The sequence below is a fragment of the Dermacentor silvarum genome, chromosome 2, assembly GCF_013339745.2.
Source record: "Dermacentor silvarum isolate Dsil-2018 chromosome 2, BIME_Dsil_1.4, whole genome shotgun sequence".
NCBI lineage: Eukaryota > Metazoa > Arthropoda > Arachnida > Ixodida > Ixodidae > Dermacentor > Dermacentor silvarum.
In genome coordinates, this window is record NC_051155.1 from 95,953,055 (window position 1) to 96,069,741 (window position 116,687).

Here is a 116,687-nt window from a genome sequence, read left to right on the forward strand (position 1 = left end):
ATTATTATTCAATAGCAAGACACGCTTCGTGTTCGGACATTAACACTTGTGCATGGTGATGGAAGAGGAGGAAATACTTTCCGCTGTCTTCTCGAATAAGACTGACTGGATGCCTCAAATGGCTTCTCATCGAGGACGTGACACCAGTCGCGCTGCTTGTCGCGGTCAACCTGGACCCATTTTGAACGCCGGGGCGGAAGGTCACCCTGGGCCAATGTTCAACGGCGCAAGGCGCTTGTTCAGGGGCAGCGGCAGTGTTGACCCTGCTGTTGTCCTTTCATGTGGTGCCGCGCGATACGCCCCGGCGTTCGCAATGGCTCAGTGCTCTGCCGATGATAAAACGGCATCAGCCAGAGAAACCGATGGTGTGCTCTCTGCATTTCTCGCCCTCGGATTAGAAATATAAACCTGCCATCGGAAATTATATTGGCGTCCCCAGAGGCCAGTCCTTTCTCGAGCAGCTGTTCCTCAAGGCGTTCTTTCACCAAATCCCCTAACGGTGCCCCTGCAGCAGCAAACTGGCGGCTCAGTGAGTGCTGAATATCAATAATTAAGCCATGAAAAAACCATATCGAATACGAGCGCAACTTTCTACGCTTGTTCTCTCGGTAAGATCGTCGCCTGGCAGACCGGACGCCTCGCCTCGCCTTCCGTAGACGAAAACGAGGCTCTGCTTTCAGCCGGCACGGCCGGCGGCTCACCGCCATCGCACGCGGGAACACCTACCGCTCGAGCACGGATGATCATTTCGCGCTCCGTTCCACTGAATATCGCTGAAATGCAGTCCTGGGCCGCGATTTTGTAGCGATGCCTTATGACTGATGGCATCTTGGCTGGCTGTTCCGGAGCACTCTATAGACCGCTCTCGCGAGCGGCGTTGTCTTCGGCTGGTTGAAAGAGGGTGCGCGCCTTGCGTATGGCTGGTTTTTTCGATCGCTCTCCTCCATCTTCGAGCGCTCTGAGGCGCTCCGCGCCCTGTCGTCGGAGCAGTCATTGAGATTAAAGTCCCTATAAGAAAAGTACCGCCAGTCCTTTGATAAACGCCGCTTCTCTCTCTCTCTCTCCGGTATCTCCGATTCGATGATGATAGCGCGCGCTTTTCACTTTATATTTTCTTTTTTTCCGCCTCAGAGCTATGTTGAAAGTCCTCTGCGCAGCCGCAGTCGCTGGCGGCGGCGGCGGCGCGCGCCCGGCCTGAAAGCTTCAACGTGGACTTTCTAGGTGCGCCACCGTCGACTTGGCTTTCGCAGGCAAAAAGTAAAGAAACACAAGCGCTTTAGGAGAGGAGGCGGCGGAGGAAAGAGTAGATGGCGGTACTTTTCTTATATAGGGACTTTAGTCGAGATGAGAGCGTTTCCAGCAACGTGATCACAGTACAGCGTAGCCATTCTTGGCAACGGTCCACCGTAGCATAGGCAAACTAGGCCACAGCATGCTAGCGGCTCAGCGAACGGTCGTCCCACCGGCGCGGCTGCCGGTTTAGCTTTGGATAGGCGAAACATCGGACGTTATCAGTAGTCACGTGGTTTCGCAATTGCCATTTCCTCCTCCGAGAACGAGTCGCACGTTCGGCTTGCGCGCGTGTTCCCTACCTCTGAGTTCGAGGAAGCCGGATTCACGACTCTGCGTCGGGGGATAGATGCGACCAGTCGAAGATACCATTAGTCTTATCATCCACCGCTCATGGCCGGCTGATCCCATTGATAACGCGAGCAGGACCGTCGCTCCGACCACTGACAAAGCGCGATAAGCGCGAAAAGACAGTATTACTGGAAAGGCATCGCTACAAAATACCGGCCGTGCTTCGGTGGCGAGCTCTTCGTTGCACGGTTCCGCGGCAGCAACAGTATCCATCGCGGCGAACGCAAACGCAGCGGGCCATGCAGCCTAGATGCAACTAGTGCCTCGGCCGTTTACGCAAGCGGTGACGTATCATGGCGCCCTCTGATTCGCTGAGAGCAATGAAATCTGCGACGACACTGCTTCAGCGCCAAATCTGGGTGAGATAAATTGAGGAAGAGATATTTGGTCTTGTTTACGAATTTCTCCGCTAATAACTCATATTTTTGCATCCAACAAAAACTGCATGCTTTCCTGAAGGTCCCTCTTTTATTCCAGCTGAACTTCCTGTTTCTCTTAGTGTCCCTTCAACTCTCGCCGCCATTTCTCCAGAGCCCAGCTGCTCTCAACAAACGTCGTCAGCCCCACCTTTGAAGGTGCGTGGCAAAGTGGGTGGATATTGCTGGGTTACTTCTCACTCATGCCGCAGACTCCTCCTGGGAGCGGAAGCACCAGCCCTGTGTTAGTCGATACTCCCGTCCATCGGACTAGCCGCAGGATCCGGAGACTGCCTCCTGAGGACACCGCAGCGCTTCAAACTACCCCAACCGGTATGGAACTTGCAATGACCAACCGGTACACACCGCAGAATCCACTGGGGACGAAGTCGTTCCATGGCGACGTTTTCGAAGACGTCGAAGACTGGATGACCGACTTCGAGCGCGTGGCCGAATAAAACGAATGGGACTGTAAGAACCGAGGGGTCCGCCGCGGAGCGCACGACCAAGAGGACCAGCTCAGCAGACTTTTAGAACGGACTAGCGCGTGCCGTGCTGGCGCCTCTAGCACGCGATGCCCAACTTTATTCTCCTCGCCATCCGCGGCCGGCCCCAAAGCGCCGGCCGAGAACGCCGACCTTAGCGTCCCCGCATAGCAGCGTCGGTGGGCGCTACAGGGCCCCCCGCCCAGACGGAACGGCGAAATGTGTGCGATTCACTGGGGTGGTCTGGCCGCGAGTGCAGCAGCGGACGAGGATTTGGTGGCGGCAGCTTGAGGAACGTGGTCCCGATGATCCCTGCATCTAGGAGGGCGCAGGGGCGACGCCATTGGCGCTCTAAGCTGCAGATGCAGATGTTGTATGGTCGGTGAGCATGGACGGTCGATCGCAGAACGGTGCGGGGAACGCGCAGCCACGATGACATAGTCCAAGTTTGGGCTGTCAAGCGGTGAAGACGGTGGTGGGGTGCGTCGGCGCCGACAGCAACATCGAATCCGGCCCCCGCTGATGCTGCGACCGTGGTGACAAACCCGCAACGACGGGACCCGGTTCGCTCTATCGAAGTTAGCGTGGTGCCAACGTGTGAATGTCAGTCGGACCCGTGAACATAGGTTCGGTGTTGAGGGCGGGCGCTTTCGAAGTGCGCGGTAGCAGCGTCCGGCCTGGCACCTGTGTAAAATCGGGTGGACGCAGCGACGAAAACCAGCGAAGCAGAGGGGCTGCCGGCCGCGCTGGGCACGAGTTTTCCGACGCCGAGCACCGCAAGCCGGGGAGGCGTCCTTGTGGCCTAACGTCAAAGCGGTGTCGTTCGGGCGTTGAAGCCGAGATACTGAACGTGTGCTGCGAGAGGGGGCAGGCGACAAGGGCTCCAGGGGAAAGACGCTGGCGTAGCTGGGAAGTGCAGTGCACGTGATAACTGGCGGACCAGTCTCACCGCAGTGTTGCCGCAGGATTTCACTCGTAACAGGTGGACTGATATGCGTCTCGACAACCGTCAAGGCATGGCTCGCTGCTGAGTCATCTCCACGGCTTGGACTGGGGACGTCATGTAACTCGGGTGGGGGTGGAGTGCATGCCGATTCTTTAGTATGCTCGGGCGTGGATGCAAGGTGGTCGTTGCTGAGGACTAGCAGGCTCACCAGTTGTGTAGTTGATGGTTCGGGCAGTGTGGTGGGAGGTTGTTCGTCGTCGGGGAACGAACGAGACGCGGGAGGCGCAGTTGTCTTGTTGTCTCCGCACAGTAGCTCCTGTGGTGTAGGTGCGGCGCAAGATTCGCGAGCAGTGGCGTAGCGTTCACCCGGCGCCGATGGTGAAGAGGACGACGTAGTTTGAGCCATTCCTTCAGAAGCGTCAGCCGTTGAAGGAAACTGTGTCGTGCTGCGTAAGTGATCGGGAACTGGTACGCCAAAGTGTTGAAAGAAGGCGGTCTTGAGGCCCTCGTACATGTTCTGGTCTGATGACAGAAGGTCAAGACGAGAAAAGACGTCGGTGGGAATTTCTCGCTTGAGGGGTAGGTACCGCCAGAGCTGTGACGACACGCCATTTACGTATAGCTGTGCGTCTACCTGCGCGAACCACACGATAGGGCTGTGCGGACGGTAGGGCCACAGTTGCAAACGCCAAGGGTCGTCGAGCGTTGGTGGGCGCCACTCTTCTTCCAGCTGGTCCATGGCCGCGGGCAGGGCTCGGTAGCAGGCGATGCTGAATCGGTCCTTGTTGATACTCTGAGGATCACGTCCGAAGTCACCAATGTAAAAAACCGAGGGGTCGCCGCGGAGCGCATGACCAAGAGGACCAGCTCAGCAGACTTTTAGAACGGACTAGCGCGTGCCGTGCTGGCGCCTCTAGCACGCGCTGCCCAACTTTATTCTCCTCGCCATCCGCGGCCGGCCCCAAAGCGCCGGCCGAGAACGCCGACCTTAGCGTCCCCGCATAGCAGCGTCGGTGGGCGCTACAGGACGATGCGACTAAACGTAGGAATTGCTACTTTTGCCTGGAGGACGGCGCGCGTACATGGTTTCAAAACCGTGAGGGGCAACTGACGTCGTGGTGCGAGTTCCATCGTCAGCTACTAGACACCTACGCCAGTCCTGATAGCCACGAACGATCCGAACGAGCAATTCAGGCCCGAGTCCACCTTCCCAACGAAAACGTTAATGCGTTCGTCGAAGATATGGCGCGCCTCTTCAGACCAGCAAACCCTGGAATGACCGAGGACAAGTTGCGTCACCTGATGCGAGGCGTGAAGGAGCAGCTCTTCGCTGGTCTGGTGCGCAATCATCCGAAGACTGTCGCTGAATCTTAAGTAGAGGCTGTAAGTATGGAAAATATACTTCAGCATCGCTAGACAGCCTGCTTCGTCCCCGCCGCTGTTTGTTCAGGCCGCTCATCCGGTTGCACTTCCACTAGCCCAACCGGTGCCGTACATCGAGGAACGACGCACGCTTCCACCATTTACCCATGCCGCTCCTCCGGTTGTGCTTCCGCAGGAGTAACCGGTACATTAATCAGACGATCGACGCACGTCCCCTCGGAAGTCAGACGTTTGGCGCACTCCAGATCGCCGTCCTCTCTGCTTCCACTGTGGTCAGGCAGATCATTTGTACCGCCAGTGCCCATACCGACGCCTCGGGTTGCGGGGATTTTCCGTCTACTCGCCGCGACCCGGACTAGGCCAACGACCTCGGGACATTAAAGATTATCTGACTCAGCAACGCATGTCACCGCCTACCGGGCGGCAGTCGCGCTCGCCGTCGCCAAGGCGATTTTCACCGCCGCTCCAGCGGTATTCGAGCAGACGGTTGCTAAGTCCCCGCCGGGAAAAGTAACTACAGCGACCTTTGGGGGCGAGACCGCTGGATGTCGGCGCGCTGAAGACCTCCGATCAACGCGAGTAATGAAGAGTACCGGTCCCACATCAACTTCAGCTGAACGGAATGACCGGCTTTCGCTCGACATACCGGTGGTGATCGACGGTTACGCGGTTAGCGCTTTAGTGGATACTGGAGCGGACTATTTTATATCAAGCGGGAAGATGGCGACGTTTCCGAAGAAAGTAATTACCCCTTGGCATGGCTCGCATATTCGTACTGTTGGCGGTCACGTCGTTACTCCGCTGGGAACCTGCACGAGAAGAGTTCGGATTTGAGGATCGACATTCGTGGCGAGTTGCCTTGTCCTGCGCGAATGCTCCCGCGACGTCATTCTCGGAGTTTACTTCCCGCAGGAATACGGCGCTGTTACTGACTTACGGAGAGGTGTAGCCACCTTCTCAGCCGACCAGGCAATCGACACAAACGACGACAAACGACGCGCTTCGTGTTTCCGCCGAAAGTGTTACGCTTCCTCCACGAGCCAGTGTTCTATAGTCAAAGTGATGTGCTATGGAATGCGCGAAGATGGAGTGATCGCAGAAAGTAACTTAGCGCATCTACTGACTCGAGGTGTTTGTGCGGCTAGGAGTGGGCTACAGCATCGTGATGGCCGATTTAAGTTGCTAGTGACCAACTTTAGTAACGAGCATCGACACCTCTTCCGCGGTAGTTCGATAGCGTTTGCCGAAAAAGTAAAACACATTGCTGAATGTTTCGCCCCTGAACAAGTGCGGATGGCTGACAAGTCACTGGGCAACGTCGACATTATTTCAGAGTTATTTAGAGACAAACAGGCAGCACTGCACGAGCTCTTGCTTGAATTCAGGGCATGCTTCGCAAGCTCGTCTAAGATACGCCAGACTTCATTTACAAGGCACAGGATCATGCGACAACGCACGCCCTATATCCCAGCAGCCCCACCGCGTGTCGGCAATAGAACGCGAAGCGATTCGTACGCATGTACAAGAGATGCTTGAAGACGGCGTAATTGAACCTTCGAACAGCTCATGGTCATCTCCGGTCGTTCTTCTCAAAAAGAAAGACGGAACGCTACACTTTTGCGTCGACTACCGGAAGCTCAACAACGTAACTAAAAAGGACGTGTACTCACTGCCACGTATCGGCGACTCGTTAGATAGTCTGCAGCGTGCCAAGTATTTTTCGTCACTCGATTTGTAAAGTGGATACTGGCAGATCGAGGTAGACGAACGAGACAACGAGAAAACTGCCTTTGTGACTCCTGACCGGCCTTTACGAATTTTGAGTTCTCCCTTTCGGTTTGTGTTCAGCCCAGCAACGTTCCAGCAAATGATGGATACCGTCTTTGCTGGATTGAAGTGGTACACTTGCCGTGTGTATCTCGACGACGTAGTTGTATTTTCTGAAACACTTGAGCAACATCTTCATCGCCTGCGGCATGTGCTAGAAGCGCTACGATCGGCTGATCTCATACTTAAACCAGAAAAGTGCCACTTCGGTTATGAAGAGCTCAAGTTTCTCAGACACGTCATAACCGCCAAAGGAGTTCGACCCGATCCCGACAAGCTTACCGCTGTAGCAGCTTTTCCTCCTCCTGCCGACAAGAAGTCCGTCCGACGCTTCCTGGGGTGTGTGCGTATTATCGCCGCTTCATCGACAACTTCTCGAAGATTGCGGAACCCGTGACCCACCTTACCAGGGATGAGACGTCATTTGCCTGGACGAATGAGCAACAGGCGGCCTTTGCTGAACTACGCCAACGCATCATAGAGAAAGAAATTCAAGAAGAGGGGACACTCGGCAAAAACTGGCAACAGGAAACACGTCACCATACGTCACGCTATACTTTTGACACCGAACGTTAGCTGCCGCGAGCATCGAAAGAAAAGAAAGTGAACTTAAGTTAACAGGCATTGATTTATTTTTTTTAATTCTTTGCCGCGATACTAAAACGCTTTTCGTATAAATGAACTTAAGCTTTGCGACTTATTTTCCTTGCCTTACCTAGCCGCAGGTCAATGACGCGCCAGATACATGCGTCATCCGCCAGACACTCCCCCGAAGCCAGCCAGGATGGCTGCGCGCGCGTTTGAGCGCTCGCGCGCGGCGACCCGTCTGTCTCCTTTTTATTGCGATAGCAATTATATGGACACTTCAACCGGATTTCTGCCGTCGGCGTCGCCGTCACCGTCGTCGTCGCCGTGAGGTTCCGTATAGATTCCAAGGGCGATAAAATCGTCGCCGCGGCGCGAGCGAAAGCGCGCGGAGGACGCACGCTATCACGGAGAGCGAACGCACGGTGGAAAGCAAACGCGATCGTCGCGCGAACAGCCGAGGGGTATGGCAGGGAGGGAGGCGGGGCAGCGCTGTGCTCCGGCACCAAAGGCGTATCTTGCCACTCAATCTCCCACGCGTAAGCAAGAAACGGGAAGAGGGGGGAGGGGGGGGGCGCAGCTTCTCCTCCGCCAAGAACTTCTCTGCCCTTTGCCTGGCGGTGCCGGTCGCCCGCACTGTCTCTTATCTCCACACGGCTCTGAACTTTCTATGCGGTGTGCATTCGCCGCTCAATTTCCGTTGAAGCGATAGACCGCACGATTCTTCGCCCGCTGCAGCGGCTGGCTGCGCTTGCTGCCAGCGTTTTGACAGTCGTTGTCTGCGGTCATTCAGTGTGATCTATTCATGTTTTCTTGTGCGCGCTGACATCACGATTGTTATTTCAGTTAGTAAGCCAATGTGTCGAAGTTTATGCACCCCATAAAACTACTATCCCTACTCCGAATAGCTCTCTACTAATTTGCTATCGCAATCGATGCTTTGCCTTTCGGGCGAAACTGCGACATTTTTTTCTTTTTTAAATGTAACCTGGTTTATTGGGCTCTCGGCGTATTCTTGCGTTCCTTCTCCACTGGGACAAGACACCACTGCACTATTGGACTACGGCAAGGTGAGAAATCTTGTTTCACAGTCTACGACGCAATTAGGCTTACGGCACGGGACCGAGACTTAAGACGCAGTTAGCGAAAAACAGCTCGGCCATCCTGGCGCAGTTAATTTGAGTTATTGAATCGTGCTGAGACATGTTTCCGACGCTTCCTATGGGACTATTGTAACTTATTTCGGTTTTTGAGCCACACTGGCCGCACAGGGCGCCGTGCCGCAGTTAGCGAGAACTCAGCCGTGGTGTTTAGTTTAGTGCATCTTGCTAGGAGACGTTTGTGCCGCTTTCTCTGACGTCAGACATTACTGAAAAGTAATTTCGCTACTTTCTGAGGTACTTTTGAGGCACGCTGGCCGCACAGCGCGCTGTGACGCTGTTAGCGATAAGCAAGTCGGCCGCGGTGATAAAGTTAGTTTGGCGTAATGAATCTTAGAGGGACAACTCTGTGACGTTTTTTTGTGGCTCCGCAACAACATATACCTTATTTCGGTACTCACGCCTGTTGAAAACGCGATGGGCGATTGCCAAGAGTGATAACATTGGGTGTGCTGCTGGCGCCGGCAGAACGAGCGAACGACGAACATATCAGAAACTTGTAATTCGAAAATTACGTCCTCTAAAGGACTGAAAAAAGGCATTGCACCCACGCATTTGTCTTGAGTGCCTGTTGCGTCCGTCTCTATGTATGTAGCGTATCGTCGCGTCGCCCGAGGCCAAGTTTTGGAAACGCGAAGTCGCTCGTGTATTTGTGCTGCCAAAGTGCAGGAAATAATGCCCGGAAATGGGGGAACGCTTGGAAATCAGAAGTTTTCATATATGTTTGGGATGAGTCGGGGTTTTTTTTTTGCGCCATGTATGTAAAAGCGAATTGCTTTTGTTTGTAATGCCACCCATTCACCGCTTTCGCACGTTTCGCCTGTACACGCAGCATTCCTATGTCTAAATACCAAAATGACTCATGCTTGTAACATGCTGTTACGTGCTTGCAAATGTAACATGCTTGTAATTCACTTTTTTTTTCAGCTGGTGCCGTCCGGTGGGGCTTCATACAGGAACTATTGCCTTACCTGCTGGTGTCACAACATTGGATGAACGCACGAAAAGCGCGGAACGAGCTTTTATATAGAGCAAAATAAATATTTCCTCATTGCACAAAAGGTCTTGCGTCTACTTTGTGAAATTGCACGTGGCACAGATTCGATGGGACTTTACGAGATCGTTCGCAATCATTTTTACTAAATAATAAACCGATTCTACACGACGAGCAAAAAAAAGAAAAAGGAGAGGGGGGGGGGGGCGCAGCCGGCGTGCTAGCTTGCGTTCAAAATACGCGCGCCCAAAACCGAAACCGGAAGTGATGTAAGTGATTGACACCACCCGCTTGGCACGCTGCAGTCAATTCGGCCGCTGGACCTTAAGGGCGTGTCCCCTCTTGTTGAATTCCTTTCTCTATGAACGCCTGCTGTCAGCACCCGTCCTGGCACATTCCGACGAAGAGGCTGACACCGAGGTGCATACTGGTGCCAGTAAAATCGGCCTTGGCGCTGTACTCGTCCAACGTCAAGACGGCATTGAAAGAGTAATAGCTTATGCTAGCCACTCGCTGTCCCGTGCCGAGGCGAACTACTCTACTACAGGAAAGAAGTGTCTGGCGGTCGTGTGGCCGACCACGAAGTTTCGCCCTTATCTCTACGGTCGTCCCTTCAAAGTGGTGACAGACCACCATGCTCAATGTTGGTTGGCGAACATACGCAATCCTTCAGGACGACTGGCGCGGTGGAGTTTGTGGCTACAGGAATTTGGCGTCACTATAGTTATTAAGTCTGGCCGCAAGCACGAAGACGCCGACACGTTGTTTTGTGCTCCCGCCGAATCTGTCAGTCGACAGTCAGAGGACGACGACGGTTTCCAGGGCGCCCTTACTACGTCGGACTTGGTCAGATAGCAGCGTGACGACGCTGAAATTTGACCTCTCGTCGACCACTTAGAATGCCGTCAAACAACCATACCACGTCATCTATGTCGCGTCTTGACGTCCTTCTGTCTACGAGACAATCTGCTGTACAAGAAGAACAGCCGCCTGAATGACCGAGCCTACCTCCTAGTAGTTCCCAAAGACTTGCGGGACGATATTCGTTGCGCTTGCCATGACGAGCCCACATCTGGCCACCTCGGCTCCTCACGAACGCTTGCTAGAGTACGCGAGATGTATTACTGGCCCGGGCTTTTGGCAAGCGTCAAACAGTATCTTAAAGGCTGCCGTGAATGTCAGCGATGAAAGTCACCAACCCTGAAGCCCGCCGGGTAATTGCAACCCATCGAACCTCCCCATACTAAGTCGACTAAGTCGGCTTGCACATTCTTGGGCCTTTTCCTCTGTCAACTGACGGCAACAAGGTGGGTGATTGTTGCCACTGACTATTTAACCCGCTATGCCGAGCCAGAGGCGCTCCCAGGAGTCGCGGCTTCTGAGGTAGCGCAGTTGTTCATGTGTCACATTGTCTTGCGTCATGGTGCCCCATACACTGTAATCACAGACAGAGGAACGGTGTTCACGACACAGCTCACGGACGAAAATTTTCAACTAGCAACTCAAGGCATCGAAAGACGACTGCTTACCATCCGCAGTCCAACGGCCTTAAGGAGCGAATAAACAAGACCGTAACAGGCATGATCTCTATTTCCATCGACGTCCAGCACAAAACATGGGATAGTATGCTGCCTTATGTGACCTTCGCGTATAATACCGCCCTACAAAAAATAATGCGCTTCACACCATTTCGCCTCGTCTACGGCCGCGAAGTACAGACGATGCTGGACACTATGCTTCCGTGCCACGACGCCGAGCCTCTAACTACTGACGCCGAAGAACTTGCTCAGCGTGCTGAGGAGACTCGCCCGCTTCCGCGGCTGCACATCGGTGAGCAGCAACACGCAGATGCACGGCGCTATAACATCCGTCACCGGCAAGTGCGCTACAGTCCCGGAGACCAAGTGTTAGTGTGGACCCCTGTTCGCCGCCGTGGCCTTTGTGAAAAGTTGCTCAGCCGGCATTTTGGCCCATGCAAACTGCTCCACCGCATTGGTGACATTAACTATGAAGTCGTTCCAAACAGTGCGGCGCAAACACGGCGTAGACAACCAACTAACCCTGACGTAGTTCACGTCGTACGCATGAAGCCCTACGTGGCGCGTTCGTGATTTTTACGCTCCCATTTGCACCTAATGCGCTTACCTCTCTATTTTAGAAGGGTAGAGAATTGTATCTAGCTACGCCGCTGTAGCTCTCACTCTGTTCTGTGTGCGAGCATCTTCATTAAGCGTGTTTTCCGTTTTGTTTTTTTGATGTTTTTTTGTTGTTGTTTTCTTTCCCACGCCACTTCTTCAGCATCGAGCCGATGCTCTTTCCGAGGAAGGGGGAAAATGTCACCTGTAGTAGCGGGAAGAGGGCAAGCGCAAGGGCAAAGGAAGAAAGGAGTGCGCCTGCTAACCGCGCCGCTCGATAGTTCGCGTGTTGCGCAGTATTTAATTTTTTAACTGAAACAAAACGATTACCCTGGTAATTATTGTATTTGTATTCTACACATCAGATACATTCATATCACCTAAATTGATTTCTACAAATTGTTTTGTTAATATTATCTCCCCCTGCTTGTAACAGCTTTTCACTTTCACCTTTTCAGTTAGTCGGACTGCTCGCTCGCATGGTAATCTAGTTATTGCGACATCTGCCTTCTTTTTTTTTGTCTTTTAGTTGGCGTTTCATGTTTTGTTGTTTTCAAATATTAATTTTCTTTAGCATTACCACTGCCGCCCTATTCTTGGCCTATCCCGCTTAGTGGGTGCGAGCCATGACAGAGGTACATCATCATTATCATCATCATCATCATCTTGCCGCCGTTTTCTCCAGAGCCCAGCTGCTCATAATAAACGTCGTCAGCCCCCTTTTTGAAGGTGCGTGGCAATATATGTACATACGATGTATATTAAAGGAACCAGCATGTGCAGCCAACAGCACTTGTACGCGAAGGAACCTCCTTTTAACGCGATAGCGTTAAGGGCTCCGCGCAGAAAATCCGACGTCGGTGTCGGCGTTGGCGCCGGTGTTCGCGGCCGAGAATATCATCCCCAACAACGCAGGGCCTCCGAATATATTTAGGTATATGCATAGCGCACGCCTTCTAATATGAAGTGGCCCTTCTGCGGGTTATAATGCCACATCATTCTATCATTAATGTTGTTCACGCCTTGTCTCACATTCTTTACAAAGCTATTCCTTGAAATTTTGATTATGATGATCCACAAACAAATGTCATTAAACAAAACACCCACAGCGCATGCTTTTTATGTTAAATCTTCTCAGACTGAAATATTAAAAGTGCGAAACAAACACGCAAACTTGACAATGATGTAAATTCTTTGGCGTGGTTGTGCACCATCTCCGGGATCGGCCCACGCAAGAGGCCGTGTTTCTACCAGAATGCTCGCCTACGTGCATAGCGTTTGCCGCCAGTGTTTGCAAGTAACCATTACGGTTGCATAAGCTGCAGTCGTGAGGAATCGTGATAAGCAGTCAGGGATCTTTGAATGCTATCGTGTTCCACTCTTCGAGGCGAAGCTTAAGCGTCGTCCAATTTTTTATTGCGATTAATATTCAGTGGGAGATTCACCCAGGTTGCTGTATGTCTGTCGGTACTGTCATCGACAGAACCGCAAGGCAAGCTATAACGTTGTGGCCGATGCACTCTCTCGACTACCATTACAGGAAGCACCAACGATGCTTTTGTTCAAGGCGAGATCGTTTGCGTTCTCTCTCCTATGGTAACGATGCAAGATCTTCAAGCAGCTAGTGCCAATGACACTATTATTGAACAGGTCGCCCACACGTTTACATCGTAATCTTGGCCTGAAAAGCAATCTCTACAAGCAGAGTCTAAGGCGTATTTTCATTTGCGCACCGGACTCTCTGTTGTACACGACTTGCTCTATCGGGGTGACAGAATAGTGGTTCAACGTACCCTTACCCGTCGTTTGATGGACGTCACTCACGAATCCCATCCGGGAATCAGTCGAACGAAAAGGCAACTGCGATAGTTGTACTGGTGGCCACGGATGGACGAACAAGTTGAACTTGTGAGAACCTGTATTGGTTGTCAGTCCTGTGAAAATTCTGCGCGGCTAACTGTGGCACCACTGCAGCCGGTAGCCATTCCTGATACAAATGGTGTGAAGATTGCTGTCGATATCATTGGACTGTTCGAGCAAGCTGCCGTTCACTATCGTCATGCGGTGGAGCTTATTGATTATCACAGCAAGTGGCCAAAGTAAATTTTCAAGACAAGTTTCTGCTGCAATAATCAAGAACTTTCGGATACAAGTGTTTTCTCGTGAGGGCTATCCAGTGAGATAGTTCCTGACCACAGCCCACAGTTTGCCTCGGCGGAATTCGAAGTATGCCTTGAGGAGCGTTAGATACCGCTGTTCAAGGGAGTCCTTAAATCTTAAGTGCAGATGGCAGTACATGATCGGCATGACATCCGTACCGCCGTCACAGTTCACTTGGGGGTCTAACGCTGCGCTCCTCACACAATGACGGGAGTTGCGCCCGCAGTCTTGCTACACGGACGACTACCACGCACGCGACTAAACATCGTCGGCCTATCAGATCAACCTTTTTTTCGAAAACCCTGCACAAGCGATGAAACTGCTGCGCCATCATGTCAAGCAGAAACAAGCTTTTTCGAAGCGGTACACAGACCGACGTCGTGGAGCACGAACCAGGCACCATCACATCCTAATAGTCTTAATTGGAAATATATAATTTCCACCATAGTACAGCTTCGCTGATCTTCCATCTCCCCCCCCCCCCCCCCCCCCGTGGAAGAGCTGACAGTTGTTTTTAAGAACTCGGCTGCGCGATCGAATTCTTTTTAAATCGAGAGCTGTTTAAGGGATGGTTAACCTGCCTAAGTTTATTTTGCCTGTGGTGCCCCAGTTCACTAAGCAGTAAAGTAGGTGAAAATGGATGAGTGAATAATATATCTGACGTTTTAATAAAGTCGGAACCAGATGCCGGATTTGAGAAAACATGTGGTTAGAATGTAAAGCTAGAATGTAATAAATTTTTTATTATATGATATTTAGGAGATGTTGACGCCTTTAATTGGCGCCGGCTACTCCTTTTCACATAGAGGTATGAAAAAGGAAAAAGAAATAACCTACACGCATTAAAATTAAATGTCAACTCCAAGTCACAATAACACGAAGTCCAGTCACATAAGTACACTAATACTGAAAGTCAACTCAGAAACACAGTAACACAAAGTTCAGTCACAAAGGCGCAATAAGTTAAACACAAAATCCAGTCACAGAAGTACACTAATGCCACACTAAAACAAAGTCCACTCTGAAAAACGGCACACAAAGTTCAGTCACATAGGTGCACTAAAGTAAACACAAAGTCCGGTCACGTAACTATACTAAAATCACGGCACATAAGATAGCATGAATTCGATTCAAATGAAAGTACATGAACCCAGGTGTCGAATTGACCATAGAGTGAGTTTATCACAGATAAACACTCTTTTCAATAGTTTCCGAGAATATTGCTCGCTTCTAGAAATCTTTTGAGGGCCATTAGCGCTCGTCTTTGCAACGAATATGTTGGCCAAGGACCTAATATCTTCCTGAGGCTGAAGGGCCTGCTGTCTAATGTGTCTAAATCACGTGCGAAACGCTGTCTGTGTGTGTCGTGTCGCGGACATTCTAACAGAAGACGCTGCACATCCTCATCCGCGTGGCCACAAGTACATTCCGGACTATCAGCTCGTGAAATTTTTTGTAGAAAATGTTTTGTGTACGCGGTACCGAGCCGCAGACGGTAAATGAGTGTTTCAAAGGCTCTGGTTGTATTCAATGTGGACGGGATTTTGAAGTGAAGCGCAGGGTCAATGTAAAATAAATATAAAGATTTCGAGTCCTGATCAAGCCATGTCGCTTTGCAACCACGGACTGAGATCTGTCTTAGTATGTGCCGCAATTCTCCTTGCGTTAGAGGGAGACCGTATGTGACGGTATTATTTTGCGCTTGCCTAGCAGCCATGTCTGCTGCAACATTCCCAGGGATATTGCAGTGGCCAGGTATCCATTGGAACATTATTGTGCGAATTTTTTCACTTGCCTTTGTGAGCTCCTTTAGTGTCTCATAAACTAACGCCATGTTTTGGGAATTGCTGATGCCACCACGAAGTGACGACAAAGCTGCTTGTGAGTCACAAAGGATGACCCATTGGTTCCCTTTTTGCGTTGAGTTTATGTATAGTAACAAATACAATATAGCAAAAAGCTGTGCTGTAGTTGATGTCGTGTGAGACAGTTTAAACGTCTTTATTCGGTTCCATTTCGGAATGACAAAGGCAGCTGTAGAAGAATTTGTTTGACAAGAACTATCTGTATACGCTTGAATATATCCAGGGTACCGAAAGTATATCTGCTACAGCGCTTGTTTGGCTGCTAGCATAAACATGTCTCGTTTGCGAATAATTCCTTCAAACAAAAGTTCAATTTTTGGGGCGACAAGTCGCCATGGAGGGTAGGAAATGTGTGAGATCCAAAATTGGTTGTGTGGTAGCAAGTTTGTTTCCACCTGAATCACAGTATTGATGTTCGCCCTGTCTCTCTCAATATGTGTAATGGCTATTGGGTGCCTTTTCTGCTGCAATGAAACGCGAAAGTAGTGTCGACAGGTTTCAGCCGTCCTCATAATAGGGAATGGAGGATTACGATTTATTTATGTGAGGATTGCAATGGAAATTTTCTTCGAGAAGCACTCCTAGATATTGTTACGCGTCAGGAAAACGAAGACCGGTGAACGTGCTTGCGGTGCCGAGTGGGAAAAGAGGAAGAGGACGGCGCTGAGTTCATCAACGAGCTGGCCGCTCTTGCGCTCACCTTCGCGACCTAAAATAAACGGCCCCCTTTATCCGTAAGGTTGATAAACCCTCTCCTGTGCGCGTAACAATATTTAAATACAGGTACCCGTTAAATCGCGCAGGTATAAAAGAAAGAGTAACATCAGTGATATCAGGTTTGTTCGTGGGCTTAAAACAATAAAGTTGGATTTAGAAACATTTAACTCAAGTTGATTGAAAGACAGCCATATTAGCAACTCATGTAACAAATTTTTTGCCACTGTTTCTAATTGAGCTAAATTATGACCAAAAAAAGAGTATACTGGTATCTTCGGCATAAAGGACCATTTTGTGTGTAAGTGGTATATTTAAAATATCATTTATATAAATTTTAAAAAATATGGGACCCAGAATGGACCCCTGTGGTACACCGCACTTTATTTCCTTCAACTCTGAACACTGTTATAGCTTACAAACTGTAGTCTATCTAAAAATAATTATGAATAAGATTTAAAGTGACCACTCTAATTCCATATAAAGGAAGCTTTTGAAACAGAATGTGGTGCTGAATAGAATCCAAAGCTTTTCTGAAGTCAAGAAACACTCCGACACTATATAACTTATTTTCTTAATTATTAAGTAGTACTTCTTTATTGTTCAGTAGTGCCTCTTCCGTTGATTTACTCTTGCGAAAACCGTACTGATGTTCGACAAGTGACTACCTTTCATTCAGAAATTTCGTTATCCTGATCTTTAGAATTAGTTATAAAACTTTTGAAAATGGGTAACACAGATATGGGCCTGTAATTATTTAGATAGTTTAATGTAATTACTTAGATCGTTTAACGATCCACCTTTACGTATAACTACCACTACGGCTATTTTCATACTACCAGGGAAAATTCTGGTAACCAGCGCGTTGTTTGATATATGACATAGCGGGGCACACTAAATATCAGCAGCGCAAATGATTGGTTCCGCTTCGATTTCGTTATATCCGGCTGCCCATTATCTCTCATCAACGACCTAATTAAATTAAAGATTTCAACTTCATTGCATGGGGAAAGAAACAGAGTTGGTACTGTCTAATGAACCATAACCATTTAGATATATTGTGGAATTATACGGGGGAAGGTATTTGTGACCGGAGCTTGCAAAGAGTGATCATTAAACTTGTGTGCTAGCGAAGTGTCAGTATGTCCTTGTACATTGTCGAAAATAATTGTGCTAGGAATCAAACAGTTTGGGTTACCTTTGAGTCTCCGCATTGCTCCCCATATGTTTATTGGCTCGTTTGATATAGACACAAACATATATCTTTGTAGTATTCAGCGCGAGCTTTCGGAAGATCGGAGTTAACTTATTCCTCGGTTTCATTTTATTTCCGATGTGTCGTTTCGTCCTTGAAACGAATAAATGTATCAAATAAACTGTCCCTCATTTGAATTCTCTTGTATAAACCACAAGTAACCTATGGGTTTCTAGATTTATTCGGCCCGTTCACGTGGTGTAGTGAAAGGGTAATGCCATAAGAACATTTAACTTAGTGCAAAAATATATTGTAGGCTAAATTTGGATAACTTGCATTTCATACATCCGCCCAATCTATACTCTCGACCATTGGCAGAACAACATCTAATGTCTCACAATTAAAATTCCTGCGCAACAAAGAGACATGCTGTGTACGACATTTTTTTTTCTTTTGGGGCGTGCTATGCAAACAAAGATTGGCGGATGATCACTGATGTCTAAACTAAGGATTCCTGAGAACATATCTGTGACATCGTGATTTCTAATACACAAGTCAAAAAAACTTTCGGTGTTGGTCGTTATTCTAGCAGGTGATTTAATAGTGTTAAATGTGTTTAATGATTATATGACATCCACAACACAGAGTTTTAGTATTGACTAATGAAATGCAAATAAATATTAATGTCACCAATCGGAACAATCGACAGACCTAGCGTGGTCGTGTATTGAAGCACCTTGCTAAGAAACTAAATTGATGAAAATCACCAGAAGTAGGACGATAATCGGTTGCGATTCCAGTGCCACATTTCACAGCAATCGACTCATAACGATCATTACCGGCCGATCATCCAGAAAAAAAGTGTAGTTTAGCTTATTTTTAATATAAGGTTTAAAGTGAACAACCACCACCTCAACGATTTTTTCTGTAGACACTTTCGCATATGTAACGATCAACAATATTGACGTCGGAAACCGACAAAACGCCCGTCTCTGTAAATGCAAGGATGTTAAATGTATTTATTATACAATGCATCCATAGCTGTTTCAAATTCAACGCGCTTACCGCTCAAGCTCCTGCTATGCACATGAAAATAGACAACCAATCATTCGTCAAAAAAAAAAAAAGACGGGAGTACGAAACAGAGTTGAAAGCCAAGCTCTTATGATAAATTATGTGAGATGATTCCGTCATCAGTGGAAAAAAAAGAATGTTTAATTAGATAGAAGACACCTTGGAAATGAGCACGAGCTCACTGCACCTCATCTAAATCGGCTTCTCGAGAATTCAATCTGGATAGCTCGCACGCCATTTGCATTGCGCACAAGCAACTTTACTTTTTTGAGGGAGCAAACTGATAGAGTTTTTTTTTTACGTTCTAGCCCTCATCATCCATAACAGTTCTTATTTTCTGCTGTCAGATTGTCTAGGAGGTAGAGATAAGATTCGTCCCGTGTGACACGTGACACAAAGTGAGCGAACACCGCTGCTTCTTTGTCTGGCTTAGCCGGAAGCCTTTGCAAGTCGTCAATTTCTGCTCGTGTGAGCTCAGTAAGGTAATCGAACGACTTGGTTATTTAGTTTATCAAGCAGGTGTCCGTTTTGACTTTGCGGAAGACCCTAAATTTCTAAATTTGGACGCGGCTATATTGCTCAAAGTATACAACGTGTTGTCGCCGTTTCTAATTTCCCTAATGTCATTGGCTATACTTCAGCTTTTTCCATTCCTGTCTTTAGAATAGCTATTTGAGATGACTCCTTCATTTCACCGAGTACGTCGTCCTACTGCACCGACAAATGTTGGACTGATTGTTCCATGTTTTGGGAGTGTTTCCTTTAGCTGCATTAGTTGATCACTTTGCATTTTATCGCGGGTATTTATGGCAACTTGCCATTAATTTCTGCCAGTATTTTCCCAATGTTTCATGTGTGCTATGGCCAGTTTTTTTTTTTTTTGATGCCAATTATACTAAATGCTAAAATTATACACGCTTCACATTTTCATGTTTTTTGTCGCCTCGTCACTTGATCTAAATGCTGTTTTGGTGACCCCTGAGCAACTGCCATAGTGGTAACCGTAGCTTGATTCTGATTATGTTGGGAATACCCAAATTCCGCAAACGGCTCTTTGCACACTAAATACAAGTTACATGCAGCCATTCTCAATTTGCACGTCTAAGATACAGCACTTTTGAACACGTGACACTACTAAGGTAAATTACAAATGCCGTGGCAGTGGGCAGAACAGAGAAAAAAAATATATGGAAGCTTAGTTACCAACCTGTAAGATTTGAAGTAGTCATTTGCCAGATTGAAGGAGTAGACCGCCCGCGCCACCGTCGCTGAACAAATGCAACGGTATCCGATCAGCCCGTTTCTTTTACACAGCTCGATGACGTGAAGATGTGCGCGAGGCCCACGTAGCGTCAGTTGTTTGCGGCGTTGTAGAAATTGACGCGTGAATTCAATCACTGGTGTTGCCTCCGATCGCTGATGAAAATGCGACAGTTCCAGCAGAGCCTGTTCTTTGGGGACAGCTCGGCGTCAGTACAAGGTGCCGTGTACGGCGTGAATAGCTTTAAATGCTGCTTCTTCCGTGGCGGCAGCACAGTCATAAATGCTGACTTCCATTTTTTACGGTGTAGAAAAGCACTTAGCGTTGCGCGGGCGTCGTTGCGCTGTAGTAAGATCAGTGAATACTCGTGTCGAGCGCACGATACGTGACTGTCGCACCCTCCCCTCGCCACAATCATATCAATTTTATTATCGCTTCGTGTTTCGGGAACATCACAAAAAAGCACTTCACCTTGTGTTACTTAAATGAAGTGGTAGCAGCGAGAAGTGAATACCGCGCTTTAGTGACTCGTCATGGTTTGTTGATCACTCCGAAAACTCTGTGACGCCACGAAACATGAATGGGGATGGTGCGAACATCGCTCAGCAATAGTAAAAAAAAAGAGTCGTAAGCGTGCATTCATGTCATATCGCGTCATGCACAAAATATTACGATAACTGCATTATGTTAACTGCGATAATCGCATGACTCTCGCTTAGTGCTTACGCGACCAGAGACGTTCTTGTAATATGTGGTGGTTCTGATGCCCTTACGGCGAACTAATTCTGTCTCACAATTAAGTCGTGCGCTTTTGTACTTTCATCCCTGCTGCAATAGGAAAGCTATAGTATGGCATTATGCGTACGAAGATCATGTGCGACGCGGCAGTCTCTAGACGGAGGGCGTAATAACACTGAGTTGAAAGGCGGCTATTATAATGTCATTTCGCTCTTCATTGTGGTGATGTTAACTAGATGCAAGATAGTGGCCTCTTTTACCTGAAAGGGGCCCTGAACTACTTTTTATTGAATTGGAGAAAGACATTTGAGGTGAATATAGACTATTTCAGAAATACTTTGCCGCAAAGTGTGCTTCAATGCGTTCAGCAGAAGCGGAGTTATTGGCAACCAAACACTGCCTTCGCTGTGCTCCCCTTTCCTTCTGCAATGCCTTGCACTGCGAAGGCTACGGCGGAGTGGGGCGGGGCCACAACACTCCGCCTTTCGCAACGTCACCCTGGCGCGCAGTTCAAGTTTCATTTTGCATGTTAACGTATCTTCTTTCTAGGGTTTTACGAGCCAAAACTAGTTCTGATTATGAGGCACGGAAGGATGTTAACGTAGACGCCACGACTTCCGATTTTGGTGCCTTCGACGCGCTAAACGTAAGCCAAACGCGGTTGTCCTCAGCGACCCGCAGTGCGCTTAGCCAGTGAACACGTGGCGGCACCCCGCGGCGACCGCGGTGTAACAGAACGTAGTGACCAATAGTAGTCGCTTATTTGAATGTGCTTTATTACGTAATAAAGTACACAGAAGAGAGTGCGGATCATGGCCTCTGTGGAAATGAGAGCGTTTGAGCGAAAGGTGACTTCGCGCTCCGCTTAGGAGCTGCACAAACTGCGTACGACAGGAAAATTTGACTGAAATGTTCACAGCAGCGTATGCTACCCGCAGACTCCGTTAGTTTGCTTACATGTTTGAAGACGAAGACGAAGTTTCTGCGAGCCAGAACACCACCTCTCTAGCTCTGCTGTTTTCGCCTGATTTCTCTGTAACTCTCCGGGTAGCCACCATGGATTGTTGCACGGATGCAAGTTGACGTCCCCGCACCTCTGCTGGGGATGGCGACTTCAGCGGCGGCTGCGTCTAGGAAGCGGACCGGCCTCCAGAGCGACACCGACAACGACTATACCAGTGTCTACTCGCTCAGCAGTGAGGACTTCTCCGATGACGACTTTCAGCTTGTTAGGAGCCGCAAGGCGAAACGAAGAAACACCAGGGCTTACCTGTCATCAAACACGTCGACTGCAGGGCCAACTCGGAATATCAGTACAATTCTATTTATACCAGAACTCGCTACCGACAACCTGAGGCGACTTAACAGACAGTCTGTCTCGGTGTTTCTCGAATCGGTGGCGCCAAGTCAAGTCACGGATGTCATAGTCAATACACGAAAAAATGTCTTGGCTACTGACGTCGTGCATGAGACGGCACGGATCTCTTTGAGCAAACTTACGGAACTTGGCGGCATGAAGGTCCGCTCGTACGTTCCTATGGACAGTGATACCACTACTGGTGTCATCAACGATGTGGACATCTCCATCTCCAGTGCCGACTTGCCGATTTTAATTAGGCCAGCCGTTGATGGCTGCGCCATCACTCATGTGACTCGACTCAGCACATCCAGTTGTGTGAAGGTGGTTTTCAAGGGCGAATCTCTTCCCTCACACGTCAAGGTGGGCCACTTTAGACACCCCGTGCGTCCATTTATCCAAAGACTACTCCAATGCCGCGAATGCCTGAGGCTGGTACACGTGAGCGCTGTGTGCGAGAGCACGTGAGTTCGCTCGCGCTGCGCACAGCCCCACACTGCAGACTCCTGCGTAGCCAAGGTTCTAAAATGCCACAATTGCATTGGGTCCCATGATGCTACCTCAAAGGACTGCCCTAAAATGAGGAAAGAAAGGGCGGTCTTGAAGCAGATGGCAAGAGACCGTTCGTCTCGTCGGGAAGCTGTTGCGGCCATTAGAAAGCGACGCTCCCGACGCCGTCGGACTTCAAAGAACGAAGATTCCTCTATGAAGAGCGCGGCACCTGCGACAACTCCTCCTCCTCTGCCCCCTAGGCCTTGCGGAGTCGAGTCTAACTCTGACAAGGTCGTACCGGAGAACAGCAATACTGGAACAGCCTGGCCCGCGCTACCAAAGCTACAGCCGCCGCCACAGCCGAAGCCACAACCGAAGCCACAGCCAATACCCCAGCTGAAGCTGAAGCCACAGCCGAAGCCACAGCCATGGCCACAGCCGATGCCACAGCCGATGCCACAGTTGAAGCCACAGCCGAGGCCACAGCTGGAGCCACAACCAATGCCACAGCTGGCACCACAGTCACATCAAAAGATACAGTGCACCGCGGTATAGTCCACAATGCCGACTCCCGATAAATTGCCCGAAGAAGACTGGCAAGTGGTTGTGATGCTGCGGGCCCTCATAAATACCCTTCGTATACTCTTAATCAAGCTGCATACTCCGTCAGCGCGAAGTGCAGTTCAAGTACTGGATGCTCCTGATCCAGTGCTTGCAAGTGTCGAGTAAACCCCATGGCTCACCCGCAGTCTCCCATTCACATAACGACCACTGGCCCTTGGTTCATGTGAGATGTCTTCAACGCATGTCACCAGCTAGGGACTTGACTTTGGTGTCATGGTGCTTCACTGCACACACAATGCTCACCCTCTTCCTCTTTTTATTCCCCCTTTCTCTTACCCCTAGTGTAGGGTAGCAAATCAGACGTTCATCTGGTTGACCTCCCTGCCTTTCCTCTCTTCGCTTTATCTCTCTCTCTGTTAGTTCACCATGCCCGAGGGGTCCCTGCAGGGCCCCTCGGGCATGGTGAAATAAAACTACTACCCCTTGAAATAAAACTACCAGCGATTTTAGCTCCTCAAATTGTCAATTGTCACAAAGCTGTAGTGCGCGTGCGTAACCATGCAAGTGCGATAAACAATAATACTGTTACGGAGAGATGCGTTTATTAATGAAAATGATGAGCGGGATAGACCTAGAGACCGCGGAGATCACAGTCCGAACACACGTCGGCTTCCTGCACTTGGAAGCGTCCCCCGCATCGTAGCAATTCTGCCTTTTCAGACCATGCCCACCGGGCGATTCAGTTGGAGTTCCGGTGGTGAAAACCTATAAGTGGGGCGACATGGCCGGATGGGTTGCGTAGTCCCGTGAGCCAACATAACGAATGATGGTCGGTGACAATTGAGAATCGGAGTCCGTAGACACAAGGGGGAAACTTGTTAACGAAGATGACCGCGAGGCATTCATGCTCCGTCACCGTGTAGTTGCGCTCAGGTTTACTTAAGCAACGACTGGCATAGGCAACCACACTTTCTATGGTGTCATGCCGTTCAACATATACGCGTACCACTGGTGTCGGTGGCAGCAGCTGGGTCATAGTGGCGAAGTACGGGCCCTGAAGTTAGTACAAACTTGAGCTGCTTAAATGATGACTCGCATTCTGCTCACCATTGAAAAGGCACGTCCTTGTTGAGTAGATATGTCAGGGGGTGAGCCAGGTCGGCAAATTTAGGCACGAAGCGACGGAAGTATGAGCAGAAGCCCTAGAAACTTCGCAACTCTCGTAGTGACTGCGGTTGTTTGAAGCTGCTAACTGCAGCGACCTTTCGAGGGCCAGGCCGAACGCCGTGCTAGTCCACAAGATGACCAAGAAGCAGAGTATCACGGTTGCCGAAGTGACGCTTCTTAAAATTCAAGGTGAGCGAAGCTCTCTCAAGAGATGTAAGAACGATGGCAAGACGGCGATTGTGCTCGTCAAATGCACGGCCAAAAATTGCAATGTCATGAAGATAACATAGACAAATTTACCACTTCAATCCATGCAGAATAGTATCCGCGAAACGCTCCAACGTGGCTGGGGCGTTACACAAGCCAAACTGCAATACATTGAATTCAAACAGACAGCCCGGGGTTATAAAGGCCATTTTATCCTTGTCATCCGAATGCATAAGAATCTGGCAATAACCAGACCTTAGATCCACGGAGGAGAAATACGCGGAAGAATGCAAGCAGTAAATTACGTCATCGATCCTGGGTAGCGAGTATACATCGTTTTTGATGATAGAATTGAGACGTCGGTAATCCACACAGAATCTCCATGAACCGTTTTACTTCCTTACAAGAATCACAGGTGCAGCCAAACGGCTGCATGACTCCTGAATGACATTCTTCTATAGCATTTCTTCCACCCGTTGAGCAATGATTTTGCGCTCTTCAGGTGAGACACGGTACGGTTTCTGCCGGATCGGAAGAGCGAATCCCGTGTCAATCACGTGACGAGTACGTGACTCTGGTACATTAAATTGTTCCCCACTCTGCGCAAAATCAAAGACTGCGGCATGCTTGGCCAGAATATAGACCAACGCTTGGCGCTTTTCTGACGGCAATGAATTGTTGACCACACTCAGAAACTTGGACTCTGTAGAGTGAGTTACAGCAACGTGGTCTACTGTCTTATCGCTTAAGGCTGCAATACAACAACTGCTCGAAAGTTGTTCGAAGAGGGCGAGCCGCAGTCAACTGGGTGGCACTACAGGCTCACTAGAACAATTGAGCACCCACAATGAGGATCACTCATCGCTAATAGAAAGGACGCAACGCGGTACGAGCATATTTTTCTTGGCGCAGCTGAAGGGGACCGGCTCCACAAGGACATCAAACGTTCCAGCACCTACAGCTGAGGTATCAACGGGCCCTGTCTTCATTGACTGGGGCGGCAAGAAAATATCGACAGTGACGGCGAGGCTTCTTTGACAGCGCGGAGACCCCTCAGTAAAAGAAGATAACAGATTTTCACCAGCGCCGTAATCGACAGTGGCGCCGCACTCTCGTAAAAAATCGATCCCCAAGATTACGTCGTGTGTGGAGCTAGTCAGAACAGCAAATTACACCTTGAACACACTGTGACCCAAAGCTACACTCACAACACACACCCCGACAGTGTACAGTGACTCCCCACTCTCTGCACCTAATGTGGCAGAGTTGTCCCAGAAAAACATCACTTTGTGTCCTAGCTGTGATTTCAAATGTAAACTAATAACCGAAACAGCTGCTCCTGTGTCTATCAAAGCAATCGTAGGAAGTCAGTCTACGAGGACGTGAACCTTGTTCTGCATCACAGAAACTCCTCCATCGGCCGCACCACCTAGTTTCCCGGTGGTGGGGAAGTGACACGGCGACCAGGAGATGGAGAATGGTGCGGGCCTGCAGTTGGGGGCATCAAGCTTCATACGGAGGCGGTCGAGTCGCTGCGGGAGTTCTGTCAGAAGTTGTTGCCAACGAACGTGTCACCACGGGAGTTCTGCTGGAAGCTGTTTCCGAAGTACGTGCCCCGTGTCCAGCGAGCACTACCGTGCCGACTGTTCCGTCGAGGAGAAGCCGGCTTGTTCTCGTAAAACCGTGGTTGTACGCGACGATGCTCAGTGCAGAATCGAGCCATGTGTAAACGGTCACCCCACTAGAAGCAAATAGGTGCCCCATGCACGTCACAAAACCTTCCACTAAGCTCTGTGTATTCGTGATGATCGTCCCACGATGACGCCATGGTATGTGGTTGATTAAAGGCGTTCTGCAGGCCATCGCGACGATGCAAGTCGTTGGTTGGTCGTTCCGGTGCCCTTGATCGGGACACGTCATCATATCCCGTGGCATGAACGGACGCACACGTTGCGTCGTAAGGCAAATAGGCATCGCTGACACGTGCCCTTGTTGCAGCGGCAGCTTTACGTCGATCAATGTCTTCGCGAACTATTTGTCTTATTTTTGACCCGTGATCGCAGGATCATATAGAACCGAGGTCAACCAACACCACCTAGAATGCACAAGGCCTGTTCACTCCGATCCATGGCATAACGCTACCTGGCCCGACTGCCATAGAATCTAATGGGGATACTGCCAAGTAAGCAGCAGTGATTTTAACGTCATCGCTTTCGTCACGCCAGCCTTGGCAATGGAAAATTCGGGCCAGGTAGCGTGACGTCATGAATCAGAGTGAACAGGCCTTGTGCTATCTAGGTGGTGTTGGGTCAACACTCAGAACGGTGGTGACGTTGGCGAGTCTACCAAACTTAGGTGCAATGCGCCTAGTATTCAGAGTCTCAAACGTCCGACAATGTTTGATCACGTCAGCTACAGACTCCATGATGTCCTTTCCTATGATGAAGTTGTAGACGTCCTCGGCAATCCCTTTCAGAACATGTCACGCCTTGTCTTCTTCTTTCATGTTACAAACTAGCACAGTTTCATGATTTCCTCTATGTAAATTGGGCAAGTCTCGCCTGGCACTTGAGCATGCAGCATCAAAGACTGCTCAGCGCGCTTCTTCTTCCAAGACGGGTCCCCAAAGCAGCTCTTTATTTCATCCACGAAGTCTTCCTATGTGGCTAATGTTTTTTCGTGGTTTGCAAACCACCCGCGTGGCGTGCCTTCTAGAAACAATGGCACGTTGGTCAGCCGGGTGTCCGAATCATAACGGTTGTATCGACACACCCGACTGTAGTGGTACAGGCACTCTTCGACGTCTTCTCCGACCTTTCCGGCGAAGGTCCGTGGCACCATGTGATTTTACCACGTAGCTCCAGAAGACTGCGTGTCGTCGCCGTCAGGAATCGCCTCCATTGAAAGCGATGGTAGTCCGGTCAGGCGGCGGCTTCGGCGTAGTTGCAGAGGTTGCGCTTCCGTGATCGTTCGTCCTGAGTTCTTCTTCGTTACCCGGCGCCTCCACCAATACTGTCACAGTGAGATGCGTTTCTTAAAGAAAATGATGAATGCGAGAGGCCTAGGGACCGAGGCGATCACAGTCCGAAACGACGTCTTCCTTCACTTCAAAGCGTCCCCCGTGTCGTACCAATATCGCAAGAAGAAACCTGATGAAACTACTAAAGTACTATTTGCATTTCACAGCGATTAAGAAAAAGAAAAGAAGCTGTAGAGTGCACATTAACTTGCTACTTTACCTTCGTTGTAGAGGAACCCAGACTTTTTAAAACCAGCGCAAGATTCGCAGAGAATGAGGTATTAATAATTGACGCAAGAGTATGAACAGAGTAGGCGGAACGCAAGCGAAAAATCCAAAAAAAAATCACAGGCCTGCGTGGCACACGCAGCACAGTCACAGCGTAAGCTGGTGGAGCGGTTCAATAGCAGCTCAAATTTGGGCACCACACACAACAGGGTCTTCGCGGCAGTCTGTTCGCCTCGTTTTGACGAGAACGATTTGAACTGTCCGCCCGGCGTCGACGGCGAGCTGCGGCTTGTAATGCTCTCTACACAGCAGTCTGCTGAGCCCAATCAAGCCTTACAACTACAACTTACATGTCAGGCGCGCCGCGTTTGCAGGCACCTTAACTAGATGGCGCCACCATACTGGCGGAGGCTCGGCAGCTCGGGAGCGCGTTGATTGCGTGCCTCGTCTGAATCGCATATCGTCGTATGCGCCTGCGGACGCTGCGTTTGCAGGCATCTTACCTAGATGGCGCCACCACACTGGCGGAGGCTCGAGTCGTCTCCCCTTGCGTTTGCCTGAAGGTATTTTTGCGCGGTCCGATAACAAGCGCTTGCGTGGCTCAGTGTTAGAGTATCTGGCTGCCACGCAGCGGGCGCGGGTTCGATCCCGGCGGGAATCGAGTACTTTTTTCGCGTTTCCTGCGACAGCGGTTACGCGGCGGACGCCGGCGGCGGCATCATCGCGACCCGAAACGGCTATTCTAATGAGCCCATAACAGCTTACGCTGTAAAAGCCCCAAAAAAGTGCCGAAACGACTGTTTTGGGTGAGTGCCAGTCCACCTTCGAATGACAGGTTGCGCATCTTTCAAGTAAATGGAAAATTTTGTGCGCATTTCCTGCGAAAATGTGGCATTGGAGTGCAATATAAGATCATCTCACTGCAGTCAGCGCGCTTCGTTACCGGAAAATTGGGCCAAATTGGTAACAGCGGAATGCCGACGCGTACGTGTCGGGTCGATCGATTCCCTGCAAGCCATGAAAATCCGCGGTGCTTAGTTGGCTTGTGGTAAAGCGTTTTCCCGCATGAAATCTGTTCTGTGTCGCCTGTGTGACTCATTCTGCACTTTTGCTTATCTGTGTTCTGCTACGGTTATTTATAACTTCCGAATCACATTTTTACGTGTGTAACAACTAGTTTTGCTGTTTTTTTTATGCAGCTCGGCTCACGACCTTCAATCCTTCAGTCTTGATGAAACTGAGAGCAATGGCGAGCGCATCAATCTGTGGTGCCAGACCAGTCAAAAAAAGAAATTCAGAAGTCAAGTGTGTCCTGTGTAACGTCGTGATTTTATGCGTACAACATGGGACATCTGCTGTCAGGAGACACTCATGTTCAAAAATGCACCTGAAAGCTGTAGAGCAGCACCGTGGCTCTGGTGGCAAGTTGGTGAGGCCGAAAACAGTCCAAGCATCAATGAACTTGAAAGACACTCTGCCTGCAAAGCACAGCGAAACGTTTTGTCGGATTCCAGGCAATTTTCCAGAGGCAAGAGCCACTGATTCATATTCTATATTCGGGGTCTGTGAGCTGGGCGAAAAAGCTGCTGAGCCGCTTCATGGGGCATGAGGTTTACACTTCTTTGACTGGTGCACTATTAAGCAACTTTGTGTTCCTCGATGCCATGGACCACGAGGAAATGCTTATACACTTCGTTTAACTGAGCATCACTTGGCGTTACTTCGTATAACTTAACATCACTTCGTATAGCCGTAACCAGCTAGGAACCGATCAGCTTCGCTGTGTCTTTAGCCTTGCGCCACTAGCGCAAGCTACCCTGATTTTTTCGTGAGTTCCCCGTTATATTTTTATGACTATATGCTTCAAGATTGTCACGTGTTAGTATGTCGGACACCTACATCCAGATGCAACTCTTGCTGAGTTCAAACAAGGGACTTTACTAAGTGGTGAATATGTATTCTGAACAATTTTTTTTTCAATTATACTATAACATTGAATCAGCATGCGTTAAACGCTGTGGGAACGCCGACATGATTAGTGCCATCAGAGTCAACTATGGACGAAGAAGAGGGCGGACGCGCGAGCAGTGGCGCGAGGAACGCGCGATATGCCGCTGAGCGCCCTTGGGCGTGGCGGGCGGAGACTAGAGTCTGCTGGCGTGGACTGTGGGACCGAGCCTTTTTCCACATTGGCGCCTATAACGCGGGGCCCCGGCTGCGTTCCGGGACGGACCATGGCCGTGGAGAAGGCTGACGGCGCCCGTTCCAAGGCGAGTAGCGACTCCTACCCCGGCCTGGTGCGTGACCATATCCGCGGTGCGAGCTGCACCTCTGGTGTTCGATGACGAGCGCTGCCGCCGTTTCCTCCTTCGTCGCCGTTACCGAGCCTGGCGTGGGACTTGGTGGCGGCGTGGTCTCCTAGTTCCCGGCGCCACCGTTCGAGAATGGCACCGCCGGGGCAGGGGATGTCATGAGCGCGATGACGCCGACACCACCTCAAGAGCGGCTCCGTCCCTCGGCGCTGCAGTGCGTGGTTCAACACAGACGGCTCGAGAGGCCGTGGTGAGCGGTGTCCAGTGTTCCAGTGAGATTTCGGGAGGTCGAGACCAGTTGCCAACGGTAGCGGCGACGGTACTGTTAGAGCGATCGGGATCATCTGCGATCTTCACCTCTTGTCACCTGCGTGCTGCGGTGCGGTGTGGTCTCTTTGGAGGCAAAGCATCGAGCGGGCGGCAGCACCTTCCGGAGACCTGCTGCGTGCGCTCGTCAGAACGAGCTCGGAGAGGAAAACCAGACCAGGTGTGCGTCAAGGGACCGTTTAGGGCCTTTAGGTTCCTGCAAGACCTCAACTCCGAGGCTGCCCCACCTGGTCTGCCCAATCTTCGCGAGGAGTCCGTCCTGGAAGCCAGCCAGCTTTAGGGCCTGCGGGTTCCTGAAAGACCTTGGTGACGCGGACGTTGCCGGTTCCACCGATCCTCGTTCAGAGCATTAGCAGACTGTAAGGTTCGCCCGCCGGTTGGGGTGTCATACCGTTGCTGCCAGCCACGGTGGGCCATTGCCGTCAACGCCTTCGCAGAGGGAGGGGCAGTGTGGGAACGCCGACATGATTAGCGCCATCAGAGTCAACTGTGGACGAAGAAGAGGAGGGACGCGCGAGCAGTGGCACGAGAAACCCCAGATATGCGGCTGGGCGCCCTTGGGCGTGGCCGGCGGAGACTGGAGCCTGCTGGCGTGGACTGCGGGACCGAGCCGTTTCCCACAACGCGTATGTATTGTTCTTTTCGATGCGGTTACTTCTGCAAGGAATTTAATTATATTGGTGCATGTGAGTAACTTTCTATTTGCGCATCTGAAGCGCAGACTGCGCATTTGAAGACTGAAGTTGAATGTGTTGCACTTGTATAATAAAATTAAGTTATGGGGTTTTACGTGCCAAAACCACGATCTGATTATGAGGCACGCCGTATTGGGGGACTCCGGAAATTTGGACCACCTAGGGTTCTTTAACGTCCACCTAAATCTAAGTACACGGGTGTTTCCACATTTCACCCCCATCGAAATGCAGCCGCCGTGCTCGGGATTCGATCCCGCGACCTCGTGCTCAGCAGCCCAAAACCATAGCCACTGAGCAACGACGGCGGGTCACTTGTGTAATAGACGAGCACCAAAGTTACAGTTAGACATGTCTGGAGTATGTCCGCTGCTGCCTCGAAAAATTCGTCAGGGAATGTTTCTTAGGATTCTTTTTACCTTGAGATAATCTGCTGACGGCGATCTTCAAATTCGTATAATATGTGTAGTTCGATGTGAGTTTTAAACTGCTCCCTTTATTTCGCCTCAGGATTATCCGATACTATATTATAATTTAAAAAATAAATGTAACGTCAATGCAACGACACGTTACAATGCTCGAAGTGCAACTGGAACGCGTTCGATTCGCATTAAAGGAACATGTAACAGGAACTCGTTGCAATACTGGGAAGGAACGAGGAACGAGCTTTCGTTCCTGCTTTAGAGGAACGTGTACATCACTGCTTGTTTGTTTGTTGTGGCGCACTTTCTTCTCCTCGCGCGACTCTGGCCAACCACGTAAGCTGGTACGAAGAAAAGCTAGAAAAAGGAAGATGAATGCACGGTGGGTGGATCCGTAGTTGGGTCTCTTGCAATCGCTGAAATAAAGTCGCTAAGTGTTTAACTGTGCGTGGTATCCCACAGATCATTTTCGTCATTGTAGAGCGGCACAAACCAACTGGCACTTACCCAGTGACCCAAGATGGCTTCAAAGAGGTTCATGAAGACCATCACAGACTGACTGGCGCATAACCAGTGCTCGAAGTCAGCGTCAAAGAGTTTTTGTTTTTTTCGAACAGCGGTACCTACCCAATCCCGTATCTACAGTGGCCCATGTCGGTCTGAAAGAGGTTCGTTGAAAGGCCAAACCTACGCACACATTGCCACATACTTTGTGACCCAAGTTGGTCACCGAACTATGTTTCCTCAGCACAGCCGCCCGATGCACTATCCATTAGACCATGGACTACTCAGGTAGGCCGGATGCCGGTTAAATACGGACATACTTAGACACAAACATACGAGGTCGAATCGGAAAGTCTTTGCAAGTCTTTGCCCGTTTTTTATTAACCAAAATAAGGCACATACAGGTAATTACAGATATATGTACTATTCTACGTACATTACACTATTTTACCAAATAGCCCCTACACCGGTTCAGACATTTGTCCCATAGGAGCACTAAACTTGAGATGCGCCTGTGGTATAATTCGTCCGGCTGACTGTGGAGCAACCGTCGGACTGCTGTCTTGCCTTCATCGTTGCACGTGAATCGCTGTCCTGTCAGGAACTTCTTCAGCGGTCCGAAAACGTTTAAATTACTAGGGGCGCGGTCCGCACTGTAAGGTGGGTGTTGCAGACTCTCCCAGTGAAATAACCGGACCTTGTCGGCGGTTCTGACTACCACATGTGGCCTCGCATTGTCGTGGAGGATAACCGCATTGTCCACATCGAGAATCCCTTGGCGTTTTCGCCTGATGGCAGCCAGTATACGTGACATTGTGAACAGTAACTGTGGGGCATTGATGGTTGCACCTTGTGGCATGAAATTCGGCAGGAGCGATCCACGGCAATCAAGAAGACCGTTAACAGCACTTTCCCAACAGCACTGAAATAATTTTTTTTTTGTCAGAGGCGAACCCGGATGTTTCCACACCATGCTCTGGTGCTTCGATTTCGGCGTGATGTGCAGTACCCACGTTTCTTCGCCAGTGACAATGTGGTCCAGGAAACTTTAGCCTTCTTCGGCATACCGCTGCGGATGATTCAGTGAAGCAATCATTCGCTTGCCTTTCATCATGTCATCCAACTGCTTAGGCACTCACCGACATGAAACCTTCCGGTACTCAAAGGACTCGTGAACGATGTCGTAAACACTCTCATACGAAATGCCAAGCTCCCGGGAAATGTATTTGAGGTGCACACGCCGATCCGCTTTCACCATAGCATCCAAGTGGGAAATGTCGTCAGTCAGCGACGCACGTGGCCTCCCTGAACGCTCGTTGTCATGCAAGTCATCACGGCCTTTAGCGAACTCACAACACTACCACCACCTCACACTTCTCAAAGTGAGACACGTTTTCCCACACGTGGGGTGTATTTCCCTGTGGATTTCGATGGGCGTTCGTCCCTTACTTCATAGAAAACAAATCACACTTTGTTGCTCACACGCCGTGGAAGTGTTAAGCACAACTGCCATCTACAAAAACTAACAGCAGCGCCTTACCGAGGAGCTACCGCAGATAATGCCGGGCCAGTTCAAGAAAGGTCCACCGCTGGGAATGGATATGTTGACTTCGCATTTACAGCCGTAATTTGGCCAAAAATAAATAAGGGCAAGGGCTTTCTGATTATCCCTCGTATATAGTTGGTCCATCCAAAGTGCGTGAAGAACGTTAAGATTGCTAACGCGTCAAAACGGCTGTGTAAGCTGCATTGGATGCGCGTTAAAGAACTCCAGGTGGTCAAAATTAAGCTTGAGGCTCCCACTACGGCATGCCTCATAATCAGATCGGGGTGTTGGCACCCAAAGCCTCAGCATATGTTTCCACACGAACCCATACCGAGCAGACACACAGACATAGTCTTGCACCACAGACTGTGGAGAAAACTTTATACCCCGTCATAACCGACGCTACCTAAAGAGGAGGTGACAATTTTCAGACAACTATATACAAACGCTTTCCCACACCGCAAGAAATACCATCTCATTTACGCCAAACTTTACGAATACGACTGCAAATTCTGCCATACACCATACACCCTGTCACACACGGTATGGTAATGCGACCGAAACACCAAAATCCCGTCTACCCCCCACCCCACATCGGGGCAGTGGGACACTCAGCTCACCAGCCTCAACTCTTATAGCCAGCTTCAGCTGGTAAACAGGGCAAGGCAGGCGGCCAGGTCACATGACTTCCTGGACTGAGGAGGCCACCCACAAAAAAAGTCGACCGAATAACTTCTGTCTGCTCTCAACAAAGTTGAATCTTCATCATCATATTCCATGCTTCAGATGGCACAAAGCTATCGCGAGCCAGTAAGTGCGTATGAAAGAGCTAGTTGGCGCTCTGTGGTGGACGCTCCTCGTAAGTCGCTTGCACGAGAACGCGTGCCTTTGCATCAGCACTGAAAGTGCCGCCGCCGAAGATCAACCACGAAAACAGAGAACGAGAAAAAGAAATGTATTGCTTTAAAACGAGCAGCACCTATAGTGCTCATTGGCGAAAATGTCATTGCAGCCGCGTTGGTGCGGCGATAGGGCCCTCGTATGGTTGCAGTATGACAACATCGTTGGAGCGTCTGCAGACTGTTTGACATGGGCGAAGTGTAAAGGCTGATTCACACTGGGCCGACACAACACAGATTTCGGTCCGCCGGCTGTTGGCGACAGCAGTTTACCGGACGGAAAACGCTGAGGCCAACGGTTTAAAGGAAGGAAAATACGGTCGCCAACAGTGCACAAACAAAAATCGGTGTCGTGTCGGCCTAGTGAGAATCAGCTGTAACAGGTTCGCCGGCATTAGGAACATCGCTGACGCGGGAACTCGGCACATAAAAATCGGAGGCATTGGTGGGGCTGTCCTCCTAGTGCGACCGGTCGTTTAGCAGATGCAAATGCTTCGGAGCAATGCCACTTAAATTTATTTGTGAAATAGGTGTGGGTAAGAGAGGAAAGCGGATGCGTGATGGCGCGCGAGGATGCGAAAAACATGTGGGAAAGGTGTGGGGGAGGCTCGAGTGGCCAAGGCGGCATAACAGGGATGCTCCTCGTTTTTCTGCACAAGGCCGCTTGGTGGAAAGGTGTTATGCTTATAAAACTGAGCGCGGTAAGAGGGAGGGTCGTGACAGGGAAGGGTCCAAGATGCATCGTAATAGAGCAGGAAAAGCACTTCATAAAAACGGCGCGCGGAGCAAGAACGACTTCGATATGCCGGAAAGTACTCCGTGAAGCATGTGCATGCGGGAAGCAAGACGCTAAACCACATGTATGTAAGTATGTCGGCGATGGACCAGGAGTAGCGGCAATCGATGCTTGAAGCTTATCGCGAAGGTTACTACACACCACCGTATAGACCTCACACAGTTCCCCCCCCCCCTCCTCGGGATTTAGTGTTCACATTGCCGCCAAAACCATTGTAGAGTGTCACAACTGTTTGTGCATGTGGTAAATATTCGTGTGCAACTTTGAGAGAATGTTTACGGAGACAACTTCAAAGCCTCTGATCGACGATGTCGGGCATGTATCGCACCGTTCAGGAACCGTATTTGACTATTTCAAGTCCTTTGGCTTCATTTAGAAAGGTAATGCTTAGCCACGTGCAGCCGCTAGACTTGCATTGGGTCTTCTGGTTGTACAGTGGGTGTAACCTTGAAAGTAATATTGCATTGGCGTTGAGAAAAAATCAACGCAGTGCACTAATTTTAAAACAAATATTTCAAACCGCACCACACCTTTGCGTCAATTAGATATAAGCTACTGATTTGGATAAGCGTATTTCTTTGTGATGAAATGTGCAACCATTACCACCATGAAGACCACTTATATTTGAAAACAGCAGGAGCCACTTTACCGACCAATTTTGTGAGTTTAGCCTCTGGCTTTCCTGCTGATCGCCATGTTTCGTTCTGCTCGCCTGTGGCTTACTTGTCAACACCCAAGGCGACGGGCGTTGGTTTGATTATATTTATTCTGCTCTGGAATTGTCTGAACTATGACTACGTATCAGTTAACAGCGGAAGTTTTTATCAGGTCCACGTTTCCACTTCCATCTACGCGTAATTTCACTTAATCCATTGATTATCTATTTCCCTCGTTTCGAATTTGCCATATATCGAGCTGATCCGACTTGTCTATGCTAATGACATTGCGTGTTCCTGGTACACAGTAACTTTTCTGGCAATTTTATCCCTCCCTGGTTCGTATTTCTTAAACAATCACAAACAAACAGCAGCATTCGTTACACAATTCCACATCCGAATATAGCGATTCTCAGTATTCGAATTGTGGCGTAACTCAAAACACCGCATTTCTAATAACCGGGTATGCTAATTCGTCCTAAAGTGGGGGTACCAAAGCGAGCTGGCCGGAATGCGTGCGAGCTGGACGCGCGGAATATGAGTAACGTGTCACTGGAGTGACAATTCGAAACGGAAGGGTGAAGCTAACAAAGGTCGAAACGTTGTATCGGCCCCTAAACTCTCAAGAGTGTGCACACTATCTGTGGTGACATCGCAACAGCAAGAGGGGGACGGGCAACTTCGCTATCGACGCCAGCGGTAGCGCCAATGATGTGTCCTAGAGATTCTCGATAAATGTTTCTAATCGATTAAAGGTTAATCATTCAACATTTAGCCTTTAATCGATTAATCACTTTCGATGCAGGCTTTTTCATTGAATAATTAATTGTTCGAAAATTTTGCCGGGCAGTTTTAAAAAGGTTGATACACAGTTATTTACTTTTGTAGTACCCTCTTTTAATGTTTTGGAGGTGGAACCAAGTATGAAACACAAGTGTATATGTTTGATAAAGGATAATCTTTACCTTTTAAAGACTAAATGTGGTCGCACTAGTTTCTTTTGAAAAAATAAGCAATGTGTGTTAAAAAATCACACTTAGTACAAAATTAAATACGATACATGGTACTAGTAAATCCCTGTAGAGTACAGTTAAACAAGAAATAAGAACAATGGCTATTATCAAACGTTAAGCCCCACTGAAATACGCATTACAGAAGAAAAGAAAATTATTGGTTTAGGATATCGAAACACGTGCTCTTTTATACAGAGCGAAGAAATGTCAATCGGCTGGGATGTAGCGGTGAAGTCGACCGCTTCTTTGGATGGCCACACAACCAGCACGCGAGAATAGATGCTCAGACGCTATACACTTGCTGGAATCGACATGAACTCCATCACTATGTCAAATATACGCGCTGCAAATGGGCGCGCATGTTCTGCCACGTCTTCAGTGGACTGGGAGTGGCACGACGATCAACGACTGGGTTGCTGTAGTATGCATTGAAGGGCATTTCAAGGATCCTGGTTCGGGCGGCGTGCTCGCGTGTGCATTGTGCGAAGCGCTCGGCTCGGCATCACTCGGGATTCGGGAAAAACAGTCCACAGGTCGCTCCAGCACAGCCGCACAGTCACTGCTCCTGCGGCGCTATTCGAATACGATTTCAAAATTTTCACGCTACTCCTATCAAAATATCAAAACTCTCGAAAACGATCAATCGAACAGGACTAATCGATTACATGAAAGTGGGCTTCGATCAAGATTAATGGTCTTGCCGGATACACCTAATCGATGAATCATTCGGCGATATTAGCAGCCGAATACCTCCCGCAAGCGAGCAAGGGCTCAGCGTACGCACCACCGGTGAGATTTGAAATAGCTCGAAGGCACCGACAGCCGCCGATCGCGAACGAGGAGGAAGGGACGGAGGCAGCGAGCGTGCTGTTGTCAAATGCAGTCTCGATAGCGAAGTTGCGGCGCGGGAAACGGCACCACTCGAATTGCGGTGCCGAAGAGAGCGTTTCGTTGAGGACCGCGCTCTTGCGCGCGCCGCCGCCGTTTCCGAAGGGCAAGAGCGCTCATATCGGTGGCACGTTGCCAGGGCTCGACTGTGGCAGCGGAGGCCACGGTGGCAGCCGGGACTTCGTTTCGAACGGGTCTGGTGAAAGTGAGCTGCTGTGTTGCCGCCTGGCGACCTGTTGGGACACGTCATTTCTGCGCTCGAGGCGGGCTTTCCAAGTTTCTGCGCCCGACACTTGTGGACTGATCGCGCAGTCGCACCGCCCCATCAAAACCATGGACGCACTTCGCAGCTAGGTGAGTCCTTTGTTTCAAGCCGCCGCGCAAAGTGCCGCTCAGGGCTCCTCAGTTCTGATGCACTCACGTCCGGTCAAATTGAACTCGTTACCAGTGATGGTGATCTTACAAAAAAACAGAGTTCTTAGGGTCCTTTAGGGTTCCGAATGTGATGCTGCAGTGCCAAATTTGGTCTGCAGTGAAAGCTGCGAGGCATGTGTGAAACTGTGCCCGTCGATGGACGGTGCGCTAAAACAATTTTCTTTATCTCTGAGGGCATGGATATCAATTATAGTGACACTACTCCATGCGTGATAGATACAAAAAAAAATCTTCGCATGTGCAAATTATGCATGCACCGAGAAATTGCCGACAAATGCAGGTTACTAGCGCGCTAACACGTGGCTGTGACGATTCATTTTGCGTTCCCGCTGGTGCGCACACTGGCAACGGAAATGTACAGGTGCTATGAATTCGGCTCACCGCGCCTCCGTAGACACGTGCGACATATTTTGAGGCCGCTTCGTGTACACAAGGGAAAATAACATTTGAGAACTGTGTTAAAGCGCCGACTTCACAGCGCCTACACGGGCGGCCTCATTTCGTATGCTGTCTGCATAGGTTTGTAGAATATGTAAGCTTACGTGCGGACTGAAAGAAGCCGTTTTTTCTTTCAAGTTCAATAACCGTGGCAATACGTTGTCCGCGGCATTTTCTTTTTGATCGTATCTTAGTGGGTTGAATTCGCTATCATGCTTATTAGGTGTTAGGAACGGCTCACGCGCGGACACTGCTGTACTGAGCGGAACATCGAAAGACAGTACATTATCTTAACAGTCATGGCAAGCATTTTACTTATGCCGTAAGATACCTAATTAGAGTGAGTGACATAGATAAAAGTTTTGAAATACTGAATGCAGTAGTTTGCAGCTCAAAGGAAGAACAAAAAGAATGGAGCTCTGAAACCGCATCGTGGAGCGGTAAAGAAAGACAAATATAGAGATGTTATATACAGAGAGGCAGGGAGGTTATCCCGACGTAGTTTCGGTTCGCTACCCTGCACGAGGGTAAGGGGTGCAGGGATAGAAAAAGTGCGGGAGGGCAGAGAGAAAGAAAGACGACGAACACAGAGTAACCGCGTAAACTATACAGCGGTACCCGGCGCTGCTCTTTAAGTCTACGAAGCGTGAAAATGAACAAAGTAGCACATTAGGTTACAGTTAAGCGAGATTTGTAACCGTGCCCCGTCAGCTTTTTCTAAGAGAGAGAGAGAGAGAATAAACTTTAATCAAAAGAGCACGCGAGCGTAGTTAGCTCATCGGCTCTGCAGTGGGTGGTCCCCTCAAGTCCAGGAGTCCAGCGGCCTTAGCTGCCCTTCTCGCTCTGTTGAACAGGTTGAGCTGGTCCGTCGAGTCGCGGAGCTGGACAGCACTGCTTCCCATAGCCGTGTGGTGGGGTGTGTTATGGGTGTGAGCTGTGGTGTGTTTGCGCAAGCCCATACCATGTGGTAAAGCGTTGCACATTGATCGCAGTGGGGACATTTATAGGAATACAGCGCAGGGTGTATGGCGTGGCAAAGACTCAAATGCGGATATGTATTTGTTTGGAGTTTTCGCCATATTACGGCTTCCTCTCGCTTCAGAGCATTATGCGGTGCTAATCATGGACGGAGAAAGCACTAAATGAAATATTACCGAGCTTGTTCCCTATGGACAATGTAATGGTGTTCCCTACAAAATCCTGATAAAGTTTGATGGTTCGTAGGCGCTTGGTCATTTGACACTTTGTGACATTCGCTAATTTCGATAAATAGCCATAGGTAAAATTGATACCGTAACCGCTATGCATAAAACGAGGATGTTTTCAAATATATGTAGAAAATGTAAATTTTCATTCGTACAGCGCTGCCCGACCACATTATTCCTGCGTTTTAAATGCAGTTGAACGGGGAAGTTGGAATGGCGCCGTAATTAAAGCTTTTTTTTATTGCACTATCAACTAGACACGCAAGTGTTAGAAAAATGAAAGATAATCTAAGGAAAAGCTTCTTATTACATATATTCATTTTTGTATACAGTCGAACCAGCACATGTCAAACCCACATATAATGAATTATTGCGTATAACGAACAGTAGTAGTCCCCTCGAACATTTTTGTATAAGATTTTATTTACGTTTATCGAGTTGCCTATATATGGAACTTCTTTGGGATACCCTTCAGATTCAGTATATCCAGGTTAGACCGCATATTGAGAAGCAACGCTTGCACCGACGCCTTTATCCCAAAAGCACGAGCTAGCGCGCCGAAGGTGAAGACGCGAAGCGATGGTGATGCTTATGTACAGATGAGGAAGATGACGTACCTGACATAAATGCTCAGACTAATTTCCCTGGTCGACGGAAGCGACCAGCCTGGCCGAAGATTAAGCTAGCGTGGAGCGCCGATGGAAGAGCCTGAGGCGGTAAACAGTGCACTCAGTGCTCACAATATGTGTACTTTTGCTTGGCCATAAGGGTAAAGGTTGCCCCTCAAAGAAGCGCAATCAGTGAAATAATCTGATACTAGCAGTGATGTGGCTTTGTGAGCATAGCCAATTAGCCGACACATGGATCGGTGATGAACGAGTCCGCGTCATATTTTCCACGTCAGATGGCGAGCAGCAGATTTTTCGGAGCAGAAGTTCGTTGTTCTGCGTAGCAAGCTCAACATGCTCCTTTGTTGGTGGGTGCAAGGATCACAAGTTTTATTCGTGAAAAAACACCCGGCGCTGTTTGTAATGGAGTTGGGACTTACTGACAGTACCAAAAGTTGACATGAAATTCCGATTCACTCAGGCGCCTCAATTGTCTTGTCTCTGCGCGGTCTTTATCGGCCGGGAGAACGGACACCTTGCTTTCAAGGAGTATAAATTGTCATTTGGTTTGGCGGTGGTAATGCGGATCCAATTTCAATGAAAAATTGGCTCGGGCTGGCTGTCGATCCGGAGCCGACGTTGAATGTTGGCATACTTTGCGGCGACAGCCGACAAAAGTTGCTTTTTTATGCTGAGGGGGTTTTTTACTCCGAAAAATTAGCTCTGTTGTGTTTAACAGGCACGATCCTGCGACGTTGGTATTGCAGTATTGCGGAGTGGTGCTGCGATTATGCGCATAGCCGCCCGATAATGTGTATCTGACTGTGTGGCGTGAATGCAAATATGTTAGGTGCGATAATACTGTCTCGCATTCTTCTTTATCTTTCTTCGGTAACCGCTTTTCACCGGCGAACAAGTGCTAACCGTTATCGCCCGGCGCAGGAAGCGCCTGCATGTGACAGAAGTTTGTCGCATGTTATCGATAGTTCTATCTGGCGGCTGTTGTCACCAAAGCTTTTGTAATCTCGTTGTTTGCGCAACGCGAATTGTGTAGTACATTTAGCGACTACACTAGGACCTTCGACGAGTCATGTACAAAACCCGACGCCCTTGACCCGCCAATCAGATTTTTGATGATTTGCCGACTGCTCACCTCTATCGTTGTTCTTGAATGTTACTAGTTTTGTAGGGCACAAGTTCGTCCAATAAAGAGTTAAACTTGTCACTTGCTGTTATGACACTGTGTCGCTCTTCACCGTCACTATATACCGTGACAATATCACGCTTCGGCCTTTCTGTGTGAGGCGGGTGCCGACGCTCGTGTTGTGGCGTGATTGCGAATTCGCCAAACGTATTTGCGCGAAACAGACTGGACATCTGCGAGGCGATAAATGCACCAATAATTGTGTGTATCGCCTCGATGTCTTTTTGCGGTTTGTCAGCGGATTCTCTCAGGGAAATTGTCACGTTTAACCTTGCGAATACTACATTATATTTTACCAACGAGCTTTTTCTTCAAAGGAGGGGTATCTTCATCCCGTCTGGTATTCGCACTTTCCAGCACCTATGGGTGACGCAGCGGTAGCTCGACATAGCTGGTATACAGATCATGGACGGGTCAAGGAAACGCGACCGTCTCGTGAAGCAGGTGGCTAATAATGAGTTATTAGTCTCACTCAGCCCACTTTTTCGCCTTTCTAAAGAAGCATAAAGGTATCTCGTTGAACATGAGGCTGCATTAACACCTGGCCGCGTTAACAATCGTGGACAAGGGGACCACAAACAATGGTAGTCTTTGTTCACTCTCTACGTTTACAAATTATGATGGCTCTAAATAGCTTGCCACTATGATCAAGTTTGGCATTCGCGGGCAAACCGGAGCTGAAAACTGCATTACATTTTGTAGTGTTTTTTTTTTAATGTCTACGTGTGGTTAGGCAGTAGGCATCCAGCAGTCAGTCAAACGCTGAGCATGGTAGCGTTCAGGTGTGAACGAAGCTTGCGCTGGCAGCCACGCCGCTAAATAAAATAAGGGATCCATTCATTCACGATGGGAGACATGTCTCACTGCATCAATTTAGCTGTGCAATGCCTTTTAAGAATCCGGAAATTTCACGGAAACGGGCCTGAATTCACCGAGCTTTTTGTTCATAAGTAGATGCTGGTTACCACTGGGTGGCGCAGCCTTTGCTAAAAATTAGAGGTGGGCGAATTTTGGAATACGAATGTAATGGTTAACTCTATCTATTTGTATTCGTATTCGAAAATTAAGTATTACGAATTTTCGAATAGAGATACGGAAAGTAAGCGAACATTTTGGAACAGCGGACTGTTGAGCTTGGGTTACTGTGCTCCGTCTGTTAAGCAAAGTATCGTACGTTATCAAAATTGAAACAACGATTGAAGTTTTCGATGCACTGCAGAAACAAAGTTGGTAATGCAAGCTTTGTGTTTCGTTTCGCGAAGCAAGTGCACTTAAAATTTGTGAGTTTTGCTTGCATCTCTAATTTAGTGTTTCTTGTGGTCCAGTCATGTAGTAGGTTTACCTTTTATGCTACAACCAGCGATCGTTTCCTTGAAACGAGCCAGTTTACATGTACTTACATACAGTACAAAATTCTTTAAGCAGTGTTTTTCGCATTCAAGTGTGGAAACCCAGTTCGATAAAATCGCGGCCATGCGCCGTATGCTGTGGTGCGAGGGAAAGCATGCGAGGGTGATCCGAGAAAGGTGGTGTCTTGGTAAGGTGGAGTATTTTGCGCCCCTAAGGGGGTCAGCTGGGAGCTGTGCGCGTGTTAGAAGAGGGGAGGGGGGGGTGATGGGTAGCGGGCGTCTCCGCGCTTCTACTGCGGCCGCTGCTGCCGCTCCATCACGTCAGCGTTCTGACAGCGAATGTCTGCGGTCATCTGGTGTGATCTGTTTGTGGTTGCTTGTGCGGGCGTACACTGTGCTTGTAATTTAGTTAGTCAGCGAATGTTTACAAGTTAATACGGCCCATAAAACTAATATCCTTGATTCGTATAGCTGTCTACTAGCTTGCTATCGCACTCAATTCCTTTCAGGCGAAGCAGGGGCTTTGTTTTTTTTTTATTACCGGTCCAATGAGCAGTGCCAAGCAAAAATATGCGCACCAGACGATTAGCTGCGCCAGCAGGTGCTCCATAGACCATTAATGTGTGCAGTCAGTGGTTTCGCATGTTGAAAGGCTATCTTGCGAAAGAGCTGCACTGTAGAATCACTTTCTTTTATGAAAGTTATAGCGGTTACATTGTGTATTTTTGAAGGAATAGCGTTCCCATTCAGTTGCATTCACCAGAATTTCGACTTATCGTCAACAGTGCATCACAATTAACTCGCAAATAAAAGTGAAGTAGGAACACGGAATGTAGCGCGAAAGCAGTTTTAACACTCTACGTGGCTGCACAAGAAATCTTCTTGAAGTGCTCCGTGCACACGATCGTTTTATCGCTCACATTCCACCCAGACCGCAGCTTTATCGCGCCCAAGTTTCTTTGTTCTGGCAGCGTGAGAATGTGTGGCAGTGTGAGAAATAGTGGAGTGTAGAGAATGTGCGGTACTTCACCGCAATGCATCAGATTTTCTACCGCAATGCACCAGACAGTCAAAGCTCAAAACAAAAAAAAAGGTGCTTCGGCAGAGGGCGTCTGGCAGAATGTAGAGGGCATCTGGTTGAAGGAAACAGCGCACAACGGCCGGCGGGGGATGACTGCGGGTCCGGTGACGGCAGTTGGCGGAGAGACGCTTTCGACTTCGGATCGGGTGGCCGCTACAGCGAAGCCTGCCCGCGAAACATCCCGAGGCCAGACGCCGTCATTGCCACCTCCGCCGGTCGCTGCCGCGTACGCCGAGACTTCAAAACAACCAAGTCTCTACATACACAGCAACTACAGCAAACCAACATCGCCGGACCACGTCGGATGATGTACGTCCGAACTGTGACCCGTCTGCGAAATTCTCGCGCTGTTTCTTAATGCCCTCTGTCCTGTTGTTATCTGACATTAGATGTATTGTATTATGCCAACTTTATTTTTTGGTATGAATTTCTTGCCTGCATTTTGATTCTTGATTCGCAATATATGTTTTGGTTGTCTATTTGCATGTGGCATCTCGTGTCCGTTCTCTTCGCATGGCACACATACAAGCGCAACTCTAAACCACCTACATGCAGGCTTAATTTTCTTCACTTTCGATTACTTTTGCACTGTGGCAAAATGGGCATGCAGTTATTGTTCGCTCATCGATCGTTTCTAGCCATTTCTAAAAGCGCTGAAACGCCGCGTGAACCGCATAATCCGCGAACACATCACCGCTATATGGCTTTGGAGAAAATCCGCGCGGTGGCGCCAACGTAACTGGAAAGCGCGAATTGTTCCGGTGTTGTGCCACAGTTTTTAATCCAAGTTTAACTGCAGTGTACTTGATAGGCTGAAGGATAACAGCATTGCACTTGTTTTTAGATTTGCAGATGGCTTCAGATATGCAGATGTATGTATGAAGGATGTATATATGAAGCTTTAACTTGTTTTAAACCTTCTTCCTGGTTAACTTAGGTACACGTATGAGCTTTGCAAAGATAAGTTTATCAAATTTCTTGCTGTGTTTTTATCCTTTCAAGATTATGGGCATGCATGCTGGTGTTACTGCCCAAGAATCAAAAACGCGCTACTTCCCTACGAATGCTCCCATTCGAAGCTCGTGATACCAAGCACTCATTGTTTTTGCTTAACGAATTCTTTAACTAAATAAGTGCTGCGTCCACTGCTTCCAGGGCAAATAATGCTGCTCAATTGGGTTAGTTAACTTCTGCAGGGTACATGCCCTCACTGTTGACGGCTCGTGACGAAGCTTTGCTCTAAAAAATGAGTATTAATAAACCTGGGAATGAAGCGGGATGCACCGAGAGCTCAAAACCAAAGAAGGTTGAGGTGAAGCCATGTTTGCATGGCCTGTCTCATCACCTGAAGAGTCTGACAACAAGAAATGGCATAAAACTGGCGCTCTCTTTCCCGTGCAGGTTCACCAGGTTATGAAAACGCCTTTCACAGTAAAAGAAAGAAGCGAATAACCGCTGTGTCATTGAACGGCTGCGTGGACACGACAATTGTCTTCTCACGGGTATACAGGAGCAAATCTGCGCCTGCATTGCCAGAGGTGTGGCTGCAGCCCACACATTTCGCACATGTCGATAGTAAGTAGCGAGCGAAATGCCATGCTGAGCAAGTGGGTATAACCGCTAATTTCTTAATCCTTTTTCTTGATTGTCTTTTTTTCGAAAATGTGCGGCAGCGATCGGTGGAATTGTTTTTCAAATTAGGAACTTTGTTATAACTCCAGCGTTTCATGCTTTGTGCTCCTCTTGCTTGTGCTCGCGCCTTATCACTTTGTTGGAACCACCATAATTTCACCACACCAACTCTTCCACCAAACGCCCTATTTATGGTGACCTCTGACGCAACTTCATTCTCAAATGATCAGAAATCTATCTATCTATCTATCTATCTATCTATCTATCTATCTATCTATCTACGTGGTGTGAAGAAATGCAATAAAATCATTGCCGCGGGCAATAAAGTAATTCAGCTTTTCTTATTTCAGTACATAAGAATCTTTGGTGGAATGAAAATAAATTATTCTTATGCAATGTAAATGCTTTGAGGTAAATAGAGAAACGTCGCTTCACACGTATTTCGGTCTGCATTCTTGGGCAGTATTCTGGAACGATCAGTTTCGAGGATATGCGATCATTTTCGCATATCGAAAGAAGACCTTTTGCGAGATTTCGCGTGACATTGAAACGAACGACTCGTCGTCTGTTGCGAACAGCATTTCTCGCACAAAGTTAAGCGCACTGTCCTGGCACAATGGTAGGAACGTCGGCTAGCCCTTAAACATAGACGTTTGTGATACAGTCACGTGAAGACCCCTATTGTTCTTTCTGGGGTTTTACGCGTCAAAACCAGTTCTGATTATGAGGCACGCCGTAGTGGAGGGCTCCGGATTAATTTCGACCACCTGGGGTTATTTACCGGGCACTACAACGCAAGCACACGGGCGTTCTTGCATTTCGCCTCCACCGAAATGCGGCCGCTGCGGCCGGGATTCGATCGCGCGATCTCGTGCTCAGCAGCGAGCCACCGCGGCGGGTGATCCTATTTCCGAAAAAGTGGTCGTTGCACAATGCCACCCCTGAACCTCGAGGGCTACAACTAGACAACCAGGCCCTGCTATCGCAACGACGTAAAAAGTGGCATGAATTTATTCTCATAAGAATGGAGGAAGGTCCGAACAAAAAGTGGAAATTGATTAGCGTTCGAGCCTTTGTCACAGCCAACGCAGATGGCTGGTTACGGTGGACTTAAGCGCTCATTGTAGGCTTGTAGACAACGTGTTGCATCCCCACGACAGCAATTTGGTTGCGCCCTCTTGCAGCACGGCTTTACTGCTCGGTGCCGCTGTGCCGGACGCATTCGACCGAGTCCGGTGTGTTTTCACGCGTGCCCCAAAACAAAGTGCAGCAAAATGCTTAGCAGATAAAGCCTCTTATAACAAAATAATATGCTCTCCCACTGCCAAACACGAGTTACTGTCGGTATTGAGGTAAAGCTGCCCTCAAGAGCAGTTTTTAGTATTTATTTTCTTATATATTTTTTTCCAATTCTCACTAGAAACGAATCAAGTAATACATTTTCAGAATGACAATGGCATACAAAAAACGATGGCTACATAAAAATGGGTGAATATAGTACGTTTTTCCATAAATAATTTGGGGGGTTAAGGAGTTTTATTTAGGCTTTAATAATTTCATCCGAAGTCTTCTTATTAGACTTTTTATTAAGCTTAATCGCTCTTTATACTGCTTCAATACTAAATATATATAGTCATATTCATAAATCTCAGAAGATATGTATGTATTCATATTATGTTCATAAAGCATACTCACATACGCTCCCATAGGACCGCATGCATACCTAAGGACTGCATCGTGTCACGCATTAGAGTCACGCTTTTATGAAAGTTTTTGCGAACTAAAAAGTCAGTATGAAAGCATGAGGTAGCTTGCTCGCTAAAGACGTTGCTTTGCTATACACCAGACTGGGAGTTACGCGCGCTGGGTCGTTTCGCCGCCAAGACGCCACACATACAACGCTTAAACCATGCAAACAAACACTCGGAATTGGCCTTCGCTGAACCGCTGGAGATGCCGAACACTTCGCAGTCGCTATCACGCGATGTCACCTTCTACATCACGGAGAGATTCCAGCAGAAAGCGCGCGGTATGTCCTCGTGGCGAATACTATAGCATCTCAGGATACTGAAACAAGTTCAGTTTCGAAAACATTGTTTTTGTACTGTTTGTTTTGTATGTGTCTGTCTTTTTCATCGCGTGTTTCTACTGTTTTCTCTCTGTCTTCTTTTTAGTTTTGAAGTTTACAAAGCCTACGTACAACACAGGTGGTTGGCACTGCTTTCACTTGGCTCTTTCAACCAATTCTACTCCTTCGTGCTTGCACTCCCTATCATTCGGCGAAGGCCAACACGCAAACAAACCACTCACAATCCTCACGGATTCCCAGCAGGCCGGCGGCACAAGTCCTAGCCCAAATACCTAAGGAGGACACTGACGACATCACCACCCGAACCATGATCTGGATACCGGGCCACGCTGGCGTCACGGGTAACCTGTATGCCGAAAGAGCAGCTCGAGAATTTGTACATAACCGAGCACTCACCACGCCGACTACAGATGACCGTGACCCAGTTGACCCCGAGTATTCAGCCATCCACAGAGGGAGTCGCTTGCGATATCCCCCACCCCATCGAAAGCTAAAGACGGAGGATTCCACTGCCTAGCGTAGGCTGCAGACAGTCACTTACACGAACCTACACACATTACATCGCATACACCCCCCCAGCCTACAGGGACGAATGCCCGTGGTGCGGGGCCACATCAACCCTATACCGCATTACGTGGGAGTGCAGCGCAACACAGAACACCACGACACGAACCCCACGAGGGAACAATGGGAGGCACTGCTGTCCAGCTCGACCCTCGACGACCAGCTCAAGCTTATCCAGAGAGCAGAGAAGATGGCAAGAGCCAGGGGAGCCCTGGACTAAGGGCCCCGACCATGCGTGGGGCCCTAACCATTCGTGGGGCCCTACCCCATATTGGCCGCCATCCGACAATAGAGCGCTTGGAGCGTACCCATTGGCTGAACATGACGCCACTTGCACGGGCCCTACGATTGGATGAAAATGACGTGAACCCGACAGACAGAAGGGGTAATAAGCGAGAGACAGATCGAGAAGAGAAACGTTCTTCTTGCCACAGGCCGCAGCGTCCGATATGCTGCCGTCCGTAATGAATGCGATTTTACTGTTATTTTGTTTATTTTATTCCTGTACATAATGTAAATAAGCCTTCAATTTCTCTAAGTCCTCCTCAGCGTCGCCCAACTCCCGCACTCAACGGCAAGATCTAATAGCGCGAGCGAAGCAACTGACGATAGTGTCGCCTATGGCTGGAAGGACCACATCCTGTAACCTCTGTGTTCTCACTTGCACTAACTGCGTTCACTCTCCTATACGAAAAACACAAATGCGATGTTCGCTCAGGTCGCGCAGATTTGCTCTCTTCAGAAGCATGCATGTAACATGTGTAGAATCATCACGATGCGTGAGCCGCCGTGGTAGTTCAGTGCCTATCACATTGTGGTACTGGGCAGTGGGTCGTAAGTTTGAACTCCTGGCCGCGGCCACATACCGGTGTTTGTGCAATGCAAGAACGCGCATGTGCACAACTTTGGGTGCGTAGTAAAGATAGATAGGTGCTGCATAGTATTGCGGGGCCCCGCCGTCTGGCATCTCTGATCTGCAGTACGGCATATCGTGCGTTCTCTTGAGACGCCAAACCTACCGACAAAATGCGCCTGACCACCGAAACCCTCATCCCTCAGCAACCATAGCGCTACTAATCACCATAGTTTAGGGGGTGTAACGTGGTTGCCGACAACGTTTATCTCGCATGTGCCCCCACTGCTGCTCGTTGTCGTTTCTTTATTGCGCGGGAGGTCGTTCACTTCTGAGGGAGTGCAGTTTTATGCTACCATAAACTCATTTCACTGCTACGTTTTGTCACCTAGAAACAACCTCTTGAGATAAGGAGATTACACCATTTCACTGCGCGATATCATTGGCCGTCGTACTGGATAATCCCCCGAGATTCCAGTGAAGACAAGGTATAGCGGAGTGCCACACATTTAGCATTTAGATTACGCGGATTCTGAATTTGCTTTGATCAGATTCGTAGTGAATTGTATGCTGTAAACCTCAATATCCGACGATGGATAGATAGCCTCTTTATAACCTAGTGGGTTTTACTTTTCTTCGTGATGCGCCTTTCTCCTAACCGTAGCTAGCCCCTTGCAGTGCAGTAGCATCGCGCGGTACCCGAGCGGCGCGCTTGCGTGTATGGGACGCCGCCCCAAACGTGCATTCCAGCTAACGTAAACAGCCAGGCTCGCTCGGGTAAGAGACCTTGAACAAGATATGCGCGAACGTGGGAAAGTTTTGAACAGGCGTGTAGGGTAGGACGGCGGGACGCACAGGTTGACGTCGCAACGTTTCCTACTACCACTGCTGGGGGAAATTTGGCGCTACAGTCGTACAATCAACGGCAAAGTGATAAGCGGTGTGTAGTTTGTTAGATTTCTGGTTTTTCTCAGATTTGTCACTGCTGATTTAAGCCCTTTTCGGCCCCATTGCAGCCACATCTTCCAACCCGTTGGGACCAGACCAAACATTTTTTAGCACTTTATTTTCTTGCACCCGCCATACAACCACGGCTATGTCAGCTTTTATACCCCCCCCTCCCCCCCCCCCCCCCTATGGTAAACGAGAATTGGGTTGCGAGCGCCAGTTTCTCCCCTGGTGCTTGGTAGGCCGTGCTTTCGAGAATAAAAAAGAAATAATAAATTAAGCCTGCTCTTAGGCTAACGGTTTTGTAGATGCGCGAGGGGCAGATGGTCATTCCGCTTGTCGCCTGGAATGCGCTCGACGAGTCCGTGATTTTCACGGCAGACGCAAGAGGAAACTAGCACGACTTGCGTTTGCTGCTACCGTCTGCTTTGTTATAACACCTGTTATTTTCAGCCTGTTTCTTTTTGTAATGGTAATTTATTTTTGCGTGTGTGGTGGTTCGTGTATTTAACAAATGCCAGCAGCGCCATATGTGTTTCCTAAAATTTTATTCTATTCCGTTATGATACGTGAGCCAGCATGCCATAGCGCGTGGCTATTTCATTTCTTCAGGACAATAACAGGCAGTGAGATGTCCTTTATTTCATACTTTTATTGGCAACTTTTGTACAGCAAGAGATACAAAACACAAAAGAATATTACAGACCTTAATATTTCGTATCTACAGTACAGAGTGCACGTTCTGTAGGCGCATATACGTAACAATGCTTCTTGCAGTTTCTGAATAGCGAAAGTCATGATTTTTTTTTCGCATGTGGCAATCCTACCAGCGCAAATCGTTTGTCGCAGCCGTCATCTGCGATTACTGATAGAAAGAAATTATCATTAAGCAAGAGCGGTTCAAAGACGCAGACGAGTGTGGGCAACTGTGTGGGCGCAGGTCAGCCAGACGCACAAGAAGTCACCCAGAGACACAAAGAGTCATCTTTATAACACTAAACGGCACATGGGACGAATACGGGAACACATAAACTACACAAATAAACTTGGGTGACTGTCCCGCTCGAGCACTCACAATTCCAATTTGGAGTTCAGGCCTCGTGGCGATGGCTCGGCGGACTTGGCTCTGACGGCGGTGAGGACGGGCGGTGGTTGAAGTTCAGGGTGGCTCCAGGACGTAGCCCAGTTCCGGAGCGTTGGCTCTGGGTCGTAGCCCGAGCTCGGCAGCACAGCGCTGGGTTGAGAGCCAGGGCGAAGCCCAGCGCAACAGTGGGGTGAAAACCAGGACGATGCCCGGTTTGAAGAACAGGACCAGGGCTATGGGACGTAGCCCGAGCCCGGCAGCCCGGCAGCGGTCGTGCGAGCCGAGACGTGGCTCAGCTCAGCAGGACCCGCGACGATGGTAGAAGCCGGGGCGGCGCCCGGTTTGCAGTACAGGACCGGGATGCCGGGACGTCTCGCTGCACTCGCTCCATCTCGCTGCACTGCCCGTTCTGTCAGCTTGTCTGCCCCGTCGTTCCAGGTCGTCTCTCACGGCACGCGCACCAGCCACGCGCACTCCCGCGCTTTTCAGCCCCGCACACCGAACACAAGCATGGAAAAGCTCGTGCATTTCATCTCTCGGCCCCACATACCGAGCACAAACATTAAACTGGCTTCCTCCTACCACACTTTCCCCTGTTCAAGAATGACGCGGCGGTGAGGTACGACCCGTCGACTAAATATGCGTAACACACCACAGAGAGTGCGGAGTTCGTCCGTTCCTCAGTGAGTTCTTTCTTGTGGTCCGGTAATTTCACTTTATACCACATAATGCACTGCACTCCATTGTTCGCAATGTTGACTAACTCAATGTTCCAAACACTTTACATGAATAAGCTTGTTCTCTGCACACATTTGTGAAAACTAACAACTCAACTGTCCGAGGTCATTCCTAAATGATACTCCTTATTTATCATACCAGTTACACCTGTTCACTTTTTCCCACCTTTTCCTAAACTCCCATGCTTGTCTACTTTTTTTCTGCTTCCTTCTCGCTCCTACGTCCGCGGATTTCCTGTACCACTCTGAATGGCCCTGGTTAAACACCGACTTCATTTTCTGCCTCATCGAACAGCACGTCTTATTCAGCACCACGCGTTTTCTTACGCCGTCTTCCTTTCAACCTCCTGTACAAGTTCTTCCTACCCTTACATTTTGCCTTACGTCTGGGGCGATTCGGGCATCTACCGGCTTTCTTGTTGCTCTGTTTCTCGGAATCTAAATGCCTCATTATGTCTGGTGCCTGGGGATCCCTGGTATAATTTTCGATGACTGACTCACTGTCGTTCTGAGGTGAAGCTACCTCTTTCTCTGCTGTGCTCTGCTCCTTGTTTACGCAAACCTCGATCGGGAGCTGGACCATCCTCTTATCCTGGTCACCCTGCATCAAGGGCTCCTCAGTGGTGCGCTTCTCCATTACGATGTCACGGCCGCTATCTAATATGCTACCTTCTTGTAGCATCTTTCTCATGTCATGTAGTTCTTCTCGCAGCATCTTGAGTTCTTTCTCTTGGAGCTGCTTCCTCTCTTCGTAAGCTTGCTTAGCTGCAGCAAGTTCTGCTAATCGAACAGCCTCGACGCGTTGCCTTTCTTCCTCAATTAGTTTGAGGCCGTTCACCGGTAGTCCACTATCTCGCACGTTCAATCTGGTTGTCTGTTCTTGAAGCTTGAGCTTCAGCTGTAAAACGCGTTCTTGGACTTGCAACCGTCTTTCCTCGAGCTCCATGATCACGCGCTGATCGTCACGAGCTTGCGTACGAAGTTCCCTTTCTGTGACGCGTTCCGCGGCAATCCACTCGCGGAAAGCGGCACCAGATAGGCCCATTTCCTTGCCGATCGCGTACAGTCTCTCAATATCCATGGTTTCCTCCCGTGCGTCTAGCTGTCGGCAAGATGTTAAAGCCGAACCTGGCAGGCTCGCCAAAATTGTGGGCAACTGTTAGGGTGCAGGTCAGCCAGACGCACAAGAAGGCACCCAGAGACACAAAGAGACATCTTTACAACACTAAACGGCACATGGGACGAATACGGGAACACACAAACTATACAAATAAACTTGGGTGACTGTCCCGCTCGAGCACTCACAATTACAATTTGGAGTTCAGGCCTCGTGGCGATGGCTCCGCGGACTTGGCTCTGACAGCGGTGAGTACGGGCGGTGGTTGAAGTTCAGGGTGACTCCAGAACGTATAGCCCCGTTCCGGAGCGGTAGCTCTGGGTCGTAGCCCGAGCTCGGCAGCACAGCGCTGGGTTGAGAGCCAGGGCGAAGCCCAGCACAGCAGTGGGGTGAAAACCAGGACGACGCCCGGTTTGCAGAACAAGACCAGGGCTCTGGGACGTAGCCTGAGCCCGGCAGCACGGCAGCGGTCGTGCGAGCCGAGACGTGGCTCAACTCAGCAGGACCCGCGACGATTGTAGAAGCCGTGGAGGCACCCGGTTTGCGGTACAGGACCGGAATGCCGGGACGAGGGCCGGCATTCGGTCCGCTCCATTTCGCTGCACTGCCCGTTCTTTCAGCTTGGCTGCCCCGTCGATCCAGATCGTCTCTCACGGCACGCGCACCAGCCACGCGCATTCCCGCGCTTTTCAGCCCCGCACGCTGAACACAAGCATGAAAAAGCCCGCGCATTTCTTCTCTCGGCCCCGCACACCGAGCACGAACATTAAACTGGCTTCCTCCTACCACACGAGACATAGATTAGGGGGAGGCAGAGTTGTCCGTGCCGGGGCTGTGGCCTGTAAAAAATGGGGGTAATCAGTTCTATGCTTACGCACAACGCAATTGCTGCAACAAATTTTAGCACTGTTTCCGCGAAACAGTGCTCTCAATTCATGTACGTCAACTCTTATCGTATTTTGCTGTGGGACTTATGTTTAAAGTATGGCACAAACATTTTACAACCCAAGTTCCTATTTTACCTGCTACTATATTGAAGAAGCAGATTTGGTAATACTGCTTTCTCAACAGCTGTCTGAAAATTATCCTCGTGCAAGAATTTCTTATTCACTTGTCAATCAGGCACTGACGGATTAGCTTGTTAACCTTTTTGATTACTCCCCGTCTTCCTCGTTCTTCAGAATGCCTATTGCAGGAAGAATAGCTTCGAAAAGTCGTAAGCCACTGGCCAACGGTCGATGAGCATTTCCTACTCTAGAATAAATTCTGTTGCACAGGGGTAATAAAATATTGCGGATACACCGGAGCACGTGGCGCGCTCAGCGCCGACGTAAGCACGTTCGTGCGCATTGCGCGGGAATGCCAGCAGCGAGACTTGACTCGAAGGTAAATTGGCTCGTTCTCAGCAAAATCTCCTCGTCTGCTTAGTTCTCAGTTAACAACCGCAAACATTGCACATCGCATATGAATATCGATAAAGAAGAACAGACAGACAGTCGTTTTTTTTTAATATTATAGTGTTTCGGCGACACACAACAGTTTGATACGTAACGTAAAATGCGCCCGGTGGCGCCATAGCGGACAACGCGGTAAAAACAGCGCCTGCTGTGGTTTTTGCGCCAACGCGGCGCTCCTTCAATTGGTTTCCGCGCCTTGTGAAGCTCTAAGTGACTTGCAATGTCTAACCAAGAACAGGCAAGCAAAATGTTCTCTAGCCTAACCTGCTCGTCTGTGCAGCAAGCATTCAAACCTCTTCAGCAAAGTTATCAGTATTTTGTTCTTCCATAAAGCGAACAGCAGTCGCCGAGATATAACGAAACACAATTTCCGTCAGCGGGTTAGCTAGCATTCACTCGACTTGGCGCTGCTTTCGATAGGTAGCTTCAATATATTTGCACACCACAGAGAAATGTACCGCGTACGGAATACCCTTCTTTTCGTCTCATAGCCGTTTCAATAAACTTAGCGGCTATTCGCTGCGTGGCGACAGCATAAAAAGCGTAAAACATTGCCTTTGCTGTCCTTCTCTGTGTTGGCCCAGCATAGAGCCACGTTGATCGCCTTGTGGCTTTCTGTTTTATTTTATTTGCTGGAATCGCTGGCCCATACAGAAACAAATTTGGAGGACGCTTAAGCTTCGCATTTAAGAGTGGAACGGGATAGCATTCTAAGATCCCTGAATACGTGTCAGGTTTCCCGGCGACTGCCGCTTTCCTTTAAAGCGAATATTTATATGTCTCACTGATTCGTCCGTGAGGGCCGAAAACGCACTGCAGGAAAGCGAACTTACACAATGGAACTATCTGCGCATCTGCGCACCCAATAGAACAACAGCGCACGACATAGGTATCATATAACACTACAGTTTACATTCGAAGTTGTACCGATAAGAACAATGAGAAACTGCAACACCACGCTACCCAGACGAACTGTATATACCTGCATTGCATTACGTGAGTCACTGAATGCATTCCCGGTAGTCACCAAGGGTAGCCCACGGGTGCAGCGCACGGCAGAAGAGGCTGCCGTACGCGAAGGTAAGCGCGAGCGCGATTGTGCCCGTAAGGCCGATCCCGTGTATCGGCAACGGCAGAGCGTCTGACCGTCTCACAGCGATCACAGGGCAATGCTGTGCAAGTGTAGAGTCGTCTGTGAAAGTGTGAGTGTGTGCGTCTAATGAACGGCTACATGGTCTAAAATAAAGGCTATGCAGCTTAACGAAATGTGTCTTCATTCAACTTCAACGTTCAAAAAATACAATCCTAAACAAGAAATCAAATCACATATCCCACACTGCCGAGTAGCCAACTTGGGTCATTATTGGCTGTGTGCCCGTATTGACGAGCGGAACGAGAGGCGAGAAGTTAAGAAGTGGGCTACGAGAAACGAAGGAGTCTGCCGCAGAAGAACCCGGGTGTGGAGAAAAATTCTGAGCCCTTCTCCTGTCGAGAAAATGGTTGTCAGCGAAGCTTCTGGCAAGACGACGCTGTCGCAGGCATACGCTTCGTTTGCCCTAAACTCAGGGTCGGCGGCTCTTCGCTGACGTTTGGCCTGGGGTTCGGAAGCCCTCCCGCTAGAATCGGCACGCTACAATCGGACGACAAGCTTCGCTTACCCCCATTTTCTCGGCAGGGGAAGGGCGTGTTAAAGATCCTCGAGCCCACAGGGGTATGCGCCATTGAGCTTGGACCCTTTCTGCACAATCTCCCCATCTTTCATTCCCCCTCATTCCGCTCCCATGTGTAGGGTAGCAAACTGGTTGTGCTGAACTGGTTAACCTCCTTGCCTTTCCTTCTCCACTCTTTCATTCCTTCCTTCCAATTTGGGCCCACTTTTTAGCGTGACACCACCACCACACCCACCACCACCACCGCGACACTTGTGAAACAATACAAGCTTCGCTTGAAAAAAAAATCAAAAGAACAACTTCGTTCTTGAGCGTGCACTGAGCGAGGACGTTGAGGTATGATACAGAAAAGTGAAGCTGCCAGCAGAAGCAGCTGAATGTGGAGGACAAACTAACCAAAATGCGACCTAGGAGCAAGTGAAAGAACATGTGTGCATTTCTGCCGCTTTGAAAAGGAGGCCGAGCTTGCATCTAGACATTTACGTCGTTACGTTACGTTTGCGTGATTGCGTCACTTTTGAGCAAACATTGTATTGGATTTATGCCATTAGCGTTCAATTTATGTAAATATACATTTACACTTCGATCATTTTGTACGCACATTTCCGTCATTAGCGTTCAGTTTGCATGCAATTTGATTTATCATTTGTGCAAAAACAACAAAGAAAGAAAAAAAAAGAAAGAAAAAGAGGCGATTCCCCTATGGGGGAACCAGCGCTGGCAAAGGAGGTGCTATGACAGTTATAGTGTGCAACTACAATAGCTGACACCGGTAGGGCGGCTACGAAGATGGCACGACATATTTAACGATAACAGACGCGCGCCTAGCTGTATCAACATTTGCTTTGCCCGATGAGCCCAGCCAAGTTCTGTCCATGACCATGTGCGTTGCGTTGAGCGCATGCGCGGCTACGTCCTAGCACGTCGGTTCCCTGTCATCTGAGTAGCCGGCAAAAGTGTGTCGCAAGATGACCGGTGAATTTTGCTGTATGTGCTTTTGAAAACCGTGTCCACCGTTCACTAGGCTGTGTGTTACGGCGCTGCTGTTGGCACACGAAGCTTCAGCGCTGGTTGCCCGTAAACGTGGGATGCGACGAATTTTGAAGCGAAAGGCTTTCTTTCGCTTTTTCCCAGTTGTTGTGGTCAGTGGTTGGTGGTGGTCGGACTTCGACCTCGGATACAAAGGCGCCCATGCACTAGGCGCTTGTTCCCTCGCATCTGAGCTTCTGCCTCCTTGATAGTGCACATCTAATTTTAGTGGCAAGAGCAGCGAATGACACTCTTGTTTCTTAAGCAGCGACTTCCGGTTGACCACCGACTTCCGGTTTGTGTGAAATTCAAGAAATGTTTCTAAATTCAAAATAAATAGTTAAAAAAGTGTACGAAATCGATGATCCTATTTAATGTTGATGATAGATATGACATCAGAGCATACGTTTAGTTACAAATTGAGTTAGTTAAGTTGCAGGAATAATTAGAAAATAATTATAAATCACTAACTGCCGTACATCCATGTGCGTGGTTGTTTGGCTTCATGTGTGTAGTTTCCCGCCAGTTCCGTTCGCCATGGAAGTAGACCACGAGGATGCCGGGCCAAGTGTTGTGTACCGTCGAGTTTCGGACGACGAGGACGCCGGGCCTAGTGTAGTGTACTGTAGTGTAGTTTACATCCTTTTCATCAACAATTCACCAGCATTCTCTGTCGTGTCGTACTAAAAAAATTAATAAAAATGAAAAACAAAAAAGTGCAGCGTGCGTCGTCTCTCCCAGTCCTTCTCCTTCGCGCTGTACGTCGTTTATGCCAGAGATGGCTGTGTCAGCCAATCGTCAATTCCGCTATGCTGCAAATTTTTCGACGATTTGATCAGCACGTGCGGCAGTGTATGATAGGTGCGGCTTATGGACTTCACATTTGATTATGTGTCCAGACGACAGCAACATTCCGGGAGGTTCATCATGTCTTTTAAGATATACGGATTGCTTTCTTTCTTCATGATTTCCAAAATAAATGTCAGTTGAGAGTCAGCGCCTGACCTGTGCGTGCCTCCGTCCAGTTGTAAGCGCTGCACAAAAAAAAAAAAAACGTGATGAACGCTTACCAATTCGCTCAATCTTCTATCCGAACGTTCCCTCCACCTAGCCGAGCCGAACTCATTAACGAAACAGCCGCATTTCCGCACAGGAAGCCGACTTGCACCGAATTTGTCGGATTCATTAAGCGTATCTTGGCAATACACAGCGCCCCTCCCAGGTCTACGCTCTTATCCCGTGGACTGCTCAATGCGCCTTCCTTTCAGCGACACGGTCATAGCGTGACCTGCGACCTCCTGGCACTTCCTCGATAAGAGAAGGTCTGCGCACTCCTAGCTACAATGCTAGCAACATCGTGTAGGTAGACACGGCACTCCGCGTCGACGCTGCGGAGGCTACTTGTGACCGAGCAACGGAAGGGCAAAGTTTTGCCCCGAACAGCTGTTCATGCCACACTCCGCAGGGCCATCCAGCTTGTATGTCTCTGCTTCATTTCAGAGCCGTAAAGGGTCCTTAAACGAGGTCGAAGGTGGGCAGGCAATTCTCGCCCTCGTTATGCTTCCCACGTGCTCTCTCCTCCTCATCGCGTGCTTCTCTGGAAGACACGTAGTCACTACATCAATACCCAGCGTAACATTGGCGGTATTTTCTTGTACGAAACACCGTCAACTTCCGCTTATCAGGACAAAACGTCTTTAGGGCTACACGCTGTTCCCGCCGCACGCGTTGTGCAAAACTCGCTGCACTAGGTTCAATCAGTTCATTGCGTACAACAGGCAAACTAGAAAACCAGGAAAGGAGGACGCGTGACTGCATGGCAAAGCTGTGCTGCCAGCTGCATAGCCACTGATGTCCCTCGTGGAGGAACCAATCGACAGCTTTTACACTGGCGACGTCACGTGGATGACCTTCTTGGTGTGACGACTTCTGAAGAAAGTACCCTAAAAACCCTGGCGACAAGCACGTTGCGTTTTTTTTTTTTTTTTTTTTTTTTTACAGCGGAGCTGTTATACGATAGTTTCCAGCGGAACACTGCGTTCGTCCACAGAGCGCGTAGACCAAAAACGCCGTAGCCGCGATACAAAGCAAAAGCGTATCGCTGGTGTGCCCCAGCTGCGTTTAATGGCCAATGGGTGTTACTCTTTGGCTGGTGACGTCACGCACAGCATAAGCACGTTATTTCAGTTGCGCTCCGGCCGTGTAATTGGTAGGCTGCGTATTGTGCGGATCGAGGAAGAACAGCATGCCTACTAAGAACGACGGCGTGAGCAAAAGCGGGAATGGGTGCGAAGGCGGCGGAAGGCTGCTAACGCCTCCCACCGACTTCGCGCCCATTCCCCCTCAAGCATCGTTACAGAAACCATGGCCGTGTACCATAGAGACGGCAAAGCTATAGTCACCTTAGTGACAAAATAATAAAGACGGTAGAAAATGACAATTTGTGTGGTATGTCTCTTTATTTCAATCGACACAGTTTATCACCATATATACAGCTCCGCTGGTCATCCATTTTCACAGCCTGGAATGGCACTGAGTTTTTACAGCAAATTTGTTAATGGCTAGTTCCCCCAGGATTGTGTCCGCGTGTAGAAAGAAACTATCGTCATCAGATTTAGGCTTCATGTGCGTGGCTGTTTCCCGACAGTTGTGCCTTAGCACAGGTGTCAAAACGGATGAATAACATGACTGATAGGTCATGACATGAATAACATCACATGCTCGTCAGTGACGTCACGATTAACGCTAATAAAATCACGTGTGGCGCATACCGCATATATGCCGGTATAAGCCAGGGCCACGAAAGAAAGGAAGAAGGCAGGAGGGAAAGAAAGAAATAAAGAAGAGGGAAAGGTAAAAGAAAGAAGGCAAGTAAGAAAGAAATTAGGTGTGGCTCATATCCGCGTTGGATATGTGGGTATGAGCCGCTGAGAGCAGGAGCGGAAGAGATGGCACAGGATCCTGACGCTGCCGTGCAGTCTGCTGCAGCTATGAAAGCTGTGGCTCATACGCTAGTCTATGACGATGAGGCGGACTTGGCGCAGCAAACGCACTAATTGACCATCGCGTCGGGCGAAAACAAGACTCCGGTGTCCTTGCTCATTACTAACATGCGGAAGAAGCACAATACATTCAAAAGGGATAAAATATAGATTCACTATAGCAATGTTCACTCCAGGAGACCCACCATAGTCACAGCTTCGCTGGCTTCCATCTTCATAGTTGTGGAAGGGCTCTGACTTTTTAAATTATTATCACAGGTATTTTAGGGTCTACTTAACATTTTACCTTATGTGCTTGGCGACCTATATCCACTAGTTGGGCAGCATTATTGCGCAACGCTTCCGTGATTTAAATCGTTCATGCACTTCCTACGGAGGACGAGTGCAGTTTCCACTGTGCCGAACCACTCATGTCATATTCCTACGTACTGTCGTGCACAACACGAACAGCAGAGAGTGGAAAACCGTACAATCACCTTAACCTTAGGTGGCCAATCTCAGCTTAGGCGACGGGGGCGAGAACGCATTCAGACTGCATGTTCCAAAGCCACAGTTAGCGGAACACTTGTTTTGTCACACGGCCAATAAAACTGCCACTTTTGTCACCAGAGCAGCTGTTCGCGCCTCGTGCTATCGCCCAACGGCAGCCCACGCGTGTGAGCTGAGCGAGAGCTTATCTCCGTGACCGGCGGAGTTTTTTTACTCTCTTGTATCTTTTGGGCCCATCGTTAGCTCGCCATAACCGGTGTCTTAACCACTGGACGATGATCCCCAAATCCGCTGAACAATTATCATCTAATGTTGGCTTCTACAAAAAAGAAAAGTTTTAAAATGCTAAAAAAATTGTAGAAGGTCCCACGCAGTTTCTTCGCCCAAGATCGACAACGTCTACCTTAATCACAAGTGGCATTGTGACTTCTTACAAGTTTGTTTAAACGTTTACCTTCAGCCGATTGCAGTAGGCCAGTGGTAATGTCGTATGCGCTGCTTAGCGCTCAAGATAGCGGGTTTGATCCCGGTCGCCGAGGCCGCGTTTCGATGGGGGCGAAATGCAAAATGCTATTAAAGGGCACATTCAAGAAACCCAAGGGGTGAGAATCAACGTGTAGTCTCCCCCTTTATCGCTCCTCATAATCATATCGTAGATTTGGGACGTTAAATTGCGAAGTTTAGCTGAATTTGTAAACTTTGTCCTTTGTGCAAGACTACTATATTTCTCAAATATTCACTGAGCCACGGCCATTATAATCTCAACAAAGTACAGGCACAAAAAGACACAGCAGCATGCCTTCGCACTACGTGACTGAATCATTCTGGCTCAGCAGACAGAATGTTTCAGGCACATTTCATGTGAAATGTGCCTACTATGTCTGTCTCCTCTAGCAGTTCCTGCGTGTCCGTACGTGGCAGCTATGCGGACGCTTGCACTCATTGTAGATTTTATCTGAAAAATGTTATTATACAAAAACATTTTTCAGATACAATCTACAATGATTGTAAGTATGGCCCGAACGAAATAATATTAGTAATAATACTACTACTAATAATAATATTAATAATAACTATAAGAAAGTATTGAAATCGGAGAGCACCGAAATTTCTATTCATACAAAGTATGAAAAAACATTGTGCAGCATGTGTAAGCACGCCTTGAATTAATATTCGCGATAAAGAGGCCGAATGTTTAGATGGCTGTCCGTGTGCGCAGCTAGCGTGTCGCACTTTGTATAAAATTGCATCTAAAAGCGCTATCGAACATTTTCACAGAATTGCCTGTCTGGCAGGGTAATTTATGACTTTTGTGTGGCTGCAACCAAAAATCATGAGCCATTCCACTCTGGTGGATGACCAGCGAAGCTGTTTAGCACACGATACAGAGGTGACACATAATCGGGAGGCCGCGTATATTCCGGACTCCCGAGGAGCAACGCGCCTACGAAGAGCGACGGCAGAAACAGAGACGAGCTTGCAATCGCTGCTGGGAGTGCGCACTACACGCTGCCTCCGCATTACGACAGCACAAGTGAAATTCAAAATGGAGAACAGCAACTGTTCTTATATACATGCGCGACGGTGCCGCTGCCCCGTGAGAGCGGCAGGAAACTAGGCACACAATCGGTTGGAACGCTAACAAAGAGAGGGCGGTGCGAACGTAGACATGGCCGACGCGGGTCGGCCTTTTAGGCTAAGATCCGTTCGTCGAGCTCATTGGGTCCCAGGTGTGACAAGGGTAGTTCAAGGGCACGTTACAGGTCCGGGAGCCCACCACCCGGAGTCCACAGGGGTATGTGCCTGCCATTGCACTTGGACCCTTTCTGCACAATCGATAGGATCGGACCACATTTTTGCAGACGCACAAGAAAAATGCACAGAAGTCTAGCCTGACTAAAGCCATTGTGGCCAGACATATGCGAGTAAATCGCAGGAAAACACTTCGTTTCAAGATTCGAATGCATTTTCATGCGAAAATGCGCACTCGTTATGTATGGTTGAATAACATTATCAGTATGAATCAGTTTGCTGCTTTGGGGAATATGTCCGCCATTTGGACACATGCGGGTGAAAAAAAACTCGGTCATAACTTACCTCTTTGACATCAGTCTTTTCTAATAAATCCAAATAAAGCCACAACCGCGAACTCATCCGCTTCGCCGCGCGCTGGCCCTGCCCGCGTCGTCGCGCCTCAGACCTTACTGCGGTGACGTAGTTGGTGTGAAGAGGATGACATGCGGGGGCCTTCTCTTAGTTCTTGGTGGTGTTGGCTCTGCGCTGATTTCTGTTACTAAGCTGCACGTGGCGCGGAGTCTTGAGCTGGTTAAGGGCTGACCGGAAGGTTCAAGCAAAGGGCACTGTGCGGCGCAAATGTTTGTACACACCTACCACCGCACAGCAGCACCGGCACGCATGTAGCGTTTGTTGGCATTCTCATTTGCATCCGCTACAAAAGCCCAGTGGTGGCTACGCCGTGGCGCTGGTGTTACTCGAAGTCGTTGGTGCAATCCCGGCTGCGGCGGCCGCATTCCGATAGGAGTAGAATGTGACAACGCTTGTGTACCGTGCATCAGGTGAACGTTAAAGAGTCCCAGGTGATCAAAATAATTCTGGAGTACACAACTACGGCGTGCCTCACAATTAGATCGTGGTATAAAACCACGAATTTAAATAACATCGTAATTATCGAATTAAATCAGATCGAATTAAATCAGATCGTAAAACTCCCGAATTTATTTCTTAATTGCCATTACAAAAAATTGTGAGAGTTGTCACAACCAGCTAGTGGGATGCGCCGACGCACTAAATAAAATTATTTTCCAGAACAGTGAACTTTACCGCTATTTTGTAGCGATTCCTTTCCGATGCTAATGCTTTTTCGCGCTTTTCACGCTTGGTCAGTGGTTAGAGCGACGGTTCGCTCACGTTATCAACGGGATCAGCCGACCGTGAGCGGTGGATGATAAGACTAGTATGGAATAAAGCATAACGCATCGCTAGAAAATACCAGCCCTTATTTAATACCCGTGGAGTCCTATATGTTTTAACGGGCTAGTTCAAAACGGTAACCCCTGCGTTTGGCGGTTTAGGTTTTATTCTACTCAGGCACGTTGCAAAAAATCAGCGGAGATTTATCAGCAAATGCGAGATAAATGTGTCAGCATTACTTCGCACCTCTTTGAGCTCCCTGATCCGTGATTTTGCGTGGATCCAGTCGCAAAAGTGAATCGGGTCGATCTGCGTCGCAAAAACACGAATGACGCGTGATCTGCTTGGCTGAAAAATAACCGGGAAGATAATCGAACGCACCGACACATTATTCAGCCCCTTCGGGTTAACATTAGAGCGCCGTCTGGGACTTGATTTACTGCTGGCATGACCAGTGTGCGCTCTCGCAAAGTTGCGTTTTCAGTGAGCTCTTGTGTGCAACCTGTTAAGATGCTCTGGGCTAAACATAATCAATGTAGTTGCAACTGCCTGATCTGATATGCTGCTGTGATTTTGCTCGCGCAGCTGCTGCAGTACCTTCTTCCCTTGGCTGCACCATCAGCGTGCGTCGTGCACGAAGACAGAACCTGCTGGGCTTCGTAGCAAGCGGCGAGCGCGATGGCGTCGTACCAGGACAGCGGCCGCAGCGTGCTGGTGGCTGCGGCCTGCAGTTGGTGCCTCTTCTGGACTATGATCGTGAACCGCAGCGGCGGCATCGTGTTCGTCACCATGATTTCCGAGATGGGCGCCTCGCGCCAGGCCGCCTCGTGGCCGTTCTCGCTCCTTGGCGCCGTGTCCAACATATTTGGTGAGCATCCAAGACTTTTGAAACGGCATTTGCGCTTTGATACATATGGGCCCTGGCCGGGCTTACGCTCATAACATCTGCCTAAGGCAATCGTGACATTGGCATTAGATGCGCCGACTATTGTCACCGATGCCGCAATCGCAGATCGCCTCTAAAGTGTAATTCAGCGGGATCGAGGAAAGGCTATAGAGGGACGGGGTTTGCTTATTCGAAACATTTTCATAAGCGCCTGTGGGGTTTCCCGGCGGCTGTAGCTCAGTGTAGCTTGTAACGTTGGGCTGCCGAGCGCCAAGTTGCCGGTTCCATTCCTGACCGAAGCATGTGCATTCCAATGGGGGTGGAATGCGAAAACTCTCGTGCACAAAAACTTATATGTACAGAGGATAACACTCATGTCTAGAACAACGGAACGTCGCGCTCGGGACTGCAGGAGCGACATCTACAGTTTGAAATAGGCTATATCTGAGCACGCGCGGTGCCAATGACGCGCCTGCCTTGCATTTTCGCTCCTTGTTTATCGCCGCGACTGCAACAACTGCTTTGGCCGTCAGAAGCGCTGTCAACGGCGTAGCGACGAAAAAAAGCGTGGAATCGCCCGGCTCAGTGCCCTTATACTGCACGTTTATATTATCAGTTCGCGGTAGCCATTGCGTCGCACATATATCTCGCGCATCGCGCCCTGGATTTGACATAGCGCATTGCGTTTATGCTGTCTGTTAGGAGTGAATTTTACAAACCTACTTTCATAGTTTATCGGTCATCAACCCACGAATTATGCGCTTATTACAAAATAATTAATCGTAGGTTTCGATCGCACACAGAAAAATGTTTCCTAGATATCCTGAACTTATAAGATTTATTGAAATCAACAAATGTAGGTCCCGCAAAAACGCTGTCAAATGTGAGCACATCATTCATGAGGGGTAAGCGGAATCATTTCCTTGTGCGTTTGGTGAACGAACATTGTCAACGCTGACGGTACTGAAAAGTTTGAGGAAGAGGCGACTTAGCCACTGCAGAACCCTCGCCGTAGTGCTTGTCATTGGTGCCGCAGAAGATTGCAGTGAGGCAAACTAATATCACGTTGCCGCTCCACCAGACGCTCTGAATTCTCGCAGGTATAGAGTCGTAAAGGTGAGTGGGGTCTTTCCGCAGACGTACCCACTGCTTTTCAATAGCGCCCCACAGATCGTTGGATCTTGTCAGGCCAGGCTGTTTGGCGAGATCATATATTTTCAATAATGTTGAGGTCCGGGCTTCTGGCAGGCCAGTCTAAGGTCATTACGCCGAGGCTGTCAAGAGGCTCTCGAACTTTAGTGGCTGTGTGGACGGACTGCTGAAAGTGGCAGAGTCCGTCTGGAAAGGGGCCGTCCAGTACGTAAAGTAAAATGACCGTTTCTATTACGTCCGTGTACGCTGCTGCCATCATCCGTCCTTAAGCCTCTGGAGCGGTCACTGCTCACTCCACTGCTTGATAGCTCACTGCTCCCCACACGGTGACTGACGTGCGCCCACTGGAGCGAACATTCCAAACGTATTTTTCGGCATCCCTGCGTGATAAACCATACTTGCCTAATAATAATAATAATAATAATAATAATAATAATAATAATAATAATAATAACAAAACTTGTCTTCAGCACTGATAAGCAGCGGCGCGGCATTGGAAGAAGCTTTTACTTTGAAGTTTTGCTTCTTATACTTCTACAGGAGGTCCCGCCAACGGTGATTAAAACCTTGGGACCTCCTTCTGTATATGCACAACTATGTAACCTTTTAAGTATGTAATAAACTTGAATTTAATTGAATGCTAAGCATTAAAATAACGTTGCTACAATACTCTTGTCCAGAGGCATACACACCAGAATTCCCCTATCCCAAAGTCAAATACAACATAATCACATATAGTGCCATTATTGTGAAATATTATTTAGTTACCTCAATTACTACTAAGGCTAAGTCTCGCTGTTAGCATGGCTGTAATCTTTGTCTTTCATAAAACAACACACTCTCTCTGGGTTTGTCTAGAACACTCAGCGGGACAATTTTTTCGCGCTAATGGAATATTTGCAGCATAACACGCGCTAGAAAAACCAAAATTACCGGCTGCTCTCTGGACGCCACACACGTTGCCTGTGGTCCCAGTGTGTACAGAAGGTGGCTTCGTCGCTGAACACAACGGCCCGCCAATTGTCTGGTGTCCAGTTTTGGACAACGGAAGCGAAGTCCATGCGCTGAACCTTGTGGTTTTTTTCAAGCTGGGTCCTCTGAGCAGCAATTCTGCTTTTTATCACGGCTGAATGAAGCCTCCGACTAATGGTTTGCGTGGAAACCTCCAATCCCAGAATATCCCGAATTTCCTGGGCGCTGAGAAAGGGGTCTTCAGCAGACGCTGCTACGATCAGTAGCATCGGTTGTAGCTCTTTCTGGGCGACGACGGGCAGCATCAGCAAGCCGACTTTCCTTGTAAAAAGCTTGGAGCACTCTGTTAACAGTGGCCAATGGACGTCTCGTAGCCGCCGATATGGCTAATTGAGTCATCGTGCGTCCCATCACCGTGATGGCTTTTCTTTCATCGAGTGTCAAGCGTGCTGATATTGTTGAAGTTCTAATGCAGCATCAGTAAAGTCGCATAAAGAATATATAGGCATTGCTGCAGCAGCTGGCTCACTCGCGCGCGCTCCTAGCGCTAAATTCAGGAGCGGCCAAGCATATCCTCTTCCGACCAGCTTGGCGCGAAAAACCAGAGAACTTTATTCAGCTGATAAGAGGGTGCAAATCTGCTGCTGGGAAAATGAGACCACGAGAGAGAGAGAAACGAGAAGGGAAAGGTAGGGAGGTTAACTATAAGGACGTGCCCGGTTGGCTACCCTACGCTTGGGGGAGGGAAGGGGGAAGAATAGATAAGGAGCGAGAATATAAATAATCATAAAGAGTCAGTCATTCACACAGTCAGTCGCAGAGGAAGGTACACTGTCACAAGCGTTCACACAGTCCAGTGTCCTTCAAGAAGTGAAGAGCTTTTGTGGCCTTTCGCATGCAAGAATGCGTAGGCCATGGTCCCAGAATCTTTTCCTCTGACAGCACTCTGCTATCTAACCTGCTGAGTTGAGCTTGAAGAATCCGTCGTTGGGCGTCAAAAGCTGGGCAATGACCCAGAAGGTGCTCTAGTGTCTCATCACACCCGCACGAATTGCATGCCGCACTGTTAGCCATTCCTATTAGGAATGAATATGAATTCGTAAACGCGACGCCCAACCACATGCGACACAGTAAAGTGGCTTCGCTACGGGACTGTGGCCGCTCCTGGCCTTGAAAGGGACCCTCAAACGATTTTGACGATTTTGTACAAATGTACTTTGTTCTTAGGATAGGTCCTTATTATCATGAAGTGACAGATTTCGGCGCTCCACGTTAATCGTGTAATTTATTATATGGTATTAAATACAGCGTGTTTGAGTGTAGACTTTCAAAATTTATTTAAGGTTGCCTGTGGCAGATAGCCCAATTCTACTTAATGAGATTGTCTACTCGAAGAGGTGGACATTATTTGCACACGAAAGTGAAATGCATATTCGACTAATTCACAAAAAATCACTAATTAAGTTTTTAACTAATTACCTGTGACCCATATTGCAATTTACAAATTGTAGCCGTGGAGTTCGCAAGGAGGATCCACTTGGAAATAATTCTCAGGATGGCACCAGTTTCGAGATATTAATTCCCGAACTTTGCGGAGAAATGCATTGCCGTTCCAGTTAATTTTGTCCTTCAATGCATAAAGCGACGTTTTGTTAAGAAACTAACCTGTCACGGCCAGGTGGCTAGCGAAAGGGTTGGGGAGGCTTCGCTCGCTGGCTCCAAGAAAATAGGAAGTAGACGACGCAACGTCACACCATTCCGGAGAGCCAGTGAAGGTGGAGCTTAGCTGCGAGCGAGTTGAGAAAAAGCATGGCTATGGAGGAGAGTAAATTGTTAGGTAGCTGTACCCTATGCGCCGGTGAACTTGTGTGCATTATCTAAACATTTTCCAGGGCTTAATCCTGAGATCTTCGAAAAGTGCTAGACCCGAGCACAAAAATCCAGCATGTCGTCTAAAAATTCCCGGCTGGCCCTGCTACAATCTTCTAAGCCCCGAAAATGTCGATTACCCTACGTACAGGTAAATAACCTTTTGTCGGCAGGAGTGAGCAGCACCCAGCAGCAGCCACGGTCAGCCAAGTGCAAGATGGTTCGCAAAGAGAGCTCCGTTTTAAAGACAAAAATTGACAGAGCCGTTTGTCTGCGTGTGCGCTTTTCACGTGTGTCCGCCTATGTGCCTGGGATGTGCACACATGCGCTCATCCTCGATGTTTATTTTGCTCTTGTTACGTTTTCTTTTTCTTAATAACATGCACGAACTAACTCAGCAAGGTCTAATTAGTCCCCAACGCCGCGGAAAGTCTTTCGGAATGACACCCTAGAAAATGCCTTATATAGATACGCTCTAAAACAGACACCCAGGATGGCTCTCTTCACAATTAACGTAAAGCGGCGTGCAGGGACGCACTCGTTATTATCTTGGCGGCAGATCATGTGGCGCGTGAAGTGTACGAAGCCACGATGTAACTTTAAAGGAGGTGTCTTATCACTGCTGTCTGTGCCGCGTCACATATTTACACTCGCGCAATCTGCCATATGCTTATCCGCCATAGAGCAGCCGATAAAACAGCGGCCTCTGTGCGCTTATCGCAGTGTCGCTGTCCGAGCTAGATAGACATTGCTCATATTTCACAGGCTTACATAGTCGAAGGCCGAGTGAGAACGAGCCGCTGCACATGCCTGTGATCTTCAGTAAACGACATCGTTAAAGTGCACTGCCGTTGAAGTTCAGAACGGGGCTCAAAAGCATGCAGGCATCTGCCGCGGAATGGAGTCGTGATAAGCGCTACGACGTCTACACAATACATCTTCCTCCATAAAATACTTTACTGAGGGGTATGTGGTGTATGTGCTGAGAGGAACTGAGGGGTATGTGCTTGCACGTGCTGCAAGCACGGCGGTTCCGGAGGCAGCGGAATGACGGGAAATGTGTGAATTTGTCTAAATTTCGTTCCTTTGGATTCTAACGGCCTTGTAACATTGCAAGTTTATTATATGCAAGAAACCCTGGCATTATAAATGCAACAAGTCACTATTATTAAGCATTTGCGCAAGAAATATATGTCTTGCAGTGTTTAGAAAACCACGATCGCTTTATAATTTGGAATGATAAAATTTAATAAATGCTGTGACAACAAAGTTTGAAGCCGCAAAGGTGAAGATTAGACAAGTATATGCACGAACCATAGTTTCCGTGGTAGCTAAACAATTGCTGCGTCAGATTTTTTTTCTGGTAATTTTGGTATCACGCTCAATGGTGTGCAGCGCTATATGACGACCGTTCGCCTTTTAAACAAAGGGCTGAGCGAGAAGCACATAGGTGAAGTCCGCATGTCGTTCATCGCCTTCAGAAGCAATGCCACAGTTGAGCTTGATGCTGTGAAGTGCAATTGCCCGGCCATCAACCCCAATGGCACCCTAGTTGATCTGGGCTCCTGGCCCTGAATTTCCCGTTCGTTATCCGACTACCGGTGCGAATCGCAACAACTCCTCCGTATGTGCATGTGTATTTACGAGTATACATGCCACCCACAGCTTGCGGAGCGACCGAGCCCCGGAAGCTCTCACTGCTCTCCCCCCAGCAAACCGAATTTCCCGTTTCAAGCCATTTATTCCCACAAGAATGCCACTTCTCTTCCCCTCCGTAGCTTAGGGCAGAAGCATCCTACTAATGATAAGCGGTTTTACAAGCACATCGCTGTCACGAAGCGATCACTAGCGCAAATCAACCCAAAAGATGTATTTCGGCCACTGTTATTGGTACCTCTTGCTCTTTCCCGTTTTCCTCTGCTCACTCCTTACCATGCGCCTTTACTTCAGAGCAAACACACACACAAATCGATATAAGCAAGCCAGCAAAAATAAACAGCAACAAATTGCACAAACAAAAGCAGGGAAAAATTTTGGAATCCGCTCGTTACGCGGCCCATGCCCTCGAGCAAACCGCGCACACTGCAGGAGAACATGCCGTGCAATCGCTCAAACACGGAGGTTTAGCAACTCTATGTTACGAAGTTCGCCTGAGCAACGCGACTCTTATCTGCCGCTTAGCTTCAAAGGGACCGCTGGCAGCGTGCGCATTTTTATCCTTTGTACAACTCCCACGACGCCATGGGGCGACAATAGTGGTAGCCGGGAAGTGCCGCGTTTGTCACCATCCTCGTCTGCGGGGTAGTCGAGAGCGTCCGCGCTGGCTGCGCAGTTCGAAACACGTGCACTTGCGGTAAACCATCGGTTCGCCGATATCTGCTATCGTCTATAAACGATCCATCTTGATAGCCGATAGTGTGTGCATTCCCTGAGCCGGCGCACATATGGAACCATTGCTGCAATGAGTCCCTATGCGTTTCATGCAAATAAATAAAAGGCACAAGCGAAGGTCGTCGAGCTTACCGGCGACGAAAGAAAAGAACACGAAATAACACGGTCGTAGTCAGCCCAAAGCAAACGAAGGAATCTGCTGCCAGGAAAATCACAAATAATCTGAGAATAAACCATCTGAATAAAGCGTCTGAATAAACCGTCCGCGTAGCGGTATTTTTCTTTTTTTTTACGTTTTCCTCGTGCTGGTCGGCCTGGCAGACGTGCGAATAGAACAGTGACCCCCATTCCAGTAATGCGCACGGCACGCTGAAGTTATTGGAGCGACAGTAAACTGGAGCAGGTGGGTAAGGCTCAAGGCGTTAGGAAACACGCGCTAGAAGGACGACAAACACAGGGACTGCTGCTGTGTTACTAGTTCGGTGTTTCACTACTCCTGCTCATCCTTTGTGTGTACGTGCGTATTACCACTACATTATGTTATGATAAAGTAATCAGGACATGATGAAAGAGGGTCCACTAATTTTGCGTAACTAAGAGCGGCTCGTTCATTTCCCATGGAATTAATTCTGAGACTGATTGGAGCAGCTGTGCATGCGTCCCAGAAGCATATTGTACTTTCAGCACTCGAGTTCACGCGAGTTTCAGTTGGTCTTCTGCATCAAGTTAACACTCGCAATAACAAAGAAATTTTCGCACAAATTCAACCCATGGAGTACAAATATAGCAGTACAGGGACCCTGCAGGGGCGTCTGCGTGAGCAGGCGTTTGGTGTGTTGGGACAGTGCCTACCCAAGCACATGAGGGTTCAACCCTCCCGCATGTAGTCGTGCGTGGCTTAGCCCTGTCTGGGGAAAGTGAGATTCTGGGGGTTGAGCCGATGCCGGATGTTCGGACCTTTAAGGCCCCCCGGCGGAGGCAACACTACACCTCTTTGACATCTGTTTCACATAGAGGGCGCCTCCAGACTAACCCACTTGGAGGAAATCTGCAGTTGCCTTTTCCTGCCATTCTCATCAATCTTCGTCTTCTTCCCTCAATTTTAATCTTTCCTGTCTTTTCGCTTCTATTTACCTCAAAATTTCCAGGCGGGAATGCTTAACCTTGTGTGTCATAACCACCCTTGACTGTACGTATTTGGTCATAGCGGGAACGTACAGTTGGCGTTTGTAGGGCCTGTCTTTACATTTCCTACAGCGGCCCCTTATTGGACTCCATAGTGGGTGAGTGGCGTTCCTGCTGAAAGAATATTATTTTCGTCGCTTGTTCTTTCCCGCGTTACTAGGTCGCCCCGAAACGGGGGCGCACCGAAAAATTTTTTCAGTTTTTTGATGAGCACAGATTTCGCCCACTTTCCCGTGATTCACAGTCAAACACCGGAAAAACCAGGGAGAGCCATCTTACTGTTCCTTGTGGCGAAATATCTTACAGATGCTATAGGTTATAAAGTTAAGAAATTGGCTAACGGTGACCTCTTGGAACTCCGCGACAAGAAGCAACACGAAAAGCTCCCAAATCTAGCCTTCCTTGGGGAAATTCCACTGACTTATGACAAACCGCACACTGAACACCACTCGTGGGGTCATTTCGGACGACGAGTTGCTGGTACTGACCAAGACTGAACTTCTAGAGGGTAGGAGTGACCAGAACGTAATGAATGTCAAGCGAATGAAGTTGAGGCACGATGGCAAAGAAATCCCAACAAAGCACCTTATTCTTGCCTTGGGTTCAAATGTGTGTCCCGATACTATCGAAGCAAGCTATCTGAAGATCCGTGTCAAGCCATAAGTGCCAAACCCCCTGAGGTGCTTCAAATGCTAATAATCTGGCCATAGTTCCCAGAACCGCCGAGGCCGAGTGACCATTGCTATATGCAACGCACACGAACATCCATCTGAAACTTGCGAGAATTATCCGCATTGTGTGAACTGTGACGGAGAGCACGGCGCACACTCGCGGTCATGCCTTATCTGAAAAAAAGAACAAACATAAATATCTGCGCTAAAAGTGAAGGAGAACACATCCTTTAAAGAGGCACGCAGGCAGGTGTCCTACCTGCCACAGAATACCTTTGCCGAAGTGGCGCGTCAAGGGGCAGCCTCACAACGGCTTCCGGCGGCTGTCCGGCCCGCTCGCAGCGAACCGGTGGCAACACCAAACGGCCCTTCCGCGGTTGCAGTTAACGCTGCCCCGACATCTAAGAGAGGCCCATCAACCCCCACGCTGGTTGCCTTTAGAGGCTCGTCTCTGGCGAGGAGGCGCTTACGTCAAACACAGCACTCGAAAGAGCGCGTGTCCAGTGCCCCGCAAGAGGCGATGGACATAACTAGCCAGACGGCGCCGCCAGCGCCTAAGCAGCCGCGAGATTTTCGTGATTGCTCCAAAAAAGACAAACTTCGCATCACCCGGCCTGGAAAGGGCCCGTGGGCTAACCCTCGTCCCCTAAACAAACATCAAAACAGTATTGCCATCATGGAGACTCAAATACTACAATGGAATGTCGGAGGACTTCTTCGTAACCCTGACATTACAGAACTCCTATGCAAACACAATCCAACGTTTCTGTGTGTTCAAGAGACACCTATGAAATACACACACAAACTTTCTTCGTCGCTATACCATCTATCGTGAAGCCTGTGCCGAGGAAAACACCTCGTCTGGTTGTGTAGCAATAGCTGCCAACAAATCTGCATCTTGTAAACAAGTCGACCTTCAGACATCCTTGAAGGCACTGTCAGTTCGGGCAATTCTTTCCAGCATGTTGGTAACTGTATGTTCTAATTATATTGTTAGGTTGCACAAGTCACATATACAGATGCATTTACACTGTTTACAAGGAAGGCAACAATATACAAACAAGATGGCTGTCGAGACCGATTACACCTGGACACAGGAAATCGTCGTCTTCTTACTTTGGCACCACTCTTGGGTGGCGCCGTAACATAACCCCCCCCCCTTGTAAAGGCGCCGTCTGCGGGCCAGCTGTAATAGAGGTTAACTCGCGGCAAAGAAAGGCTTCAGCCGAGACACATGCACAATGTCAGTGGGGACTGGCGAGTCTAGCGGAGCGATCTCGTAGTTAACATCACCAAGCTGCGGCAATATCGTGTAGGGCCCTGTGTATCGCGTCAGCGGCTTTTCAGACAAGCCGATGAGGCGACATGGCGTCCATAGGAGGACAACGGAGCCAGGCCTGTGTACCACGGCAGCAGCTTTTCAGACAAGCCGATGAGGCGACATGGCGTCCATAGAAGGACAACGGAGCCAGAGGAAACTGAACGTCTCGATCTCGGCTGTCGTACCGGATCTTCTGTGCGGCCTGAGAGTCAGTGAACCGGGAGCCGGCAATCTGGCGCGCCGTGTGAGCCCGGGCGAAGACGTCTTGAGCATATTCAGGGGGGCGTTCGTCGAGGAAGGAAGCAATGTGTCAAGGTCAAAGTAAGGTAGTGGCCGAACGGAAGGTAAAGGGGGTGAAAAGCCAGCGGTCTCGTAACGGAACGAATTGTAAGCGAAAGTCACGAGGGGGTAAAGTATTGTCCCAATCACTGTGGTCCTCAGAAACGTACCTAGACACCATAAATGTCAGCGTGCGATCAAGCAGCTCCGTGAGTCCGTTTGTCTGCGGGTGGTAGGAGGTGGAATGCAGAGCAGGAACTAAGTAAGTCGTCAGCGACGCCGGACAACCAGGTGCCGCCGTGATCATTGAGGAGCTGCCGGGGTGTGCAGCGATGGAGGATGATGCCATGTAAAAGGAAATCCGCCACCTCTGTTGCACAGCTCGTGGCCAAAGCTCGCGTGATTGCGTAACGGGTCGCGTAGTCAGTCGCGACGACGACCCATTTATTATCATATTTTGACGTCAGAAAAGGCCCGAGAAGATCGAGACCGACGCGAAAGAAAGGTTCTCAGGTCACGACGATGAGCTGAAGGCGTCCAGCGGGCAGCACAGCAGGTTTTTTTGCGGCGATGGCAGAGCGCACATGCTGCAACGTAGCGGCGCACGGAGTGGCACAGGCATGGCCAGTATAAGCGGCGCCGTACGCAGTCGTAAGTACCAGAAACACCGAGGTGGCCTGCAGTAGGTGTGTCATGCAACTGCTCAAGAATTCATGTTCGGAAATGGCGTGGCTCAACGAGTAAAAATCTGGTCCTTGGGGGCGTAAGCTGTGACGGTAAAGAACGTTGTCGCGTAGTACGAACATGCGCAGAGTGGGCTCCGAATGTCCAGAATTGAGACGATCGATGAGATCAGGTAAGCAGTCATCACGCCGTTGTTCAGTGCGGATGTCACGGAGATCAGAAATGGCCATTATGCAAGCGTCGGTATCAAGTGCATCATATTCAAGGAGGTCGACAGGATTACGGGAGAGGCAGTCGGCATCTTTGTCCAAGCGGCCTGACTTGTACAAGACAAAAAATGAATAATCTTGTAACCGTAGCGCCCATCTACCCAATCGTCCAGTGGGGTCTTTAAGTGATGGCAGCCAGCACAAACCATGATGATCGGTAACCACGGAAAATGTTCGGCCGTACAATTAAGGGCGGTATTCAGCTACTGCCCTAACTAACGCCAGGCACTCCCGTTAAATAACGGAAAAAAGTTCTCTCGCTGGTAACAGGACGAGGCTGGCGTACGCGCTTTTCGTTACGCTGCGATTTAACGAGTACAGCACTAATGCCATGGCCACTAGCATCCGTGTGAAGTTTCGTTACGCTGCGATTTAACGAGTACAGCACTAATGCCATGGCCACTAGCATCCGTGTGAAGTTCAGTTGCGGCAGATGTATCACAATGAGCAAGCAATGGGGGGGGGGGGGGGGGCATTATCAAGCGTACGAGGGTGGAGAAGGCTGTGGTTTGAGAAAGGCCCCATGTGCAAGTAACGTCCTTCTTACGTAAGTCGGTGAGTGGGCGGGCGGTTTCGGCGACATTCATGACGAAACGACGGAAATACGAGCAGAGCACAGTAATACAAAGCTTCTTACATCTGTGGTGGAAGGCAGAACAGGAAAGTTCTGGACTGCGCGAATCTTGTCAGGGTCGGGCTGAACGCTAGCGGCACTGACGAGATGGTCAAGTACGATAATTTGACGACGTCCAACGTAGCACTTGGATGAGTTCAATTGCAGGCCGGCGCGTTGGAAAACAGCAAGGATGGCCAACAGAACCGTGAGAAGACTCGCGAAAGTTGGTGAAAAGAGAATCACATCGTCTAAATAACAGAGACATGTAGACCATTTATAGCCGCGTATTAAGGAGTCCATCATTCGTTCATAGGTAGCCGGGGCATTACAAAGGCTGAACGGCATAACCTTGAATTGGTCGAGGCCGTCAGGTGAGACGAAGGCAGTTTTCTCACGGTCCATGCATCTACTGAGATTTGTGCATAGCCTGATCCTAGGTCTATGGACGAGAAGTACTTGGCGCCGTGCAAGCAGTCCAAAACGTTATCAGCACGCGGCAAGGGGTAGACATCCTTGTGCGTAATCTCTGACTTCAAAAGAGGCCCAACCCATGTCTCCATGCACTGCCTCATTTGTCGTATTACCGTGTGCTCCCAAAGCCAACCGGCCTACTGATCTTTGGTTAACTTCCAAACCCGCCAATATATCCGATTTTAAGCATATAATGGCATTTGCGAATGTTAGCGCTGGCACCATTACTCCTTTCCAGATTCCACGCACCACCTCATACTTATTGTGGCCCCACAGTGCTCTGTGTTTCATTAATGCTGCATTCCGCTTCCCCTTTATTTTCAGATTATCTTGGTGGTTGCTTGAGTAATTCTTTCCTTCGTTTATGTGTACGCCGAGGTACTTATATTGCTTCACTATGGGTATTACTTGCTGTTGAATTGACACCACGAAGTTACTCGTGTGCTCATTAAAGATCATAATCCCTGATTTCTCTGTGCTAAACTTAAGGCCTAGATTTGTCGCTGCGTTCCCACAGATATTCGCAAGTATCTGTAAATCTTTTTTATTGTCCGCTAGTAGCACAATGTCGTCTGCGTACATCAGTCCAGGGATCTTCTGTTGCACCATTTGTCCATTACGCATGTAGGATAAATCAAAACCTAATTCGCTGTTTTCCAGTCGTCTTTCTATGCCCTTGACGTAAAGCGATACTATGTAATCGATACGTAAAGCCAGTAATCGACACAGAAGCGCCATCTGCCGTTCTTTGACAAGGACAACAGGCGACGCCCAAGGACTGGAAGATGGCTCGATAACGCCTTTAGTCAACATTTTATCGACTTCTTCTTGCATCACCTGTCGTTCGGCATGACAAACACGGTGTGGCCTGCGGTGTATCGGATTGGCGTATCCGCTGTAAATACGACGGGTTACCACCGATGTCTGAGCTAAAGGGTGGCCGTCAAGGTCAAAATGTTGCTGTAAGTTTTCAAAAGACGGTGGAGGCCAGCAGCTTGCGCAGCAAGAAGGTCAGGTGCAATCATCTTGCTAAGTTCGTCTGTGAGAGTCTGTGAATCAGGTTCCTGTTGAAGGCGGCGGAATTTCGGCGTCAAGCGCCGATATCTCGCAATCATTGACAGACAATATGTCGCCCAAGGACATGCTTCTGGGAACGATTTGATTCCAGCAGTTAAATTTGAGGAGAGGGAGCGAAGTATGATTGCCTCTAACAGAGAGCACGGTATGGGGCACGCCAAATTCCTTTCAAGCAGTGTGTCAGTGGTGGCACATAGCACGTAAACTCTGTCAGGAACAGATGGAAACGACATTAGAGTGACGTACGTAGTGGCTTGGGTGACAGGTGGATGTCTTCGGCAGAGCATAACCGTGGTGGTGTGACAGGTGTACTATAGCAGCCGTGAGGCTGCTCAAGCTGAATGACATTAGACGGGCAGTCCAAGAGGGCTGAATGGGACGATAAAAAAATGTGGTTGATCCCTCTTATATTGGAATCGGTATAGAACACGAAAGTGAAACGTGTCTTCACAGAAGTAGTGTAATGTTTATTGCACATTGATATATAATGTCTATTGGTGTTTTGTGGCTAAAGCGCCCTTAGGCGTTGATGCACCCACGCTGACGCCTGGTGGCACGTCTCCTCCATCACGACTACCAACGTCGATGACCATGAGCAACCGTCGTGCATATGGAAGCTGCACTACGCTGCACACGCTAGCACAACGCGAAAGACGAAGCACGTAACTGACACACTAATACAACGCGCAAGACAAAGCACGTAACTGAATCGTCACCGAGTCAAATCAGCGCGTACAGCGCGTCGTAATTGCAGCCTCCGCGATCAACTTCAGAAACATTTTCAGAGCTAATTGCGGAGGCCACGCTCCGCTGTGCTGAGTACGGTGAACGCCACCTGGCGTTGGTAGTGCTTCTTGATGCCAGCGTCCCTTCGAATGCTGGCATCGAGGCGTCGTAGTGCTGAGACCACCGAAGCCTTCACTGTCGGTGCGCGTTAGTGTCATAATGCAGTACTTCTCTTTTCTGCTCGTAGGCGGCGGCACCGCCCCGAGCAAGAGCGCGGGTACACGGAGGAGTGTTAGATATATAAGGCGCGTCTGTGTAGCTCTCTGCAAATGCGTTTGTGGCGCAACGGGTTAAACGCTCGGCGATCTATCGTCGCGGACCGAGAGGTCGTGGGTTCGATTTCCAAATTTTGCATGTTTGTGGAACTTTTTCTTCTGGTTTCTTTCTTTGTATTATGTTCGTGTACATTGTAAGAACGTCATTCCGTATTTCCGTATGACGTATTTCCGTGACGGAAATACGTCAGTGAAGTCTTGGTGGACCCCGGCATAAAACACTTTCGTGTTAAAAGTCTAGTCCGAGCATAACGTCGTATAGGCATTGTTTCAAAACGGCAAACAACAGTGGCTAAGCGCCCCGCGATGCCAATGCGAGCAGTGCACATACCAAGCACGGCAGGCGTTCCTCCGTCGGTGACGAGGAGGGTGCTTGATGCAGCAGGTGTGAGGGCCTTGTGCAGCCGTGGGCGCAATTGGGCACTCATCACGGATATGTGCGCGCCAGTGTCACTGAGTGCAGGGCACTGACGCCATCGACTACAACGTCAATAACGTTCTGGTTGGTCGACAAAGTGATCAGAGGGTTTTGCGGTCGAGTCTTCAATGCAGCCTTACTCCGGGAGCTGCATCGCTTTGTTTTCCAGAGACGCGCGTCGGGGCTGCGTCGGGTACGGTGGACGACAAGCCTGCGGCGATAGTTACGATGGTCGACGAGCTGGTGGCGAACAGGACTGGTGACGTCGGAATGACAACGAGGGACTGTTACAAGTGGCACGATCGTCATTGTTGGGCTGTTGGGCGTCAAATGCCTTACTGGTAACGACACGGGCTCTGTTCGGGGCGATAATAACTGGTGAATGGCATTCGCTGAGGGGAGGAGACAGTACGGTTGTTACAATGGCGAGCAAGGTGACCCATACGCCTGCAGGCAAAACTGATTGGTCGATCGTCTGCGGTTCGCCACTCGGCTGGATTTCGGTATCGTGCAGCATACTGCGGACCATTGGATAGCCGAGGAGCAATCGACAGGTGTTAAGCGGCAACGGCGCATACAGAATTAACTCCAACATTAGCGAGTTCTTCGCGGAATATTGCCTGCACAAATGATACTGTAGGCATGTTGTTCGGCTCACTGGGGCGGGAAAGAAAGGCTGCAGGTTCTCGCCGTACTATCCGCATCAGGTCGTCTGATAATGATGGTGTTTGCATTCCTAGCCTGTCGTCACACGAAGACGTCGCAGCTGTGTTCGGCGGATGTGCGAACGGCAGTGGAATGTGGCGGCTCTTGGCCTGCTCAAAGCGTTGACACTCTTTTATGAGGTCCTGTACTGTCTCACAATTTTTGCACATGAGCATGTTGAAAGCATCGTCAGTGACCCATTAAATACACGTCCAACTTTGTCTAACTCGGCCATATCGCTGTCGGCCATTCAGCACAGAGCCACCGCGTCCTGGATGTAAGAGACATGCGATTCCGTGGACGTTTGGACACGAGTAGCTAGTTCGTTCTATGCGGCGCTCATCCACCCGGCGGTGCGGCCGCGCAAGTACCTCAGCTTCTGCTTGCACGTGTCCTAGTTATTAAGTTCTTTCTCATGGTTACAAACCACACCTTCGCCGTGCCTTGTAGGTAGAACACCAAGTTGGCCAACATAATCCTCGGATCCCATTTGTTGTGGGCACCTACACGCTCATATGTGGCGATCCACTGTTCCACGTCGAGGTTGTCGGTGCCGCAGAACGTTCCTGGATCCCGCGGCTGAGCCAGGAAACCGTCCGGGTTGTAGGCGTTGAAGTGGTACGCGCCATTTCGGGACCTGTTTCGTCCATTACGTTGTCCTGTCCGAGGTGACGACCACTGCGGCGCTCCGTTGTTGTCTCTCGTGGTTACCCCGCACCTCTCACCAATTTGTTACGTTGCGGAAGTCACATATAAAGATGTACTTACACTATTTCCAAGGAAGGCAACGATTTACAAACAAGATGGCTGTCGAAACCGATTACACATCGACACGTGAAATCGTCGTTTTCTGACTTTGGCGCCACTCTTGTGTGGCGCCGTAACGATATATACCCTCGAATCATCATCTCGTGGAAACAGACTTGTATAATCTTATAGATCAGCTTTCCGAGCCCTACATACTCGTGGGAGGTCTTAACGCCTACAACATGATGTGGAGACACTCACGATGTGGCGTGAGAGGCCGATTCATGGAAACCTTTTAGTAAACTCCGGTGCATGTTTCTTCAGTAAGGAGCCACCGTATTATAGTCTTCATAACAATTCATATTCATCGATAGACTTATCGATTGGATCTGCTTCCCTATTTCTCGACTTATAATGGAACGTCATCAAAATACATTCGGGAGTGATCCTCCGCGGTGGCTCAGTCAGCTAAGGCATTGCGGTGCTGAGCACGAGATCGAATCCCGGCCGCGGAGGCCGCATTTCGATAGAGGCGAAATGCAAAAACGCCCGTGTGCTTGCGTTGTAGTGCACGTTAAAGAACCCCAGCTGGTCAAAATTAATCCGGTGCCCTCCACTATACGGCGTGCCTCATAATCAGAACTAGTTTTGGCACGTAAAACCCCAGTAAGAAAAAAGATTCGGGAGTGGCCACTAACCATTGATTCTAAGCTTAGTAAGAGCTGGTAGAGAAAGCTGGTTTCCACCTGGAGACCTCACATCTCCAGGTGGAAACTAGTCTGTGCCGATTGGAAACATTTGTAAGGAATGCACTTCTTCATTACGAAATTTTATCAATGAATGTAGTATAGATGACGCAGTGGCGTATTTTACCGCCTTAATCATTGACGCAGCAGAAAAATACATTCCACTAACAAGTGGTAACTCGTACAATTGACGAATTTCTTAGTGGAATGAAGACTGCAAGCAGGCGCGCAAGGAACAAAATGAAACATAGGGCATACTTCCTCAGTCGCCAACTCCTGAAAATGTGATCCAGTTCAAACCCATTAAATCCCAGGGAAGGCGCACGAGACGGCAAGCTAGGAGAACGAGCTGGAGGAGTTTTCTTTCAAGCATAAATTTCTACACAGGAGGCGAACCCTTGGGGTGGGCTTAGAAGGCTTAATAGGCAGCAAACCCAAACATTGCCCTTGTTGACGATCAAGGGAACACCTTGAAAGTTCATTCCGACACCCTTGGGAAGCACCTTGAGCGCGTATGTAGTTCAATTAATTATTCTAAGTCGTTTCTTACATACTAGTATAAAGCAACAGCGGAACGTAAGCCAATGGATCGTAAATACAAACCGAATGATTCCTATAACCGTCCTTTCAGCGCTGCCGAGTTGAGAGCTTCATCGAACGCGCGTCAGAGCTCTGCACCCGGATCTGACAGGATCGTATAAGACATGATGAAGCACTTTCACAAAGACATAGAAATAACCCTACTTGTGCACTTCTTGACGCCATTAGGATTTCCGGATAGCTGCTTTCAATATACAGAAAGGCTATTGTAGATCCAATATTGAAACAAGGTAAAGAGTCATTTTCAGTTATTAGTTACCGTCCGATAGCGTTTACAAGTTTTCTTTGCAAGATATTCGAGAAGATAAGTCGTATATTTTCTCGAGTCAAACAAAATCCTTGACCCTTATCAGTGTGGTTTCAGAGAAGATCGTTCTACAACCGACCATCTCGTACGCATGGACTCAAACATCCGTGATGCTTTCATTCACAAACAGCACTTTTTTGTCTATTTCTCGACATGGAAAAGGCGTACGACAGGACGCGGCGTTACTGGATACTCTGAGATTTGTCGGAGATGCGTATACGCGGAAACATGCTTAACGTTGTAGAAAGCTACTTGTCTAACCGCATATTCCGTGTCAGAATCGCTAATGCACTCTCCAGGCCGTTTCTCCAGGAAACAGGGGTGCGGCAGGGTGGCGTACTAAGCTGTACTCTCTTTATTGCAAAATGAATTCATTACGCTCATGAATTTCAGATACGATATCTTACTCATTATACGCTGACGATGTGTAAATTGGTTTCAAATTATGTAATCTCTCAATTTGCGAGCGACAGGTTCAGCTTGGCCTGAACAGGGTGTCGAAATAGGTTAATGAAAATCGGTTGAAGTTAAATCCGCAGAAAATTAAGCTCCTGCGTCCTTTTTACAAGGAAGAGAACATTGGTCCCAGGCGATAATATTGAACTTGTAGGACAACGCATACCTCTGAATACAGAGCACAAATTTTTTGGTGTCATACTTGATTCCAAATTATCCTTCATAGCCCACTGCAAATATTCTATGAGTAAATGTCTAAACAGTTCTCAAACTTCTTTTGCACACAACATGGGGTAGTGATAGGAAGTGTCTAATAAACCTGTACAAGAGCCTCATACTATACCGTTTGGATTATGGCGCTGTAGTCTATCACTCTGCCGCACCCAGCGCGCTTTTCATCATTTAGGGATCCGCCTGGCCACAGGCGCGTTCAGGACAATTCGTGTGCCTTGTCTCTGCGCAGAATCAAATGAGTGGTCACGTGAACTTCAAATATTATATTCTAGTTTTACATATTTCCTGAAAGTGCATTAGAACCCTGAGCATCCTTGCTGCGCAACTGTAAATGACGTGACGTGTGTTACGCTGTTTAGTAAGCGCCCCACATTCAGAGAAACCTTCTCGCTTCTTGTAAGAAGACAGTGAAGAAATGTATGTCTCGCTTCTAGAACACCGTCTGAAGATCCCAGCAAGGACGTTTCGCCATGGCAATGGGAGATCGTAGAATGTGAGACGTAATTTGTAATGTCTCGACGCACGCTCCACACTAACACACTCGGATGTACTTTCGAGAACTGCAAGCGAGGTACTCATGCACGAAATTTTACACGGGTGTGTCAAATTCACATGAGGCGTGTCCTACGCCACAGTTGGACCATCATCTTTGGAATCACACGCCCTACACCCACTAACCAGCATCTTTACGGCTGAGGTCTATGCGCTATTGTCGCCTGCAAATCACATTATGCAAATAAATTTGTTAAGGCAACTATATTTACAGACTCATTAAGCGTAGTTAAAGCTTTCACGTCTACAAAACCACACAAATCCTGTGAACATTGAACTTTGTTTAAAGGCTACAGCTTTTAAACCTTTCCTGTGGAGAAAACTAAGAAATTATTGGCAACACCTCTGGGATGCTGAAACATCTAACCTTCACCTAATTAAACCAAAGTTAGGCATTTGGCCATCAACAACAAAATCACGGAAAGCCGATGTCATAACTCACTGAGAATAGGAGACACGTACGGAACACACAACGGCTTTCTTACTGGCGATTAACCTCTCATCTACGGAAAATTTAATGAGCGTGACCATCACCCACCTCTTTCCCTAGTGCCAAGAAACAAACTTTGAAAGGAAAATACACTTTCCTCTAGCTTACAGACAACCTTTCCCTCTGCATCCAGCAATGTTTCCTGGTAAGGAACCAATGTTCAACAAAAAAAAAACTATTTGATTTTTTTCAATGAAGGCCGCCTGCTACACGTTATCGGAACCAATAATTCGTAGCGCGGCGTCTCTTGAGAAGCCGCTGTTGCGATGGTAGCGTTAGGTACACGGCACGCCTCCAGGCCCTTACCCTCGGAGGGCCCTGATGATGCAGTAGTACTTCTTGATAGTCACATATTCTAGTGTATCACCTCTTCGTAGTATATCTTTTATTTTCGTCCAACCTATGAGTGTACGCCCCATACATCACAGTCATAATTTTATTTAAACGCATATTTTACTTATCTTACAGCGAATGCTTTTATGCCACATTACAGCCGCGTTACATATCCACTTGACGTTGACCACTACATCGAATACATGAAACCATGGTCTGGCGGTCCTTGGCCTTCTTTGAAAATGGCGCCATAAAACCCCATTAATCATCATCCATGCAGGGAGATTGGGCTGATCGAACATTCAGACCGGCGTATACAAAATGCTTTCGCGTTTTACGGTATTTCGTTGTCAAAGAGGAAGCCCCTCCGGCACCTTGGTTGTTCTACGCTGACTTGACTTTGTTTTATTTACGGGAAGCATGATAGCGGAAATTTAATTGTACCACGACTTAGCAGGTGCTTGTGGCTTAATCCTCATTTTTCTTCATAGTCACTTTCGGTATAAGGAAAGGAACCCCTGGAATGGCTAAGTTAATTTAGAAATACGGCAGACGTCTGAAACGGGGCCTTCGACAGAAGTAGGTCATACAACAGGAAAATACAAATAGTAGTAGTACTAATAATAACTGTGCCCATGCAATACGCCAATGCAAGGACAAGGAAGACAATTTGACTAAAATCTGAGCACTTATACCAGAAAGATGACATGCTGGCACAGCCGAGACAGAAAAATAGAAGCGAATCTGTGACATGCTGAGTCCTTATACAACCCTTTAGGATAACAAAAATTTTACCTTAGCTTTGCTACTAACTACACGGCCTACTACTAGTAACTATTCCTGGCCGCGGCGGCCTCATTTTGATGGGTGCAGAATGAATCAAAGCTGTGATGTACTATGACTTTGGCGTGAGTTAGAGAACCTCAGATAGTCAAATTTATTGCGAAGTCATCAACACAAGCATCCCTCATAGCCGACTGTGAATCAATTGAACGCTAACCGCAGAATTTATTTTTTATTTACCACAGGAACAGAGAGCAATCAGAAAGTCTTACCTTAGGAAGGAGTTTAGGGAAATAAAACGCTTCATGCGCGACTGAAACCAAAGAATGGATGCATGTAGGTGTAACACAAATAAATCTATATGTGAACCATATATATATATGTATAATATATATAAGAACATACCTGCAAACCAGTCAGGTTAACTTATTCTGCCTACGGAATATAAGTTTCAATCCCTCATCTCCGTTCAGTGTGGTCTCCCAAAACAGGAGGCTATACGTAAATTACAACACCGCCTAAAGATGCTTTATGAAATCGTCAACGGTCGAACTAAAATGGAATGTGACAGTTACTTCCAGTTTAACACGTCTAGGAGCACTCGTAAAAAAACAGGAACCTACCGTTGTTATTATTGCGATCATCATCAAGAGGCTATTTTTATGTACGCTGCAGGACAAAGGCCTCACCCAGCGATATACAATTATCACTGTCGTTCTCTAGCTCATTCCAACTTGCGCCTGCAAATTTACTATTTTCATTCCCTCACCTAATTTTCTGCGGTACTCGACTGCGCTTCCGTCCCTTGGCATGCATTCTGTAACTCTGATACTCCACCATTGAGCTGCCGTACGCAGTACATCGCCTGTCCACCTCTTTTTTTCTTTTTTCTTTTTTTTTGTCTTCATGTCAACCCAAGCCGCACGCTCCTGTCTCTTAACGTTAAGCTTAGCATTTTTCATTCCATCGCTCTTTGCGCGGTCCTTTGTCCTTAACTTGTTCTCGAGCTTCTTTGTTAATCACCGATTTTCTGCCCCATATATGTTAGCACAAGTAGAATGTAATCATTGTCCACTTTTGTTTTCAACGGGACAGTAGTAACCTCCCAATCAGAATTTGGTAATGCCGGCAGTATGCACTCAAACCAATATTTATGCTTCTGTAAATTTATTCCCATCATCAAGGACCCCTGCGAGTAATTCACCTAGATAAAGGTACTCCTGCACCGACTCTAAAGGCTGAATGGCGATCATGAATTTTTGTTCCTTGCCAGGCTATTTGAACATTATAATTGTATTCTGCACATTAATATTCAACCCCACTCTGACACTTTCTCAGTTAGGGTCTCATTCATTTGCTGCAGTTCATCCCCAGTTTTACTGAACAGGAAAATGTCATCTTCATACTGAAGGTTGACGAGACGTTCGTCGTTTATCCTGACTCTTATGCCTTCCCAGTCTAGTAGATCGAATACTTCTCAACATGCAGTGAATAGCATGGGATAGATTGTCTCCTTGCTTGACTCCTGTTTTGATAAGTAATTTTCTACTTTTCTTGTGAAGAAACAACGTAGATGTGGAATCTTTGCAGATGATGAATTCCGCGTTTTCTGGAGCAAAGGCTAAGTATGGCCACAGAGCCGCGATCTTTGCAGATATTTCCCATGACATCGCGGGATCAAATCCCGGCCACGTCGGCCGCATTTTGATCCGGGCCAAGTGCGAAAACAGCCGTGTACTTAGATTTATATTGTCGCGGTACAACGCGAACAGAAGACAGGGAGACGTTCTTCAAGAACAGCACAAGACGACCTGTTCCAACAAAACAGAACAGAGACACCGTCTTCTTCCTCTAAGAATCCCACTGACCCACTAGACGGAGTCCGCTAATGCCCCCATCGTCGTCGTCGTCTGCCTGTAGAGCACGCGTGTCAATATGCACGTTAAAGAACCCCCAGGTGGTCTAAATTTTCCGGAGTCCCTGACTAGTTTCATAATCCGATCGTGGTTTTGGCACGTAAGACCCCATAATTTAATTTTATTTTATTTTCCAAGACATTTATGTGTGCCTACAGTACTCGTTGATTTCGGAATCCCTCCATGACTGCTGGCATCTACTGAATCAGATGTATTTTCATAATCCCTGGAAGCCATACAGGGAGGTTTATTGTACTCCGCAGATTTCTCAATTACCTGATTGATGACATGGACGTGATCCATTGTAGCAGATCCCTTCCTGAAGTCAGCCTGTTCTCTTGGTTGATTGGAGTCGTGTTCCCCTGACTTTGCTGGAAATTATTTTGCTAAATATCTCATAGAATACTGAAACCAAGCTAATGGGCGTATTATTCTTCAGTAGTTTAACTTATCTCTTCTTATGGATTAGTACAAGTTTGGCATTTTCCCTGCTCTTTGGTAGACTTGAAGTCGCGAGGCATTGCGGATAAAGAGCCGTAAGCTTTTGAAGCATATCTCCTGCATACTTGATTAACGCGGCTGTTATTCCATCTACTCCTGCCGCTTTTCCCGATTCGTGTCTTGTATCCCTTCTAACTTCATCGCTAGTTACAGAAGGAGCCTCTGTATCCTGTTCATGATCACTTCGGATGAAAGTAGCATGGCTGCTTTGGGTACTGTAGAGGTCAACACCGAATTCCGCTGTTTTTACTATATCATCGAAATCGCTGATGACATTGGCTTTGTTATCCTTCACTGCATAAATCTTGCCCTGTCCTATGCCAAGTTTTATTGCGATAGCAATTATATGGACACTTCAACGGGATTTCTGCCGTCGGCGTCGCCGTCACCATGAGGTTCCGTATAGATTTCAAGGGCGATAAACTAGTCGCCGCGCGCCGTATGCGCGAGTAAAAGCGCGCGGGGGACGCGCGCTATCACGGAGAGCCAACGCACGGCGGAAAGCAAACGCGATTGTCGCCCAAAAGGCCGTGGGGGTATGGAGGGGAGGGAGGCGGGGCGACGCTGTGCTACGGCACCAAATGCTTATCTTGCAACCCAGCGCAACGAGAACTGGCAACGCAATCTCCCACGTGAAAGCAAAAAAAAAAAAAAAAAAAAGCGGGGAGGCAGCGCGGGAGGGACGGGGGGAGCAGCTTCTACTCTGCCAACAAATACACTTGCACTGGCTGTGGTGGCCGTCGCCCGCACCGTCTCTTTATCTCCACCACGGCCGGGCTCGACTGGCGCGCGCACTCGCTTCTTAAGAAGCGAGCGAGCGCGCGCGCCAGTCGAGCCCGGCCGTGTCTCCACACGGCTCTGACCTTTAAGGCCAACCTCCATGGAGCGAAAAGGCGACGAACTTTCGGCGGCGGCTGCTCGGTGACGGCCGCCCGCCGCCCAACGTCAGAAAAATTACTGTTCGCCGCCGATACACTCTCTCCAGATATTCGCCGCCCAGCGAACCGCCGCCGCCGGAAGTCGTCGCGCGCGCCGGAGAGCGTGGACCAATCGGACCACAGCGCAGAGGTTGACTTCCGTCGGTCGCCCATCGACGGGAGTTTAGGTTGCTGACGCTTGGCTACTGTTCGACTATTTCCTACCTTCGTTTCAAACGCTTGTTTTCCAGCGCTGTTTCACCTCCTTGTTGGTTGTTCTGCCTCAATGTTCTAGTTATTAATATGTGGTCACTGCTTATTTTGTGTAGTCTATGTAGTTAGAGGCTTCGCTTCCCGATGATGCTCTGGCCATGCATACCCGCAACATGATGCCTTGCGTACCGCCGTGTTTTGGAAAGACGTTTGATTGAAGTTTGCAGGGCGTAGTTCACTGGCACATCCGAGAAAAACGCGAGCTGAAGACTCACGTAGGTGCGGCATATGGGCGGCTCGCTACTTTAAGCGACAAAAGAGCCTTCTCGCAAGCCACGTACGTAAAACATGGCTACAGTAACATGGCGGCGGGCCCCACTGCCCGCCTCGAATTGAATTTGGCGTGGCTATTGTAGAATTCGCTTCGTTCGTAGCAAATGACTGCGTAAACGGCTTTGGCTTAGTCTCAGGCCGCTTCGACGACAGTATATTACGGATAACCTTGTGGAGTTTTCGAGATCGCTTCTCGTTTCAAACGAAACGAAGCCTAACGAGGGAAACCTTCGATATGTCAGCGTCACATCGGTGAAATCGAGAGATACGCGTGACGATGGCATATGGCCTTTGAGATCGGAAGATCTCGCAGGCCAACTAAAACTGCAATAAACATGCGCTGCTTAGCGTACGCTGTACTATAGCGTATAGCGTACGCTATTAATTGCGTAGGCTATGCTAAAACTGTCTAATAACTTTGTGTTTCCTGGACAGCAGGGCAGGCTCGAAGGCGGAAGCTGACACACGCAAAAAAAAAAGTTAGTCTAAATTGATTCCGGCTAACAACGAACACTTACTGTACGCACTTGTTCAGGTCAGGTGCCTTATTTTACGTCTAAAAACAATGATTTAGGCGCTCTTTTACCTTCTTTCATTCGCCAACGTCGCTTTCGTAGCCTATCTCGTCTGGCCGCAATGATTCCTCGTGGGCTACGTCGACCGCATGGTTGGCGGCGTTGGCGGCGTCTTGGTTGCATGGAGTGTGGTGTGACGAATTCGCGACGGCGCGTCGCGCTGGATCTTTCGTCACGTGAAATTCGTCGCGAAAGTTCGCTGCATAGAGGTTGGCCTTTATGCGCTGTGCATTCGCCGCTCAGTTTCCGTTGAAGCGATAGACCGCACGATTCTTCGCCCGCTGCAGCGGCCGCGCCAGCGTTTTGACAGTTGTTGTCTGCGGTCATTCAGTGTGATCTATTCATGTTTGCTTGTGCGCGATGACACCACGCTTGTCAATTCAGTTAGAAAGCGAATGTGTCCAAGTTTATGCGGCCGATAAAACTACTCTACTATCCCTACTCCGAATAGCTCTCTACCAATTTGCTATCGCAATTGATGCTTCGCCTTTCGGGCGACACTGCGACATTTTTCTTCTTCCTGATTATCAGTTACAGCTATGTTTTACTGTTTACTGAAGCTTTCCGACAATATAATTTTGAATTTAGGTTACTGTCTTCTTGTTTATCAGCTTTGACTTTTCGGCCAATTCAATCTGATCTCTCGAGTTAGACAATTTCATGCAGTGTCGTATCTTTGGCCCTTCGTTACTCCTTCTGAATTTAGCCTAATTACGGTTTCGTTCCTTACCTCTATGTTGTCTTAATCGTCGTGTTCTAAAGCTGTATATTTGTTTTCGAGCACCAGCCTAAATTCCTCTGCTTTTACCCTTGCCTTGTCTAGGTTGGCCTCTTTCTCCTTTACTAATTTTGCTTTTTCTCTCGGGGGCAATCCAGCCCAGGGGGTTCCTGGAAGAAGGGACCCTCCCACCTCGACTGACAAGTCACTGTTTCAACTAAAGATTTATTCATTCATTCTCGTCAAATTGAGAGCAATCCTAGAATTCACTAACCTTTATCGTACGTAACACTTCTACATCCAGCACTATGGTGGAATCGGCATAGATAATGAAATCTATTTCATTTCTTGTTTCTCCATTAGGTATTTTTCATATGTACTTCCTGTTACTCAGAGCATATTCCTTTCCGCGAATTATACCAACTTTCCTCCTGTACTATTCATATAATCAACGCCGTAATTGCCAATTGCTCGTTCCCCAGCCTGCTTTTTCGCCCGCCTTGTATTGAAGTCGTTCATGACTACAGTATGCGGAATGTACACCTTTTTCATTGCTAATTCAACATCTTCATAAAACTGTTCTATTGCTTCATCATCTTGACCTGTGGTTTGAACGTAGGCGTGTACAACCTTTATTCTATATTTCCCATTTAGCTTTATTACGATGACTGCTACCGTCTCATTAATGAAATAGAATTCATCAATGTTACCACCTATGTCCTTTTGAATGAAAAATCCTACATGATATTCTCTTATCTGCATTACGTGTGTAGCAGAGGATGTCGCGGTTAGTCAGCATTGCAAAGCCTCACCAGTTACAAGCTAACACCGATGATATCACAGACAATGTCTGGTAATTCCTCAAAGAGCTATGCTAAGCTATCCTAACTCTAGAGGGTTCAGGCGTTATGCGTTGCCAGGTTCCGTTTCCAGTGGCAGTCTGTCTGGGTCCAGGGATTCTTAATACCTTGTGCTGCGTCGCAGGCCTGACTGCCGCCTTGGTCAAGTGCTTCGCCGCCGCTGGGGACGGGGGCACTGGGTCATTGCACGAGTCATGAAGGACGTACCTCTAATATACCACAGGCTACAACAAATCCTTACCACTTTAAATTTTTTCTCTGAATCGTAAGAGACGGGAACAGGCTTCCTGAAGAGGTCACGAACAAGCATTCGGTCGACTCTTTCCTGTCCGCTGTTTCTTGTCATTGATGAGCCAAACGCCTGATTTCGTTCGTAGCGATTGTAAGCCAAGTGCTATCTTTTTGAAGTCACAAAACGTCGATCTTGCTTTCTTACATGTCCTTTTATGCTTGTTTTGTTGAATTCACGTACTTGGTAATGGGTGCTATTGTTCTGCGCTGCTGCGTATCTTCTTTGTTGCGTTCGAACATAACTTGCTTTGCAAAAGTATCCTTTTTTATGCACCACCCCATCCCGGCCTGCCAAGAAGTAACTGTCATTATTGTCACATAAAGAAATAATAAATACATAATTGCATAATTAGTTGCATCAACCAGTAAGTAACCAGACTTCTTTTTTCCAGGTGTCGTGTCGGGAATACTCCTGCGAAAGCTGCCCCTGCGAGCCGTTTCTATAGCAGGAAGTATACTGGTGGCTTCGGGCATACTGCTGAGCGTAGCCTTCTATGGGGTGATCGGTATCACCCTTTCCATTGGCATCATGACTGGTGCGTACATCTGATGAGCCTACTGCACAAACTTCCAACCGTTCTACAGTTCGCCAATAAGATTGCTAGAGGATAATCTGGCGCTTTAGTAAGTCCGTCATCATGGAAACATTAACTATACATGGTACACAGATTCTTCTACGATTTGTCATGGCTTCGTAGAGAAAGCAAGCTACAATTTGTTTGATACCTTGCAGTCGATTTGTGTTGCGTGTTAGTCGCACATTTATTTGAAGTGAAGCATTGCATGGTCGCAACACTACTAGCGCAGATCACAATAATTTTGTTAGGTAATTTCTACTGTATAAAGATAGCATCTTCACGCTACTGAATATGCGTGGCGCGAGATCCGTGTTGATATTGCGCAGTGATATTCAGCATAAATTAATTCACCATTTTCGTGAGTTTTTCCGAGAATGAGACATGAAGTATAGTACGACTGGGCCTCAAACCTAAACGAGATGCCTTTCAGTAATCCGACTTTGTTCCGCAGTGATTCTGCACTTTTTTTCTTTTCATTTCTGACAGCCATTGGTCAAGGCTTGATTTTTCCTTCCAACATGGTGGCCATTAACACGTACTTCGACAAGTGAGTGCACGACTTTGTGCTTACTTTGTTTATATTGTTACGGTGAGGAAAGCAGACAATGTCGACGACGGAGAAGAGGACGAAGTGGCAACAGCCTTTCTATGTTCTTAGCTGCTGTCTATCTATCTCTTGTAAATACACTTTGTAAATAGTTTATACCCGTGACATCGTCATATATTAGCGCATATGTTTGACGTTACATCGTTTTCTCGTACGTTTAAGCGACCGCAGAGAGTGTGCGCACAGTCGAAATAACTCGCACGTTTTTTCACTCGTAACAAAACTCTGAGCACAGCAAAATATTGTGTAAACATTGCGATGACGCTGGTTTTATGGTGCCGCCTGAGCCAGAAGTGTGCTCCGAAAGATGTAGCGGCGCCGGAGAGCATGCAATGAATCTAGGCTTAGGTTTAGCTCTGAACCTCTCGCGTCAGACGTTAGGTGTAGGGGTGTGCGAATCTTGATTTATCAGACGGAATCCAATACGAATAGAATATTTCCAGAATCAAATCGAATCGAATAATCTTTGAATAATGAACAAACGTTATAACAATAATTATAAAACGATGCTCACATCCTAGGATTACTAAAGTTAGCAAGTTTCTGTCCTTACCTAATAAGTTATGAAGCGTTGCTTATTAAAATCACAAGTGCAGCATTAGGAGCAAACACGTAGTTCCTTCGCACGCACGTAACTTAACAGTAAGTTCAAATGATCGCTATGTAGCCTGTGAAGTATGGCTACCTAAGTGACGTAGGCTGCCCACAATGCAAGTTCTCGTTATTTATGTCCATACTATGACCGCGGGGTCGGTAACCTTTACGATTACCGTAAACGTTGGTAACATTTACCGTACTTTTCCTTCAGTTGTGTGTTTAATTGGGCGCTGTTGGCGTTTTGATATATTCAAAAAGTATTCGAAAATATTAGCAGGTATGATTACTGACTATAGTGACTCTTTTATTCGAAGATTGAATCAAATAGGACAGTAATCGATTTGTTATTCGAATCGATATCTCTATTGCCTTATTCCGCACCACATGAGAGCTCTGTGTGGCTTGTTCCATTCCTGTCTAATGAAATTTTTCAGGCAGCCACGTTATGTTTAAAGCCAGTTTCAAGTAGATTTTATTTGGACATTACCAAAATATCAAAATCTTCATAACGCGCTATCGTATAACAGCAAAAGAAGGCTGACAAAGCGTAAACGTGGGGCGTGTGGGCCGTAAACTGGTGATGTACACCGTCCGTGTCGAATGTCGCGACATCATTTCCGATTATAAGTAAGGCGCTGTATGCCGCACGCTGCTGCTACTAGTAGTTTTGGTGTGATACCTGTACGAAAGGTTGTAGATCCTGACAGTGGCTCTGCTGTGCCACTAAGCGTTTCTGTTGCCATGCAAGTAAATTGCTCCAGCTTCTGAGTTGGTTTCTTTGGACATGGCCGGCTGCACATGCATTTGCACTTTCATTTTAAAACGGGTTTTTCCACTACATGAAAATTGTGTCCACTAAATGACAATAATTTCTACAAAACGTGAACTGAGGATTATTCACATTGAAACGGAATGTTCGCCTGGCCACGTACTTCGTTGTCAGCAGCGCCGGATCACGCTAGAAAGTACATGGGCCACGAAACCAGCTCCCAGGAATAAGTCCATCGCTGACCAGTAGGACTCGTCGGCGCCACTTCAAAGGTTGTCGTTACTTTTATTCGAAATGCATATACAGGGGTTTCATGTTACACATGAAGACCGATGGTCCTACATTGTATTCGCATGCCTGTCTACGTGACCCTCACTGAAGCTTGAGGGCTGCAGGGACAGCGGCAATTTTTTGTGCTCGTGGCGGAATCCCCGGTCCGGGTAGCACAGTTGTGAAAGAAGTACTTGTTAGCTGAGAAGTACGGCGATAAGGAGGCACGGCTTAAGCGCGCAATAAGTCGATTGAGTTTAATGGTAGTCGAGCAGGGGATTTTGCTCAACATGTACAAGGCGTAATTACAGCTTAAGCAGAGTTGCACTAGCTGTAAAGGCAGCGGCGACAAGATTTGTTCGTGTTGTTGTTGGAAGTGATAAGGACGCTAACGTTTCTAGCATAGCGTCACAACCAGCCTATAGCACCTTGCCTGCTGCCAGCATGTATGTACTTCGCATGCATGATTTGTACGTCGTTCAGACTGCCACGGATAGACCACGACAGACCGGGCTGATAATCGTGCCCTATCTGCCCGCGATGGTTTTAATCTACAACGATACCACTTTTGAGAACGCATACAGCTAGAAAATATCGCTAAATTCGTGAGCTTAAAATATAACAGTGGATCTCGAAGTCACGATAACTCGTCCCCATAACATGGTTTCGCGTTTACAACTACGTGTTTCCCCTAGGATACCACTAACCCGCCGCGGTGGCTCTCAGCTAAGGCGTTGCGCTGCTGAGCACGAGATGGCGGGATCGAATCCCGGCCGTGGCGGCCGCATTTCGATGGAGGCGAAATGCAAAAACGCCCGTGCGCTTGCGTTGTAGTGCACGTTAAAGAACCCCAGGTGGTCAAAATTAATCCGGAGCCCTCCACTACGGCGTGCCTCATAATCAGAACTGGTTTTGGCACGTAAAACCCAAGAAAGAAGTAGGATACCACTAGCTCACGAAACCCTTCTGTGCCGGCTCTGACTTGGCGTGTCACTCCCAAACGCATCCTCGTTTCACACCGGAAAGACGGACCGTCCTGCAAGCGACATCTGCGGCTCTGAGGGGATATCAGGCATCAGCTCTGACTGCCGTTATCACTGTGTGAAAAGAACAGAACCGTCGACTGCGCTAGGTAGAGGGGACGATCGCCCACTGGTGGAGGAGATAAGCTCGGGACAGTTTTTCAGATCGTCCTCAGCAAAGAATGCCTTAAATACATTGATCCGCTTCCCGTTAACATGGGGGATGCGAGGCAAATTGAGTGTTCGTGTTGTGCATCGCTGCGCCCAATTATTTCATTTGCTAATGCGAACTACTCATTAGCTACCACTCCTGGTTTTTGCGTCTTCATCGGTCGTCGCAGTATCCTCCGCGCCACTCCTGCATCCGAAATGCAGCCGGTTCTGTTGTGAGGCGTGATATCGTACGTTCTTTCTTGTATGCAACAGATGGGGCATCTAGCTTAGTGTTGTTAAAACATTGTACGTTCTCGCCAGACATCGATATAGATTCGAAACGATGCAGCAGTTTTTAACAGCGGAGCTGTAAAAGCTTATCGTTTCCCCGCGTAGCGTTCGCAAAAACTCGCCTAGCGAAGACGTCAATGCGCGTTGCCGAGCAACCACCTGCCACAGCTGCGCGTCGCTTCTCCTAGCTCCGACAACGCTCCTCCGCCGCCGCGCCAGCGATGACGTCACTGCGCGTTGCATAGCGCAGCTTGCAACACTGACACCACGTTCCTGTGCCGCTACCGCGTTCCACCACGTTCCTGTGCCGCTACCGCGTTCCACCACGTTGCAATGCCGACAACGCGTTCCAGCAGGCCCGCTCCGTCAATGCAGTCTCCTAGCAATCGCTTACCCAGCTTCGCCCAGCCTTGTCATTGCTTCGCACCGCAGTTCTTTCTTTGCTTAGTCATGACAACACATTGTGAAGCTTGGCCATGATGTCACACCGATTATAAAGATCATGTTGCCGCGACGGCGACACACACAACTCTCGTAGGCTTCGCACTGAGTAAATTTCAATGGGACGGCCGTAGAAGTACAACATTCCCGAAGAAGAACCCTCTCACCTGGAAGCTCACCGTGCCGCCAGCCGAGAACGAATGTGGCGATTGCGTGCTAATCCGGAGTATCGCGCCAAAGCCGCTGCTGCTAAATAGCGACAAATCGCCGAGGGTCCCGAGTTCCAAGCCCGGGTAAGCGAGCGTAGGTGACTGAACGACCAGCGACGTCTGGCAAGGGATCCAGGCTATCGAATGATGGAGAATTGCCAGCGTCGAGTCCGTCAATCAATGGGTGGCGCCGATGGCTGATCCCAGCGGTAATTACTCGGTGTCGAGTTCGGCCACCGCTGCTGCGTCTGTGACCGGCTTTGGTTCGACACCAATCTCTGTACTACGATCTCGGTCACCTATGAGCTCGGTATGAGCTAGGTGATCGCCAGCTCCGCCGTTTTTCCAGCCTTGCACAACTTAGTGCAAGTGGCAGTAATTTTTTTTCTCGTGCGAGGCACTTCGCTGTAGACAAGTTCCTGTCTCGCCGTGTTCCGGGCGTCTACAATAAAAAAAAGTCACAGTTTCGCCTGAAAAGCGAAGCATCCATATCGATAGCAAATTAGTCGAGAGCTATACGAAGCAAGAATAGTAATTTAATGGCCCGTATAAAGTTGTAAACATTCGCTTACTAACTAAATATGCAAGCAAGGTGCCACACGCCCACAGGTAAACATGCACACATCTCGCTCGCTGACCACGGAAAGTCGCTTTGAAAATGCCGGAGTGAGAAACCGTGCCAGCAGCAGCGGGCAAATTATCCTTCGCGCTGTCTCTCGTCTCGCTTCAACATGAACTAAACGTCGAAAGCACAGCGCATACGAAGCCACCGGCACTCAGCGCATGCACTTTGCCCCCATCGCAGATAGCTTTAAAGATGACGCCCGCGCGGGTGCGCACTTCGCCCACATCGCTGATTGTTTTGAAGATATGGCGCCCCCGCGGCCGCGCTGTGAGCAGCAGCCGACGGAGCAGAACGCACCCTCCCCAACTCTCTCTCCGTCGCCTCGCCCCCATGCCTCGTACGCGAAAGAACGTGCGCTTCCTGCCTTCCTCCGTCGCGTGCGCTAGATTGAGCCGCGATTTCCGGCTTACACACAGCGTACGGCGCGCGGCCACGATTTTATGGCCGTTGGACTTTATACGGAACCTCACGGCGACGCTGATGTCTGCGGGAATGCTCTTGGAGTGTCCACATAATTGCCATCGCAATAAAAGAACAAACATAGACGGCCCTAACGCATCTGTAGGAATCGGTGCTAAATGAAGCGCACCTTTGTGTTTACTGAACTGTCGTCACTTCCTTTTTTACGCTTATATAGAGGGCGGCTTGCTCAATTCAGGCTCTAGTTCCACTTTGCTCACTTAAGTTCATTCTCCACAATCGGCTACTTAAGTTGCTTACTTCACTCCTTTGTGGCTGAATGCACCTTGCTCAGCGCACGCTGTGGCTCTATTTCCTTCACTTCACACTTCTGTCTCAACAGTGTACTGTTTCTGGTGTCGATTTTTTGAGCTTTCTTTCGTTCTTCCCGTCACTTTGTTTGTAGCCGTTTTTGTGACCTCGAGGGCAAATATATATTGTGGGGCCGCTTTGTTGAATAGCTGAATTCGTGCTTCGGGGACTTAGTCGCTAAAGAGAAACGTGCCGAGCAGATACTGTCGCAACGGGCCCAGCTACCAGGTAAGACATGCACCACATATATTGCGCCAATATTGAAGGCGTTCAAGGCGTTCAATGCTCGAATGTCGGAAGAAGACAAAATCTGACACTTGCTGCAAGGAGTGGGTGAACACGTGTACAATTTTCTAATCGAAAAAAACAGTGAATTCTGTGTACGAGGTCAGTCGGCCTCGCCGAACTTTGGAAACACTACGGGTGCGTCGGAACACACCAAAGTCTCGTCGGTTGGTGAACGTGGCGATCGTTGCGAGTGCTGACACGAGCTCTTGCTTCCACCTACATTCGACCATCGGAGAGATTGTCTGGAGGAACTTTCGTTCCTCAGTGACATCTCGCATTCCGCAGCTGATAACCTTCGTTGTATGAAGGAGATCCGTAGTTTCCTTGGTCTCTGTTCACGTTTCTACCCCTTTATTCCTAAATTTGCTCATGTAGCGTATCGTCTGACCTACCTCGTCCCAAGGACATTCCATTTCAGTGGACTCCCGAATGCGAATATTCTTTCCGTCAATTTAACTTCTTCTTCGCCAATTTTATCATGTAGCTCCAATGGAACTTCACAGAGATACCAGTGGCATTGGCATCGGTGCTGTTGTTGCTCAACGCCACACTAACCGCGAACACGTGATTGACTACACAGTTCGCTCACTAAGTAGGCCCGAGCAGAATCACACGGTCTCGGGACAAAAATGTCTAGAGGTAATCTTCGTAGTTCAGGAGCTCCGTTCATAACTGTATGGGATTCACAGTTTCGACAGACTATCACGCACTGTGCTGGCTTGTCTACTTTGTTGACCCGTGCTCGCTTACTCGCTGGGCCCCCCGGCGACAAAAGTACAGCTTTACCGTTACATTTAATGTGGCCGGCGACACGCAGACATAGACTACCTCTCGCGTGTGCCACTCAGAACAACGGACTGTGACGCAGACAACTTGCTTCATATTTGCGTTATGATGCTTCGACACCAAAGTATAAGTGAGAATTTGGTGCTGTTTCAGAGGTCGTGTCCTCGATGTTCCCGCGCTTCATGATTAACTAGAGCTACTGTACTTGCTGTACATGGCCTTCGAGATTTGGCAACGCGAGCGACAAGCCACGCGCGCAGCCCGCGGCAGACAACTTCGATCACCTCGTGGCTTCTGCGTCACGGAATTTTTCAGATGTCTGAGAGTTTTAGAAATGGGGCCCCAAGCCGCGTTGCGTTGTTTGCTCTTGGGTTCCGAGAAGCATCAGATGGTTAGGATGTGAACGCAGACAGCCTCCGATAATGCAGTGCTTTCGTGAACAGACGACGCCTAAAGTGCCTCGATACCAGCGCCGCCTATCACGGCGGAGACAACCCCGCTGGCGCCGCCATATTGAATCACACGAGCTCAGACTCGGCTACGCTTGCGTTCATAAATAGTGTTACTCGCGGCGCGCTTCCAAGTGCTTTGCCTTGATGAGGATTTTTATCGGTATCGCATCTGCACATCTTTATAACCAATAGCCGTTAACTTGTCGAAGGTCGAAGACGTAAATGTATGGCGCCGGGAACATGCCCCAAGTTGCCTAATTCAATCACAATTAATATGCCGTGTGTATGTTTGAAATACGCACTATTTTTTTTTGCACTTCGATGCTTGGTATATAAGGTTTGCGACCCCCTGTGTGTGGAAGTTTTTCTTTTTCGCTGTTGTATTTTGGCTTACACGTCACGCATCCTTTACCGTAGCCAGCCACTCGCGCACGTCGGTTAGTTTCCCTTGCGTTGCGCGTGCTCTTCGTGTTCGTTGCAATTATTTAATGATATCTACGCGCAATTTTGCTTTTATTGCGCACAAAACTGTGTGCTGACAGGATTAAGCTGGTGTAAAATTACCTGCGATGTAAAAATAAGGTTTAGTTGGTGCTGTAGAGAAAAATGTAACGTAACTTGACCGTCAATCTTGCGTAGTACACCCAAGAAATCAAACGACGCACAAAATGCATTCACTTAGTAATGTCTAGTACAGTCAATCATCAAAGAGATATGTACATGAAAAATTATATGTACTGTGTGGCGCCTGACGGTTCTGCTGAAAGACGAGATAAAAAAATTCGGAAGGTAGGCTCGACACACACAATTCGGGATAGGCAGAGTTTTTTAATTTATTCATTACAGGGGGGGGGGATTTCAAGTGAGTACATCAACCTTATTACACACAATATAAATCGAAAAGAAGAATACAAACAAGAAAACGCAACCGCGGGTAATATAATCAACATATCCAGCCAGAATACATCAGCTACCATCGAATACGTCGCATGTTTTCACTTCGAAAATATTGCTGCATCCCGTCCGTCCTGTACAAATCCTCCGCTGACGCTCCTCACGAACGCGAACCTAATTGACGTAGACGTGGATGGTGTTTCCATTCAAGGCATTGGTTGATACTGGAGCCCAAGTGTCCGTAATGAGCGCTAATCTCAGTCGTCGCCTCAAAAAAGTTCTTACGCCTGCCATCACTCGGGCCGTACGCGTCGCCAATGGCGCCACTGTTGCCGTCAGTGGTATGTGCACTGCGCGCGTAGGAATTGCTGGCCGCCACGTTCCAGTCCTGTTCACCGTGCTGACCAGTTGCCCTCACGACCTTACCTTCGGGCTCGACTTTCTGACGACGCATTCTGCCCTCATCGACTGTTCCACCGGTACGCTGTGCCTCGAGCTTCCTCTTGTTTCCGACGTTCGCCCCGAACAACCGAACACCCTCTGCACTACAGCGTTGGTTCGGTTACCTCCAAAAGCCCTAACCTTCGTCGAATTGGCCTCAACGGCAACCGTGCCTGATGGCGACTATGTCGTTGCACCTATTCGTGACGTCCTCCTGGCGCGCGACGTCTCTGTGCCTCGCTCCGTCGTTACCCTTGCCGCTAATCAGATGTGTCTCCCCGTCATCAATTAAGGCTTGACGAAGCAAGTGTTACCTGAAGGCATAGTGGTGGCCACGCTCCTATCTGTGACAGACGACCACGTCACTGCTTTTGCAGCCGACGCGTCTCCAGATCCTCCTGATTACCCACAGGATGCCTTGAACGTCGACGGCCCATTACGTCCCATGGTCGCTCCGGACCTCGCCCCTGACCAAGCAGCCGCCCTATATCGCCTTTTGTAGTCCTACCGCGACATATTTGACACTGAAAATCGCCCACTTGGTCAGACGTCCCTTGTTCAGCATCGGATAAACACTGGTGATGCTGTTCCCATTCACCGCCGACCGTATCGTGTGTCCACGGCAGAGCGGCAAGTTATTCAGCAGGAAGTAAACAAGATGCTCGCCAAAGGCATTGATGAGCCCTCGTCGAGTCCTTGGGCGTCGCCGGTCGTGCTCGTCAAAAAGAAAGATGGTACGTGGCGTTTCTGCGTTGATTACCGCCACCTAAACCGAATCACTAAGAAGGACGTTTACCTTTTACCACGAATTCACGACGCTCTTGATTGTCTTCCCGGTGCCAAATACTTTTCGTCCATTGAACTTTGATCTGGTTATTGGCAGATTTCCGTCGATGAGCAAGATCAAGAAACGACCGCTTTCGTCACTCCAGATGGCCTCTACCAATTTAAGGTTATGCCGTTCGGTTTATGCAATGCCCCCGCCACGTTCGAACGGATGATGGACTCTCTGCTTCAAGGTTTCAAATGGTCAACTTGTCTTTGTTACCTCGACGACGTCTTTGTGTTTTCTCCTACATTTGAGACGCACCTTGAGCGCGTTGCAGCCATCCTTGACGTCTTCCGCAAGGCTGGGCTCCAATTAAACTCATCGAAGTGCCACTTCGGGCGCCGACAGATTACAGTGCTCGGCCATCTCGTCGATGCTTCCGGAGTACAACCCGACCCGGAGAAGGTTCGAGCAGTAACGGCTTTCGCTGTACCCCAGTCTGTCAAAGACGTCCGGAGTTTTGTGGGGCTCTGTTCCTATTTGAGACGGTTCGTGAAAGATTTCGCAGCAATCGCTCAACCACTCACAGAACTTATGAAGAAAGACGTGCCTTTTACGTGGGGTTCCCCTCAGGCTGCCGCATTTTCACGCCTTATCACGATTCTGACTAATCCACCGATCTTGGCCCACTTTGACCCGTCCGCACCAACAGAGGTCCGAACCGATGCCAGTGGTTATGGGATCGGCGCCGTCTTAGCGCAACGCCAACACGGACACGACCGCGTTATAGCCTACGCTAGCCGACTCCTGACAACTGCACAGCGCAACTATTCGATTACCGAGCGCGAATGTCTTGCTCTCGTCTGGGCTGTTTCAAAGTTCCGCCCATATCTATATGGCAAGCCCTTCTCAGTAATCACAGACCATCATGCGCTGTGTTGGCTTTCGTCGCTCAAGGATCCTACTGGCCGGCTCGGTCGTTGGGCTCTCCGACTACAAGAATATCCCTACACAGTGACGTACAAGTCGGGACGCCAACACCAGGACGCAGATTGCCTCTCTCGCTACCCAGTCGAAGACCCGACCTCTACGTCTGAGCCTGACACCGACGCCTGCGTTCACTGTTTTTCCACTGGTCCATGTCGCCGACGAGCAGCGCCGTGATCCGTCCTTGCGTGTCATCATTGACCGCCTGGAATCTCCACTTGCCGACAGTTCCCTTCGCTTATTCACACTTCAAGATGGCGTACTCTACCGCCACAACGTTCACCCCGACGGCCCAGCATTACTCCTTGTGATCCCTAAACACCTTCGCTCGGCTGTTCACCACGAACTTCACGACCTCCCCACTGCCGGTCACCTCGGTGTGTCACGTACCTACGACCGGATCCGCCGACGCTTCTTTTGGCCTGGGCTTGCTCGCTCCGTTCGAAGATACGTAGCTTCGTGTGATAAATGCCAGCGACGCAAGACACCATCGACGCTACCTGCTGGGTACCTACAACCAATCGACATTCCCGCGGAGCCATTCTTTCGGGTTGGTTTAGATTTACTTGGTCCCTTTCCTCTTTCTACCTCTGGGAACAGGTGGATCGCTGTGGCCACAGATTACGCCACGCGCTACGCCATCACCCGAGCGCTCCCTACAAGCTGCGCCACAGATGTTGCCGATTTTCTTTTACGCGACGTGATTTTATTACATGGAGCTCCGCGACAACTACTCACAGACCGTGGCCGGACATTCCTGTCAAAAGTTATCGCGGACATCCTGCAGTCCTGTGCCACGAGGCACAAGCTATCCACGTCATACCATCCGCAAACTAATGGCCTCACGGAGCGTCTTAATCGCACTCTCACAGACATGCTCGCGAAGTATGTCTCTTCAGACCATACAGACTGGGACCTCACTCTGCCGTTTGTCACCTTTGCCTATAATTCCTCGCGCCACGACACAGCCGGCTATTCCCCATTTTTCCTCCTGTTCGGCCGAGAACCAGCACTGCCCCTCGACACAACTCTCCCTGTTCACGCGGCACCCACCAGTGAATATGCACTTGATGCCGTCGCCCGCGCTGCTCACGCAAGGGAAATTGCCCGTGACCGCCTTCAAAGGCGTTTGTACGACCAGCGACACCAAGACGTGCACTTCCCGCCTGGTTCTTTGGTGCTTCTACGGTCTCCGTCGCGTCAGGTCGGCCTGTCAGAAAAACTGCTGTCGCGTTACACAGGCCCCTACCGAGTGCTTCGTGCCGTGACTCCCGTCACATACGAGATCGCCCCTGACGCCCCATCTGCTTCCCAGTTCAGCGATATCGTGCACATTACACGACTGAAGCAGTATCACCCTCCCAGTGATGACATTTAGACGCTCCGGGACGTCGCTACTGCCGCCGGGGGATTATGCTACACGCGTGTGGTGTTTGATTGTTTGACCGAGGCGCGCGGGCGCCATCGCTCGAGAAAAGAAGAGGAAGAACGAGCTGGGCTCGCGCTGTGAACCTAACCGGTCAGCGCTCCAACCGCTGTTGTAAATACAACCTGTAAATAGTTGCCCGTTTTACTGACTCGTTCTTCGCGTAACAATATAGTCCATGATGATGTAGCGCTCATGACTTTAACAGACGGCGCCCATCCTGTCGATTTCCCTCGTACTGGTCCTCTTCAAAGTGTTTCTAAGTACAAGTAAAACAACAAAAATGATTATTAATATTGTTACGATGGGGTGTGTTTATTTAACAGATGAATTGATGAAAAGGGGCCGCGCCGACACCGAGCCGCTACCAAGACAAGTGCACTTCGTTCTCCTCTTCTTCAGTCCTTTTCGTAGCTTTAGCGTAACACTCCTCCCTTCTCACACGAAGCCCGCTGGGCGAGTAACTGTTACGTCCACTCGGAGTCACATGGATGACAGCGTTTCAGGCGAGCGACGTGAACAAGCTGCGTCTTCTTAGACCGGTAGCCATTGGACACGAGACGAGCAATCGAGTAGGTCACATCACTTAGACGATCGGTGATGACGAAAGGCCCGGTGTAACGGGCCAAAAACTTCTGGCACAGGCCGCGCTTGCGAAGTGGTGTCCAAAGCCATACAATGTCCCCTTTGTCGTATGACACATTCTTATGTCGTGAATCGTAGCGGATCTTGGAGTGGTCTTGGGACGCCAACGTACGGAGCTGAGCTATGCGGCGTGCTTCCTCAGCGCGGCAGAGTCTGGGCAATAGAAGAGTCCGTATGAGGAGTAAAAGGTAGAATGGTGTCAAGGAAGCTGCGGGTTGATCGAACATAAAGAAGATAGAAAGGGCTGTAGCCTGTAGTTTCATGCTTTGCGGTGTTGTAGGCGTAAGTCATAAAAGGCAAGATGTCATCCCAATTCTTGTGCCTGGAATCCACGTACATCGAAAGCATGTTGGTCAAAGTTCTGTTAGTGCGCTCGACGAGACCATTTGTCTGTGGGTGATACGGGGTCGCGTGGCGAAACTGGCAAGCACAGAGACGCAACAGCTCTTCGACTACGTCGGCCACGAACTGCCGACCGCGATCGCTCACAATAACACGAGGTGGTCCATGACGGAGTATAACAGAGGACAGGAGGAAGCTCGAAACATCAAGAGCCGTGGCCGTTGGCATCGCTGCGGTTTCAGCATAACGCGTCAGATGGTCGACGCAGACTATAATCCAGCGGTTGTCGTTTGTTGAGCGCGGGAATGGGCCGAGAAGGTCCACTCCAACCATTTCGAAAGGAGATGATGGTGGCGCTACAGGGTGAAGGAGTCCGACCGGAGCAGTATTAAGGCGCTTGAATTGCTGGCACTTGTTACAACTGGCCACATACTTTTCTATATCTCGTCGCATACTGGTCCAGTAGAGTCGGCCCTGAATGCGGTGGCATGTTCTGGTGAAACCCAGGTGCCCTGCGGTCGAGTCGTCGTGCATAGCACGGAGCACGTGGGTTCTCAATTTTTTAGGGACCACTAAGAGGAGACGGGCACCATCAGCCGCATAATTCTTCTTGTAGAGCAGGCCATCTTGGATGACAAAGCCATTGTGACCTGTTGGCTGAGCAGCTGAGGCGAAGAGGGCATCCAGGCTGCGGTCGTCACGCTGCTCTTGCCGGAAGGTGGCCAGGTCGGGGAAAAGAGTGTCGTCGATGGCGGCCAGAAACTCATCGAAATTGTCGGCGTCACATTCACTTGTTTGTAGAGGGAGCCTCGAAAGACAATCGGCGTCCGCATGATGTCGGCCACTCTTATAACAGACTGCAAAGTCAAATTCCTGTAAATGTAGCGCCCATCGAGCAAGGCGGCCAGACGGGTCGCGGAGACCAACCAACCAACATAGTGAATGGTGGTCAGTAACGACCGTGAAGCGGTGCCCGTAGAGATATGGCCGGAACTTCTGGACTGCAAAGACGACAGCGAGACACTCTTGCTCAGTCACGGTGTAATTTTGTTCGGCCTTGCTCAACGAACGGCTGGCGTATGCAATGGCATGCTCGGCCTCACCAAAGCGCTGCACGAGGACGGCGCCGAGGCCGATTCCACTCGCGTCGGTGTGCAATTCTGTTGAGGCAGAGGGGTCAAAATGACGAAGTATGGGTCCGGAAGAGAGCAGGAACTTCAGTTGACGAAACGAGGAATCGCAATCTGCTGTCCAGATGAAAGGGTTATCCTTGCGCAGCAATGAAGTCAGGGGGTAGGCACTATCGGCAAAGTTGGGCACAAAACGTCGAAAGTACGAGCAAAGACCCAAGAAGCTCCTCAGTTCGCGCTGTGACTGCGGTTGTTTAAACCCGCTAACTGCAGTGACCTTCTGTGGGTCTGGTCGCACCCCGTGCTTGTCCACTAGACGTCCAAGTACTAGCGCCTCTCGTTGGCCGAAGTGACATTTCTTTGAATTGAGTGTAAGTGCAGCTTGTTCAAGGCACGTCAAAACAATGTCCAGTCGATCGTTGTGCTCTGCAAAAGAGCGGCCAAAAATGACGACATCATCAAGATAACACAAACAAATCTCCCATTTCAGGCCGCGCAGTACCGTGTCCATAAATCTATCAAATGTTGCAGGTGCGTTGCACAAACCAAACGGCATAACGTTGAATTCAAACAAGCCGTCTGGGGTCACAAAAGCGGTTTTCTCTTTGTCAGCTGAATGCATGGGTATCTGCCAGTAGCCTGATCGGAGGTCCACAGATGAAAAGTAGGACGCGGAATGAAGGCAATCGACAACGTCATCGATGCGGGGAAGCGGATACACATCCTTTTTCGTCACAGAATTGAGACGCCGGTAGTCGACACAAAATCTCCAGGACCCATCTTTCTTTTTCACGAGGATGACCGGCGCAGCCCATGGGCTAGAGGATTCTTGGATGATGCCCTTGGCTAGCATGTCGTCGACCTGTTAAGCGATGATCTTGCGCTCTGACGCGGACACGCGGTAAGGCTTCTGCCTTATGGGATGCGCGGAACCCGTGTCGATCCGGTGGCGAGCCCGCGTAGCTGGAACGCGTACTTTGCTAGCGTTCTGCTCGAAATCAAATAATGACGCATGTTTGCTAAGGACGCTGACCAGGGCTTGACGCTTCTCTGAAGACAGTGACTTGTTTATCATTTTTAGAAAAGGCAACGAGTCTTCAGGGACAACGGGGCCAGCCCCGTGCTCTCGGGATTCGTGTGACGTGTCATCAGTTAAAGCGCCTATGTGGAGGCTGGTATCCACTTCAAAAGAGGCAAGTCGCATACCCTTGGGTAGCACAACTGATTGGGAGGCTAAATTTGACACCCACAATGTAGTTGTTCCGCAGGCCACAGAGAGGACGCATCGAGGTACGAGCACACTTTTCTTCACAACCATCGATAGCACAGGCTCAACAATTGCATCAAATGTATCGGCGTCGACACCGCAAGCAGCAACTCGAACTCTGGATAAGGAACGTGCCGGTAAGACAGCATCTTCAATGACGGCGAGAGTGCATGAATAGGCAGCAGGTTGGGCGGCAAGAGGAGAGAGGAAAAGCTCGCCATTACCGCAGTCAACAGTGGCACCGCACTGTTGTAGGAAATCGAGGCCAAGAATTACGTTGTGAGTGGATTGAGCAAGAACTGCAAATTGGGCTTGATACACGTGATCAGAGAAATAAACGTTCGCGGTGCACACTCCAATAGGTCGGAGCAACTCTCCACTCACAGCGCGAAATGCATTAGCGCTATCCCAGAGAAACATCACTTTACGGCCTAGTTGGGTTTTGAAATCCAGCCTGATAACGGAGACACTCGCTCCTGTGTCCACTAAGGCCAACGTAGCAACATGGTCCACTAAAACACGAATCTTGTTATGACACATGGTGACGGGCGGAGGCATAGGGACGTGTAGCTGAAGATGACTGGCGACCTCACCTCCATTGGTCGCGCCGCCTAGTTTCCCGGCGGCGGTGACGTCAGACGTCGTCGCGGAGATGGAGACCTGCGCTGGCGTGAAGGCGGAGGCGTCAAGCTCCGCACAGAAGCTGGTGAGTCGCTGCGGTAATTCGCCTGGTGGTTTGTCCTGCCATCGGAGTCAGAAGGCCAGCGTGTCCCGTCACCGTGGCGATTGCTGCGTCGATAAAAAGTGCGTGGTCGCTCATACGACGGTGGTGACGTGCGACGGCGATGTGGACAAAATCTGGCGACATGTCCGCGAATACCGCATTGGAAGCAGATGGGACGCTCACGGGACGCACTGAAATTGTCATTCGCTGGATAACTGGCACGGCCATCCCACTCTTGAGGAACTGCAGGTGCTCTGGATGAGTAACCGCCGTGGAATTGATAACTTCGATGCGCGTTCATAGTAGTATTTGACGCTCTTGAACGAGGAGCGAAGTTGTAGGCATCTGTGGAGACGGCGGTGATGGACGTCTCACCGAAGTCGCAGTGAGCAAAGGGCTCTCGAACCCGCGCAGTCGAGAGGGAAGCCGCCTCACGTCGGTCAAGCTCCTCGCGCGCCACTTGCCGAATAACTGACGCAAGGTCGGATGAAGCTGGGACCACGTCAACACTGGCGACGTTAGTTACGTTCGCCAGGCGGCCGAACTTCGGTGTGATACGCCGAGCTCTCAAGGCTTCAAACGTGCGGTAGTGCCGAATGACGTCACTGACGGAGTCGATACTGTCTTTTCCGATGAGGAACTGGTACACGTCCTCGGCAATCCCTTTTAGAAGATGACCAACTTTGTCCTCTTCTGTCATCTGAGGGTCCAGGGCCTTGCACAATTTCAGCACTTCCTCGATGTACGTCGTGCATGTTTCGCCGGGAACTTGGGCTCGCTGCATTAGGGTTTGTTCTGCACGCTTCTTTTTAGCTGCCGGATCTCCGAAGCACTTCTTGATTTCATCTACGAACCGTTCCCACGTCGTCATGCTTTCTTCGTGGTTTTCAAACCACACTGACGCGGTTCCCTCGAGGAAGAAGGCAACGTTGTTAAGCTGGGCGGTGGCATTCCAGCCATTGAACCTACTTGCGCGTTGGTAAAAGCTGAGCCATCCGTCCACGTCTTCCCGGGCTTTTCCGGCGAAGGTTCGTGGTTCGATGTAGGGCTGCCATTGGGAGCTGGAAGAAGGCGGCGGGTTGTCACCGTCGGAAGCCATCTCTGGTGGCAGACCGGCAATTCGGCGACTTCGGCGAAGCTCCACGGATTGCGCTCCTGCAGGCGGTTCGTCGTCGTTGCTCGGGGACGCCGTTGTTCTACCCCGCACCTCCACCAAAACTGTTACGATGGGGTGTGTTTATTTAACAGATGAATTGATGAAAAGGGGCCGCGCCGACACCGAGCCGCTACCAAGACAAGTGCACTTCGTTCTCCTCTTCTTCAGTCCTTTTCGTAGCTTTAGCGTAACAATATGAAAAGTTGCCTTGTAAATACAGAAAACCCATTACAGTGCTTAAAAATAAATTTTCGCGGAAGTAATGCTGTATTATTTCGCTTCACACGTTTCGAAGAAATTCACAGGCTACAACAGACACTATGCCAGAAAGCGCCGAAACATTTTGGTCCCATGATGCCCCTTAACTCTACTACACTTGGGCATACCGTGCACAGGCATTTAAAGACCGTCACAGTACCCACTACGATCGGGAATGAGCACGAATGACCATCGGCTTACGAGCACCACGCTACAAATATATTCGTCTAAAAAATCAGCTATATAACGTAACAACCTCAGATCCGCAAGATATCTGCTGAGAAATCAGAGAAAATCACAATGCTTCGCTTGACACGTACACAACAGCCGCTCTCCCCAGAAGAAGCACTGCATTCTTTAGTCCGAAATAACCAGTAGCGAAAAAAGAAACTGAGAAAAAAAAAAAGAAACAAGAAACACACACGATGTGTGCTTCCCGTGAAAAAGTAAAGTAGGTGGTTTACATGACGATTTGTAGCTAATGTAAGACTATTTCGCGGCGAAGCATTTTCGTCAGTCCTTAAAATAAGCGTACTACTCGCATAGACTGCGCCGATCAAAACGGCAACAGCCTATGCGACGCGCGCTCACAAACCATGGGCGTCTTGCGCTGGAGTTTGAGGTATAGTAGCGGTGCCTGGTGGCGGCGAAGAACGTCATCTGGGTAGTACCAGCTTGGATAGTATTGAGCCCTGGCTGTGGCGAAGTACGTTTCTAGCCCGCGTTTTGCGTCGATTCGCACTTTTTTCTGCCCTATTTAGAGTGCGAAAAGGCTCGTCACTTCTCACAGACCATGGCGACCGGGCTGCGAGCTGGCCGCAGCCTGTAGTTATACGAAAACGGACTCTCCGGGTGCCGTCATGCTGGAAGCAGAAGAAAGACATCGGCGACGCCGATCCGGAGAGACCTAGCTCAGCCGCGTAAAAGCGTCACCGTCGTTACTGCTGCGTCGTGGGCTGCCACGAACAAGAAGGCCTGAATCCCAACATCAGATTCTACCGTTTTCCTTCAAGGCCTCACGAAGTGGAGCGTCGGGCGCGCTGTACAACTGCAGTTCGTCGCGCCGTGTAAGCGAAAAGGAAGACCGACATAGCAGCAGGCATGGCTGGTGATTCACGATTCGAGACCCGGCCACAGCGACAATTAACAATTCGACTGGTGCGAAGTGGTGCAAGCAGGTGTGTGCAAATGACCACAAATGGTCGGGCTGATTCGGTGACAATTCACTACCCCCACTACGAGCAGCACAGGTTAGAGAGTTGAATGTGCTCATCCTTGACCTCAAGCCAGCACGTTGAGTCAGCACAGCAAGGTAGTATTGATTACAGCACATCGATTTTCGAGCGCTGTCATTAAAAGCTACATCAAGCGAGCAGCGCACGAGCTCGCGGTAAAGCGCGATTTGCACGTACGTACGTTACTGCGAGCTTATATGCATTGCATCAGTTATTTATCAATTGCTAAAGGGACAGATGGCCGCTACTACAGAGCAGGCATAATTACTTGTCTAGCGGCATGCAGTCCACAAAGATTACAGGAGACCCGCCGTTTCGCGGCATGTCGAAAAACCGCTGCCGTCGCGGCGCTTACGATCGTGCGCTCGAGCAGTTCGTACACCGCGGCATACGGAGAGACCGCTGCCGTCGCGGCGCGTACCGTCGTGCACTCGAGCAGTTCCGTACACATGTCTGCTTATCGCTGCTGTGAATTCATTTATAGAAAGCATTTCCTCGCGTTTGTGCGCCTGAATCTAGCAGCGTGCAAACCTTACCTGAAGTTCAACTTCGCACGTGCGTGACTCGCTTCACTTGCGATTGACACCGCGCTAAAACTTCGCCGCTTATTTCTTGAACGGCGTACACGTATTCGGCGTTGCATAATTTCTTGCCTTTACGCAGCATGCCACCCATGGAAAAATCTTCGGAGCCCGATATTCGCTGCAAGCCGTGGTACAACACAACTGAAAGTGGCGGCTCCATATTGTAAACGTGCTTCCCGAAGCAGACGACCGAGCTTGGTACTACCCAGTTTCGGATTGAGGGCGCTTTTTAGCACCATTGTTGCAGCGCCCCCTGGGCAACGCAAGAGCCCCATAGGCTACTCAGACAGCATCGGTGCAGGTCTTAGTTCGTGAGCGAACGTAGGTACGTGATCGAGGATCAGAGAATACTTTCTTATTTAAATGAAAAACACGGTGCCATAGTCTTAACTTTCTTGACACTTGCCTCGCAAATGTAGGAGCTATCCGTTGCCTTCCAGTGATACCGCTTTACGTGGGCTTCCCATCTCTTCCTTCGCTCTGGGTCGCGGGGGAAGCGTGAACAACGAAGCCCTTTACGCGTCGATTCGGTGCACTTGGGAACACAACAGCCCTTCATGTCGACTCGATGCACTTGACAAGCTTGTCATTCATGCGGCTGAACACTGTCCAGCAAGTAGAAGCGTCAGCGAAGCATCCGCGCGCACTGTGTCTCGAACTAAGCACCGGCACCAAGCAATCGCAACCGCTCGCTGTGATTAAAGATGGCGTCGCAGCGAGAAAGCGGCGGCGCGGGGGCGGTCAGTTTCAGTTTTTCAGTTTATTCAGTCAACTTAATACAAAAACATGGTTACAAAAGTATTTGGACCATTAGCCTGTGTGGCTAGTTAGTGGTCCAATCTATTACATGTTTATTTTTTTACATGTCAGGAGCAGAGGTGCAGTTAATATAATTATGAATCTATACACAAGTTCAATGAAAGGGTGGCTTTTAAGGTATATTTTATCTAATTAAATACACATGACAATAAAAACTAAATTGCTGCAAATATTTTAAGTACACAAGTAATAAAGAACTAAAGGCATACAATGTAACAATACAGAAGATAGTGATACCACGAAATAATTAGCACAATTTAATTATTAATAATTAGCACAAAAAATTTATTATGCCAGATGAGTCGTAAAAAAGTGTGGACGTGAGCTTAACTTTGGTTAAGAACATGAAAGACTTACAAAATGCATTTTACAAGTGAATTTAAAGTTGCGGGCAAGTTTAATTTCCAGTGGAATTGTGTTCCAGATTTTAGCGCCAGTGAATTGTATTAACCGTTCGCCATATACATTCCTACAAAGAGGAAGGTTGAAGTTTCCATTGCCTGCATGCCTTGTGTTACGGGTCGGTGTTGAAAACGTACTCACAGGTAGTGGAAAGTTGGTGTTAATGACAGAATTTATCAACACCGCGGTTTTATAATTTCGCTGAGACGTGAAAGGCAGTATCCGAGTAGATGAAAACAAATCTGAGCTTGGGCAAGAAGAGGACGATGCCGTAATAATTCTTAAGGCGCGTTTTTGCAATCGTTTGATCGGTTCTGTATACGTTAGATAAGTAAAGCCCCATATCTCGCTACAATAACTGAGTTGAGTGTGAAATATAGAGAAGTACAATGATCGAAGTACGTTATATGGAAAGTAACATTTGGCTTTAATGAGCGTGAAGCATGCGAAAGCAAGCTTTCTGGATATGTAATTGACCTCATCTTTCCAATTCAGGTTTTCATCTATTAGAACCCCTAAGTATTTAAACGCGGAAACGCGCTCGATGGGCGCGTTGTCAATTTCTAAGCCCAGATGACCATAATCTAGGTTTTTCCTCTAGAAATAAATATATTATATTTAGTTTTGGATACATTTAATGCGAGCTTGTTGCGGGCGAACTATGCGGAAATCTGTGCTAACTCTGCCGTGATTTCTTTTTTTAGCGTACACAGAGAGTTACCTCGAAAAAGCAATGCGGTGTCATCAGCGTACATTATGGTTTTGCGTGAAAGAGCATATGGTAGGTCATTTACGTATAGTGAAAACAACATAGGACCTAAAACGGTTCCCTGGGGTATTCCACGTGTTATTTTTCTAAATCCTGAAGATATACGATCAAACACAACGCATTGTTTTCTTTCTGCCAGATAACTAGAAATTAGCTGAAGTGTTTTCTCGGTGAAGCCATAATAAGATTCTAATTTCTTTAATAGTATGGAATGCGAAACAGTATCGAATGCTTTTTTTATATCCAAGAAAACGCTGACGGCAATTTCGTTATCATGAAATACTGAGTTGACGAACTGTGCCAGAGTAAAAACAGCTGTGGTTGTTGACCCATTTGTGATGAAACCATGTTGCTCAGGGCAGATTATGTCGTTTGAGCCCAGAAATCGGCAGAGACGGGACCTAATTACCTTTTCAAAAAGCGTGTTAACAATGCTGAGCACCGAGATGGGACGGTAACTGCTCGGATTTTCTCGATCCCCGGATTTGTAAATAGGTACTACTCTCGCTATATTTAGGATGTTGGGGTAAGTTCCATTTTGCAGGCTGTTATTCATGATGCGGGAAAGAGGCTCCGAAAGAAGGTCTACATTTGCCTTCAGTACTTTTGTAGTAATGCCATCATGACCAACGGCTTTATTGCATGGGAGTTTTAGTATTTCTGACCTAATTTCCTCAGTGGTTACGCTTGCAAGCTGAAAGTCTTCCTCAAATATTTTGTTTTGGCAAGAATGTAGAGGATCTGCTTGAGATTGAGCAGGAAAGTTGTTACCAACATTAGTAAAAAAAATTATTGAAGTTATCCGCGGTATTTGTTGTAGGATTATCCGGAGCAATGCGCTTTTTCACGCCTATTCCCGTAACTTCACGCACTAGCTTCCATGCCTGCTTGATGTCGCCGCTCTGTTCGACTATTTTAGCACTGTAATACTGCTTCTTGGCTTTCCTTAGCATCCCGACTGATTTGTTTCTGAAGTGTTTAAACTGCTTTTCATAGTATTCATTAGGATGGCACCACCCTGAACGGCGGCGCTGGCATCGAGGCACCCTAAAAGTGCTTCGATGCGCGCGCCCCCGCGAACGCAGCGGACGCGAGCGAGCGTATCGAGGCACCCTAACGATGCGCGCTACTCTAGCCTAACGATGCGCGCTACTCTAGCGCCATCTCGTCGTTATAGTCGGTTTTGCGCGGCACCTTGCTTTTCCCTTCACGTTTTTTTCGCCATACCCTCCTCCTCCGCTTTCGGCCTCGCGCTCTCGCTGTCTCTCATTGCCCGCTGCGCTCTGGTTTCGCTCTTATCTGTGGCTGTGTTCGGTCGCTCGGTTACGAGGTAGGACGCCGACGCTCACCCAGGAATGGGCGCCTAAGAGCGGCGCTCCAAAAAAAAAACAAGCCACGAAATAAACGAACAGTTTTCAGGTGCCTACCAATGTCGCAAGTATTCGCGTCACGTAGGCACAACAAATTGCAAGCATTTTTCAAAAGTTGCCAACTAAAATAAATAGCAACGTTAATCTGCGACAATCTAGTCAGCAATAAACACCTAAATATCCAAGCCACAAATTAAGGCAGGTGCGACATGACGCTAACAAACTAGTTATGCGCGACGGACATTCTATTCAGTTCGTCGTACTTTATTGATATGCACGGCAAGATAAAACAGAGAGATACAGAGATAAAGAAAGCTGGAGAAACATCGGAGCGGAGACGTTCATAGTTCAATCTGTTGATGCCAGTGAAATATATACACTTCTGAGCGCGGTCGGGGCCGATCCGGATCGGTTTTCTTAATCACGACCAAATCAGCAAAGGTCGTTGCTACGCCGTCCAAGGATCCGCATCGACTCATTATCGTCTGCTGATCCTCTGCAATCTCAGAACGGCGTAATGCCTAGGCCAGGCCACAAATCCAGATTTGCAAAATATGATTAAATTTTGACAATATTTCAATCTTTCAGCTCACTTGCTGATAAAACAGTTCTTAAACGTTCTTTTTTTTTCATTCTTTTTTAGCTGCCTTCACTTTTTGGTTTCAGCGTTTGTAGAATACTGCGCGAGAGGGCGCAGACGTCACCATGCGGTCACAATCAAGAAAAATGATCGCGATTGACGGATCACGATCCGACAGTGTCCACGTAGCAGCGCACGGATCAGAATCGAGATTATTCCGGATCCCCACCGATCGCGACCAGAAGTGTACGTGGGACACCGGTATAAATGGCACACTACTACAATACAAGCACTACATACACTACAATCGTAAACGTTTTACTAAACAGTAGAAGCTCACAAACTTGCCGAACAGTTCAGTTTCGATTAGACAAACATTAGACTTTGCAAAGCAACTTTACATCTTTGTTCGGGACAGCAGCCTAATTGCGAGAAAAAAAATTCAAAATTCAAACAAGCTGTCATGTGCGTTCGAATTGCAGTGCTCACAAATCAGCCTCTGTGTTTAGATAATCCACAGGACCACGCGTGTCTTCATATCATAAAATGTTGCTCAAAGTCCAACTCTAAATATGCACTTGTCTTTGTTAATTCAGCGTACTGGGAACCGAAGTGATTTGGAAGCAGTGCACGCATTTCCCGATGAAGAAAGAAGAAAACATTTATTCATTCCGATGCTTTGTCCGCATCACCAAATAGAAGAACCGCAGCTTCAGATACATGGATGTGCGGCTTACCCACCAAAGGCCGACACGACACCGATTTGGTCTGCCGACTGTTGGCGACAGCAGTTTACAGGACGAAAAACGCTGTGGCCAACGGTTTAAAGGCAGGAAAGTGCTGTCGCCAAGAGTCGGCAGACCAAAATCGGTGTCATGTCGGCCTAGTGTGAATGAGCCTTAACGCGCACGCCACGAGAAATACAGTTTGCAGATAGGAAATGCACAGGCCGGCGTGAGGCTGATTCATAGAGGGCTTAAAACGGTTCAATTGGAAGCAACGCGCCAAGGACGATGGCACGCGGGACGCTAACAGCCTTCTGTTTCTTTTTTTTTTTCGTTTGGGTGCCGCAATAGCCGACATGACACAACGCATAGCAACGTCGCCAACCCGCTCGCGCACACGCAGGCCTGGGTTCGCCGTTTGTGTCATTATGTAGTTCGTCTTTGGTTGCAGGACGCATGATCTTATGGCATGACAGCTAAGAGCAAATGAAATTAAAAGTGCGATCGCCTTCTCTCATTTTCTGCTCTACCTCGCGTTGGCAAACACGAAGAGTGGGGGTAAGGAGGGAGAATCTGCGCTATGGAAAGTGATACGTGGGCTATCCGGTTTGTTTTAGAAATGGGTTGGTATAGAGAGGGAGATACAGTTACCCCGAAAACGCTTTCCAATGCTCCGTTAGGCCTTCGCGTTTTATGTTTCGTTAACTTTCTTGCCTTTGGAATCAAAACACAAACGAATCGGGCTAGTTGACGGTGATTCATAATGACCGAGGGAATTAGTTTCTGTATTAATAAAGGCCCGCAGGGGCGTCTGCGTAAGCAGGCGTTTGGTGTGTTGCGACACCACGGACCCGAGCACATGAGGGTTGGCCCCTCCCGCGTATAGTGTTGCGCGGCTTAGCCGTGTCCGGGAAAAAGAGGATCCTGGAGGTTGAGCCGATGCCGGGTGTTTGGACCTTTACGGCCCCCTGGCGGAGGCAACACACCTCTTTGGCCTCCGCTTCGCGTAGACGGCACCCCCGGACTGACCCACCCGGGGGAAATCGGTAGTCGCCTTTTCCTGTCCTCTTCCTCCTCGCGCCTTTTATTGCGATAGCAATTATATGGACACTCCAA

The 116,687-nt window shown here is 48.8% G+C and overlaps 2 protein-coding genes across 2 annotated transcripts in view; one reads left to right on the forward strand and one right to left on the reverse strand.

Annotated features, from left to right (window-relative positions):
- The window catches only part of LOC119440235 (mucin-7-like), a 4,799-nt gene extending 905 nt beyond the window's left edge, over positions 1-3,894 (reverse strand). Inside the window, exon 1 of the mRNA XM_049662826.1 lies at positions 3,388-3,894. Coding sequence (XP_049518783.1) covers positions 3,388-3,894 — 507 coding nt within the window. The remainder of the gene's footprint in view (positions 1-3,387) is intronic.
- A 33,767-nt stretch (positions 3,895-37,661) lies between these two features.
- On the forward strand, positions 37,662-92,318 carry LOC119441040 (monocarboxylate transporter 7-like). The gene is made up of 5 exons (XM_037705772.2): positions 37,662-38,022; positions 45,390-45,563; positions 64,176-64,458; positions 91,582-91,725; positions 92,254-92,318. Exons 3-5 carry the CDS (start codon positions 64,269-64,271, stop codon positions 92,316-92,318), a joined length of 399 nt encoding a protein of 132 aa, XP_037561700.1. The 5' UTR covers positions 37,662-38,022; positions 45,390-45,563; positions 64,176-64,268.
- The last annotated feature ends 24,369 nt before the right edge of the window (positions 92,319-116,687 follow it).

Excerpts from the sequence above, each read along its gene's own strand:
- LOC119441040 (XM_037705772.2), top strand. The coding sequence starts at position 64,269 with ATGGCGTCGTACCAGGACAGCGGCCGCAGCGTGCTGGTGGCTGCGGCC. Across the intron at positions 64,459-91,581 it reads CGCCGTGTCCAACATATTTG|GTGTCGTGTCGGGAATACTC; the intron begins GTGAGCATCCAA and ends TCTTTTTTCCAG. Across the intron at positions 91,726-92,253 it reads TTCCATTGGCATCATGACTG|CCATTGGTCAAGGCTTGATT; the intron begins GTGCGTACATCT and ends CATTTCTGACAG.